At 45.8% G+C, this 144,179-nt stretch overlaps 3 protein-coding genes across 3 annotated transcripts; 1 reads left to right on the forward strand and 2 right to left on the reverse strand.

Moving 5' to 3' along the window:
• The first annotated feature begins 2,747 nt into the window (after positions 1 to 2,747).
• On the forward strand, positions 2,748 to 100,856 carry LOC131285550 (protein muscleblind-like). The gene is made up of 2 exons (XM_058314408.1): positions 2,748 to 2,936; positions 100,752 to 100,856. The coding sequence occupies exons 1-2, from the start codon at positions 2,748 to 2,750 to the stop codon at positions 100,854 to 100,856; spliced, it is 294 nt and encodes a 97-aa protein (XP_058170391.1).
• Positions 100,857 to 106,442: 5,586 nt separating this feature from the next.
• On the reverse strand, positions 106,443 to 107,516 carry LOC131286680 (CLIP domain-containing serine protease B4-like). The gene has a single exon (XM_058315666.1). The coding sequence runs from the start codon at positions 107,514 to 107,516 to the stop codon at positions 106,443 to 106,445; it is 1,074 nt and encodes a 357-aa protein (XP_058171649.1).
• A 3,022-nt stretch (positions 107,517 to 110,538) lies between these two features.
• Positions 110,539 to 114,339, reverse strand: LOC131285551 (CLIP domain-containing serine protease B4-like). Its single transcript, XM_058314409.1, has 3 exons — positions 114,157 to 114,339; positions 112,699 to 112,832; positions 110,539 to 111,472 (listed from the first exon to the last, which is right to left on the reverse strand). The coding sequence occupies exons 1-3, from the start codon at positions 114,337 to 114,339 to the stop codon at positions 110,539 to 110,541; spliced, it is 1,251 nt and encodes a 416-aa protein (XP_058170392.1).
• Between the last annotated feature and the right edge of the window lie 29,840 nt (positions 114,340 to 144,179).

The raw sequence follows: 144,179 nt of genomic DNA on the forward strand, positions 1-144,179 counted from the left end.
CACCGATACCGGTTGACAGAGTTTTGCAAAAAAAAGAACGAAACCGAGCCCAATTCGGCGAGGAAGAAAGCTCTCGTGACGGCAACTAAATCAGCAGTTTTCTGGTCGTTGGCTATCGCTTTCTAGATTTAATCAGCCACTCGTTTTGAATGTTTGCCGGTTGTGATTGAGATGCTTGCTTGCAAGCACGCTTCCACGATGGCATGAATGGTTGCAAGGGCTGAAAAACCGAACGATGTCATTTGAAAGGACGACCGGATGTTTTTATGGAAAAGAGCTTTGAAAGAGACACCGGGTTCATTAATTCCTTTTGAAAAAACCCATGATTGAGGTGATTAAAGATTGAATGCAAGCAAATTGGAGTTGAAAGTCGTTTATCGAAGTACAATACTGTGTTCTTGATGTTGTACTAGTATATGTTAGTGTTATTCTACATGTTTTTAACGGTGGCTGTATTTAACAGTCATTTTTACTCTTCTACTTTTGATGGGAATGGTTAGTTCTTGTTCTTATGGAACAGGTTTCTTACTGTCAAATCATTTTCCCCTGGAAGATGGATTGATGGATGGAGCCTGCAAATAAAACATGATCGATGTTTTGCTTCGATGACGTCACGAGAAAAAACACCACAGCCGTCAATTATTTAACGCGTCTCCACCCTCAATTTATAAAATATTGTTTTTATTCGTTCGGACGCAGGACTTACAGCATTCATTGCTTGGAGGCGTCACTCCAACACGAACGCCACGATGCCAACGGCAATGGAGACAAATTACGGCGTCAAATAAAACATATAAATCACCTCGGCATCTCATGCTCTTCCGCGCGAAGCCAAATGTCGCCCGGAAAACGATCGAAGCTTAGACCATCAAACGGCAGCATGTAAAGCATAATTTCATATTCATGTCTCCCTTCCAACCCACCCCCGCACATCAGTTCTGTCACCCGCGCTCTTCGTTACTCTTTCGGTTTCCGGATTTTACGATCATGCTAAATGACGCTTTTATTATTTATGACGATTGTGATGCTTGTCAGGTTGTGTGTGTGTGCCACCACCACCGAGAGCGGCCTTCGCTGGCAGGATCTGAATCGCTTTATTATTTTGGGATTGTTTTTCTTCCCTTTTTTTCACACACCCCCACCCGCCCCGAAGGTGGTTGGGGTGGAGATGATCCCTTCATCCTTTAACTACGCACGCACGCGGCAGTTTTGGCGCTCGAACATGGTACATTTTGATGGTGTTTCTTTTTTATTCCTCGTGGCCCATAGAGTCGAACGGTTGCCTCGGTGATGGCTCCTGTCGCCCTTCTAATAGGTGTGGTAAAAATAATTTTGTGATTCAGTTTTAAATTGCCCTACGAGTCAGATGGTGGAAATGATTTTTCCTCACTGTTAGGAGAATCTATTGCTTCATCGAGCCGTTGAGGAAAGGATGGAAAAGTCTTTAATGCCGACATTTATTCGCGCGCCAAATGTAATGTAGGCATCGGTTTCGTAATGGCTAAATCATGTGTTTTTCTCTCTGTTTTTTTTTTTTGCAGGCAGTGTTGAACCACGCACACTAAAGAAATAAATCCACCCCATCCAAGTCGCCGCAGTACCGACGCGTTTCCAGAGCTCATCATAGTTGGCATCGATCTCGCAGAAGCTGCTGCTAGTCCCGAGCTCGGTGTAGACAGCTTTTTGGACGGCTCCCAAAAACATCCACAAGAACCGCGCATCACAGTCCTCTCCTCCACAGCCAGCTAGCGAGCTAGAGACACTCTCCCCCACTCTCCTATTCGCCAGATCATCATAAATAGCGCCGCTACCGCCGCCGCCACATCTCTGAAAACCCCAAACTGCACACTCGAATCGCTTCCCGCTTCATAGCGCTCGCTCGCAGTAGTCGCCTCCCGAAACGGAAGTTGTGCGAAGTTTTTAGCGAAATCGCAGCAAGCATTTCAAACGGAAATCGTGAGTGAGAGAACATCCACCGGACAATCATCAACGCAATTCGTCGCGTCCAAAGCAAAACGTGTTTGTGAGAAGTGTGTCTATGGAGTGTGTGCGCGTGCCGATCATCTAGCCAGGATAACTAGTCGCCAGCGAACGGAAGAAGTGAAAGTTTGGAGGGACTTACAAATCCGTTCTGAGATTCTATTTCGTGTGAGCTCTAAAGCCAAGTTGTTTCTGGTGCGTGTTGTTTTTGGTGTCGGCTCGATCTCGTGTCTAATCGTTCCGTGCTCGCTAGAAGTCGAGAAGTGTAACATTAAGCGGGAGTTCTTCAGCTTCCCGACCCGTGTTAACGTGTTCCTAACGAGTGTTCGAAGAAGAAGTCCAGCGCCTCCGCCTGGTCAGTGTGTGATTGTATCCGTGGGAAGAGCTAGGAAAAAAACCCATCCAACCGGCGTTGGAATATGTTCCAAACAGGCCTAAACAGCGTTCTCTAAAGCACAAATCGCAACCGCATCCGGCCACCGTGTCGCATGCCCCAGTGTGTTACCGTGTGATCCCGCACCAGGAGTTCCCCGCGAGTTCGACCAGTTTTAATCAGTTCTTGCGCGAGTCCATCGGCACAACGTACAGAAGCGCCCAAGCGAGGAAATATTCCCGCGAGCCGCCAGCAGCAAAAGCAAGCGTTTTTTCGAGCGCGTGTGTGTGAGTGTGTGTGATTTGTGCGAGTGCAAGGCTAGCGAGTACCGAGAGCTCTCGAGAGCGGAGCCTGTGAAGGAAGTGGTTTTTTTCCAGTGTGCGAGCGACGAGCTATGGCCGCTATGGTAAACATGACCAATCTACTGAACGGAAAGGATTCACGCTGGCTGCAGCTGGAGGTCTGCCGGGAGTACCAGCGCAACAAATGCTCCCGTCCGGACACCGAGTGCAAGTTCGCACATCCGCCAGCGAACGTCGAAGTACAAAACGGACGCGTGACCGCGTGCTACGACAGTATTAAGGTAGGTTTTGTCTCTCATCTCGTTGGTATCACATAAGGCATTCATAGACCTCTCGTTTCAAATGTGCTGACTGTCAAGGACTTCAAGCAAACCAGTTCCCTATACGCTATTCTTCTTTTATCCATTTGTGTTCCAAACAAGTCTGGTATTGTGCCAAAACGCTTTCCTTGTTCCAATGTCATTCCAACGCTAGAAGTAGGTGAACAATTGGCATGCGATTTGTCGTACCGAAAAGGGCGTCTCACAAACACGGCCCCTTGCCAAAAAATACACCCTAAAGACAGAATTTGAGGTTACGGAGCCACACTAGGAACTCCCGTTTGGAGAGGCCAAAGTAAAACTTGTAGGCCAAAGGTGAAAGGATAAGCAGTGAATGTGTGTGTGTGTGTAAGCCTTGAATGACTAGAAAGTTTTTGCATCCGGGGTAGTAATTCCAGGATTACCAAGGATGTAGCATAACATACCCCAACCACCTACTTTGATCCTTTTCTCTTATTGTTCCAAAATCTGCTACATGCTAGTCCTCGTGGGTGAGTTTAAAACTAGAGAAGGCAAGAAGAATGTTACGTGTGAACGTGGAGGTTGAAAGGTTTGCAAAGTTCTCGCCCAAAGCCGCAGACCCCAACCCCTCTAGAACGCCGGATCTGACACTCGGAAATGTTGGAACACTCTCCACACTCACACACAAAGTTTGCCCAGTTTGGCACATGTTTTCAAATTGATATAATAATTACCGATGCTTTGGTTTTTGCTCGCTAGCTCACTTTTCATTTGGTCCTTTTTGTTTCCCAACGAGTTGCGGGTGGTAAGGATCGACATTGTTCTGCGGGGGGATGATCCGCGTAGTAGCAAAAAACGGTGTTCGTGTGTGTTTTTTTCCCTGTTAGTTTCAGGCGGAAACAACACGTGCTCTAATTGAGTTGGCTTCCGTTTCGATTGACTCAATGAAGCCGTTTGTTGGGTGGAAAGTGAAAGGGGAAAAGGGGCAGAAACAGGTGAGGTGCGTGGCGAAGTGGAGTTGCTAAATAAGCAAACACAGGACTTTCCCTGTTGGCGCTGGACAACATTTCGCTGTATCATTTCTGTTGGCAAACGCGAGCGCGAGAAGGAAGGAGTGGTTAATTAGAGCTCGCTCCAAATGGACGCGAGCTTCATGATGAACTCGACAACTATGAAGTGAGGTGGAAAAAGGGTTCACCTGTTTTTCCCGCACCGTCAAGTCCTTTTTTGTTCCCTTCGATGGTGGCTTCATTTATGTTGATTAGCTACAGGATGCACACACCTCCATCATGCATCGAGTAGAGGAACGTTGTTTGATTTTTCAGTTCCACAGCGAACATCGATGCGAATGGAGCGTTGCTGTTTTTTTTATTTCTGGTTTGGCACAGGTCAGTGAAACCGTGTGCCCTAGATAGTGTAGTAACGCAGTGGTGGTGCGGTCGGATGATCCTCCGGAAGTCGCGAGACCGGATCGAACACAATCCAATAACCGTTTTCGGGATGAATTTAATCATGCACCACCAGACTCGCTGCTTTTGCACGCTTTTCCTTCCCATTTCGATCGAGCCGTTCGAATCCGGTGCACTTCCTATATTATATGCGGGAGTTGTGTGTGTGTGTGACGAGTGGACACTTTTCCGTGCCGAGTTTGCCGAGTTGCCCGCAGAAAACCCGTGGGTTCACGCCCGTCGCGACGGCCTTGCAGTAGCTCGGATCGGTTTCGCCAAAAATCAATATCAACCCCAGCACGAGCCCATTCCGGGTTTCGATTTGAATTTTAGACAACCCCGTGCGTTTGTGCGCGAGTAAAGGTGATGGAGCGCTTGCTGGTATCGATAGTGAACCAAATTCCACACTTTCCGCACCTCTTCCATCGTCCCCTTTCCGTCGGCGTCACCTCCGGAAACCGAAATTCCTTCTCTTGCGTGACACGAAATGAATGACGTTGGCATTAATGGTGCGGTGTCGCTGGTGGTGTGGTTCGCTGATGATATCCTTGTATTTGATTCTCGCTCCTACTCCATGTGTGCGTGTGTGTGTGCAGGTTTTTGTGGCGGGTGCGGGTTGTTCCGGTCGGTGTCCCACTTCCGGGAGCCGCGTCCTTAAATGTCGTCGAAACAAACGAAAGGCCGTGCAAGGATTAAGGACGAGGATGGTGGGAGTGGAAAGGGGTAGCAGGCCGCTTGTTTTCGAAACAGGTGCAGCACATCCATGGTGGCGGGGATCGAAGCGGGAATTTTCCGTGTGTGTGTGCCTGTGCGTGTGTATATATTCACATATGTTAGAGCCTGAGCACCCCGGAGTCGGAAATGTCTCCCGCTCAAACGCGTGCTACATATTTTTCCCCGCCCGCCCGGGGAGGTGCAAACCAGGCCACAAAACCGGGTGCCGGGCGGAATGGAATGGAAATGTTTTCCACGACGATACGCTCGAAAGGAGATGTACGATGGAATTAAAACCGAAAAATCCACCCACGAAACATTCCTCCGACCGCGCGCGTTGCGATCCGTTTTCCCGGGTGGAAGATTTTTAACCGACACGGAAGCGAGCAGGACGCGACCGATTGAAAATACCCCTCACCTCACCTATCCTCATCCCGGTTTCATCACCCGTTGTTTGGGGGTCTGTTGCGTTGTTTTGTCCTCTTCAAAGTGGGCGTATGGTTTTGGCAGCGCGCTTGTATGTCTGTGATATGGCATTTGGAGACCCCCCCTTCGACGTCTGGTTTGTGGTGAAGTAAATGTCCTTCGGAAAAACTGAACCACTCGTGATCCGCCGTGAAAAATCGAGGATGGGGAGTTTGTTTCGATCGCTCAATTGATGGTTTGGGATGAACAGCGTGGGTCGATATTTTCGATGCACTCATTGCCCAACCAGACGGACCATAACGGACGAAGGGGCCTGAAGGTGGCGGAAGGGTTTGAACTTGCGTGTGGTTTGGATTTGGGATCAAACGAAACGCGCACACCCATACCGACACAAACACAGCAGACGGTACACGTGGAAAATCTACATGATCCCCTTTTTCATGGTCTCCCTTGGGTTGAGAGAAGGAAACACAACAGCGATGTTGGATCATGGCGGTTTGCTAACGAAACGAAATCGAGCATAACCTGGAGAGCAAAGGGGGGAGGAAAAGTATCGGAAAATCATTCGCACCAGTCAAGTGCAGCTGGAGGTGAGGGTTACGAGTACGCGGGTCATTTTTCGTATTCAAATGTGAATGAAATGTCGCCGATATGTAGGCGATGTTGAACCGGGAAAACCCTGCCTGGGTGAGGGAAGATGGAAGGGAGGAACTTTTAATCCAATATATATCTGGCCTCGTCTCCAGCGGGGGCGTAATTGGTAAGTGATTTGGCTGCAGACCGGAACGCGGCCGGGGGCGGCAAATATGTTTTGATTTTTCAGCGTTCTCGGCCCCTCCTGGAAAAGCGTGTTTTATTTCAAGTAATTCATTGTTGATGAGTCTGCTTTTATCGCGGCTTAAAACAATCAAGGTTGGCACCACCTACGCGATGGTTGGACGTTTGCGATGGAAACTCGCTGGAAAATCTGAACTGTATAAGGATTTTTCGGTTCCAGAATTTCTTGGGAAGATGTTTACCTCTTTTTTTTATTCATTAGTTGCAATCTCCAGTAACCAAAGGGTTCAACACGTTTTCGTCCAAAATGTATCGTTCGTATTATAAACAACAAATTTCATTAGCTTGTTTGTTTGTTTGTTTGATCAAATTCTTTTAATTGAATTGCGATTTTTTCCCAAAAATTTCAATTTGAAATTGAAATGTGATTTGAAATTGATAGATTTGCTAATTTGCATTGTTCTGGTTTTGATTTGGAGTGTAGGCTCGTTTATTATGTTTATCTTTTCTAATTACATTAAATTAAAACAGACAAGTTTTCCATTAAAATTCTATACTAAGCTCCGTTTTGTTTAATTTATTTTATCTTTATTTGATGTCTTAAAAAGGATGCGTTTTTTTCGTTAAGGGTGGTTCAAAATTAGTTTTCTTTTAGTTTTTTTAGTTAATTTTTTATTTGAAAATGGTATGTACAAACGTGGATTATTTTAAACGAAGGATAAAGGACCGAGTTGTACTTTATACCAATACCGTGACAAATGATTTCAATGGCAAATTAAATTTTTGTAAGTCTCTCAATTGAAGGGCCCATTTAACTAGGGAGCTTGAGAAGTGCTTTTCATAACATTATTGAGAATATCATTAAATCATAGAACAATAACATTAGACATACTTTACTCCCCCCTCCTCCGCCCAGTCTACCCGCTTCCTGCTGGAAAACACTCGATGATTATGCTAAAAGTATCCACCGGTTAGCCGCTCGACACTGTTGGCGTGTTCGGACCACTTCCGGGTGTGAAAAGTAACCATTTTCCAACACGTTTGCAGCACACCGTGTGCTGCCCGACGACGTTGATTTCCCAAGCACAACATTTTCCTACCGAAAGGGCGAGGGCGACGCCATGTTTATTCCTTGCGCGACCCGTTCGCCGTCCTTATCGTTCCCGCACTGCTTTGTTTCGTAATTACAACGTCAAGAGTTTCCTACCCCGCCGCGTCCAGTCGCTGCTTTCTTCTCCCGTGTTTTTTTTTTGTCGTCCTTCCGTACGCCAACTCCTTGGGGAATTTTCCCGGCCGCATCGAATGGCGGTGGACCGCTCGCATAAATGAGTGAGCACGTAGCGAATGGTCTTTTGTGCCATCTTTTACCACTCCAACCGCGTACTACCACCTCTCCCTCACCAGCCCACCCACTTCCCCTGGAAAACAGCCGGGAAAGGCCTAAGGTTATAAATAATAATAACAACCAGGACACGGCGCCAAGACGAGCGCACCCTGGCGTTGTTTTCTCCTAATGTCAGGCACTCCGGTTAGTGTGCGCTATGTGTGTGTGTGTGTGTCTGTGTATGGGGGAGCGAAAATCACGGATAATAAAAACCGGGCTAAAGAAACTCTTTTCCCCGGGTCAGGCAGGTCTCGCGTTTACCAGCCGGCCTAGGGGTGTCGGGAAAAGCGGCCGGCCAGGTGCGAAAAAGCGGCAAGGCAATGGGCGGAAAAACCTGTTAAGAGTTTTAATATCATTTTTCTTCTCCCAGCCCTGGTCTATGGTTGCAGACGTGCGTTGAACGAGGAGGCTCCATCGTTATGCCATTTTGACACGGCCACCGCTCTTACCTTTCCTCCCCCACCCCTTTTGCACCCCGGCCGGGGTGAGGTTCATGCTATCAAAACATAAACCACTGGCGTTTTCACATTTTCCGCACTTTTGACGCGACAAACGAGGGAGCTCTTACATACGCTCATCCGTGCCCGGGATTTTTCCGGTTTTGCCAGGTCCTGTGGAACGATGTGAGGTGGTAGAAGTGAGGGTAGGGATAATATTCACACTCATAGGTATGTGTGTGTGTGTATTTATTTCCCGACAAAAATCCTGGTGCGCCATACCTTGACTCTATCTGTCGCATGAATTCACACCGTGGCTTAGAGGTTTATTTTGTTCCCTCGTGTGTTCGCGACGCTTCGGGACACACATACACGCATACAAATACGCTTTTTGCATCTTTATCTCGCTGTATATCGGCACCGGAAATGCTTCTTTTCAGTGCTTATTGTTGGGTGGGATCGAGCAGAAGCGGTGGTGGTGAAGGAATAAAAGGAGAATGCGCGAACCGACACCACCGGATCTTGCTCCGGGTTCGGTACAGCGAAATGGCTCAACTTGGTGTGGGTGTGGGAAAAGCTTCCGGCACGAAAGCGACCCACGCACCGCACACTCGCCGGGGCCCGTTGCCCGCAAAGGTACGATCCCGAGATACCGTCGTGGGGCAGGACAAAGCGTCAACATGCCGCCCGCGGGGTTGATGTTGTAGTGTTGTCTTTTTATTTGTGCCAGAGAGCCGAGCGTCGCCGGTCGCAAAACGGGAACCGAGCGGGTGCGGTGCGGGAGGGGTCGGGGGAGTTTCCTTTCGACTTGCCGCGCACGATAGCTGTCACTTTGCCAGCTGTGCTACGGGAACAACAACACCAAAACCTCGGCAAAGGCAGAAGGAATGGTACGACGCGGTCCTCGTTTTCCGAGGGACAACTTTTATCAGCAACCAGGCACCTCCATCGGTGTGTGTGTATGTGTGTGTGCTTTTTTTACGATTACATGATTACTCGCCAGGGCGCCTAGGCGAAGGAAAAAGAAAACCGAGACGCGGGTTGGTGACGGTTAACTTCCGAGAACGTTTTTCCCGAGAGAGTTTTCCGGCCCTCCGGGTGACAACCGGGTAGCGCATCCCGACGCGCGGCGCCATTATGAATTATGACATTTGTAGCTTTGAAGTGGTCGAGGGGTTTCCTGCTTCTTTCTTGCTCTTCTTTTGTCGAAATATGCTCCTTTATTTTCCGTTCCGTTTTTTTTTCTTCCGTCCGTTATCTAAATCAACATTTTACCTTTCGAAGGCGACACTTTCGGATGGCCTACCTGCGGGAAATCCGTCACCCTGTGCGACTGATTTGAGGCCGCGTCACGACAAAAAAAAACAACAAAAAAGTTGGCTCGTCAAAACGTCTGCGCGACTTTTGTCGCGACAACTTTTCCCGCGCTTCCTTGAGGGCGTTTCGGGCGATACCAGGTATCTCTCCTTCTAGTTGGGGCAGCATAACTTTAAGCGACGCATTGTTCATGGATGTTTTTACGGGTGTCCCGTTTTCTTTTACTGACGTATTTTGCGAGTGACATTGTTTTTGTCTGGTTTTCCACGAGTTTTCAATCGGATGTGCATACCTAATCTTGTCGAACCCCCAAAAAATCCTTCTTGGTGGATTGTAGAGTTTCCTCTAAAATCTGCATAAACGAATTTTATTATAATGTTGAAAAAATCAACAATTCATACCAAAATTGTTATGAAAGTATTACGAAATCTTGTCGTCTCTACAAAATAATTTTGCAAATTTTTTTTTAGTTCTGTGTTTTCTTAAATTAAATTTAAACTGCCTGAAAGTAGAGAAATCGTTTCTCAATTTTTTTACTATCGTTGTGCACGTCTATGTCTAGGTATAAGACATTTAAAAAAACCAGAAATAGCTGAAATGAATCAACGGAGTAAGAAAGAAGTGACTGCGATGGGAAATCATTGTTGCCTGGGATCGGTTCCAGCCACATCAAAGCTCAACATCGCTCAAGTCGGGCGCAGATTTCGGGTGCTGTCAAGCAGAGCGGGTCCGTCTGTCTTTCGTTCATCTGCGCGGGACTAACTCCGAGTGCTTCAACATTCGATGCCACCTTTTCTCGTTTTCCAAATTGGAACGAGAAATGGAAAAAAACAAACCGTGCTCGGGTCACTCCTGCTAGCCCATTTCTTTGGGGTCGATCAGTGCTGGCACGTTTTATGGCTACCTTTGCGGGAACAAAGGAAGGCCCGAGAACAAACGAGTTCGTCCTGTGGTCAGCAGAGAATGCTCTCTCCATACTGCAGAGGCTTCACCAACGTCCAATCCTCGATTTCATTACACGTTCGTTCGAATGCAACTTGAAAGGATTCTATTTCTCTTTTGGGCTAGAATCGGATTGAATAGAGTTTCGGGTTTTTTTTCTCACGACATTCGAAGCTTGTTTCATCTCGAGTTGACGTTCATTTCCATCACTGTGCCGGACAGGGCGACGATTGGGAAATCCCCACGCTAGTTAGCGTTATTGCCTTCCGTTCGCCCACGATTCTGTAAGCTAATCGTGTTGTTTTCTGGTGTTTGAGCTTTGTATTCGATTTTGATTCGTTTTACCTCACGATGTTGAGGATCTCTTGTTTTTCTTTCGTAAAATGCTATTCTCTTTGACTTTTAAATCCTTTATTTGTATACGCTTGAAACAAGTTTAAACTGTCAGGTGCAATATTACCTCGTTTATCGAGTGTTTGATAATTTAAAAAATAAGCATAACAAGTGGTCATTGGCAGAAATGAGGATTGTTCATTTTAGTGTTTCATAGTTTTTTTCTCGTATTTTTTTTTGTTATATTTTGTGTTCTTTCCATTTTCCATAAGGTTAATTTTAAGTCATAGGTCTTCAGAAATGTAATATTTCATCTCATTTTCATATAACTTACTACATATGTTGCTCTCTTTCTATTCTTTATTTCTTCTCAATACTTGTTTTATTGTTAACAATTCTTATGTGGTTGCTAACTGTTTTAGCTGTTTAATAAGACTGGTTTAATCTCTTTTTCTAGAATCATCTCATTAAACACTTAGCAGCTAAACGCTTTTGGTTTTGTTGTGAATTTGTTCGTGCAAAGGCTCGTAACGTCAGTTCCGGCACATGCTCTCATCTCTCCGTCCATCAAAATCTGTATTTAATCGCTCGCTTAACTGTGTGCTAACTTCATTAACCTTCACACCCATCATCCACCCCATCTCCATCGCGGGTGCGTCCCTCTCTCCACCTGGCGGATAATTACATCACACATAACATCATTAATCACCGGTGTGGGACCTAATCGAGAGTATGATTGGTTTGTTTGACGAATGTCACGATCGAAAGCTTCGTCCCCCCAAAAGGGGATGGGCACGCGTTTACGTGCGTTCGGTTTGGCCCGTTCGTTGATTTGATGAAAGTCTTCGGCCGGCGCTTGGAGCCAAGTGGTTCAGAACTTTGGCAAGAACTTTTGCAACGTGATTGCGTCTCGTGCCGTGAGGCTAACGCAGTCATTAGGTTTGGCTTGCTTTTTGTTTACCCTTCCCATTTGCGCTGGTGGGGTTTTCCCGCCTAACCACAGCCTGCTGACAGCCGGTTGCGGTGTTCCACGTGACTAGGTCGCGCGAGTGCCGACCACGCGGTTCGCTTACTGCTGCGCGCCCGTTCGCCGGAGCGTGACGTAGTCTTCCTCTCCGTTACGTCATTAGCGCTTGCACCATTGTGGTTTGTCGCGTTTGTTTTTTTGTTCGTTTCCCTCCCACAACCATCGAGAAAAAAGAACGGCATTTGCAACTACTCCAACAATTATCCGCACCGGTTGTGGGGAGGTGGAGGAGAGGATGCTAAGCTGACCGTAAGTTGCTAATTTATTAGACCAATGTTAGTCATCAGCAGCGCGAGATGATCGTGGACGGCAAAGCTGAACCGTGTCGCCCCCGCACGAACCGGGCGCCGGCCTTAGGAGGACATCCGGAAGATGGTGGAACAATATGTATGTGCCAGTCTGCGGTTGGCGCCCCCCACCCTCTCCCTTTCCCTCGTTCACAAACCATTAACCAAACGCATCAATCCGAGCCGGTTGGGCTTTTCAAGCTCGACTCGCTCGAGCGAATCTGGTTCAATGCCGAAGCTGACGGCATGTTCGTGTATGCCAATTTGATCCCTCATCGCATGTATTTTCTTTGGCCCGCGGGACGACGACTCATCGTTCTGTCACTTCCCGGACGCCTCTCATCGATTCCGTTTTTGGGCGCCAAAGTGAGGTCAGTCTCGAACGAGCGGGTCCCCACCGAGCTAGAATAAATCTTACTTTATGAAGACGAACCGTTCGCGGTTGCGTTCGACACCGGTTTGTTCCGTTCACGCGCACCATTAATGACACCATTAAGCACTATTCGGTTAACACCACCAGCTCACGGGAAGAATAAATGGCTCCGGCGTTGTGTTGTTCAAAACCCCCTAAACTCGTGGGCGTCTGCTTTCCGTGGACTTTTCTGAGTCAAAGAATATGTATTGTTTGTGAAATATGTAATACACGAGACGCAACGTGGAGTGCGCAATAAAATTGGTACCTCTCGAGTGGGTGGAAAATGGGTTCTCGAAAGATGAAATAGTATAAACTCGTTGTCCGCTGGGTGCTGGTGGGAGTTTCAGAAGTGCAAAAACAGTGTGATTCTTCTTTTCGAGCGATTATTCCATGTGGAGAATCGTGACGGATTTGTTTTCCAACTATATTTTTAAACATCGTTTTCTCATTCCGTGATGAGCTAGAGGCTGACATTCTCACCTATTCCGAGATCCGAACGTTCGAGATTTACGTTCGAAATTCATTATTTGGCATTGCCAAATTCGAATTCGAGATTTATCAAGGTGCTTGTAAAGTATAGAAGGGTGTTCCATTAAATTTTCTGAATAAACCTTTGGGGATGTTCGACAATTCCATTTGTTTGATATTATTTCTTTTTTTAGAGATGATTGGTACATGCGTACCATCTACGCACAGTACAAGCAGGGTGGTATCATTTGGAAAGGGTCTATGTAGGGGTTTTAGCAGTTTCCTTCACTCTTTACAAACCAACCTTCTTCAATCATTCTCAGAATCTAATTCACGTGATTTACCCCATTTATAGTTTTTATATCGTGATCTTTAACCATTATCGTGTTTGCCTTCTATTCCATTCAACTCTCCGCTATACAGACGTTCGTGACTGCTCATTAGGAAAATGTTTTAATTTTTACTTAGTTTAGCATACATTTTTAGGGAAACATATTCAAATCTATAATAAATATTTTTTCGCATCCATTGAGCACCGGATGGGACATGCTCGGAACTGACCTGCAGCAGTAGCAACAGCTCCCGAATGACATTTTATTGTGGACCCTTTCGGGGATACCTCTCACGGTGAACCTTTCCTTCCCTCGACCCCACCGCACGACGAGTCAGGACCTTTGCTGTGATCCCTTTATCTGATGCCAATATCAACACCCCCGTTGGCCATTGGTGAGCAAAGACGAGATAAGAAAATGGGCCCGACCGGACGAGCGACGGCTATGAAAACGCTTTTGCCCCAGGACACACCGTAGACCGGAAGGCTGCGTACAATTCCCCTTACCGAACCGAGTTGGACGTCGTTCCCGGTTTTTACCGGACACACACACAAAAAAAGAGGCAGTGTCGAAAGGATGGAGATCCTTTTTGGGGTTGCCTATACGGCATCACTGCACATAGGTGTACTATCTTAGGAAATTTATCTAACACCCCCCGTTTTTTAGACCGACGCTACCGTCACCTTGGGTTTGCAAGCGGCCTTAGTTCGAGCATAAATTTCGCAACGAAAACAGATTGAACAGATTAGCCATGTTTCACAATTGCCAAATCCATAACTCTATCGTTTCGGCACCGGGTGAAGGGTGAAAAAAAACGGCAGTGTGTCCGTACAAGGATAATCGTACGATAGAGGTGTAGCTGTCTCTCACCCGATTTGCTGGACTAAATAGATGCGGGGCCCACTCCACTGGCCAGTCTCGAGGCTCGAGGCCATAAAGAACGCAAAACTTCATCACTCGTTCTCGCTCTGGAAAACGATGGCGTGAAGTGTCGAGCGTTTGCGATCCCCGACCCGGTATTGATTCTAAGGATTGCTGCATAGATAAGTGTTAGTTTTAAATGCGACGGTGGCTCCATCGATTCGTTCCAAACGAAGCAACTCAGGCGGACGGACTGAACGACTGGAGAAGCAGTTCTTGTTTCCATTTTCTTGACGGTTTTAAATCAGTGCACGAACTGAAACCCTGGAGAAGGATATGTGAAACACGCAGACACATACACACACGAACAGTGATCCTCTGATTGGCCTCCTTCGGCCAGAACCGAAAACCGATTGCAAATTCCTGATCTGGACAGGCATAATCCATCTTTCGGTTTCGAGTGCATACCAAGTTGCACATTTGTTTTCCTTCTCCACCCTGGGAAGAGCCTTCGGGACAGGCCCATCTCCCCCACTCACTGGTCCCATCCTTGTTTGGTCGATAATCCAATGAACGGTCAGAAGGACCGGAACGACCCGTGGAACGTCCCGGCGAAAGCGAGCACCGATCACGACTTGGAACAAACAGCACAAGTTTTGAAATGTTATCAGATCAGCCACCGAAGATCAAGCGCGTCCGACATGTGTTGGCACTAATTCCAACGCCGACTTCGGGAGACGACTCCACTGGGAATCGGCCCCGTATCGTCAGTTCATTGTTGCGGCGTGGGAAACGATATGCGCCGCACTTTTGCCCCATGCAGAGCATACCGTTTTATGGTGAGCAACCATATCTCTGCTCTTCTGTGGGTCGATTGTGCAAATGGCATTATGCGCTGACGCCGCATTTGTGCATTGGCAGCAGCTGCTCGAAAGCGCATCTGAAACAGACTCACCGACACACACACAAACACCCACACACACGTCACCGTTCCGGTTCATTTTTCATTCCGGGTGAGCCATTTGTGGTGGAAGCTCCGGGAACTTATCCTCCCGCTCCCGAGGGAGTCCTTGTGAGTATTTTAAATCGCTTACGGTGGAGCCGGTGTTTTGCGAACGGCGCCGGAAGGCTTCACGCTCGGGCGGATTCTTGGCGGCGAGCGTATTATTCTAGACAATCAATTTAAACATATTTCCTCGGATCGATTGGCTGAGTTTGGCCTCGACAACAGGGGGACAAGGGGTGAAAGATAACATCGATCATGTGCCAGTTCGAATTTATGGTTGGCCAAACGCCGAACCCCCCGTAACATTTGACTAATTTATTCCAATCGTTCTGAAGTGATGTTTCTACCGAATGTTAATGTTTTGGTAGTGATTTATTTGTACTTTATATTTTAAACGTTTATTTCTATAACAACCATAGCATTTTATTATTAGTGTTGGGTTCTATGAATCTTTCGACGAGATTAATTCAGAATCATTCATGAATCTTCAAGCAATCTTTAGGGATTCATGAGTCTTTAGGGATTCATGAATCTTCTGAGACTCATGAATCAAGAGGATTCATTGGGGATTAAATGAATCTTTAGGGACTCATTAATCTTCAGGGGTTCATGAATCTTTTCGGATCCATCATTCGCAGAAAACATTCACGAATCTTCAAATTCATAATTAGGCATGTTTTAACCCAAAAATATTCGAGAGCGAGCTAATTTACCAATATTTTTACTGGAAATCGTGAAAATCCAGGTGGTCTTATAGCAACTGGATAGAGTGAAGTCATGAATCTTGATGAATCTCTAAAGATTCATGAATTTTTCGTTCTATGATTCAGATTCATTAATACTGTTGAAAGATTCAGTCCGATTCATGAATCTGAATCTGAGCTACACAACTCTACATTTTATGTTTAAATTGTCTATTAGAAGATCACTTTTTCCGTTCCTTGGCCGCCGTGTCCTGGTTGCAAATTCTTTAGTATGGTTCGTGGTTTTATTGTTCTCTTAACAAAAACTAGAACTGGCTCGCGGTAAATATTCCTGGCAATAAACTGTCCGTTCCTTCGAGTGGTCAGGCTCGCGCACCAGCGAAAGTTTTCATCTAAATAGAGTATTTCCTGCATTCGGAATCGGATCGACAAGAAAGCGCATCGAAAACTAGTTCGTTTCCACGCTCTCTGTGGTGGTAGTTTTTTCACTCCATTTTTTTTTGTGTTCTTTCTGGTTCCGCTTCCCAGTTGAATTGGAACTGTTTCCAACTGCTGACCACTGAACAATCAATTGAGAAAGTGAAAAACTTTTCTCCTGCTCGATTGTTTTCCGTTTCGTCTTCCTCTTCCGGATTTGTGCTCGATAGCTTTTTCCTGGGTTTGTGCAATTCCCTCGCGTTGCGCAATATAGCAAACGGGCAAGAAAAGGATATTAAAGAACGCCCGAGCGGTTTATGACAAGACGAAACGAAAAACCAAACCGGAGAAATAATACAAAACTCTCCAAGAAAACCCTTGAACAAGACGGTAATGTTCCTTCGTACTGGGGAAATGGGAATGGAAGCGGCGTGCGCGGGAGGAATGTGCTTGAGGTGAAAGTTTTTAATTAAAAGTTTGCTCGCTCCGTCACACCTCGTGTGATTTCCTTGGAGTGTCTTTTTGGGTGGCAAAGTATTACGGTGAAAATTATCGAAAGTGGTCGTTGCTTCGCTTCCGTGGGACATTCGATGACCTGACGGTACATTGGAGAGTGCTTTCTTTTGTTTTAAAAATAAATAGAAGCCTCTAAAACTTTCCACTTTGATAACGAAGAAGAATAAACCTGTAAGGTGTTCGGTTTTTTTGTCCAGCGGAACTAATGGTAACGAGTTCTTTGGAAGTATCAATTGAGCGTGGCGTCAGGCCTTTCAACGGTAAAGTTTTGCACACCAAAGTAGAGGGAGGTTAATTAATCTCGTTCTAACGAGCAGAACGCATCTTCATCGATGATCTCTCACATCCGCGCCGTTTCTGGATGGGATGAAGGTGACCTGCATTCTTTACATTTTGTTTGCCTCATTTTCCCGTGGAACGGAAGTGGGGCTTAACGTACACACACACACGCGCGTTCGCTAATTGCTACCTGATTGTAAACGGTTATGTCACGTATGGGAAAAGGAACACGTTTCCTGTTTTTCGCCAAACCATGGACTGAGTTTTTCCGGCTCCCCAGAATCGTGCCGCAATCGTTCTTGTTAGCAGCGGAACTTCATGGCGCCATTTGGTCCCCGGACGAAAACGCCCGCTTGTGCTAATTTTGTTGCCAAATTTGATTATCACAGCCGCGCGAAAGACGTGCGCCCACACACACACACGCACATACTGGTGGAATTTGCTCGAAGAAAACTTTCTTCAGAGGCATTCGATGCACGAATCGACCCCGATGGAATTAGGCTGGGGTAGTTTTTGTCTGTAATCAAATTCAAGTTGCGCCTGGCGTCTCGTGGGACGTGAGAACTACTAATACTACTACTACTTCTACTACCTGTTTTTTTTGGGAGTCCTCCAGAAGAGTTAGGGAAACTGCTTTTTCCAACCAAACTGTACCACTGAGGCGCACGCAATTTGAGGCGCGTTGATGGAAATGGATCCCGCGGGAAATTCGGCTTTCAATGCCACCAAATGTCGTCGCCGTCATCAGCGCTTATCGCGCGTGGCTATGATGTCATGTGTTCGTGCGTGAACACAGTGTGCGTTTGTGTATTCGTTTTTTTTACGCACGAACTCTCTTTTCCTTGTGAAAAGCGCAAGAAAAGCGCCCACTGGAGTTGGGAAATTAGGTCGAACGGTGGAAGTAGAAGTGTGTGTGTGTGAGCGTATGTTTGTGGAGTAGATTCGACCCGGAGCGCAGGTCTCGACAGGTTCGATTCGGTTTAATTAATTAACCAAACAACTCACGGGTCGCCCGAGTTCGCTCGAGTTAATTTCCCCAAAACCCTGGCGAGGCGGCTGGCTGGCTGGCTGGGCTGGTCGTGTGGAGGGGGAGGGGACAATTTGCTCGGCAAACAGAACAGCGACCGACGAGACGCGAGACCAATATCCTTGATATCCTCGCGCGTTTGCTCGTTAGGCGTCCCCGCTCCACTTCTCCCGCGGAACTCCGGAGCTTAGGCTGATAAATTGAGTCAACTACGACACGCATCGAGTTGTAAATTGTAACCGAGCAGCGAGCTCGATTGGGCTCGTTTGGTGTGTGTGTTGCCCTAAGAGACGCCCAACCCAACGGAAAACCCCATTTTTGGTTCGATTTCCATTCGTAATGTCAACAGTGTGCGCTTTGGGACACTGGCAGAGCGCAAATGAGCTTACGATTATGCTTCGTAATAATCAGTAGTTGTGCAATTGTTATGCTCGATTGTTTGTTTCTAATTTGTGGTGTAGTTAGTTGGGAAGTTTCTCGGTTTGGAATGAGAGCGTATCGTGGTGTGTTTCATTCAGAGTACAGGTGGAATAATTTACTAGATTGTTTAATGCAGTACCATAATCCTCATACATCGTTACTGTCAGGGAATAGTCTTTATTTATCAATTTGTGGTGATAGTCTTTCTGTAATTTGTTTGTTTGAGGGTCTTTTTCCTTCAGTTTTTTTTTAATTTTTTGTTTGGACTTCTACGTGAAGTATTTTGTACTTGAAGTACTAACAACTTTACGTTTCTTCTTTACCTTAAATGCTTAAATCTAATTTTGGCGTGGCATTTCCCCCAGCTATCCATACCTGTAATCTTATCCCGGGTTAACTCGGTTCTTTTTCCTTCAGTTCCTGGTTTTAAATTTTCACCAAGGAATTTCTCCTTGAATCTACTTCATCTTCCTCTTTTAGCTTCCTTTGGTAACTCCAGCCAAGTTTCAAAACTGGAAATTAATAAAGTATCCCAAGCCCACAATTGTTACAGGAACGTGAGGTTCAATTCGAGCGGACTAAACATTATTGGAAAGGTTGAAGCTTTCCTCGAAGGAATCAGAAGACAGGATAGTGAAAAGGGGAAACGGAAGGGAAAGCCGGTAGAGGGCGACTGAATCCTTTTTTCTCCAACCCATCCCATCAGACCACGTCCCTTGTTTTAACAGACCCAACAGGGTGGCCATGTTCCGGGCCACTTCGGCCCAATGCCTGGAATGCCACTGGGTTGGTAGGAAGACGGGCTAGTGGCGACGGGCTGACGTGTGACGTGGTTCTTCGTTATCCTTCCTACAAACCCGAACCAATTCAATCATTGAGTAAAGAGCAAAACTATGTACTGCCTGTTAGGGCCTCCCCTTTGGGAGATCGAGCCCGGCTCCGTTGTCGCCACATCATAGTTTTGTAATCCACTTCCGTGCCGGCGTTTTGAATGACGCAGTATCGGGGAAGGCCTTTCTTTCTCCTCCCGCTGCTTTTTTAAACATTACAAGTGGGAAACCACATGGGCGTGCTGCTGCTGGGCACTTAGGAAAAGCATGCTCTGCTAGCAAGTCTCCATGGAGAGGTTTCCAGGGGTTTCAACTAGGGTGACAAGGTAGGAGTCTGTGGGCTTCCTTGTTTACTACCGGTCCACCGTACCCGGACGACGTCCCGAGGACCAGCAGCTACACCAGTGTGATGTGTACATGCTGTGCCAGTGTTGACCCTTCCATCCCATCGGGGTTAGATACTTTTCTCCAGCCTTTTCCAGTGCAGTTCATTTTTCAATTCCCTTTTCCTGCCTCCTTGCTTGGAGGTTTTTTTCCCACACAAAAAACACTCTCTTTCCGAGAGTGGCGGGTAACGTAAAGGGAGGATCTGGTTGGGAACGCATGCTGCAGAGGGGGAAAATGCCCTGCACGATAGCTCGGTCGAGAGGAAAACAGTTACTGTCCAACATCGATGGGAGAAAATCCATCAAGGACGCCGACTATATGACGCTGGCGATGGAGATGATGAGGAGGCTAGTGCTTCTTATTACTGCGATGCAGCGGCGTTAGTGTTTGTTGTTTCATCTTGTAGACAATTTCCTCATTTTGCTTCGACGTACCGTGCCTTGGTTAAACAACATTTTCCCTCAGAGCTTGCGAATAGCCGAGTGCTTTTGCCTGGAATTTATTTTGCATAATTTTTAATCAAATATTTTCCCTGTCCTGAAGGGCGGAGAAAATGTGGCTTACAACGTTTCCATTTTTTCCGTTCGGTTTATCAATCCCAGATGTGCTTGAACACGTGCATCAAGAAGAGAGCACTACTTGCATTAAAGGAGAAATCCATAATTTACAGTTTGCTTAAAGAAAGGTCAAAGAAGAAAGCATCATGCTTAAAGTATATCCTGAGTACGAATAAAATAGTTCCTGTTATCAATATTTCATCCTTTCATCTACTCTTCAAAAAAGCCCTCCTGAGACGGGGAATGCATTAGTAAGCTTATTTGATTGCAAAAGCCTCAACTCGTGCAGAATGAAAAGTGCATTCCTGTCAGCTGCAGCGCTGCGGCTTACAAACTCACTTCCATTGTCGCTACAACAGCGTCTCATCAATGTCAGTTTCTGGACGGAACTGTGCTGATGGACGCATTAATTAAAGCTCTTCTTTCGCGTTCGAAGTGGAGCGAAAAGAAAAAAGAAACCGCACTTAAACCCATCGCGTCCACCACATTTCACAAAACTCGCTAGTGACAGTTGTTCCACTCCCGGTTTCCCGAAGGAAAATGTAACTGCACACGTGTTTCCACGATGGGGGAAGGGGGACTGCTGAACGATGCTTTTGGGGAAATCCTTCCGCTGAACGTAACACTATCCACTCCAGTCTCCGGATGCCCGGTCATCGGTGGAATTTGAAAGGATTGGGGTTTTTGTTTATGATCCACATCCGTGCGCCATTGGCAATATCTTTTTTACGTTTCGTTCCGTCGTCGTTGCAGAATTCTGGGAAGAAGAAATTCTGCCCGCACATACACCTGTCATCGGAACTCACGGTGTGGTACAGTGCTTTGTCCCCCCACCCGGAAGGTTTGCTGGACAACGTTTTGAGTGAAATGTGCAGACCCCGAACGGTGCGGAAGCCAACCGGACGGTACCCTTCGTAAGCCTTTAATGAAATCGGAAGCATTACACAAATGAAAGCAACCCGACAAACGGGATGATGCAACCGGGAGACGATGCGCTTCGATGGACGGAAACCCTTGCCTGCGCTTCCGGTAAAATTAAAAAAAAAATAAAGGAGAACGCAAAAATAAAGCAAAACAAGTTAACTCGCTCGGAGTCTTCCAGGCATCTGGTATCTCGTACCAGGTCGTGGTCGTGGCTACCACATGTGACTTTTTCCACAGTCTCGTTGAGCGCTGCGTTCGGTATTCGGGATGTGGGATTCAATCCAAATCCTGATCCGACCCTCCGGGCGACAGTTCAACCGACCAGTTGTTGAAATCGAGTTTTGAGTCCGCACAATGTACGGTGTTGCTAAATTGACTTTGAAAACATCCACAGAAGCCGGGAGGATGGGAAGGCTGGACTTCAGACGGACGCCAACAGAAAGAGTAGGATTACGTTTATTCCGATTGAAAAAATTCAACTTCACAACTCATCATCCCCCGGCGACATCAAGCTGATGCAAATTGACCTTGATGGGAGAGAATCCCAGTGTTTTACTGTAGTAAATGTTCTCTTTGTAAACATAAATCCACAGTACGAATGATTTGACAAAACATGGCGAATACCATGAGGCTAGAGAGTTGAAATATGCAACATAAACAATACATTCTTTTAAATCTGGACCAGATGAAAATGTCAGACAAAACATGCAAGTCAGCATTCTGAGTAGAACAATACTTCACAGACTCTCTCCACCTTCGAATAATTCGTTTCCATTGTAATCCTGATTGGGAGACTGAAAGTTATCGTTGGTGTTGCCCCTTCCAACGGGTTTCCTTCTGGCATGAAAATGTTTCCGATAGGCTTACTCCCTTCACAAGGGTCATTCAAAAGTAGACTTATCGTTGAAAGACAACCCAACAATCACCATCATCATCACGATGATCATCAGCATGCCCTAACGGCCGGGACAAAGGACATTCGACAGAACAACGTCGTGGGGAGGTGAGGAGGGGAAGCAAATTTAAAACAACAAATTAAATTGAACATAATCCCATTCGGTGCGGTTCAATGGCAATAATTCTGTCGGTTACTGCGTTTCTGGAGCAGCTTCCGTTCAGAATGGTTCCGAGGGAAGGGGATGAACGCCATGCAGATCCATTTTGAACCATCGTCCTGTTTCCATGTGTATCCTTTTATGGATGCAAGTAAGGCAGGTTTTATTTTTTAATATCTTCCTTTGGAAACGGCAGAGTCGGGGTTGAATCCGGAAAGTAGGATTTGACCAAAAAGCCATTGCGTTTTCATGAGATATTCGGAGCGCCAAAATCGGATTTTTCCTAGAGGCAAGTTTTTCAGTGTAAGCAAAAGGAAATGTGAGCGATTTGAAGGCTGCGTTGGAACGGTTCTATTCGTGGACGCTTTTTCCACTGGTTTTTCATGTTTCTCCACTTTTAGGTAGCACTTTTTTCCGTTTTCCATTCGCTCATCCATTCTGTAGAGAGTGATTCGCATGAGCTGTAATGGGATTAGGACGATGCTCCTGGTCTCGCATGTTCCTCCCAGTCAGTGTTGTTTTGCCTGTCCAACCGTGCTTTTTGATAATTATTCCCCGTGCGGATTGTTGGCGGTAGGTGGAAAACCATGGGGCATGATAATGGTTTGAAGAGGACCTGAATTGGTTTCCCCTTAGGATTTCAGATGCCAAAAGGTTACTACTGTGCTCTCGATGTGCTCAGTTTTTTTCCCGCGGATGGATTTTCATGCGCTTAAATTGAAAAATGCTTCATTCGTGTTGGATGGATGTTATGTATGGGTTTTGTTTGGCAGTACAGGTAAATTTTATTTTGAATCCTTCAACAACTTAATTTTAACTTGAATCCTACAACAATTTTTCATTTTTTTTTAAACAGTGATACAATCAATTCAGTTGCACAATCTTCCACCGATTTTATACTAATGATGTATTTTTCTGTTTTCTCTCTCTCTCTATTACAGGTAATAATTCTGATGATTACAACTGGCAACAATTACGCAAGGGAAAGTGATTTCACTTTCATTAAACTTTCTCTTTTAGGGAATACGTAAGTTTTGTTTAACGAATTTCACTCACATCTCTTTTTTGTGCTTATTTTTATGCAAATTTGGTTCTTCGAATCGAATTTGGCACCACTCATTATGGGTTTGGTTTGGAACAAAAGCATTTCATTTGCATTTCGGTTCCTTCAACAATGTCAATGAAAATGCGCGCCGTCTATTTGACTTTGTTTAATTGAGATGCCAAAAACGACAAAAAAAAATGTATCACGTTTTATGTTTCACGTCGGTGCCGGTTTTCATGCCTTTTTGATTAGGGCTTTGGCTTAGGTTAAATTTGACCATGCTTGGTCGGCCGGCTCGTGCCCCGGCCCCTCCGGGCACCGTTCTATTCTGTTCCACCCACATCCGGTTCCGAACGTGACGCGGGCGTGCCCTTCGGCGCCGCATAAATTAATTCCACGATTGTTTAATGCATTTTATTTAAAGTAGTTCCACACCTTCCTTCTCCAATACGGTCGGACTTTTATTTTTTGGCTTGATACAATCTGTGTTTTATGGCGGTGGTTTTCGTTTCGTGTGTGTGTGTGTGTTGACACATTGTTTCCATGCCGGTTGACTTGGTTCTGGCGCGACACGGACACATAAATGTCACCTCCAGTGACCCGCGAATGAGCGAACGAAAGTGAAACGAACGTCATCGGACCGGAACAGACACGTGGTGGTGGGGCGCTGTGTGAGGAAGTTCACAAGGATGAACTAGATTCCGATCGGTCTCGAGGTGAGGAATTATGCATAGTTCTAACCTAACCTCCCTGCCTGTGGTTTCCTGTACGGCCGCGTTGAAATGTCTGCATGGATTTGATCTCATTAATTCCCCAATGTTTTGGATGTGACGGAACGGTTTTCCTATGCTCCATCGTTTCTGTTTTCCTCTCGAAAGTTGGAGGAATGCCTTGTTGCAGCAACTAAAGTGCGAGCTCATCCATTTTCCAATCCATCCATTTGTAACCGCCGAATTCTCTATCGCTTTTCTGGCGAGAGTAGGTAAGGAAGGTTGCATTTTTTTCCGTTCCTTTTTTTCGGCTTCAAGTGAATAGAATTTCGATTGCTTCGAACTGGGTGTGTGTATGTAACCGGCTATGTGTAGTCAAAAAACAATGCAATATAATCCCGAAAGGACTGAGAACCCTCTTCCTTTTGCCAACCCGAAAGGTTCGGCCAGGGTTTCCTCTATAACCGTCTGTGTTGGCTAGTTTGCTGTTCTTGTTTTACCCCTGTTAAACACTCTGGGCTCTCTGGAAAAGATAATCTCAAACTCCCACCCCCGGGACCCGGGAGGTGAGGCATTTCAGGTGTTTGCGCTGGGAAATCCACCGGATCGGTGGGAAAACTACTCCGGATTCAATTGGATTCCAATCGTTCGTACGTTCGGCCGTTGGCGTTCGTTCGAGTTTGCCCCTTTTCGGTTTTTCCGACGACTCCTCCGACGTTGTCAATTTCGAATGGCTTCAACTTCAATTGATTAGAATCGGTTGGCCGGCATACTTTCTTGCTCTTTTCCGATATTTGCCCATCCACAGCTTCCTTCCCCACCGATGGGGGTGGAAAAAATAGTGCAAGCAAAGGAAAATGGTTCCCTTCCGCGCTGACTCGAGCTAGGGTTGAACCTCGGTGGACAAATTAAGTTTGAACCGAAGTTTTCGTTTCACTCTCCACCGGGCGAGGTTCGTTGTGAAGAGGATTGTTCTGAATATAAAATAATAAAAAAAACGAATGAAAGAAAAGAAGAGGTTAGTGGTTTGGGGCGCGTTTTTGGGGTGAAGAGCACCGGATAAGGTTCCGGAGAACGTTCCTTATATCCGAACGCCCATTCCATATATCCCTTGAATCCTTCGGACGCACTCTCGTAAGAATGGATCGCACGGAGTCGTTCGAATTCTGACCAACGACGTGCTCTCAATATAGATTGAAATGGAAAATCGAAATTGGTGCCATCGACGACAGGTCGGGGGGGAATGGGGAGAAGTTCTAACGGTGAGGACCACGTTAGGTTCCATCGTTCGTCTGAAGGCAAATTTTCGTTTCCGTCCCTTCCTGTTTTCTCTGTCTCATTCTCCCTCTCTCTCTCGAGTACGCTTCACACTTCGAGGACTTTTTACCAAATTTTCTCTCAATCAATTTTTCCTTGGACCAACCCGGTTTTTTTGGTTCTTCGCAAAATTCCTGCGCCAACGATAATTCTCTCGGTTGGTCGATCACGTTCTTACCGTGCGCTATACTCGAAGCGTCCTTCGGTGCAGTTAGGCCCGGTTTTACTTGTATAATTTGTTCGAGAGCTAAACCCAGACTGTCAGGAAGTGCACGTTCTGCATGACCTCTATGGATTCCGTCGGAATGAAAAGGAGTCGAGTTGCTGAAGATCCTCCGGAGGGCTACTTCCATGGATGACAACATGTTGTTAGAGATAAACGACTCTGACCTGTCTTCATGGAGGGAAATAAAATACGAAGCAAAACGTTTTACAAGATGAAGTTCCTCCTCAACCCGGTTTCAAATTGTAACAAACGCCACAACGGCGAGACGGAGTTAGAGCGCAAACCCGCTTGAAGACTTACCGCACACAGTTCGTTCACTGCGAAGTCCCTCAATGTCTTTCCGGGCCGACTTAAAAGGCTTCAAAGGCTGACGATGATGGAAGGAGCGATAAAGTTTATAAGATCTTGCGTAAACAGAAGCATTCCGAAACCCGGTTGGAGCATTGAGATGTGGTTCACTTTGGGCTCGGGCTTGTGGGGTATGGTAAGGTCGTTCCGTCAAGGAAAAGGTTACTGTTTCCGTCCGACTTTAAGTACCGACGATGCCTCATTTGCAGACGCGCCCTCGGTGAAGTGAAGAAGAACAAGCGGTTGGACATGACCATGGAGAAAATGTCACTGGCGGCAGACTATTTGCTTCCATCCTTCCAAGATCCGATCTGTTTGGTAATGCAAAGACCGCTCTTTCCTTTCCCGCTCGGTTCGGGAGTCTTGGAAATTGTGAAACCTAAAGTAGTTGGTTGTTTTTTTCTTCCTCCCTTAAACTCAAGGGTGGAAGGTTTACCATGACCTACGAGCACGAAACGTTCGTACCGGGTCGGTTTCGTATCGTTCATCGGAAGGAAGTTTTCGGGCCTGGCGGTGAAAAGTTTTGGGGACAGTTTGCTCAAGTGGAGAGCATTGTTACAGACGCACACTCGCTTGCTTTCGGCTGCGCTTTAAATGGCTTTTAAACTGAAACGAGCTGACGGAATGCATCCGGGAGTTGAAGAGTAATTACTCGATTTTCCGCACCAGTGCCATCGGTGGGTCGGAAAGGTGGCAGAAAGATCAGGGCAGGCAAAGTGCATCAAGCGACAAAGCGGGACTCAATCACGGTGGCATCGAGACAATGATGGAAGGGGGTGTGGGTATAAGCATATTTTAATTTCGTTTTTACAATCACCCTCCAGACGATTGAGTAGTGCTTAAGAAACTGGCGGAAGATAAACACTCCTCGAGGGATAAAATCTGTACAGCGAATAGGATAAGACATCAAGTGGCGCGTCAGAGTCTGGAGCTTAGCCGTGATTGAGAGGAATAGACAAGGACAAACAATACATTTGTGAGGAGTTTAACATTCGCAAGAGGCAAAACTTTCTTGCAAAAGATAAGAAATTATATACATGACCGATTTTTCTCCAAACGTTTTAAGAAAAGGAGAACAAAGTAGTATCAACATCTAGCGAGAAATCATTCCTTTCTGTGGTTTTTATTTAACCGTTTCCTGCTAACGTTTTCATTGTATCTCTTCGAGTTATTTAGTTTAGTTGATGATGGAAAATTTTAATCTCTCCTTGCTTCTTCTATGTATAGTTTAAATTCATAAAATGGAAATACGTTGAGTAAAAGATGAACTTTTGAATAATTAATTATCATGTTAATCTTGAATGTTTTTATTTTTTATCGTGTTGAACTTTCTCCTTTCTCCGTTAATTGTGGCCTCAATTCCGTACTCACTACCTTTTATCTTCACGATCCTGTGCTATGCTCAGGCCATCGCTCGAGACCTCTTCCACGATCCTTTCGTTCAACTCCTGTTGGTAGATCCGTGACAATAAATCAAAAATTATCCTCTCCTCAACATTGTGCTCCGTTCATTTAACTCGAGCCGGCTCGAACTCGCGCGATCGCTTTTAATTCATCGTCGTCAATCAGCAGCGAAAGAATGTCAAGTATCGCCACTGACGGCAACGACCTAGGAGCAGGGAAGGGAGGGGCAGGCACCGTGGTTCCAATTTCCCACTCGAGTTGGTTTTGTCTGAAGCTCGGAAGGAGGAAAACTTCCAACTCGGCAGCGCGCGATGGCGTGCAGATAAGCGGAAATCGTTGCCACTTTTCTTGCTCGTTTTTCCCGTCCGGTAGAGGAGGGGAAGTGGGGTTCAATTTCACTCAAGCTCAGCTCCGAACCCCTCGGGTGCGCTTGCCAGATGCAGTTCTCCGACGACGATGATGATGGTAGAATATCACAATGAACCACTCTCCTAACTCAATAATGTGGTAAACCTGTCAACTGTTGCCCTCGCTCGGGGTGGCATTTCCCGTTGTTCCCGCCATTGGAATGTCACTATGAAATACCACCACCGAGCACTCGTCCTCCCCCATCCCCCTCACCAACGCCCACAGTTCGGGCAAATATTTTCCAAAGTAATTATAAAGGAATTGTCTGCCGGGTACCGATCGTTTCGTTCCGTTCCGTTTGTCTTTTTGGGATGAACACGGGCGCGCGACAGTCATGAATCATTAAACTTTTGTCTACCCCCTCTCGCCCCCGCGCGAGTCGATTACCGCCCCCACCGCGTGTCCTTTCCCTTTTTTGGGGTCGATTTAGTGAAGTGATGAGTCTGCAACAAGGCGAATCGGTCCAGGATTGCGGGTAACGCGATATTCGCCGCCGGAGTCATATGATGGATGCTATTTGGTGCCAACTTTTCACAGGTGATAAAATGGCCCCCGGGAGCAAACAGAGAGGGGAGTGAGGGAGAGGGAAACCTAGCACAAGGTGAAAGGCGTCGAAAATGGCGAGCGGCAAAAGTTTCGACAAGCAAAAGTTATTTGTCTCGATTTCGATTTTCCCGGCCGGGAGAGTTCTGAGATCCCGATTCGCGGTATCGCTTTGCCGCTAACCCCGCGCTGCCTTTCCCCTTAGGTCCCGTACGTTCTTGACTCCAGAGGGCGCCCGCTTTTCACGGTGTGTGCCACTTCAGGAAGCAAACGAAACCAAAGACGCGTTTTCCAGACGCGTGATCTAGCATTGAAACATGACGTGGCTGCTCCGATGTGGGGTGGTTTTTCTTTTTCCTATTTTCAATAGAACATGTCACACGGAAGAAAAGACACACGTCGTGGGGGGAGGGGGAAAAGCATGACTCGCAATGTGAAGATAAATTTTATGAGGTTTTATTACGATATCGAAACATGAGATTGATTCCGTTATTGGCGTGGGGATTTTGGTTTGTGCTTGATTTGTTTTGGTTTTGGTGCCACGGAAGACGTGTCGTGGTGTGTTTTTCTTCATTTCATTTTTCTGAAGTTTTTTTCTTTCTGTGGAAAAATTGTGGTTGATTGTCGTAATCCGCCAAAAATGGTTCTCTGCAAACAGTAATATTTCGCAAGGAGTTCTGTAGCCTTTTCCTTCAGATTTATCCTAGCTTTAGACACGGAGGGTTTTGAAATTAAAACGGATTTCGAAAAACAAGTTTATGTTAAGTTCAACATGTTAGGCTATAAGCGACATGCTAAATAGTTTTATTGTTGCGCTAAACGTACCGATGGTGTCATCAAGAACCTGTATTCAGCCGGAACTACTAACGTCTTAGATGATATCTATTTGTCTATTCTTCAGCTAAGATGTTTTCTACCTGGTCTATTGCACCGTCATGTTTGTTGTTCAACAAAGCAACTGATTGTTAACGGTATGTCGGATTGGGCACACACACACACACACACACACTCCAACAAGAATGTTTCCTCCGTCGGTTTTTGCGTTGGTTTGTCAACGCTACGATGATATTTTAAAAATCTCCTGCCAGAAGAAAGCGCCTGCCCACGAAATCTGACAACGGCGACCACTACCACCGGTCATCCCAGGTTCCAGTTTCACGTAAATGGTCATTGCAGTCCCATCAGGTTCTCTGTCATCGGTTCGGGTCAATAAACGGACGCTGAACGTCCCGGGTTCGGTGCAAAATCCGCCTGACTCATCGCCGAGGCCGCCGACGCACCGACGGTTGCTTTCGATCCCCCATTTGTGTAGGAAGAAAGCGTACCTTTCGCCAACGTTCATCAACTATGCCAGTTGCGATCCCTAGAACGGGCGGAATGCTCACCGGACGAATTCCCGACGTCGAAGTCGGTGCAAGATACGTAGGACGTGGTCGTTGAAGTCGCAGTCAGTAATGTATTGAGTACGTTCCGGCTCGTGTAGCGATTCGGCTGCAGTTCTGCACACTGCACCAACTGTCAAATCATTTGTACTGCCCGGTGACCGGGGACAACTATGTCGTCGTGCCCTCGTGGGGACGTGGCCGAGTGTCTCCAGCGCAACCACGCAAGATACGGTTTGTTTGATTTTTTGACAGGGCCTTTTCCTGGAACGCTATCCCTCGGGGATTCTCCAGGCGGTGGATGAGTCGGTCGCACCACAGAAGCACCTGCCTTGCGGAGGTCATGCCCACCGGAAGCTGTCCGGTTAGTGATCGAATTCCTGGAAGCATCTCCGGCGCGTTGCGTGGCCCAACCCAAATAGTGGTTGAGCACGATTTACGTTATTGTCATGCTATTCTAATAATTCCTACATTGCTGCCTCGTTCAGGCCTTTCGGGAGGCTGATGAAAGTTCGACGAATTGGCCTTGTAACGTGCGCATGGTGCCATTCCGAATTCAACCATGTCGTTACATTTGCAACCATCGGCAGAACGACTGCCTTCCCTATCGTGCGGATGATGTCAGGCGAAAAACGTGTTCTATTTTCCAAACCCCCTTCCGCCGAACGTGGTCAAGGTTTCCACTCCTTTCCGGGCAATGCGTGGGTAAATGCAAACACCCGACACTCGCGTGGACGTCATGGTACCGGGCGAAGTGTGTTGCATCACGAGCTAGACCACTTTTTGTCGGGCTCGTAGCCGGCAGCGCCTTTCGTTTCCGAAAACGAACGTAGTCGAAACCATCGGCTGGGTATCTGTCAAAGGTCGACTGCGGTTTTGGAGGAATTTTCTTGCGGAAACGCATTGTACGTGCGGCAAAGGATGAGCTCTCGGTTTACCGCAATGAACGGCCTAAGGGAGCTTCTCGTTTCGAGACGGTGCTTCTCCACGGTGAAGCTGCGAACGGTTGATTAGATTTCGATTAAAATGTGCCTGATGTCGCCGAAAACACCCCAGAAACGAGTGGCACTTTGTGTTTCGCTCGCTAGGTATCGAAACGTCGTGTCAAGTCCCAGATATTCGCTCACCTTCCGGGGATCATTTGGAGGATGGATTGTTTGGGGTTGGATAGGTCGAAAAGATATGCATGTTTTGACACCAGCACCATTAAACCCGAAAAGAACTGTAATTACATGTCACCGGCAGCAAATTGGTATCGTTTGCATCTGGTGTTATAACTTCTACAATGTCCCGTAAACTTCTTATACTCCGGAAGATACTGGCTAAGTCAGGTATTTACTAAAGTTGTGTAATTCAGACTCAGATTCATGAATCTAAATGATTCTTTGCGTTTTAGAGATTCATGAATCTTGTGACGAAAGATTCATGAATCCCAAAGTAATATCAACGGATGAAAATAGATGAGCTAACAATTCGTGAGATGGAGATTCGTGAAAGATCCATGTAAGATTCATGAAAATTTATTCGGGTTTCAAAAGATTTATAAACGGTTGAAGAATAGAATCCCAAAACCTTCATTAATCCATAAATGAATCTTGGGTGACAGATTCATATGAATAAATCTCGCCAAAAGATTAATAAGGCAGATCAGTAGTATTTATGTATTATTCATTTAACTTGTTTCTTAAATGTTCTTCGTCTTGACGTAACAACCGTCTGCGGTCATGTCTGCCCGTTAAGAGCTTCCTAATATTTTTCCTCTTGTGTACGTTGATAGTCAATCTTCTCGAAATTTTTTTTGATTCAAATAGCACAAATAATACGATTTTCAACAGTTTGTCGTACGAAGGCACGTAAAATCCTTTTTAATGCTGCGCAAATTGATCAAAATGAAATCAATCAGGTGCTACAGTTTCATCTGGCTGATGGCGTTGGCGTAGCTTAATTTGCTTGAACCTGTCCGAGCCTTGTCAGCGCTCCCGGTCGGTTCCGTGAAATTACCCTTCGCCACAAGCTGTCGACAGGTTGGCTTCCTGTCCGGGCTGGGGTGTTTTAAAAAAAGTTTTCCATCGAGTTTGCGGAACAAAATCAACGACAAAAAAAAGTTGTACATCTGCAACATTTTGACGTTTCGCAGTTGTAGCAGCAGGACATCATCCCCGCACGTGTCCTCCCGGTGTATCATTAATCATCACACCTTTTGCCACTTTTTTTTTCGCTCCCCCCCCATTTTCGGACGACGGTGGAGGAATGTCCCGAGAGAACCTACCGATTCCATTTGGCTCGGCGCGTAAGCGTCAACCTTTCGGTTCCGGGTTGGCTGATGTTGCGGACTTTTGCCGGAAAATATTCACCTCACGCTTGTTGCAGCGAGTGTTGTTACTGACTTTTCCGGCTAAAAAGGACATAACACTACCGAAAACGAATGGCGCAACACACGTGCGCGCGCGGTGCGAGCAAAAAGTGTCACCGAAAATGTTGCACCATTTCTTAACCATCCCCCCCTCCCACCACCTACACCCGCGCTTCCGGACGTTCGGTCGGTAGTGGAAACAATTTTCTTTGCCGGCTGCGAAAGCTGGCGATTGTTCACCGGCGGAGGGAATCTTTCCGGAAAGTGACTTTTTGACACTTGCCAGACCGACCCCCGACGGCCCGAGCATCTGGCCGGAAGGTTCCGGCAGCGAGAAGCGCAGAAACTCCAGGTTGGCTCTTGACTACTTGACTTCCTCGAACATGACTACTTTTCTTTTCTTTTCCAACGTTCCGGTTGTACATTTTCCTGGTCGACTCTTTGCCGCCGTGCTGCGGTAAAGATAAATGAGTTGCGCTCCACACTTCATCCTCCGCTGTTGGAGAGTGTTCCGAGTTGTCACGGCGAATAAAAAGTACCGGATAAAAACAGTTTTCCCATAGCTGTCGGGAAAATCTTGAGCATCCTAACCAGCTGGAAATAGAGATCTGTGAAATGAACGCCGTAAAAAGTGGGATATTTGGGATTCTGGGGATCGCTGCGGATCTCCGTGGATTGGCGCAACTGCCATAGGAAAGAAAAAGCGGCACATTCTCGTTTGAATATCGTTGGTTCCACTTTTTAGAGCATCGGGCATTCGGAGGGAAGGTACGAGGTGCTGCGTCTCACACACGTTTCAGGAGTCGAAAAGAAATGTGTTATACATTTTTCGCGTCGTGCGCCGCTGCACAATGGAGTTCTCCCGGTTGGATGGAGGTTTTTTTTGCAGGTCACAACACCCCACTCCACCGTTGGGAGGAGGGACCTTTCCCGAACCCGGCAGCCAAAGAGTCCCGCGTCGTTGTCGCATGCTTATTTCGGGGTACGTGACAGATGGAAATATGATTTTCTGACTTCGCAGTTGCGAGGGGGCCACCCTTGCTCCCACCGCGTCCAGAATGTTGGAATGCTGTGGAGTCGTTTTTGACTCTGTTTTTTGCAGACCGCCCGGTAATTCTGTGTCGAAGCTGAAAAGCCAAGCGGGATTGAGAGGGACGATTGCACCGCATGCCATGTTTGTCAATGTGACCTGCAAATCCATACAAGATATACCTTCAAGGGAAAGGAGGAGACGACGCTATCTCTGGAAAGAGAAAGAGAGTGAGAAGGAAATGATGGATCGCATATCCATATGCTGACTTCACTGGACGATGTTTGGAATTTGGCACCACCACGAGGGCGAGACGGTTGGGAAGGGGAAAACCGAGCAAAACGAAAATGCATACAATGCACAACCGCAGACTTTGTGTTCCATCGAGCTATGTGTAAGGAAGGGAAGAGCCTTTCCAGCTGGGGATGAATGATAAAATGATGACGTTTTTTTCCCCAAGCGGACTCAGGGAATTTCTTGACATCATGGTTAGCAGCTTTTGTTTTTTAACATCTGCGGCACACTTTTCTCCGCGTCCACGTCCATTCTTGGCATTTTTCATAACCGTATTGAATAATCTCCGTTGTTGGTAATCTGATGTTTGGCGACATTAGTAAGTCGAAACTGAACCATTCTTATTCTTCCCGATGTGTGAGACAATGTGACAGGTAGAACAAGAAATGATCAAAGGGCCTTTCTGAATGCTGAATGCAAAATTGCATTTTTGTTGTATCTTTCACCAAGACCTTAACGTTTGTCTCTCTTCATTAAATGTTTTGTAATTGGTTTTGAGTATTCTTATTAACCTAGATGAAATAGGTTTGTTTCTGGGTATATCTCTAATTATTCTGCATGAATGTTATAAATACAAAAGTGTTTTGTCTTAGGAAATACATTTTTATTCGTTTATGTCTGTTGTAGACTATGAATGTTTTAGATCCTCAGGTGTTAAGAATTTTGACCTAAATTTTTATTTGTTCCTTGGTATTCATGCAAAAGGGTTTTAAAAGTTCGTTTTTAAACACTTTTGGATAATTTAGTATTTTCATTTGTTCATTAAATATTGCCCTTATCCAACACGATCTAAGGAAGGGAAAAGTTCCGCTATCCGTGTTCACAATCCTTATCGGGCGAATAAAACCGTCGCGCATGAATCAGCAGCCTTTTATTCGTGGTCGTCGTGGCCCCAGAATGGGGTTAACAACTTTTCCCGCCGTCGATAAAGGACAAAAGGGTGCGCCCTTTTGCGATGATATTGTGCCTTTTCCGGACGCGACGATTAGTAGTCTATTGTGCGTGTTTCCCTCCCGTGTGTGTGTGTGTATTGGCAGTTAAGGAGTGGAATGGTTTGCCTTCGTCTTTAGTTTTGGGAAATGGGACGTGGGGGTGGGGAAAAAGTTAGCGAAACCAATGATAGCCATCTTTCGCACGGGCGGTAGGGCACAACTCTCAAGCGATGTTTGAGCGACATGATGCTGCCATGACCCTGGCACGGTCGCTTTACCACGTTCGCTGGCAAACGGAGGAATTTAATCAATTAACCCGCTTTTCCCAGGCATGCATTCGATTCGGGTGAGTCCTTTTATTGGGCGCGCGTTTGTGTGTGTTTACGTATGGCCTTAACGGTCCAGCTATTTCTCCTTCGGAGCCTGTCTTGTGGCCCAAACATATACCGAGTGTGAGTGTGCGTCCGGAACACCATCCACGTCCACGGCGAGTGATAGCGAAAATCTAATAAAACCCCTAAATCGGGAACGACCGGCTACACGTCAGAAGACTATGTCAATTTAGCATCCAGTTAATTAAACTTCTCTCTCACATCGATCCCTCGGCGGACCTCGGGCGAGTGCGTTTTCGGTGAGAAAGGTCCTACCGAAGCCCCGCAAACACCGAAGGAGTGCTTGGAGAAGCATTTTATTTGGCAGCGTCAGGGAAATGGTTAGAGCCCAAAATATAAATGGAAAAGGGTGGCGAGAGCATATCGTTTCGCATTTCGGGTTTTTCGGGGTAGGCGATGCGTGAGTGAGGTGACAGAAATTTCCGAGGTGACCCGACCTCGATGCTGGTGGTGGTGGTGGAAAGATAAATCACCGTGATGTGGTTTCCTTCAGCCAAGCCTCCCAAGCCCAAGGGTAGAGGTCGACCTGAATCGGTGGTCGTTTACTTTACCACTTCATTACGGCTACTCATTAACCGGTACGGAGGGGGGTGGTGAGGGGGAGATATTCAGCTTCCTGAAGGTAGGCGAGAGTAGGATTAAAATACCGCGTGAGTTCATTTGGGACTTTGTTTTTCCTCCCCCGGGCACTCTAGCACTCTGGCGCACCGTAGCACGTTTTCCCAAATAGAAGCGGCTCTAAAAATCCACCTTGTTTTGGAACGAACCGTGTGTGAGAAATCACGTCGCCCCAGAAAAGTACTCCTTCATCGCGGTTATTTGCGCGAATGGATGAACACCTGTGCCGGACCCGGGAGCACCGATTGAAGATAGGAATGTGTGTATGTGACCAACCGAAAGCATATGTTGCACGGGCCCACCACGGCCAGAATGTCCTGTTTTACAAGGGACCGCACATTCCTGCCTCGAAATGGGAGCAGCCGACCGGTGCGAGATTTTTGCAATAAAACCACAACTCTCTGACCTGTATTTAAAAGGTAGTTATTAAAGCGAGTGGGCTGACTTTTCCCGCTTCACCGGTGCTGCAGCGCACTCGAACTCGCTGCTCGGTGCGATGGCGGCACGTAGTCCGGGACTTTATGTCACCGCCGGGGACAGGGAACATAAAACGAACCAGTCGTACGTGCATGGACCGATGTGTAAGAGTCGTGGATCGTGGATGGGAAGCGGTACGAAACACTGTTTTGCTGCCAGAGTGCTTCAGCCATGCGTTTAAAATCACACTCCAACGTCGACCATCGTCGTCTACGTACGACACCACCACTAGGTCTAGCAGGTCGGAGGATGGTCGGAGGTTTTTCCGTACTTAAAACCCACCACCCGCCCCACCCCAAAATGGAAAAACATTTCCCTCGACCTCCCGGGGACGCGGCTTGGCCCGCAAGTCAACCGTGCTTTCTCGGTATCGATAAAAATGTTTTACATGATTATATTTTTTGTCCTTTTCGCACCCTCCGGCCCCCCGGAAAAATCTCACCCCCCTCTCCGTTGTGACCTTTCGCTGGCGGTGTATTGCGTGGTTTTAAAAACGGATTTTCCAGGTACGAGCCAAGGATAAACCACCTCCGTGCAGGGACGGCGTGGAGTGGTGATTAAAAATTTAACCTCAATAATACCCTTCCGGTCGATGGTAGGGCCGCGAGTTGTCGACTGGCTGGCGCCCGGGTGGTTGTGGAAAACTCGCGACGAAACACACAAAGCCCATCGTATCGAGGGCGTCAAGGCCCGATGTATTCCACCTTTGTTTGATTTGATAACTTTCATTATCTCGATTTATTTTTACTCTAAAGAGAGTGCAATTATTACAACTGATTAAATAAAACATTTCTTTTCGTCTTTTCAGGTGAGCTTGATGATCTTCTTTTCTCTTGATGAAATGTTGACTATGTGGAAATTATGATGAAAAGGTGTATGTTTACACATTCGGTGAGTTATGTGCGATATTTGTAAAATGAAAGTTTACCTCATATTTCTGGAAAGTTTACTGAATTATTCTCATACTTACCACGATAATCTCATGAAAATATTTTCAAGAGACAGGCATGAATCACGTTTTCCAATTATTATATCTTTTTTACTCGATGTAAACTTCATTTTTGAAGTTTTCCTCGTCATTTCCAAGAACTGTTTGTTTTGTTCATAGTGAAGCACGTAGAATATGTAAAAAAAACTAGGATACTTTCATGGCCATCAAATTGCCAACATTTCCCATGTTTGGTTTGTTTTCTTTCGAACGCGCGTGGGAAAACATTGCATTTCCGCCACCAGTTACACGCTTCACGAGATAAACTTTTTCATCAGTGTGGCGAATGACTGAAACAAAAACCCAACAAAATAAAAACCTCCAACCAGAGCAATAGCTGGAGAGGGAAAGCTCGATGTAAGGAAACGTGAAGTAAGCGACAAAGTGGTCGAAAGCTTTTAAGTGGATTATGGGAATGAATGTTGGTGTTGCTGCAATCGGTGTTCGGTTCGTCGAGGTGTCATGGTGTAGGTTGAACCGAACGGGTTACCCAGTTAATGGTTAATTGTTGGTGACTCTCGGGGCAACTCAGGTTCACGGGTTTTAGCTTCCGATAGTGTTATTACCTCTTCTTGATGATACAATAATTTAATTTAAAATTGAAAAGGATCGGATTGCTTTAGTGATTAGTTTACGCAAACGAACCTCAAGCGTGTGCAAATGCAGCATCATGAAAATGAACTCCGTCTAATCACCACCACCCGTCCAAGTGGAAATTAATTTCTTTTCACACCCCGTACAATGTGCCCGTCCAATTTCCTGCCCAATAAAAACCCCGGCGACAGTCGGTCGGTTCGGTTGATGTACACATAGCGCACCCTTTGTTGACCGGTGGATAATCGTTAACGGACAGCGAGCCCCTTAGGCGTGTCCTCTGCGCTGGCCCGCGGGAACCCGAAGTCCTTGCGCGCGTGCACACATTCGTTCGACGTGTTTGTATAAAGTTGGCTTTGGGTGTGTGAACGGGAAAAGTGCGGCCCGGGATGTCGCCCCTTTTCTAGCCCCTTTCGCACGCAAAGACAGTCCGCTCTGTCCCTAGACAGGCGACGTGTTGCGTGTTGATCCGGAAGTGGACGCACACTCAAACGCACACGTATGAACTCCTCAGCAGCGCCGCACTCGTTAAGGGTTTTATGCAAATTTCATTTCCATTTTCCTTTCCCTTTCCTTTTTTTGTTTTTAGTTCCGACGGTCATCGGGAAAGATGTCCTGAGAGCGGAGCGAAGGGTCTGGTCGGACCCTGGGGTTGCTCGTTTATCCCGACACTCGCACATACACATGCACGGGCGCGCGCTAGCTACTGCAACGTCCCGAGGGAGAGACTTTGCGTCCCGCGGAAAAGCTTTGTCCTGCGAACAGAACGCCGAGTCCTGCGGGGCCCGAGTGCGTCATATTTTAGCTAGATTAATGGCGCTGATTACAATCCGCCTCGTTCTCACCGTACGTCCGCGCCCCTCCGGTCCCGGGTCATCCCTTGGTGACATGTGATTATTATGACAAATTGTGTAATTATGATGATCATGAATGTATGGCGCGTATGCCTGCTGGCGCTTCTTCGCGCACTCCAAGGTTCACGCCTGCCAACCGCGCGTTCCTTTTCGCACCCAAATCATTCGGCCAGGAGTGTAGCTTTGGACTCTTTCCGGTGGCTCGCCGGAAAGTGTTGTAAGTTTTACCTGAACACACCGGGAGAGAGAGAGAGAGCGAGAGTTTGTTTGCGGCCGGATTTAGCAGTAACAGCAATCGGAGCAATTATTGAATTAGCCGCTGGGAATCTGGTCCGCTTTCTGGCCCATTTTACTGAACCGTATGTACACCGTACCGCGACGTGCCGATCGCCTCCCACCCACTTCCGGGTGGGCGATCCTGCAAAACCACCGGATGGACGCACCGGAACCGTTCAGTGGGACCATTGTCCACAACGCCGCCTTTTCGTGCTAGTCGGTCTCCGGGTTCGACTGGTCATTTGAGGGAAGGAGGGAGGGAGGTTAGATTGTCCAGGACTATTTCAAACGACCCATTCGAGGGTCATATTTGAGTAATGCATCTTTTATGGGCCGCCTGGCCACCACTATGGCCGCCTGTGTGCAGCTGGCGAATAAATATCGCAATAAACAGAAGGAACCGGCGAGGAGTAAACCATTTCCAACCGCCGTCGCATTCTAACAGTATGTGTTGGTCCAGCAAGCAGTAGACAGAGGGCAGGTGACCGGTGCTCTAGCCCTCTCCGGCCCTGTCCGACATCGGCATGACCCGGAAGTTCACAATTCATTCTGGAAGTTCTGGAAGCCACAGTGCGCCAGCAGAATAGCAGCTTGTGTTCCCACCGTATTTGTTTGTGTGTGACTGTGCGTGTTTGTGTGCGTGCGTGTCTGACTTTATTTGCTTGTCCCCCGTATATGTACGTTGTTGGAAGTTTCCCTGCAGTGTTCCATCCGCAATACATCACCCTTGGACTGAGGGTTCGGTACGCTTACGTTTAAAAGTGGCAATAAAATAATGTTCCGTTTGTACGGGAAAATAAAACCTAAGCCATCGACAAGGCAAAGGTTGTTGGAAGAGTTAAAACTACAATCAAATTAAAGAGGTGCCTGTAACCATGGGAGGATTCAAAGACGTTTTCTATGAAGCTCTTGGAAGTGACAAGCAATATTTACGTAACACTTGTTTTAACCATTCGGTATCAAAAATGCATGATGAACTGCGTTAAATACATTTATTATGCATAGTCTATATAAGGGGTCGGTACAGTTTTCTTGATGATGAAAAAAGAGTCAGAAACTGTGGGCCAGATACCTCAAAGGATGTATGTATTAATGTTTTGGAAGTGATACTTAACCATTTTAAAATAGAGTATAAACTGTCTAATCCTGAAAGTAACATTAAAAATGAATTAATTTATTTGCAAGTTTAACGCTTAATCATTAACTTTGATATTTATTTTCATCAAACCTTGTACTTATTTGTTCGTTGTACTTTAATTATCCTCTTTTCATTTTTATTTATTTGTTTTAATTTATGGAAATTATACAGTAATCAAATTATTTTGTCACAGCAAAGCTTTACTAGCGTATTGTCCGCAAGAAAATAACTCAGCTTTGAGTTGTTTTAAATATCGTATTCTGTTACAATACGAATCCGAAACAAAATGCAAATGTTTCTGTTTTTTGTATGTTGTTTTTAACATTTTCTTACGGGCCGGATAGAAAATGCTGGTTTGCCGGATTCGGCCCTCGGACCAGACCTTGCCGACCCCTGGTCTATTTGATCAAATTCTTCCTCATCCCTTAAAAATGCCTGAAATACCAACATGATCATTCTAAGTCATTATCAATTCTTTAAATTGCGAAGACGACTGGAGTTCGGAAGCGTTCTCAAACTATTCTAGAGAACGTTAGTCGATTGCTGGAATGATGTGGATTTGGTCTGATGGAGTTCTCGTTTCGTCTGCAAGAAAAGGAGTCCCGGTGATTGTGTCAATAAATCGTTGTGCATTGAGTTGGAAACTACTCGAGACGGGCGAGTCGATGCCCTTGCCATGCAAAGCACTTGCCTGCGCATTGTGCACCTCGGTTAAGGATGTGGTAAGGTCCCAACGGCATTCTCGAGAGGAGATTTATTTCTGATTTTACATAAATCTGTTTATACGTCAATAGTTCGGGTGGGCAGGATAAATAAAGACGCCTCGTCGAGCAACCGCAGCACACACTCACCTCGAGGTCTCGTAAATCTCGACCCCAACTCGGCTGCACGGGGGTTTTGTGTTTGCTGGCCAAAGTTTCTTGCCAGCTAGAGAGGCGACTAGAGGATAAACTCCCGTCGTTGCTGGCCCTCATGGCCTTCTGTCGGTCTTGCCGATTTTCTACCGCACCGTAGGTCGTTTATAAAATCGTGAACGTCGAAACTTTAGCCAAAGCTATCGGGACCTTTAAAAAACCACAGCCACGAACACACTCCTGATACACACATACACTCACACCCTTCACCCTGTCGACAGGCGTGACAAGTTGGAGTTTGTTTTCTAGTGGTAAAGTTGGCAGAGGAACGGCCGGCCTGCTACTAACTCACTCGCCAGGTCCAGGCTCCGTTCCAACAAGTCTATCCTGGGGCTGCTAGCCATCGAACCCGGCATCGCAATGCATCTCTCGGTTGCTCTCGGTTCGCCTGCATCGGTCACTCCCTGGGGGGAAATGGACTCCCGTCAAAGTGGTGCCGCTCCGGTTGGTTGGTGGTCGAGGGCGCCGTAGAGGTGTCAGGTCAGGTGCGAAACCACTGGAGAACTCGAGAGTACAAGTTTAAGTTCGTTATTGGTCGAGAGCGCGGCGGGGAGGGATCGAGTTAAAACAATGAGTCCATCGCATCGGAAGAACGGCTACTTACCTGCATTCTAGTCTTTTATTTGCCGTTTGAGGAACGGTTTTCCGATGCTCAAAGGTATAGTTTGGGATTTGCTTACGGGAGCTGACGTTTCCTTCAATGTCTACACACCGGACAACGCTTGTCGAATGTTCATGCGCCGAGACCTCCCGGACCTGTTATTTCATCTGCGTCCTATTCGAAGTAAAGGCATCCTTTTCCAGGCAGACTTTGAGCGGAATTGAATTATATCAGGAACACCTACCACAACCCAATGGGTTTGCCAGAGAAACCCCGCTTCAGGTATCCTTTAAACAAGGGCCAACGGTCAACTGAAGTAACTTTCCGTAAGGCTGAAACACTTCCCCTTTTGGGAAATACGGTTCAGTCCGGGGCGAACCACGTAATGAACGCTACGCGAAGTGACAAGTAATTATTCGAAGACATTGGGTCCGCAACTATGTCTACCGCATAACGTCGACCATACGCTTTCCGGCGTTCGTTGTACACGCGTTGGCATAATCTTTAGTCCTTTCGTGCAATCTCTCCTTCCGTTACCCTATACAGGCTGGTTAAAAAATTGCAGCATGTAATGTAACTTGCCAATCTGCTTTTTACCCGCTTTGGTAAGATCCGCATGTTTTCCACCGAAACATGCCTCAAGCCTGTATGGTGCCTTATGTACGTGTTTGAATAACCTTACCTTTTCATTAGCATATCATGTTTCCGGCCCAATGAACACAGCGGGTCGTCGGGTCCTTCGTTAGGATAACACGACCAAAGTGTGAGTCACTCAAGTAATGTTTTTGCGACCGCGTTTTTCTATAGCCCAGCGTGAGATTTCTTGCCGTAAGTTACAAAATATTCTGACAATGTTGGGGGAAAAAGGAAGAAACCATAATTACGATTTGTGAAATTATATTCTTGATAATAAGCCAAAGTAATAAGGTTCCTTATACTGCTGGAAATGATTGTAGCCCGTTTCCATTACATTCATTGTTCATTACCCTTATCGAAAAAGGTTCTAAATAGAGCCACCATAAATGTTCGTCAAACAAATTGGGCTCCCAACACACTTTGGACGGGCACGTGTTCGCGGTATCCGGCCGTTCGTCATTTATTTGTACGTCAAAATCCGCTTTACTACTCGTTGGCAAAAAAAGCTGGTTTTTGGTCCGATTTTCCGGCCGCTACGTGCCTATGGTCGCCCGCCGTGGTCATCCTTTTGATGAAGAGCTCACCGGTTGCAGGGATCGCTCTTTTTCGTCCATCGATTCGCACATCGACATCGTCATGAATGTAGGGAACGTCGGCACAAAACCAAAGGCTCACAAAAGCGTTCGAACCGGGGACTAGATAGACCTCCGCTCACAACAGCGATGCCTAGCTGCATCCAATCTTCCATTGTCCGAGAGTTACCTGCCAGGCGGCGCCGGCCGATGATATTTCCCAGTGGCCATCGTCGTGGTTCCATCGTTCGAGGCCCCCGTTGTTGGCCGGCCCCATTCGGTATGCAGATAGTGTTATTATTCATTACCATTTTCAAACTATTATTCTCGATTTTTGCTCTCCTCCCGCTCCGGGTTTTCCACGTCGTTCCACGGGATGGGGGCGGTGAAAATGGTTGTTTTGGGGCCGACTCGACTTGTCGATGCGCGAACGGTTGAGTTCGAGAGTTTTTTTTTCTCCTCTGTCACAGGGAGTGAGGTTCATTGGGAGTTTTTCTCGTTTTTGTTCGGTCCACTGCTACTCTCCATTTTCCCGGTTTGCCTCCGGCCACTGAGAGATCACGTCCTCGTGACGTCCCTTTTTCCCGGATGGCACTTTTATCTCGATCGACGCCAGTCGGTGGAGGCCAGCATATGCACCCGAAACCAGGGTTATGGGTTTGCCGTCTCTGAGCTTTACCGTTTTGCGAATCAAAAAAGTCGTTAGCAGGGGAAGCGGCGGAAGAAATATGGAAATTGAGATCGAAGTGCCAAAGCGTTCTCGGGAGTCGGTAGTGGTGGTACTCCCAGCCGGAGTTCCCACTATCGAACGGTTCGAGCGCTGTCCTCGTTCGGATTCATTTCGCTTTTCGCAACCTCCGCGGTTCGCATTGATGTGCACGAAAGGATGCGAGGACAAAAAGTAGGCAGTAGGCTCTTAGCCAACTGACGGGTGCAGGCTGCTTTCAATCATCTGGCGAGTGTTATAGTGTGCTCCCACTATTGCCGTGGCATGTGGAACTGTAGCAATATGCGTAGTACATGCCTATTTGTGTACGGTTCTTCGATCCTTGCTGAAAGGTGAAAGAGGGTGTTTTATTTTAATGGACAAGAACAGAAGGAAACAGGTAATAATGAATGTGTTACTTGCATGATTTTGAAAGTCGAATGGTGAATTATTTGTATGTAGGAGACAACTGTAATTCATTGATCAGAGTTTTGAGGGAAAAATTAAAATTGTCTTTGTTCTCCCACTATAATAAAACTGACTTCGTTTTTACATCGGTATCATTGAATGTTTATGACATTATCCGAGTTTGCTAGTTTTCTTTTTTGAAGTCCACCATCGGCATTGCACACATGCTATTTTCATGTTGAGTTTGTTGAATTCTCCTTTCAGGAAAAGTCGTCAATCACAAAGGTATTGATGTCGGTTTCATTGTTATGGTCGCATTCCAATATTTTCATTCAACGTGCAATTGAAACGTGGTGGAAGTTGCTCTTGTTTTTTGTCTGAGTCTTTTGTGTGTGTTTGTTTTTGTGAGGACAACCTGGTCGGACAGTTGTGTTCGTCGTACTGTGTTTTTCTACGTATTCCCGCGCGCGTTGCATTCTGACTCATTCATCCAATTGGAAAAACTGCCAATTGTTGAATGTCATATCGATTTCCGGACGTGAGCCGATCGGTTGGTGAGTGTTTCGATTCGAGTTCCTTTGGTCGAGGATGTTTTGGTTTCGTTCGCTTGCCGCGTAGGGAAAACTGACTTGAATCTGGCGTAATGTGATGAAATGGGTCTCGGGGTCGACTTTTTCTGAAATCAAAAGCGAGTCCTACAATATTCCAATTATTTGATGAGAGGTTTTCTTTGCGATCCTGAGCTAGAATGACTTTTTTCGAAACACAAATCACTTCATTCGTTTTAAAGCTCCGCGTTGCTCCTGTTTTTGAGGGCTTTTTTTCAAGTAGCATTTTTTCGGCGACAAAACACACTCTTAATCACTTTCACCGATATTGCATTTAATTTCATCACCTTCGGGAAAACTCGCGGTAGCCTGTGGGTGTGTGCGCGCGCGACCATTTGCGGCCAAATGCACGTTTCAATGTTTACGATTATGAGCGGGAAAATTATCGACTTTGTTGCCTCGTGGCATTTATCTGAGTTTTGTATTCTTTTCTACCGTCCCTTGACCGCCCGCTCGTTCGCCTGCAGATTGTCACTGATTTTCCCCATTCCCGACGGCGCTTGGGGGGAGGGTGGGCTGTTTTCCGCTACCACTACGAGGACGAAATTGTCGCACCGCGAAAAAGTGCCTGCAAACGGTAATGGTCCGCACCCGCGAAGCCGTAATGGCGGTCCTGACCCCGGTGGGATTTGTGGTAAAATGCGAAAGGAAAGTTCGAAGCGCGAAAACAGCCGGGGAAAAACTTTTTGTTATTTTGAAACCACCGGTCCGCCGGAAGCTGACCTTCCGTCCCCTTTCGTCTTTTTTCCCCCGCTGGGTAAAAAGTTGGGGGATACTTTTTTCCGATAAAAATCGTACGCATGGCGTTTATCAGCGGGCACTTTAATGCAACATTTTTGACATGAGGGGGAAGCAGGGGAAAAGGTGAAGGGGAAAAAACACCGGCGAGCACCACGGTTTGGTTTTCGGTTTTCCAATTTTTGAACGCGCACGTGGAACAGAAATTGGAAGCAGACGCAAAGCTGGTCATTATGCAAATGACGATCGTTGGCGCGGGGGAAGGAGGCGGTTAAACTTGACTGGTTTTTTTTTACTCAGGGCAATTTTCTTCTACGGAATGGAATCGATTTTTTAAAGTGCTCCAGCCTAATAATCACGTTAAGGGGGGAGCAGGTTTGTGATACCAAATTTTTGCACAAGAAACATAATATTTTATTTCCAAAAACCATTTTACATATTATTTAAATCGTGTGTACTTCAAACTTCATTTTCAGACTCATTTGCGGAGAAACTCAAGAATGTATTTCAACGAAAGCTTGTGCCCCACTTTTTCGGTTCTTTTGCCTTTAAGATGCAAAGAAAATATCCAGAAAAAGCGTGGCATATCCAGCGATATCCAAATAAAACATACAACCCCGTCGAAAGTGGAGCAAAAACAAACTTTTGATCCCAGTTTTGATTTCATTTTCGCATTGTTCCAATGCATGATGGGTTAATTCTGAGATGTCATCAAAAGGGAAGTGAAGTTGGAGTATGGCCAAGTAATACATAAAGGGAAACTTTCCTCCCATTTTCTCGCTTGGTAGACCAAATTGCTATTTTTGACCCATATTTTTGAGATGAAAAAGAATAAACGCTGAAACCATTTCGATTTTTATACGAACGCTCAACAGTGTACTTGGGTTTGTATTTCCTTCGCTTTGGGGTTTGCCTTGTTGCTTGAATAGAAAGGGGTGTAAAAACTACAAAAACAAAACTATTCGCCGAAAGCTATAGCGGTAATTGATATTTTTTTGCTGGATGACTATGCATTGCCTTTCCGCACATAGGACGGGAAAATTAAAAATAAGACCTCAGAAAACTTCGCCTGAAGGAAGGCACGAAAGAGTTAACGTACAATCACGGCGTTGATGCCACATATTAAATATGTGTGCGCGCCTGGAGCAGGCTCGAGGAAAAATGGCTTTCCTCAAAGCGAGAGCAATCGTAGAATGTGAAGCAGGCGAACTCCTCGTGCTTTCGAGTGCGGTTGATGTATGATACTTGTTTGCAGAGACGAAGGAGAAAAAAAAATCCGACCCCCTCGGTAGGAAAAGTTTTCAAGTTTTCCCCACGTCAGGACGGGACGCGAGGAAAATAGCAGAAAAGGAAAAAAGAAATATCTCACGATTACCATAATGCTTCGATATTGAAGGATGTATATATTTTTTCTTTCCCACACTTTGCGCCTTGGCTGACGATTTTTCCATCAGCGTCCCACCGCTCCAGGAGCGAGAAAGTTTTCCCCAAACGGCTGGCTGGAACCGATGCGTTCTTTTTTTGTTATCCCACCCCACTTTTCGCATCCAATACAGATGTTTTCACTGCAGAGCCGTTTTATTACGGCTCAAGGCAATTGTTCGGTTGCTTCTTGCCGAGCTGCAGGAGGTTCCGCCGAATTTGTTCGAACAGCTCGCTTCTGTGCCGCAGTGGTCGGTTGGAGGGAGAGGAAAGATGGTATCGTTAATGCAATCCTTTTCTTTCGCTATTCCTCCTCCTCCTCCTTGCCCTCCTCTGGTTCAATCTCCGGCAAACGGTTCGATGCAAAAGAAGCAGAAAGCTCAACGAAACATGGTTCGATCGGATCATAATATTTATGATGATATCCTTCGCTGCGACCGACAATCGGCCCCGCACAGTGTGTGTGTGGCAAACATTTATACAGGATTTCGTTGTGCTTTTCCCACCATTTTCCCCCTTCAGCCGGTGTCGGTTATCGGTTTGATCGATAAAATGTGCGAAAGAGTGGAAAATTCAGCAGCAAAGGATTTACTGTGGCTTTTATCGATAATACGCTTCGAATAGGCAAAGGAATGGAAATGCCAATGGTTCGCCATTTACCTCATCGTAACGACACTGATCACACTTAATCTTTGCCCGAATGTGCGTGTGCGTTGGTGTGTGACGCACGGGGGGTATCTATTTTCAGCAGGCCATTTCCATAAATATGATTGTCAATTAAAAGCTCCATCCTTGTGGTCCGAAAACAGATAAAAAATTGCATATAATGTGTCGCACCGGGCAAATATTAAATGTCACTGTGAACCAGCCATACCCACCCCCCGTAAGCCTCTCCGCAGGAACTGTTTTCCACCCCAAAAACCACAGTTTTGATTAGCCCAATTTTCCGGTCTTTTACATTCGCAGTGTTATCTTTTCCACTCGTTCGTTCGTTTGAGTGAAATGTAACCGGCGTGTGGATGTGTGCGGAACAAGGATGGAGGAGTCATCCCTTTCCGATTTGGGCACGCAAACCTCCCCGTTGCCTTGCTCACCACCACAAGCGCACCTCGAGAGAAGATTGACTATGACCGCAGAGTATTTTAATTGCCATTTGATGAGGATGCCCAAGGAAAATGCGAACCGGCTGGCTCGGTGATGATGACACGATTATTTGCTGACGATGTGAAGGTGTAATTCAATTTTAAACCACCCTCCTCCACCCACTTCACTGTGTATTACGCTCCTAATCCACTTCAGCCCCGGCGGTCGGGAAACTTTTCCTATGCTGGAAGGTGCGGAAAGCTCGTGAAAGGGTATCATTTTCCACCTTCCGGTTTCGACGGAGTTCGCGCGATGACAGGCTCGCAAGGGGCAGTGAATGTACCACAACGGTGTTTGTGTGTGTGCGTGTGTTTGTTATGCTTCCACCCGGCTGGTGTAACCCTTTTTCGCCGCGTGGAAAATGGTAAAACGCAACGGCTGTCGCTTAAACCATGTCCGCAGTTTGGTAGCATTATTGTGTGGAAGGCAGTTGAAAATCGAAAACTTTTCCCATTTTCCCAGTGTTGCAAGATAAAGTTGCCGGCATTTGGAGGGATGCGCAAGATGAAGGAGAAATAAACAGCACACATTACGATGATAGCATTCATGATGGCGATGGTGAAAGGAAGAAAAAGGGAAAGCGCACGGTGCTAGGGTGGATTTTGCATTCCAATTTACAACATTATCTTTGGCCATATTGGTGGAAGGCTCAAAAAGTGAAATGACATGGAAAAGCTTTTAGACTTGCTTCGATTGTAACTGCAGCAACACTATATTTGAACAGTTGTTCATCTGTGTCATTTTAATTTTAGTTTGTCTTACTTCAGCCTTACTTACTAGTAATTACAATGTGAGGAAAAGTACTAAGGTTATGAGACATAATAGCAATGTCCCAGGAGCTAGTGATGTGCGTGCTGAATAAAAATTAATGAGTGAGTTGAATCTTGCCAATTGATGATTGATTTAAATCCTAACGGAGAGTTTTAGTCACTCCTTTTTGAATTGAATCCTTAACAACGATTTGAATCCCAAAAGAGCCCATAGAGATTCGAATCCCAAGTGAAGATTCGAATCCCAAGTAGAGATCCCAAGTGAAGATTCGAATCCCAAGGAGAGAATCCCAAGTAGAGAATTCCCAAAGTGGGTTTCGAATTTCAAACTGTGAATAAATATACCAACTATATGTGAATGCACATACAATTTGGGATTCGAATCAATGTTTGGATGGATTTGGATCCCAAATTGGAATTCGACTCTCTATGGCGACTAGCAACTCTTTTACTCACTCTTGGGATTCAAATCCTTATTTGGGTTTAGAATCTCTACTTGGGACTCGAATCTTCACTTGGGATTCAAATTTCTATGACGACTAGCAACTCTTTTATCCACTCATTAACTCTTTTGGGATTTGAATTCCCGTAAAGGATTCAATTCGCCTCTGTGACTAATAAATCATTTTACACGTTTCAAAAGAGTTACTTAAAAATTCGAATCATGGTGATGATTGTTTACCCTAATACAAATATTTAAAAAGAGTTGTGTTGCTCATCACTACCAGGAACAAACCAAAAGTCAATGTACCCTTATTATTTTTCTTCTCACCGTTTCGGGCAACACTTCACGACTTCTCAATCCGTCCCGAAACCGATGTGCTAACCCAAATAACGAGCGTTAGTCATAGCGGACAGCTGTGAGGACCTTCCCACTTTCCAGCCCTCCGGACCCGTAATGATATGTTGCGTATCTCCAGCAGCAATTTCCTGGCGATTGCAGGCGAAACAGGAAACCCACAGCGGGAAAACGGACCAAAGGTCATTTCTTTTCGCATTGCCTCCTCCGAACGGTCACCAAAGAACCATTCCGACGTGCAATTCCATGCGGTGACAACCGTTAATTATATCCTCGTTCGTCCTGCCAGCCTCGTTTCCGCGTTGCCAATCGACCGGGAGCTCTTTGGGCTGCAACTTTTGGTCGGTTTTTCCCCTCCAGAAACTTTTCCCCGTGGGCGCGGGTAGCAAGGCGGACTACCAGGACCAGGGTTTCGCCATTGTGAACAGAAGAGAGCACGACTAATCGAAACGACAGCAACGAAATGCGGTCCTTAGTCGCATCTGTTACATGTTCTGTTTACTTCGCGGTACGGGGTTTTACCTCTCGCGAAAACCCTCCCTGCAACATTTTCCCGGACTGCCGGAGGAAGTTGTTTCCGAGGCGCCTTCAAGACGCTGTCCTAGATCGTTTACCCTTTTTTTGTTTTTTGCTCTTCGTCCTGCGGTGGGTCGACTCCGTCGTCGAAGGAGGTTAGCTTGAAACAATGGAGCTCCTTGGCGAGAGACCGAAGAAAGGGTCGAAAGGTGGCCAGCGGAAAAGCGCCTTATGGCACGTGGATGCGAACATCAGGATCGGGAAAGTTTTGGCGTGTTTTCTTGTGCTTCCCTCTCGGTACTTTTTTTTTTGTTTGTTCTGTACCACTTTTTTGTCTCCTTCATTCTGCGAACGGTTCATCAACACTTTGTTGGCGACGTCGTCGTCTTCGATGAAAACGTGATCCCGAGCGGATGGAAAGCGTGTGCGTGCTGTGAACTTGTGTTCCAAGGCTCCCGAGGCAAGTTTTCCTCCCTTTTCTAACCCACTTCTCCCTCCATCGCACTCCAACACCAACGGCATTCTTTTGTCCCCAACTAAGAAGGAAGCCCTTTACTGTCCTTTTTAGTGTCATTTCTGCCTCTTATTTCCATTCACCGAGGATGTGCCTTTTTTTTATTGTTCATCCTTCATTGGCAACTATAGGGGTTTTCTCCGGTGCCCGACGTGAAAGTGCTCCGAGAAAGTTTTTCCACTGCCCGCGAGACTAAAACAATGCGTCGAAGGAAGTGCACAAAAATGGTGGAAAATTTCTCACGGAACTTCTGCGTTTTTCTCTCGGAGCTTTTCTGAGGGAGGAAAACCGGTGCTTTTTTGTTTTGTGCATTCTGGTACAAGCCCATACCTTGGCGTGTAATAAACTCACAGTGTTTAAACGCCTCTCAACGGTGTGGAACCGGTATGGAATTTTACGAATTGGAATGTTCCTCCTTCGCTTTTACCCTTTTCCATTTGTTTTCTCGTTAGCTTTGCGTTCCATTGTTTGGTTGAAATTGACCACTTTTTTAAATTATTCAATTTACTCTAACATGAACTTCAACTCTAACTGTATAAAAGGAGAGAAGAAATTCTTCATTCTATTGGCACAAAATACTACCGACATGAAGAGCAAATATATTCTTCTGTTTTTTAATTTTATTTGCCAGTTCTAGAGCACGAAATAAGTTCGGGAACTCCCCTTGTTGCGACAACCATATTCTACAACTCTGTTTGACCCAGTTTTCCGTTTTTGTCACAATGCAGCGAGAGTTCGGTATTTGTCAAAATCAAAAGCAAAAGAGAAGGAACGGAAAATAATCTTCAAGTTTAAGCTCCTTCAAGTCTGCTATTTAAGAATCGCGATGCCTGCTGAAGATGTTTTCACCCATTGACACAGTTTACTATCCCTCCTTTTTGTGATGTTGTTTTACGTGATTTGTTATTGTTTGGTGCGTAAACAATTCAAAGTGATGGATTTGAATGAGGATAAACTCATCAATTCTGCAACGCTTGAATATTATTCTTTCCCTTAATTTTTTTATCCTTAAAAGAAATGAAAGAACTCTTTTGTACACACAACAAACTTCTTGATTTCTTAGGATATAAATAACGACCAGTTTATTTTGATTGTGTCTGCTGGTGGACAGTCAGTAAATAAAGCGTTTTATGGCATTTTCATCTCATAAGAGCTCTTTATATAATCTTTTCTATGAGAAAACAATATTCCTTTATATCGTTTAGGAATAGATTTGCTTCACATACTGCCATCCTTCGGGGAAAGGATGTTTATTCACCGCCTGGGAACGTATTGAACGGTACCTTTCCATCGGTGCGACATCTGTCGCTTTAAGTGCGTATCGTTCAACGAACAATGTTTCCCATCCTCAGATCCTTTGGGGTTTCGCACGAGAGTGTGTAAGTCCCTCTGGCCTTCGACTAAATCGCGACGCAATCTGCATTCCTCTGGGCAAGCGTTACCTCCCGCGATGGGAAGCGATGGAAGGAACCCACCAACTCCGAACGGCCGATGCGTGTGTGCGCTTGCTGTCTTATATGCATGCAAATGAATAACAATTTATATGTAAAACGGCCCAAGTCGTTTGTGCTTTAAAAACTTCGCCCATCGCAGGAGATAATCTTCCGGCGGCGGTGGGTTGGTGTTGGTGATGACGGCGTAGGCGGTAAAATCCACGATGTCCTCGGGCGGTGGCATGCGTGCGACTCGCTGGGAAGAGATTGGGATATTATCGTGGCGCGTTTGCGTTTAGCCTAGATAAGGAAATCGCGTTATTCGAGCCGTAACGTTTTAAAATTTCAACGGCAAGGTGTAGGTCAGGAAATGCGTTCGGTAGGTGTAGACCGGTGGGAAAAAGGATCTGTTACCATTGTGACCGCGGAATTCTAAAACAGATTTCGAATGTTTGGGGGAAAAGAAGTGAAGTACCATGCATCCCATAATGGACGCATGTAGAATCGAGAGCCAACCTTAGCCCAGTGTGACAGATATTGGGAACGACGGGAGAAGAATCCATTTTCTTCTTTTTGCTCCGTTCCGGTTATTGGAGAAAAGTTTCCATGACAGCTGCCCGAAGTTCTGAAGCGGAAAGGGAAACCATCGTCGTCGTTGTCGTCACCGGAAAGTCGGGGCGGTCCTCGGGACACGGTGGAAAATGTCAACCACTGGCGGGGGAAAGCAACCTAGACGTGGACCCCGGGCGCCATCCCATGAAAACCATAAAATCATTGCAAATCCCGGCTGATCGCCGACCGAACATGGAATGGATCTGTTTTCGTAGCAACTGTCAACCGGGCGCTCCCCGCCACGAGCTCGAGCAGAGACAACGACTCATCGAAATCGAATCGAAGCTCGACGAGCGAACGAACGATTGGTTGGGATGATGGCCTAGAGCTACAATCAGGAGTTTGTTTCATCTTGTCTGAGGCAGGACTTGTGGTCGTGTGGCACACACTGTCAGTTGTCGTCGTCGTCGCGCAAACATTGAGACACACACTCACACATCCACACCGAGCCTCGTTTCCACAGTGTCAATCGAACGCCGATCGCTAGCGCTTCTTAAATCACGCAGGGAGTAAAAAGAAAACAGCATCCCACTAATGGCGGCCGGCTCCGTTCGGAGGGCCTGGATATCCTTTCTCAAAGGAAATCAACGGAAATGGTTCATTTTCTGCTTTAAACCATCGATACACGAACTCGAGCCTGCAAATGGGATGATTATGCAGGAGCGCTCCATCCCTTCCACGCGTTGGCAGGAAAACTATTTCCCCCTTTTTGTCTCACACATCCGCGCCATGCCGACGTTGGTACTCTAGCAGTCTGCGCCATGTTTATTTATTTATCCTTCCATCGGATGCCGTTTGTTTTCGAGACGGGCCTCAAATTGGCTGTGTGTTTGTGTGTGTGTGCGATTGCACACATCTCAGGGACACGTTTCATTCGGTCGGAGGACAAAAATCAGTGGAAAAACAGTAGAGGTTGATTCTGGAAAGTGCCAACATTTACCACGTGCTTCACCATCCCGGCGCTGGCGCGTTTCTTTCCATGCGCTTCCATTTGTTCTGATTATCCTTTTGATGTTTTTACATTAAGCAAGGGAAATAATGTGTTGTCCTGATTTGAAGAAACTTCTCGAGTAAGTAAGACACAACTGCCGGGTAAAGAAAAACGAAGCCGAAGGAAAACTTCTGAACCTCTCCCTCGTTTTGCTCTCTTTAGGGAACGGACACAGACAAATGTGCACGCGGGTTAAAGGTGGAGAGAAAGTAAATATACTCCGCACCTTTGGCTGGTTTTTTTTTTTAGCGAACTGCGTCACACGCGGGTGGCTTACACTTTAAAGAGCTTGCGAACCGGAAATCAAAGGAAAGCAAACAGAACTAATGTTTCTTGCTCGTGGATGAACCGGGGTGTAATATAAAATATAAAAAAAGGATGCTTGAGGCATCTCGTCCGCCACCCTGCGATGCGATGCGATAGTGATGAGAATAACGATTCACTAACGTGATTCAATTCAGAGTTAGTGAGTTGGAACAGAGAGTTGATTCTTTAATTCACTCAGTATGAATTGATCCAGTGAGAATGATTCGGATCAATGAGAATGCATTGGGTCAGTGAGAAAGTATCAATTCAGTGAGCAGGTATTGGCTCTGGTTGACATGAATTGGCTCAGGAAGAGTGAATTGGTTCAGGGAAAATGATTTTGATTAGAGTTGGACGATTCAATATCATCAACTTTACTTAAAGAGATGAGGTAAATATTATAATTTTGTGATTGATATTTCATTCATCGGATCACGGGTTTGTTATTTTCATTATTTTTGTAGTTGGTTAATTAATTAATTAATACACTCTCACTTAGGCGAATGATTAATGATCCAAAATAAATCATCTTGGTGAATTGAATCAATTCACTCATTGCGATGACTGGCTCACTGACTCACTCTGAAGCAGTTTGCACATCACTAGATGCTACTGCAAGCAGTAGGATGTGGAAAACTCTTTTCTTAAACATCGACGCACCAATCGCGAGGCACTCGCTGGATGCTGCCGGTGGAAAAACGCGGAATGTTGCCGGAAAACAAATTAGTATCATGAAGTGATTTACGTAACCAACGGCGCTTTTGGCGGTGTAGGGTGAAGTTTTCTTCCGGTTATCCTTCGTACCGCCGCGATGGTCTGCTGCATGTTTGTTTTACTTCCTTTATTTGCTTTGGAGTGCGTTTTTTCTTCTGTATCTCTCCTTCGAAATGAAAAACGCGCTTTTGCGAAAGTGAAATCGCGGGCCCGACGGATGGTAGCAATTTGATTAAGCAAATAAAAAGGTTGGGACATCGCTGGGAAGAAAAACATCAACAAGAAAACTCCAGACCCTTTTTTTTTGCAACCCAGGCCCAATTTTCCGGCGGGCCCAAAGCTGTGACAGGGAAAATGAGATGTAAATCAATACCGGCGTGCGGCGGCTTTCGGTGTGTTTATTTCACCTTCCGGCCACCACCGTGGCTGTGTGTGTGTGTGTGTGGGAGAGATTGCGAAAAGATAACTGTAATTTGTGCGAGCGGTTTTATAATCAACTTTTATTGACATTCCGTAACACTTATTAGCATATTTGATACCGAACCGTATCGCAGAAGTACGAAATTTACTCCGATTCCAGGGCTAGGTCGGGTCGTTTATTTGTGTTTTGAGTATGAATTAATCGTGGTTGAGGTATATCTGTGTTTTACGTGCAACAGATACGAGGCAGTTTGGTTTGATACTGGTTTGATTTGTATCATTTTTGATTCATCTAAATTATAACAAATTTTTTCATTTCTTTTAAACTTCTCTTGTGGAAATGTTGAATCGTTTTTCCATCAGTCTAAGTCATGTTAAGGAATGTAATAAATATAGCTTAGCCGGTCGATAGTTTCCCAGAAGTTGTGGGTCCGATCCATTGGACCATCGATTGAGCTGCATTACAAAAATCAATTATTTCAGTTGATCCTGAAATTTATCCTTCGCCCGTGCAAGCATGAACAGCATTTCCGCTCGAGCTAGAGGAGACCGGTTCGTGCAGGATTTAAAGTTAGTAGCCCTCTGGGGCGTTCTGGTCCACAACAGCCAGCAGCTCGCCACAGAACAAAGGACAAAGTTTCCGGACACCCGATAAAGGTCCTTGCAGACGGGGATGGGAATCCGAGTAACGAAAAGCGGCAACTGCAAGCGTGCCGGGTCTCGATTAGAGGAGCAAAACCTCTTTGTCGGGCTGGGTAGATCGATGCAGTTTAAAGAAGTGGCAGCCACCATCCGAGGTTTTCCACAGCTTTTCCCCCCTCCCCTTTCCCTTTGTAGTCCGCATCGAGCGTAGTAAATAACCAGGATAATCGCATCATACGTATTGGATGTTTATGATGATGATAATTTTATTACCCGAGATTAACCACTCCCGAAACATCACAGCCCTTCGCACCCTCTTCTACCTCCTCCAATCGCTTACTCCTGATTGGGGTTATCCTCGCGGTGCGACACTTTCGGTCACCTCCTGCATATGACGGTGATGATGGCGATGATGATGAAATTCGCACCTTTTTGCCGTGGCGAAAGCGCTGGCGAAATTTGTACGTTCTACTACACTTTCACGCGGCAAGGGCCGAGCTGTTGATCGTTCGGAGGATGGAAAGTGGAAGAGTTTGGGAATGGCAGCGCTTTGGCTACTGAAAATTAGATTGTCTAACGCCGTACGGGCGACAAAGGTTTTTCCGCGCGCAAAAAGGGACATCACGGAGAGTGTGGATGTTTTTCTGTATATGTGAATGTGCAGGTCCAAGTTCATATAACAACACGTGAATGTTTGTGCTATGATATCGATGGATAAGCGAAAGCTAACGCCACAACCAAAACTCTCCCCGTCGAAAACCCGATGGAACCGAACGCACAAGAAGGAGCTCGGGACGGGTAATTTTCCATTCCAAACGAACCCCGAATCGGCCGATCCCCGGGGGGTTTGGGAGTGCGTGGTCGGAAAATGATGATCACTTTGCAGCACCGTTCGAATAATCGAATTTTCCAGCCCAAGCCTTTCGCAGTCGCACCGGAGAGCTAGCTTTCAGCGGTTGGTTTCTAGTGCTGGTGAAGTGGTTCCGGGTTTTTGAAACGCGAGTCCATTTTGTCACTCGATGTCCCTTTGGAAAATAGATTGTTATTATTGCAGAGAGCCGCGTCCTTGCACGAACCGCCCATAGATGCAATCAAACCCCTTTTTCCCATTCAACTCGCGCGTTTCGGGAGGTGAGGAATGCACCGTTGAAAATGATGTCCTTTTTCCCCTTCCACCGGGTAAAATCGCCACCTGATGTGGAGGCGGAAACCACTTTCCACCACCATCACGCTTCTGTTACATTCCAGTAGCTGCCCGTTCCGGTCGCCGTATCGATTCCTAAACTAATGAGATCAATTTTCACTGTCAAGCCGCGAGTGACCGTATGGCAAAGTGAATGCCGGGACTTTTTTTTTGTCTGTCCAGTGGCCACTTTTTCTCGTAATTGTGGACATAATTAAAGTGGTTTTACTGTGATTAGTAGACAGGCTGTGGCTAGACAGAACACCGCGTGCGGAGGCTGGCGGGTTTGGGATTGGAACGAACGAGCTGAATGTCATTTATTAGTCGCTTTGAAAAGCTTATTCAAGCCGATGAATGTTTATGGCACGTGCGCTTTAAACCGTGCCGTCCGATGAATTATTTTCAATCGGATTATTCCTACACTTTTGTAACATTATATTCACAATCCGTTCGTTGTAGTACTAATTGCTAAATCGTGCTAATTGCAGTTAAAGTGTCATTCATAGCAAACGATTGCTTTTTTATAATGTTTTTGAATGCATTTGGAAGCAGTTTGTTTGAGCTAGGTAGTCATTGAAAATTAATCTTAAAAGCATGCAACACAACAGATAAACATTCAATATTTTTATTCTCCTTTTTTAATCTCTGCTTTGTTCACAATACTGAGTAAATTGCTTTTCAAACTATTTTATCCAAACGGTTCAGATATATATTTTAACTAGCAATAGAGAAAATTTAACTACTGTTACTAAGGTTGACGTGCCAATTGCAATTTAACTGTCATTCATTCCTCACGATTGCTTTATTATTATAGTTTTGATCACATTTGAACAGTTTGTTTCAGCTAGATAGTCATTAGAAATTAATTTAAAAGACTTTCAGGACAACAGGTAAAGATTCAATACTTTTATTCACCTTTGTTAATTTCTGATTTGTTCACAATACTGAGTATTTTGCTTTTTAAACTATTTCATCCAAACGGTGCAAATATATATTTTGGTATAAAATAGAGAGAATTTAATTGCTTTTATAAGGTTGCGTATATTTTTATTCAATTTTGTTAGTCTCTGTTTTGTTCGCAATATCGAGTATTTTGCTTTTTAATTCATTTGATACAAACGGTGCAAATTTGTATTTCAACCAGTAATAGCGAGAATTTAATTGCTTTTATAAGGTTCAGTTCTGATGACACTAAAACAGTTCAACCAACTAGTGTGAACTTACTCATCATGAAAAAAAATTGTCATTTTCTTTCAATTTATGGTGTATTATACATTCACTAAGGAATTTTCAGTATTATCCAGTGTTTTCATATACAATTTGGTGGTAGTACTTTCATACCTTACAATCATCTCTTCCACTCGGCTCTACTCATTGTATTGGATTTTTTCCATTGGCTTGGTATGCTTCCTCATTCCCGCAATCATTTGTTGGTTTTTTCGTTACTTTGGATTAAGCATAATGGTGCATTAATGCGATGGTGTTGTGGGACCAGAGACACCTCTTTTACCGCTATAATAGTACATGGTCGGCAATCCATTCCGACGGACTTATGGTCGCCGTCCGGTTCGGTTTCGGTTCGATGGCTTCAACACGCACCCCGCGAGCGGTGGCAGATGAAAGTCGGAAAGGACAACAGCGGTGGGACAACGCAACGCCACCCGCCGTCATCCCTTTCCCATCTCAGAAAAACGAGGAGGTTTGGGTAGCAATGGGCTGCTCATAAATTTCTTTCCCTATGCGCACAGCCGGGCCACAGGCCGAGTCAAAGGTCGTGTTCAATTTATGACCACTGCAAGGAAATAATAAAGTCATGACAGCAGCGGCAGCAACAATATATATCGCAGTGGCTACTCCATCTTTTTTCCCCCCCTCCCATCTCCTGCACAACGGGGAAAGTGGTGGCCACAGGATGGGCCTTTCACTGCCCCTATGAATGCACGACGGTACGGCACAGGTCCTTCGTCCTCGTGTGTGTGTTTGTAACGCTGGAGGAAATTTGATGATTAAATATTTACCCGAAAAGCATATTCGCGTCACGTGCGACACGGGGTGAATAAGCAATAAATATGTTTCGCTCGTCCTGCGTGCGCTTTTCACGGCGGTGTTGGGATGCACACTGTGCGAGGAAAGAGGAAGAGGAAGGTGTGAACCCTGTGAGTAACCAGGCCGGTGCGTGTGGCCATTCGATGGTGACGAAAGGCGCCCAAGGATGGCTTCGGGAATGGCACTTTCTTGTGCTCATTTTTCCCCGCCCGAGGGGGGCGGGCTTTTGTGAAACGAACATCCTTCATAGTAATTAGAAAGGAAAGTGCTCCTGTCCCTCCCACCCGAAACCGTTTTCCCACCCGCCACCCTCCTCCTCCCTAATCTGTTGTGGTGAAAGTGAGTGCAAAACAGAGTTCACCAATTATGATCGTTATTAATATAACAATCGTCCGGCTCTCGCCGGCTTTCCGAGTGCTTGTGCGGGTTTTCTTTTTTCTGCGACCGCCACGGAACGATACACACACACACTCGCTGGTCCGTAGATAAAGGGCGACGACGGAGCCTTCCAAAACCCATCGAAGGGCATCGTGGCAGGTCCTTCATAGCAACGGAAAGAAAAACGAGCAGCTCCATCGTGCGTCGAGTTAAAAGCAGCGAGCGGATAATATTCGCACAATTTGTGGCGAGAGGTCAACCCCGCCAGCAGCAACGTCCCTTCTTGGCGGGCATTTTTCCGGAAAGGACAGAACACGGGCGGGGATGATAATAATACAAAGAACGATGGTAAAACCTGTGGCCGTCGTTCACGGGTTCCGTTTTTCTCTCTCCCCTCAGGGGTGGAAAGGCTATGGTCGTCGTGTTAAACACGCAAGACGGATGCACGCACTTTATCTTCCCGTGGTGGGGTTTTTCTCGGCTTTTCCAATGCCCCTTCCCCTCGCTTTTTGCTCTCTCTCTCTCTTTTCCCGTTGGCCTCTCGAGTGGTTAGTTTTCCGAGGCCCCGGAAGAAAACCAACCGAACCGGCCCTCTTGAGCGGCCGGAAGTGTTGGTCTTTGGAGGCCGCACTCTCTGTACGATAAATGGACGAATGAAGTAAAAAAGACCATCCCCCCCTCGCACTCCCCATACCGGAGAGGGTGGACTTGAGAAGTGCTTCGTAGCTCCGGTTCGGACGTGAGATAAAATTAATATCGCCACTTGATATCCGCCGGGATGGATGGAACAGAAATCGAAAAGTCTCCGGGGAAAAAACGGTGTGGTGAGTTGAGCAGAATGGGTGGATGTACTCTGGTAGCAGAGGGATTTATAAGTGGAAAGACCCGGAAAACAGTGCCCCATGCTCCGTCGTGTGACTGCCGACGGCAGGCAACAAGTTGCTCGATCGATTCCCAATCGCAACTCGCCGGTTTTTCATCTCAAGTCTGTTTCAGACGAGAAGTGAAGTGACTTTGTTCCCGACAGCATCGGGTTTTGTCTGACAGCCAAAGGCTGAAAGTGGGTATATGCTGAAAAGGGCGGCCATTTTTGATTGAGTATTAAGAAGGGGGCGAGTAAAAGAAGCCAAAGGGAGCTATGTGAAGGCGAACATGCGAGTCATTAAAACACGTTACAATGTCGTACGTGGGCAGTTAAGATGGGTCGGCACTGATAAGAAAGACCCCGGGAGGCTTTTAATGTATGCGAGCTTAGCAGGAAGTATGCTTAGACTTAAACGCGCTCGACCGTAAAAGATAAGACCAAACGGGATGATTTTACATGCATTAATGTGTACAATGTTTATGCGATGTCTAGTTCTAAGCAAAGGTCAAGAATGACTTTTATTTTCGAAGGTACACAACTGTACTCACATGCTATATTTTAAAGCTTTAAAACGTAGATTTAGACCTATTTTCCAGTCGTGTTTTTCCTCTCAAAGTGTTAAAAGAGTATTGACCACTACTTTCGTGTCTGGAACAAAAACATAATCCCGGACGTTCTGAGCGCTTTTTACTCACACTGGTCAATGTTGTTTCTGCCTATGGTCTGGATTTCCCGAGAAGCACCCCGAGTGCATTGTCTGCCAGCCAACCAATTCAATTTTCTCCTCCTGCAACAGGATCCTCCCCCACTCCTTTCCACCCCGCCTGCCAATGTAGCCAGGATGTGTGTGGAACGTGGATGGGTATTTCGGAAGTATAAAAATAGCAAAATCCATTGCACAACAACAGGAAATTAAATGTGCGGATAATGTAATCATAGTTTTTAATTAAAAAGAAAATACTCCACATGGAAACGGTTGTGAGATGGAAGGGGAACAAGGTGCACGTAAGAAGTGTTAAACAGCCACGATGCTGCTGAACATTGAAGGTGTTTCTTTCATTCGTCTGTGTCCTTTCCTTTTTTTGTGGAAAGTAATGTGCTCTGATGGACAGAGACGGATGCGCAATAGAAGGATACACGTGTCGGTGGATTGGCAGACCATGTGGGGATGAGCAGTATGACAGGGTGGACCAAGCGGTTTCGTTCGTCCGGAAAATCCTATCCCGAGTGGTGCATGAGTTCTGGTGTAGTTTTTTTTTGTTGCTTGTTGCCTTGGAACCACGGATCCGTGTCAGGAAGATCCGTTTTCATGGAAAATTAAATTAAGCTTTGCGCTTTTGTTTAGCCGAATGCACACGACAGAATGCAATTTAGTATGGAAGTATTGTAAAAATGTGCGGTAGGGTTTGGTTTGATTCGAGACACGTTGTATTTTTTTATTTCCTGTGCGGGCTTTTGGCCAGAAACTTATGAAAAAACTGGCGTAGTGCAGGACAAAAAAGTCCTGTTTGGAATGCGTAAAAAAAAGCCCCCCCGACATAAGTCAATTCTAATCCCGGATGGCCGGTGAACGGTAAAAAAATTCGCATCGCATTGCGAAACGATGCACCTGCTCGATGAAACGCGCTCGAATGCTTATAATGGCGTGAAAAATGCGCCACCCTCAAAACCACTAATCGGGGAAAACCAGAGGCAAACCCCCTCTCCGGACCGATACATATTTGGCGGTAAATGTTTCCTAGGAAAAAAAACGAAGTAAAATCTACTAGAACAATACATTCGTGATGGGGGAAAAAAGGAAAACAAGATCCCCATCGAACGAAAAGTAGGAAAAACACGCGATCAGGGCGCGTTTGTAGATCAAAGGAATATGCAAAAATCAAAGAAAATCGTGAAATCAGCAGCTAGAGTGGGAGAGAGAAGCACAAAGAGAGTGGAGAGTCCGGGGGCAAGAGAGGCGAAGGAAGCAAATCGGCAAATCCTCACGAGTCAGCTTTCACGGCCCAGCGAAAATGCGAAAACTGTTTAGCCTATTGCATTATGGATTTGGTGGTAACGATTTTCTTTTTTCCCGTTTTCTCGTGAATTTCTCGGGTGGTCGGAATCGTTGGTTGAATCAAACGACTCTTCGGGGAGGGAGTGGAAAATTTTGAATTCAATTAAAGGCTTTCCCTGTTCGGATTTAATTGAAATGCTACACAGGAATGGAACAGAACAACCGTGTTCAGAAAAGGAGCGAATAAAAATCGACAACACAAATGGGATCTCGTCCCCTCCTCCCCCTCACACCTTACAATCGCGTATTCCGGTGGTCTGCTGATTGGATATCTGGATTTTCCCGCACGTTTTCCCTACCCGTGGGACGGGGGGGAAGGATGCTCCCGGGGAAACAATAAAACAACGCAACCAACCCAACAGTGTGTCCCGGACCTTGTGCATTACGCATTTTTAGTGTATCCAATTACGATACCCCTGCGGGAGCGTTTAATGAGTTTTTATTTGCGCGCCGAACTGTGCCGGGAAGCGTTTTCGTTGGCTTCGGCGCCATTTGTGGCATGGTGAATTTTCCTGGCAGTCCTCAATCACGAATCTTTCGGCTCCCGGGTACCACCTTCCTGACGTGTTTTCCGTGCCGTTGAACGATTGAATGGACGAAAATCATCGAAATGGGCGTGTTGGTTGGTTTTGTAGTTCCCGCGGTTTGTTCGTTTGTGTGTGTTTTTTTTTCGATTTGTTTCTTTTTTCCATTTTCAATTGGTAAATGATATTTTCCATAATGCATCCATTGTGAAGGCGTTGGTTTTTGCTTTTATTTATAGTTGGGATTTAATACTTTTTTTGTCTCTTGTTGCGTTTAATATGTGGCAGGATTTTCCGCTGGGAAACTGACCACCAACCCACCGACCGCCAGCCACCGGTAGCTGTTGGGTGCAGTTTTCCCACCGGTCGTCCACGCGCGTTCCTAGGGCGGGAGGTTCGCGTGGTGATCTACGGTGGTGATCCATCGCCGCAAATTTTTCCTCTCCCCCTCTTTCAGGAATATTCGATTTGGACATCGAAAAATCACAATAATTCACATCATTTGCGTTCCGGTGCGGTGACGGAAAAGTCATGACTTTGGTTGGTTTGTGCGTGCGCCAGCAGCCGGTCCGATGGGCATCCGGTGTTTTGTGCGGGAAGGTGCAGGAAAACCACAACAATTTTCATTTATTTGACACGCTTTTGCGAACGACGGGAAGACGGGGCGCGTTGATTGATAGGAATGTTGGGCTGGGAACAATGGTGGGCTGGGAACAATGGTGGGCGGGGGTGGGTCGTGGAGGGGGCGATTCTGTGCAAAATACCTGAAGGTATTGGGGAATGTAATGAACTTCCACCGGTAGTTTATGGATGATTGTTTGATTTTTAAATCGGTATAATATTCGCGTGTGTTTCGAATATTTAAATCGGTGCTGTTGTTTACTTTCCACTTGTTGTTGGTAATTATGCACAATTTATACGATCAAGTATGAATTTTTAAACATAAAAGAAATGTGTACACCAACCATTAAACGGTTGAAATTAAATTCTTTTACCATTCTTTAAATGCTTCATAAGAAAAATTGCCTATATATGAATCATTTGTTGCTACTATACATTGTTACAACCTTCTCGATGTTCTACATTGCATTTATGCAAGTTTGATTATGATTCAGATTCATTCTTTTTTTTGGGCAATGTACATTTAGAATTGTACTCGCACCGTAAGAAATTACAAAGTCGACAAACCAGACCATTAACACCAAAAAACCTTGCAAACTCACATGTGCTAGAGGTCACGGGGAAAACTGGTGGACGTGAGGCACTTACATGAATTTTCACTGGAATAACAGCGCACGCACTAGGACTTTGTAACCATCACCACGTTCGGTGTAAAAAGTGGAAAAGAATGAGAAAATCCCTCATGTGCAGCGACGCAAGGGCGGGCTCTCGAGGCCGGTTGTGGTGAGAGTGCAAGCTAGTCAAGGAGTGCTGAGGGCGAGGGGGGTGGAAATCCGGGTCGCGGGTCGGCCCGGGAAATGCTAATGCTAATGGAGTTCCCCATTTGCGTACGAGCCTCCCCATTCCCTTCGTTTTTCCAACCGCTTGGAAAATGCGAAAAGAGGATAAACGGTCCAACCAACTCTTGGAGGGCGGAGGAAACAGGGAAGGAAATCCTGGAACTCGTTCGCCATTGTTGAATCACGCCATTCGGGGTATCCTTTTATTTTCCTTTTCTTTCCCTCCCAACGAAGTGGAGCGAAAAGTGTGTGTTGACTTTTATAATTGCTTCTGAGCTGCAAATCGGTTCATCCAAGGACGGACAAAGAGTTTCACACCCATTTGTAGATGTTTCAACCGGAACACAAACGGTTTGGTTTTGTTTGTTGCATCATTCAGAGTGACGTCTGTAATCGACATATTCTATAGAAAATATAGATCTTTCCATTTTGTAGACAAACTTTGTAAAATATCTTCACTGTATTAATTTACTAATTTGTTTCTTTTTCGTTTCTTTCTTCCAGGTAAGCCAAAGTTGATATGATTCAAAACTTTAAAGAGAAGTAAGTAAGCTTAGCTTTTTTTTCGCTCTGTCAAAGAGTTACACTGGTATAATTAAACCACTTTTCTTTACTCAATCCATAAGGAAACCTTTATCTTAATGTTTTTGATATTGGTTTTTGCAGCAGGTAAAAACTATTCTAACGTTTTAAGTTTCTTGAGTTTTCTTGTACATTCAACAGTTGTTTCAATTGATAAAATTAGACATTTTAAATCATCACGGAATTGAATTTGGATGATTTGATGTCCATAACGTAGCTCAAGCGATGATGATGAAACCTATGTTATGCACCTTTTTGCTTACTTTGACAAGTCAAACGGTAAACTTTGTTTTAAAAACCATAGGGAATGTTTATCGAATATTTAAGTTCGATTCATTTCTATTTCTAAATACTAAACTGTTTTGTTTCTAACTCTCAGGGGCTTAGTAATGTAATAAATCTATGCTATAAGATTTGACCCTATTTAAAATTTACGTGGTATGTTCTTAAGTATGTAGTTTTAGATAAGAATCACTACATTAACATCATTATGTTGAAAAAAAAAGAGATTAGAGATAAACAGAAAAAACAGGCGAAAAGAAAAGCTCATTATAGCGAAACTTTTCCTCTTAAATCACGCGGGCCCAGCACGGATCACCTGCGGCGGACGACATGTTTCACGCAGTTAAGCAGCGTCAGGCTTCGGCATTTTCCCGAGAAGAGGCAGGTCCGATGACCGATGGCAGTCCGGGTGGGTGTAATGAAGTCAACCATTCATGGCTTCCGTTGAAATTCAGAGCAACAAACTTTTTACCACCTACGGAGGTCAGCTTCTCGAATTCCATGGCTCATGTTTTACGCTCACTACAACGAGTTAAGCTTTCGTTGAATTTTGAAGATGGCTTTTACCATAAATAGCTCACTGATGGGTTTAAAAGTAAAAGGTTCATCAAAAGGAGGTTATTAATTTCATATTTTGTGAAGTGGTCCTGTCGGTAATGCGTTTAAGGTAATTAATTCTAGTACACATTTGTTTGATTGATCGCATCGCAGGCACTTTCCTTTGTAATGGATGCTTTGCTGGTATGAAATAATAAGCAATGTTGCAACGTCCAAACCCATTCAATCGCTTTTGCGGAACGTACCCCTTTTTCGGGCTTCCTAATTTCTCCATCTGCCTCTGCGGCTAATGGTGGAAAATAATTCCCCCGTTTTCACATTTTGCCAGCCAATTGGCTCCGAAACTAATACCGTCCCGAGTTGCTTGCTGTTCGAGAATCGGGCGACAATAAATTGTGCCAGGCGGTGAATGGAGCACGAGCAGCTCGAGTGGAAAATAAATCTTAAAACAATCGAACAGAACACCGAGCAGCCAGGAGGAACATTCACATCCTTTGAATCGATACGGGTACGGGTTGCTTCATGTTACTGCTGCCCCAAGCCTGTGTCGAACCGGAAGCTCCGAAAGCACATAATAATTTCCAGCTGTCATTTACTGTCAATTAAATTTCAAAACGATGAACATGCTTCGGCACTTCCCTTTGCCTTCCCCACGCTCCTAGTGGATGGGGTGCACCCGGAAGCTGGCTTTGTCGACGACGACGACGACCACGACGAGAGAGCTGTTAAGCTTTCCTCCTCCGCCCCAACATACCTTTGCATTACGTCGCAGTGAATAATTTGCGCATAAATACTTCGTGCAGTCAATTTCATTGATATTCATTTACCAGCAAACTCGAACTACCATTTGCCCATTCCCTTTGCGTAGGTTATGGGAAGCTTTCCCGATCGAGCACAGCCGGGGCGTACACATGCTCTGATGTGCACAGAAAACATGTGCCCTGGCCGGGGAAAACTTTCTTCACTTTCGGTTTCGCAGAATCGGCTCCCGCTTGTTGCACAATAAATAAGCGGGTTTACGAGCCCGGGGTAGAACCGAATAGTGCCACACGAAACGACTTTCCCCTGCACAAACATCCCCTCACACACACCGACTGGTGGAGCAATTTTTGCGTCGCTACTGATCAGATTACATCTATTTTAAAATTCAAACACATTTCTTTTCATTGCTCGGGATTTGCTTCCTCTTTCAGCGCGCCTCCTTCCAGCGGATCATTTTCTTTCTCCTCACCGGGGAGAGCGAGAAACTTATGGCTGCACCTGTGCAAATCCAGTCCCGGTTTTTCCTTTTCCCCGGGTGGGGTAGGGAATGTGATCGGAAAATTATTCAATCCCCCCATTCCTTCTCCATCTCTCAATGGCTCGTCCACAATGTACACAACAGATTGAGTTCGTTCTTGGGAGGCGGGGAGCTGCTTCGACTGCTTCCGTTTGCGACTTGGCTGTGGAAAAACATTTTCCACGGTCGTTTTTCAGCGGCATTTCGTATCCCAGCTGGTGCCAGCCTCTGCCTCGGCTCTCGAAGTGCTCTTATCGATTTACTTAACAAAATAAATGATACAATCGATGATTCTAAAATACATTCCATTATCAGAAGAAATCGATGGGAATGCCGGGAACACGCTGCTGGAGGGTGATGGGTGGGGAGTTTTCCTTTCCGTCCCATTTCAGCCCAACGCTACCGGGCGTGTTGCCGAGGCGCACACGGGTAAGGAACGCGACTATTTGTGGAGGATGGGAATGTCTTGGGAAAGGCAGCAGGCTGTGGTGGGGAAAATCGGAGTGGGTGGGTGGGTGGACCGTGTGACGTAAGGGATTAAAGCAGCGGGGCGGATCGTTGGCGAACGGATCGGCATCGTTTACGCCGTTGTCGCCATCGGTTATCCATCGCCCCCCACCCCGCCCGCAAAGAACTTCCATTTCCCATGGAAGAAAAGTCTACCAGTTTCCTTTTGGGGTGGAAATTTTTGCCATTTTGTAATCGTCACTGGCACAACGTAAGTCGAAACTGCCGGTTGAGCGAACAACGAAACCGATTGGCGTCGTCATCGTCTGTTGTTGTTGTTGTTGTTTAGGTTTTATTTTCCTTGCCTTTCCGTCGAGCGAAGAAAATCTGGCCCGAATTGGCTCCCCCACCCCGCCTTGCGGTGGGGCGGAAATGGCTCGTGTTAGGGAAAGGGATCGCCTGGGAAAGGAGCATGGCGGCAAACGATTTACGGGCGAAAAGGTGCTTATCGTAACGGAGAGGGTCCGCAACAACCGGGGGTCCGGTTCCGGAAGAGCTCGAAGGTGTGTTGCGACTTTTCCGACTCCGAAAACACCGCACTATCACGGTTAACATTTCCCAACGTTGTACCCCCAAGGGGGGAGCTAGCACGAAGGGGGAGGGTTAGCTGGAAGGTAGGGTTGGCCGCAGACGCCTTCCCCCTCACCCCCCATTTCGTCTCGCTACGGAAAACTGCTGCTACTTTTCATCTTTTTCATCGCCTATCGGTGAGGATGCAGGAAGGCCGAGAAGTTAGGGCAGTGAAAGGATTTTGGCAGTGAATGGTTCGTGATAAGCGATTTTCTTCCTCCATTTGCGATTCGAGGTGTGCCCGTGGAAACCCTTTTTCCACGGGGGCGTTCCCGCCCCGTGATGTTAGGCTTTTCCGGAGCATCGCCATCGGAATGTGAAAGGGCTTTGTTGTTGAACGAGTTTTCCGGAATGATTGTAACGAGGTCGTCGTGATGGTGAAGGCATTTGTGTGTGTGTGTGTGTGTATGTGTGCACACCAGCCACCGGGAAACAAATGGAGGTCAGTCGATTTTGCGAATGAATTACCTATAGAACCCGTCCCGTCGCTTTCCCTTTTTCCGGTCTGGAGGTCAAACCGATTCGTGAAGTTGTTGAAGGAATCAGTCCTCAATAGCATCAATCGCTCGTTTTTATTTTTGTAAACTTTGCTCACGAAAATACTTTCACGACATGATTTTTCTCAATTCTAAATATGCAAAGCGTTTTCATCGCATTTAAGGCGATTGAGTTGAGTTTTTAATGACTTTTTCAAATTTAATTCCAGCCTTGAACGAATGTACGAAGCGCTAACCTTTTAAAGAAAAAAGTCTCCAAAAGCATTCTCTAAAAGGGTTTTACAACAATTGCAACTATCAAATAATTGCAACTATCAAACGTTCATTTCACTCATGTGGAACCCAACATAGCATGTCTAAATGCAAACCAAACAAGCAATTCTAGTAGAATTTAACTTAACGGGAGATGCGTAGAAGACTAGAAATTTATTTTAAAGCAATGAAATGTGTTTGACAACTTGCTCAACTGATAGTTTTGAAAGGAGTCTACAGTATGAAGCTATTTAAAACGATCGCTAAACGAAATAAACAAAATCGTTTTATGCGATTGAAGTTCACAACACTTTGTTCTACCCGCTCAACATTAACAGTTGACAGTTAATGTTAATTTGGTGTGAGTCGTTCCGAGTTTTGAATATTTCAGTCAATTGAAATGAAGACGAATGAATGTTTACTTTTCCCCCTGAAGGCATAATGTCTATAAAATTTAAATTTGTAGTTATTTTTACAACATTAAAGACCAACATTATTCGACGTCAAACAAAGGCTCATTTTAAACCATAAACCTACTGCCTTAAAACCTTCTATATTTTAATTGGCTGTTAACCCAGCTAGAGGTTTTTCCTTCACTCCTCACTATGACTTGAATCTCGCGTACTGCCTGGTGTTGTTACAAGCCTAGGCCTTGGGTCGAAATGTAAATGTCCTACCATAACCAGCCCAGCACAGTGGCGCCGCCGGTACGTCGCGTCAATGAGCGTATAAGTTGCGATTACTGCAGTACCGTCACTGTCCCGACTACCGTGTTGGCGTGTTCGGAAGTAATTTTCTCCACCGATTGGCGCCACTTTTCCGGCGCAGCCGGTTGCGGCTAACCCAAAAACCAACCGCCGTGTCGTTTGATGGATCCTATGAAAACTGATCCAACTGTCCTGTCTCGGGGTCTCGCCACGGTTCAATACTGATTACTGTGCGGTGGGTTTTTCCTGGGAAAATAGAAAAATCTATAAATAATTGGCGGCAACGATTATAGTCGAACGCGTCCTTCCTGCGCGTCGGCTCACGGCGGCCAATCGGACACAGATACACATACACATATGTGTGGAGCTCAATGTCGGGAGGCGATTGTAAATAATATCACCTACTAGCAAATAGCATTAAAGCTGTAATTATGTTCGTCTAGCCGAAAACATGCTTTTCCCGGCGCTGTTCCGACGGCGTCGTCTGCCGGATCGAAGCCGTGTCGTTTCTTTGTATTCATCCTTCTAATGTTCCCACCCACCCCCGCCTCTGGATGGTGTGGGGTTTTCTGGGAAATCTTGTTCGCCCGCTTGGTGCGGTCAAACAAGAAAAACTATTAGAATCCGGGAGGAAGTGAGCTCATTTCACTGACTCTATTAAAGGGCCATAAAGAAGAAATGTTGATATCCTTTCTTGGGGGGCCCCATTCTGGCGCGCCAATAATGCACCTCCAACACTCAGGCCCCCACCCCGCCGTGCGGTCCCAGGGCATTCCACGCCATGTTTTATTCTCTTCCGACGGCCTCTCGGAGTGCGGTAAAGGTTGCCGAATGGAGCGCAGGGGGGGTGAAAAAAAAGGCACAAATAGCTTTCCACTGCCGCAGTGTGACGTGTACAAGGACCCATGTCCATACTCACGCACACATATACACGTGGGTAGACATGACGTCGCCAGTTTTATGACCACCGCACACGCTTCCGAATTCTGCAGAGAAGTTCATTCTTGGCCCCGCAGGGGTCCAACGAGGTTTTTCCCCACGTTTTCCTCCGTCTGTCAGACATTAGACCAGCCGATCGTTACGTTTCGTAGGTTAGAGCTGCTTCGTATGTGTGTACGTGTGTATTTGGGTGGCGAGGTACATCAATTATTCATATGCAGAATGGAATAGCTGGTCGGTGGCCGTTCGGTGGCAGGGTGGAGGAAAATTAGCGCACGATAAATAAAGGGTTGAAGGAGAAGGGCGGGTGGAGTGGGCGGTGAGGGGGAGACAAACAGTCCACCACCGAGCGAAGTCATTACGTGACCCCGAGCTTCGCCCCGAAATCAATTGACGCCAGAAGGTTCCCTCGGGCGCATCGGAAAAGTCGGGACGCCGCTCGGGTCGGGTGGCTAGATTTTCACGATTTTCCTTGGAGTCCTTGGATGGAAGCCGTCCGTGGCTCCGTCGGAGGTTACGATTTTGCCACATTCTCAACCCCGACCGTGGCCATGGCGTGGAATGAAAGTTTAATGTATAATGCAGGTTTCGTCCTCTCTTTCTCTCATTCTCTCCCTGCAAGGCGCTAATACTGGCGCCGCATTTCCCGCACCGAGGCCTTCTGGGAAAATCGTGTCGTGGCCCGAGCCAATCATCGGCCTTCGTGAACACACCGGAAGTCATTTCCCTAGGCTTGGCCGCCGGCGCCAGCCGTTCCGGCGGCAGCAGCAGCAGCTTTTCCCAAAAAGCACGAAAAGTCATTTTAAATCGTTTTATTCGGGCCCGGAAAGAATGAAAAGAAACTCCGAAGAAAGGCCAAAAAAAGGAACCAATCAAAAATTGGTACAGGAGTAGTTTTTCTCCGAAAACAGCGAATAGAAATTGGCGTACTTTTCGGGGGCGAAAATAAAGTTTTCCGTTTGCCGAAATTTTGTAAGATTAGTTGTAGCAAACGTTTTTTCCTTCACCGAAATTTCCTAGCCCCCGTGAGTAGTTATGAAAACCGGTGAAGTTTTATTAAATAAATCTCAATCGCACCGGCTTCGGTGACATGGGAAAAAATCGACCGTTATTCAATGTTGGAAAAGATATTAAGGAAAAAAAAAACTACTTGTAATGCTAACTCGATTAACGAACGACAAGTTGTCAACTAGTGCTACTCTCGACTTCGGCAAAAAGAAAAGAAAGCGGAAAGACTCATCGATAACTTTGCGAAAAAGTCCGCGACCGAACCTGGTAGACTTCTGACAAAAGAAAGGAACGAGATTTCTTCCTTTGGCTTTCGGCTGTCGTGTTTTTTTCTTCCCGCCAGCCTGGGTTTTTCCCTATGATTTTCACGACCGACAGCGCCGACCGGAAGTAAATTTATTCAAATTTACTCAAAACCGCATCCTGCCTCCGCGTCCAGCCGAGTCCAAACGCCGAGGGACCTGTATGTATCAGTGTATCCTTCCATCCCGCTAGGTTTTGCCAACCCATTTTCCAACCCAGATCGTTAGCAGACGACTGTACGTTTTTTTTTCATTTCCCGCATCTCGGGGAGGAAATATTTAAATTCCATCAATCTGGTGCACGCCTTTGATGGGTGGAAGTTTTCTCAACAGTTGAAGGAGTTTGTCTTGGAGTGACAGACCTCCATGGAGCGTCTTTCTTTGGCTCGGAGTTAAGCTGTTTCCTTCGCTACAAAATACTCACGGGTTGAGGTTTTTCCTTCCGCTTGCTTTGACGGCGGGGGGGTTAGTATTAGTGGCTTGGACGAGAGTCCTCCGATCGGTTCGGACGATAATTTCTTCAAAAAATTATGATAATTTGATCGGGTTGCCGCCACCCCCATCCACCGTCGCCGTTAGTTCGCCGTTCGTATCCTCGAGTGGTTTATTGCGGTAATGTAATCATAAATATTAGTTCTTCAAATACGAATACACCCGATATTCGATACGCTTGTGGTTTTGCCCGAACTGTTTGATACCATCAAGGGAGGGGGAAAAAAAGAAAGGAATGGAAATTATGAGTTTATGTGTTTGTTCTTTTTTTTTTTTCTTCCTTCCCGGCGCTCGATTTATTTCTTTTCCAACGAAGTTGGGAAGCAGTTTGTTTGCTGCGCGCTCGTTGCTCGTCATCGGCCAGGGAAAATGGGCCATGAACGACGAAGACGACGACTGGGACGGCACGGTTCCGTTTTTACGATTTCCGATCAGGTTCACATTTTGTCCGTAAATTGTCCTTTTTCCACGCCTACCCTACCCTAACTTCCTCTGTAGAGGCTTTCCTTTCGCCTTCGGACCACGCAACGTCTTCGGCTCGTAACGTATGTCATAAATACAAAATGTTTGTGCTAAATTATTTGTGTCCTGACGGTTTTTCGGCCGCCTCCGTCGCTCGAGCCTGGTTGAGCCGTTGGAAGATTTTCGCGTGGAAGAAGGAAAAAAGAAGAAAAGGCGCAACAACGACAACGCTGGGAACATAAAACTGAGCCCCGAAAAAGGAACATTACTTACGCAACCGCGAACCGGCGTGTGGATCGTTGTGCGGAAAAAAGTGCACCCTCCACTTGCCGCCTGGACTTCCATTTAGCTACACCTCCTTCTCCTCCCGCCCCGTCGGTGGGAAGGTGCGTAATAAATTCTTCTCCTCTCTCGACAACATCAAATTTTACGACATCGCAAAGGGTTGCTGCATCGGTTTGAACACAAGGGGATCGAGGGTGTTTCTTCTGACTGGGGGGAGGGAGGGAACGTGGCTAACATTCTCACGGCATCGGAAAGGGAGAAAAAAGGTGATGCGTTGCGTGTGTTACCGGCCTTCTACCCATCAAGGATTCGGTTTTTCCAGCACTTTCGGGTCAGGTTGTTTCGGGTGGCGCTCTAATACGCGGATTTTACTTGGTGCGATCCTTAACGAAGGTGTGCCTTGGTTCGCATCCCTCTTTCAGGGTATATGCCCTTCGGCGACCTTATCCATTCCGAATGTCTTTGCGGATCGCGGAAGAGGACACCCGGTCCCGGGATCCGCGTCGTAAAAAAGGCAGCAGTAAAAGGATCGGTACGCGTCACCTTTTGTGGCCTCTGCTTCGTTCACACTGTCTTAAGCCGAAACCTATGTCCGGGGCAATCCTTTATTTTCGACCGGAGCGGCGAACCGCTTTCCGTCGCCGGGATGATCAACTTTGGTGCAAGTTTTTATTATAAAGCGCTCGCCGTCCGGCTGCTTTGCCGCCATTCGAGTGTGAACGTCCAATTTCTATTTCGAGCGTCCCACGCGTAACATTCGAGCGTTCGTTCCCTTTTGATTCCTTAATTCCAACCGTCTTACCGGCTTGGTTGTTGGTTTTCTGGTACCTTTCTTTTTCTCACTCTCTCTCTGTAACATGTCACGGAAGGGATCAAATTTTCATTTCTCTCGGCGACCGAGCTGAACGCGGGGGGCGAAACGTGGCTGCCGTGTGTTCAATAAAATATTCACTCACAATCCATATTAGATGAAGCCGTAAATGTTTCCTCCAGGGTACTCTTATAAGTCCGTCCGGAAGATGGGAGGTGAAGAGGGGCCTTATTTTATTTTGGTTTAGCATTTCACTTGTTGTTTTTCCTTTTTTTTTTGGTTTCACTCACTGACCCGGTGAAGGGAGAAATTTGTTGAAAAATAAAGGCTCCTTCGTGTGCCCGAAAGCAAGCGTGAAGCTAAACCCCCCAATCGCATAAAAACATATAAAATAAAAAGAAATGCAATTGGGCAAAGGATGTAAATAAAATAGGCAAAATATGGATTCCCAAACCCATCAACATTCAGAAGAAACCCACACGGAGGGTGGATTCTGTACCGAATAAGAAATGTCGTGAAACGGACGAAAATTACGAAGAGAAACTTCTCGCTCGGAAACGAAACGAGTGGTTTATATGTTTGCTCCCTTAGTTAGCCCCAGTGGAACTTATCTTGGGCAAAATGGGGGCGCTATTGTACGCCCCTCAATCAAGCATCTCGAGACGCTCATTTTGTGGCATCAAATTTTCGATAGTGCATGTCGCAAACGCGTTAACACCAATTCGACAATTCCCTTCGTTCGGATGCGTTCGCCGTTGGGCTTCATCGGCGTCGGTTTATAACCCCACGTCCGGAATGCCGTTTACAGCGCTTTCTGCGGCTGATTTTTATATCCACCCACACGCCCAAAATCCCCTGCCGTCCTCCCTTTCCCCCCTCAGGTTTTACGCAAAAAGATTGGGCATAATTGCAATGATGCATAATTAAACACGATCATGCTTCTCGCCGCGTCCGGTTGAGGGGGTGAGTGTTGCGTGGAACGAAAATTTACGACACTTTTTCGAGTTGGACATTTTTACGAGCTGTACTTTCCCCTCCACGACCTCCTAGTTTCTCCTCCCCCTCCAAGGAACGCGGTGGTTCCGAGCTGCCGTGTTTCAGTTTTCGATAAGAAAGATTTGGCATTCGGTTTGGGGGTGGCGAATGGTGCGTTTTCCTATCAGAATCCGCAGGTTTTATTAGCGAGCACTAGGGGTAAGAAGTTGTGTGACCGTTTCGAAAGAGGGGTTGTGATGCCACGTTGATGATCCTGCCAGGTTTGGTCCTATTTCGTATCGTAAAACCCCGTTCGAGCTGTGTTCGATGCCAAAATGCGAAAGCATCGATGGACGGCGACAGCTTTACGCCCATTTTGTGCTGACACGCCAACTCCGACGTCTTGTTTCGCCATTGTGATGAGTAAGTGAATATAAATTAGATTTCCCCCGACCTGTGGTGGTGGTGGTGGCTTTTGATGAGCTCCATTTCGCCTCGGTTGATCTTTAATTGACTCTAAAGTGTTCCACCCGAACTTGTCTTTCCCGTTGACAAATGGCTTTTGACCGACCGAGGAGTGGATTCCTTCTTTTTTTTTTCATTTCGCACAAAACCAAAAAACCACCCGTGGCACTTCAGCGATGCTGGATGCTCCGTGATGGGTAATTCGAGGCTATGACACGCACCAGCTCGTCTAGGCGGTGGAATAATATTTAAATAAGATTTGTTAAATTTAATCCTCTCATTATGCTGGTTTATTTTGCGTTCACTCGTTCAGCCACTGCTTGGCGAAGATCGGGCTTCGCTCAAGGGCGTTTGTTTAGGTAAAACGGTTACGGAGCTCGCTCGATGTCCGTTGAACGCAAATTGGGATGGCTCTAGAAGCAGAAGAAGGGAGAAAAAAAAACACTAGACACATTCATACGAAGCTAATCTTCCCCCGAAAAAGGGATCAAAAGAGTAGCCAGGGATCGCTCCGGTTGTCTCGACGGTTGGAGTTTTTTATTATAAATACTCCTGTCTGGAGTCTCGGAACAACCTGTACCACCGGTGGAACGTAATTCGACAAACCCCAGCAACCAAAAGGGGTTGATTGAGCCCGGGTCAATCCTCGAGCACATCAGGTAGCCGCATCGTTGCTGCCTCTGTGTCCCGGCTTTGAGTGGGTATATTTAAATTTTCCCATGAATAATTTTAAACGCACCAAAAAAAAATCCCCACTTCTCGGAACCACAGATCGTGCTCCTCAACGGTTCAAGGACACGGGAGTAACGTAAAACCCTGGAAAACAAGAGCAAAAACATCGCAACGCACCAAAACAAATCTCTTTAGTTTATGCCATGCTTTCTATTTCCGAGACGGTCGATACGGAACGTAACTGCTCGGGCCCAATTGAACCGAGTAAGGCAGATAATTTGGTCTCGACCCTTGTCTACGCAAGGTGGGCTGGGGCGGTTCATCCACTGTCTTCCTCCACAAAGATGGGCTATGAATAATCTGGGACTTTTCGTTATGGGTTTATGCATCACACAAACTATTTGTGGTGCAAAGGGACGAACGCACCTGTTCCGGATGTCGACCTACCGGATGGATATATGTAGGTCATGAGTGAAAAAACACGAAATGTTATTTGATAGGATTGTTTTGCATGTACACAATTCTTAACAATTCTTTTTTTTATGGAATGGTCAAAAGATTTTAAAGTAAAGTTAATCCTTTCACGACCAAGGGAAATATTGTTCCCATCTACAAAACTCGTTACTGTTTGATCAACTATTATCAAAACGATACTTTTGAAACAAAACATCAAAGAAAACATTATGTCAAAGGCGGCAAATGTATTTCTGAACCAATAAACAAAAGAGAACTATCAAAATTAATTGCTCCAAAACCAAACCATTCGTGCGTTCAACCAACAACAACAACTTAGTGTTTGGAAAGTTTAACAACAACTTAGTGTTTGGACTTGATAAATTTATAATTTTTTTATAGAAATAGTTAAGATTTTTTTTTAGAATTTTTAATATGTAATTTGAATTGGAAAGCAAATAAAAGAAATTCCGATATCATAACTATACTCGTCATTTATTTACTCTTATGGTTCATAGGGAAAAATATTTCCCATGAAATTATAAAAAAAACCTGCACAGACTGCTAGGTTTGTTTTGGTGATACTCTCTTATTTTACACCCCAAACAGCCAAAATATTGTGTTGTATTGCCAATTTTAGTCTTGAATAGCTTATGGTCCTGAAAGGGTTAAACTTAACATTAATTAAAACAAGAGACTCATTACAAAGTATTAAAATGGATGTATTCTCTTGGTAAAGTAATTTTAACAAAATTATAAAGCATGTTTTTGTTTCCCCTAAAGTTCCAAAAAACCGTCCCGCATGCACAATATGCCTTGATTGTAATTATTGTATAATACTTTTTGTTCGGCATTAAATACAGTTACTTACCTGAATGTTGCACTTCTGCTTCACGAATTAAGCACTGCGCCCAGGAATACGCTTCTGTTCGATGATGCAAATAATGTTTTTGATGATGATGATGGTGATGGTGGGAAAAGTATGTCCTTTCCATCTCTGACCGTGGCAATCAGAAAACCCAAAAACCAAAAACGAGCCGATACCAACCGGGTACAGTGCATAATTGTAATAATTATAATTTAATGTTAATGAATTTATTATTTTTACGATCGTGAATAAATTATCACCGCTGACGGGATCGCCATTTTACGGTTTCGGGAAATGGCGGGAGCTTCGGGAAGTGCTGTTCTCCACTACCCCACACACCCACACACACATACACACCGCAGCGTTACGGTCGGCTACCTTTGGGACGATCAAAAATAGTTTTCCCGATGTTCAGCCCCATCAAGCTGTCACTGTGGCGTGGGGGATGGGCACCGCTGGTATGTGATAAAATTATCGCCCACATCACCATCATTGAAGCGGCGCGTTCTCCCCACACTCTCTACCGTTCAACATTAAACCCAAAGGGATGCAAATTCACTCCCGTATGCGCTGGGTGGCTAAAAGCTGTATGGTGGCGAGTACATCAACCTGCAGCTGCAATTATGTTACGGATCATCGGTCGGGCGATCACACGAGAAATAATGCGTCGGCACACCATCGTTCACGGGTTGTTGGTGTTGTGCGGGAAAAAAGCTGCTCCCGAACGTATGTTCCACGTGGGGAGCTAAAATTAGTGAGTTTTCATTAAGCGTTCGGAAACTGTCTCACTTTTATGAGTGTTGAAGAAAGCATGCATTCATAATATGAGATTGTAATGTTTGATTTAGAAGTGAGAAAAATGTGACTTATTGTTATCTGTATTAAACACAAATAAATACGAGTTTCCAAAACTAATAACGATTTCTTTTTTCTATATTTCCAGGTATGTACCAAAGTGCAATATTCTGACAAAATATAGTAAGTATTTTACGATGAAGTTAAGTCCTTTAGAGAACTTTTTGAAAACACTATTTTCCTCCCCGTGAATGACTCGTCTCTCTCAGTCTTTCGAACCACTTATGCAGTTGTGGTTCATTGCTTCGTGCTGAACGTAAGCTTAGGAAGTTTTGTGATTCGCATACAACTTTGGAGAAATACTTTACCTAGTACCTAGAAGTAAGCGCACTTCCTTCAGCCTTTCGTGATACTCGAACTGAAAGTTACAACGAGTTTGTTAAAACTGGTACCCAAAAGATGTCACAAGAAAGGACCATTTCGTGAGAAGATGGAAAATATGTTGTGCAGCATATGTTCATGGTATTTCTTTTTGTTTTGCATTTTTGTGTTATGTGGAATTAATTTCTACATTTTCTTATACTACTTTCGGTTAGCCGTAAAATGTTGACTTTTGTTGGTCTAAAAGATCTCGACATGAATGGACGCAGCAATTGTTTTCAATCATTATACTGAGTTATTTTCCAGTTGCAGCAGATTTATTCCAAAGTATATCCCTTGCAATTTTATAATGACCCATTCTTCATGTTTTAAGCAACCTAAGGACACTCCGCGGTTCAATGTGGTGTGGAAAGACAAATTCCTCGAGTCCGAGACTCGCTGATTTTCCACTTACGTAAGGCGACCGGTCTGTGATTGCGAGTTAAGTTTTTACGAGTTTCCACTCGCATGGGAGGGGAAAAAGCGAGAATTCAGCAGGAAAGAAAATATCCACGCGAAGGTGGTTGAGGTGCGGTGGAGGTTTGGTCGATAAGCGGTGCTTCCTCGCTCCTCCTCTTCCCCTTCTTGCGTGCCCAAGACCTACTCAAGGTTTCCATATTTAGTGGGGGTTTATGTGTGGGTTTGTGGGCTTCCGTTTTATTTTTTATTTCTGGTCAATCTCCATGCTCCAACCGAGAACCGTACGGAATTTTCCACGCTCCTTCGTGTTCGGGGTGCGGATGTGGCCGTCATCACTTCCACACACACTAACACACACACCTTCGTGTACGCTGCATTATTAACCCTTACCCGAGTTGCCAAACGAGGGCAACAGGGAGGTTGTGGCTGATTATGAAACTTTACCATTCGCATCGACGGGGCTCTCGAACTCCCCGGTGCTGGGGAAATCGGACGGAATCCTAGTTTATATCCTTCGGCATGCGGAATGCCAAAGTTTTGGTCACGAGCTCACGTGGCTCCACAATATGGCTCTTGTTTGGCTTTCGGTGCTAGTGCGTGTCCGATGAAAGTGGGTCGCAGCTGAAAGAAGGGCAGAGGGAGCTGGTGTTGTAAAAAGGTGAAGGATTGGACGCTCGCTTCACAACCACCATCGATCAAATAAAGGACGCGGTTAGGAACCGCGTTTTGCGTAATGCAGTGGGGAGTTCTGCTGCTACGCTTTAGTATGGAGCATCATTTCTCTTCACCCAATAAGTATGCAGAGTGGTTAACCACGGCGAAAAACGAGTCAACCGTCTTCCTATTGACAGAACATGGCTGTAGTCTATGTTTGCCCCGGGGAGGGTACCGAAACCCGGAGTCGTTGTCAACAAATTCTCTATTCCACCCACTCGATGAATTGAGCCGAAGGAATGAAATTAAAAGTTTATTTCCTCGCAAAACAATCAAATTTATGGTGGACGATTGTTTTTTCCCTCGTCGAACGTGCCGCGCGCCGTCCATTATTCACCGTTTACGACTGTTGACGCCGGTCGATGATAGTCGGGAAGTTTAGTGTCCGTTTCCGACCGACACCACCCCCCAGGAAAACTCGAGCCTCTGGATTTGCGGTTCCACTTTTCCATCGTTGCCCACAGTTTTATTTCGGGGATAAATCAATGGAATGCCCGAGGAAATAGCAAATGTTGAAGCGAGGGAACAAAATTACACCCAACGCTTTGAGGGAGTTTATTGTTTGTCCTTGAAATTTTACTCCACTTTCGTAAGCTCGGATGCACGGAAATGATGAAGATTCTTGACATTTCCAGTAAATTTTACTACCAAAAAATATGGCAGCTTTTCATGCACTAACGTGCTGTACTCAAAATTACATCACGAAAACTTTTGGACGAATCGAAGGCTTTGGTAATAAGAGAAATTTCAATGTTTCATAAAATGTGGCTGGCATCAAAAATGTATCTATTTCTCATTTTCTACCTTGGTAAACGATGTCGGCAACTCACAATATCTCATAGTCGGAGGAAAGTGGCTAATAATGTCGAAAGGGTTCCATATTTTACGATGCATGGTTACGTTGCGAAGATATTGGATCTCGCAACCGTTGTCTAGTTCAGTTTCTAGTTCAAAAACAAAACACCTAGAAAAAGTGGAAAACACAGCTGCGGTGAGAAACATTCTGTTCACCGGCTCACGATCGGACGTATTACTTCCGATCCGGTGGAATATATATCCTTTTGAGGTTTTGGCTTAGAACACGGCTTCTTCCACATCTAATGTAACGCCGCGAACGTATGGCGCGTCATTTAGACGAAGCTTTTACGAACCCGCGCGGTTTTTTTGTGCCTCACTTTTGTGTTCATTTGGCAACACTTTTTCCGCCAAACTGCCGCGTCGCAACCGGGCACGCGGAAAGGAACGGAAAAATTGTGGGATGAAACAAAATAATGGGTGTCATGGTTGATGTTGATCATGGCGCCCGAACTGCTCGTGCGGAAAGCTCTCTAGTTTCGGCTTCCCTCGATGGTGGAACATGAAAATGAACCCACCAAATAAATTTATGGTACACGCAGTGCGTTAGCAACGACTGATGCGTGCCTGTGTGTGTGCTCGTCTGTGGGCTGCCGGTTGCGGTAAAAGTAGTGCGTAGTGCCGCACGAAGTAATATAGTGTTTATGTTGTTGTGCATGGTGGGATTTCCTTCTTTTTATTTTCGCTCGCTGGTTGGTGTGTGTAAAAATATTTTTCGTGTGGTTTTTTGTTTCGTTTTACTCACCAAATGAATGTGTTGAAGGCTATGCGTGAAGGTTCCCCCTTTTTCCCAACCGGTAGCATACGTAAGCCCGTGGAAATGCGAACACTTCATCGTGGGGGCCTCCACGTGCGTACCGCTTCGACGTTGTTGTGACTTTATGGTATTTAATAAATTATTTAATATGAAATCATTCATCACTTCCAGCTGTCTGACCGACTTGTGTTTGGGTGCTTGTCGGGGCTTGGGTTTTTTGTTTCCCGTTTCGTTTTGTTACCTCCCGCCTTTCCGGGCACTTTGTTTCCGTGTCCATCGCTTGGATGTCATTTTTCCCCCCACATGCCGGTGGAAAAGCGTCTGTAATTCGCGACGACCCCTAAGCCCACCTGGATGATTCATGGGCAAACACTGTTGTTGGACGTGGGAAAAGCGTGGGAAAGGAAAGCAGGGTGTGTGTAGAATTATTGCCCATCGGAATGATCGAAATGTTTACCCCGGCTCCGAATGGGATGGTCAAAAACGCCCGACACATTTCCACGGGGTTTGGTTAGGGTAGAGGATTTAAATTTTCACGTCACCCTTGCGAGAGGTTGTCGTCGGTGTGTATCGGTTCCGCTGGTTGACGATTTGCAATCGACACGCCGATCCTACCTCGGGTGCGAGTTTCCGCAAACCCAAACAAATCGGTTTCCCAACACGGACGTGGGAGAGATAAGGACGCGCCCAAGGATTGGCAGCGGGCAGGAGGAGGTGGGATAACGCGTGAAAAATTGGTCAATCAAATTCGGCGAGACCAATTTGTCAGCCCAGGCTCGGGGTTAACGGGGATATATCGGTTGCCAGTTTTATTTCCCCACCTTCCCACTTTGTTGTGTTGGAACATTGTCAGCTTGGTCGTCATGCTTAGGTGGAGGCGCATGGTGGATCGTACCGGTCGCCACCATTGTTCTCTAGAAGGGGTGGGTGATTAAATGACAACAAGTAATTGACGTACAAACAGGATTTATACTTTTCGTGGGTTGTGAAGCGCAGCGTGTCCGTTTACGGGTTTGAAATATATTGACCCATCCTTGTGTCTAGGACGTACATAGCTTTTCCCCTTTGCTATACTAATTTCATATTCATTGTGTTGATTTCGAATGTTGATGAAAATGCTTTACTTGAGCTTGAAAACAAAAATGTCAGCCGGATAATATTGGATGCCAATGTTCGAAAAATTTGGCATAATGAGCATATAGTTCCTTGGGCTTTTGTTTTTCTCTTGATTTTTAATCGTGAAAATATTTATATTGTACAACACCAGCAATTTTTTTAATTTTTATCTGTTGATAAAACAACGATAAAAAATTATTAGCGGAAAATCATAACCGATTTTTATTTTGGATTTATTATTTTGAATAGAAGCATTACTGCCATTTTAATCAATTCCAAGTCAATGTTTCTATATTTAAATCGATTAATTATTCACAAATGCCTTTAGTTATGGGATTAAAATCTATCTGATAGTATTCCAATGGGATTTTTTTTTTTCTAAAAACTTGTCCATGCAACATGGCAAAGGAAACAAAAACCCAGCGCGTTTGAAAACGTCGACATTATCCTCGCGCAAAAGGCCATCAAATCCGGCGAATGCGCCTGTGAACTGTTCTCACATTTCATTGCGCCAGCTTTGCAGATTGTGAACTTTCCATCATCCCGCCCCGGAGGGTGGAGGAGGGGTCGAGGGAAGGATGCTGGAACAAATTCATTTTCCGCACTTTGTTTCCATCATCCGAGTGGCAATTTTCCCCGGTTACAGTGACTAGTTTTCATGAGAGTTTTATTTTCACCACCACCAGGCCAGTATGCCTTTTTGTGATTGTGTGTATGTGTGTGCGCGCGAGACTGCATTTAGAACTCGGTATGTGCGTATTGTTTTTTTTTTCCTTCTATTTTTAATTTGCTGCAGCCACTTCATCTTACACCAAACCCACCCGACTCCCCATTCTCCTCCCGATCCCTACATTCTGCTTTGTGTTACACAGTTTTGTTCACTTCCGCGCGCTCGAAAGGCAAAACAAATCGCTTTATCGGTACATGTGCTGGAATAAAAGCGCATAAATAAAATAAATTCGAGCAATAAATAATTCCAAACACCCGCACTCGCCAGTCCCCCAAGCATCTCTCCTTGTGCCTGATGTTTTGGTTTTTTTCTTGTTGTTGTTATTTTTTTTGTTTCGTTCTAAAGCACACTCCTTCCCTCACTCGGCGCGTTGCGGAAGGAAAATGCAAAACGGAACTCGACGGTCCCGGTTCAAGCTCGGGGAAAATGGGCTCCACTTCAGCAGGCTCTACGGCTGTTTTTCCATTCCCCGCTCGCTTTTCCGATTCAATCGTTCAATGACGATGAAGTTACTTTTGCGTTTGTGAGTGTGTGGGGCGTTTGTTGAGAAGGGGGGTTTTGTGTGTGCTCCCCATGGATGTGACCGTCGGCATATTGGGGAGCGAGAATAAAAAAAAACATTGAGTGGGCTATATTGTTTCCGGCCTGGCACAGCATAAAAATAGAACCTCATCCCCTCCGAAAGCAGCTGCTTTGGGTACTGTTCGTTGGGAGGCTGATAACGTGGTTGCGAATTCGTTGGAGCAATGCCTGGTGTTAGTTGGGAGTTTTTTTTTCTGAGAGAAGGGGAAACAGAAGGGTGCCCAAAAACAAGCGCAACAGGAAAATCGAACGAACACTGTTGGACGTGTGGAGAAAATTAAAGTTTTTCAAATTACTCAATTCCACGGTTGTTGAGGGGACCGATGCACCAGAGGAAGCGGGAAGTGGGGATGATTTTAGCCTTATGAAAAGATTCATTTGTAGCGGAAATAGCCTCGTTTGCGACCGTTTTCGAACGATGCAGCAGTTTAGTTTTAATTTATGTTCGGGAACAAAACTTCAACTTTATAGCTGTTACTGCACGATAATACTTAATTTGATTTCATTCTTTTGGTAATGGATAATGATTCTATTCTACTTATTTTATGATGGAAAAGTTGTTAGTAACTTTGGTTTTCAAAGTATTTGATAATCAATTCATGAACTGCCCAAATTTACTCCAATAAACCATAGGCCGTGTCGCAGTCGAGTTTCATCCTTCCCATCCATCATTAAACGTGTCTGTGTGCGTGTGCCCCTATTCGGTTGGCTTCCGGTGGTGTTAAGAGGACAAATTTAAATATGCAACACTCGTCCTCCCTGCCATCCTTCCCGCCCGCCCTCCGCAAAAAACCGATCCCTTCTGGTTTTCCGTATTTTGCGATCGGCAAATTTCCAATCACTTGCCGCCGAAACGTCACTCCTTCCTCCCTCGCGGGTCGTTTTTCCACGTGGTTTCGATAACATTCGGGATCGTCTGAATTAACACACGCGTGGTGGAGGGTAAACGAAAAAAAAAGTGTGTGTATATCTGGAAGCGGGGTGGCAGGCATGTTGACATTTTATGAGCCTGTAACGAGTTGGTGCCGGTGAATCAAAGCAACACCGCGGAAACATTTTCATTAGGCAATTTCATGGTGAATTTGTAGTGCTAAGTGGATTTCGCTCGGGCGTTGGTGGATTTTACGATATTCATCCGATTTTCCTCCATTTTTTTGTTGTTGTTGCTGTTTCTATCAACCGAACGACATCGACAATCGCAGGGCAATCGGTTGGTAGCCATTACAAAGCATACGGTTCTGGCAGACAAATTGTCACCTTCTCTCACTCGCCCCCGGAACCCAAACTCCCCTCGGTTTTTGAGCGTGATTGGAATTTGTGTGTTCGAACTTTATTTAAACATTTTATTTCTGCAACCCGCAATGGAAGGGTGAGGAAACGGTGGATGGTGGACAAATGGCAACTGTCGGTATTGTGTTTGGAAACAGGCCAACGAATGTAATCGTGCGTAAGGCTACAGTTGAAAAAAAACAATAAAAACCTTACCAGCAACATGGATAACAATAATTTCAAACAGATAAAGTGCACAATGACAAATGGCCGTTTGTTGGCGTGGGGTAGGAATAAAAAACGTGGAAAAACATGATACGTACTATTAAATACTAGGTACGGTAGCAAATGCTGGGTGCATCTGTTGGAAATGGAGTTTCATGATTTATTTCTTTTTTCCCGTACACTCCTTGCTTATGTCTTAATTAGAGAGTACCTTTTTCTAACCTCCTCCCGCCCCGGCATTGAGTGTCTTTATCGAAAATAAAGCAATTTGAGGCCACCTTTGAGTGCATCTCACCTTCCACCGGCTTCAGCACCACCTTCAGCCGCGAGCTAATCCCACTTAGTCTCAATTTACGACCATATTTGCCTCACGGCGAATCGGTTTGCGTACCGCTTTCAACAATTCCCCATCGAAGAAGCGCCGGGTTTATGCTGTGGTGGGTTGAACCAGAGGGTGGCCAAAGGGCTCGAAGGCGGCACAATTTAATTAGCGACTTGCTCGGGCGGAAGACGCACAACCCGAGCTGCGGCTTAACTTGTATTCGGTGCGAGGCGAGAGTTGTGATTTAAGTACTTTCATAAATATGTCGAACCCGAAGCTTCCGGACACTGGAGGGAGTGGGGAGGGAGCGAAAGCAAGAGAGTATGAGCTAGCCAGAACTCGTTCGGAATGTCGCGCCCACTTGCGCGCAAACGGGGTTGGCTCTGGATACGGAACATTTCGGGAAGCTGGTCGGAAATGTTTTCTCTAATTCCACTTAAACGGTTTGAGCCGATATGAATATTTATGTGTCTAATTGATTCGGGTTTAAAAGCTGACAAGTTTACACCTTGTTCGGTTTCTCGGAATCAAACCGGGAGAGGGTTTGGAAGGACTGATTGATTTTTAAATTCAATATTAAATTCATTTTTTAGACAAGGAACAAAAACGAAGATGAATCTAAAATCTGTCATTTCATTTGTTTCCTTGTTTGGAAAGCAAGGACTTGGGTATCGATTTATGGGAAGGCTTAAGTATTTTCTGCAGTAGCTGATTATTCGGTTTTCCCTCCGTACGCAAAGACAAGCAGCATATTTGTACTTCGAAAAACTCATGAAGAGGAAGTCTCGCCCATGACGCTCTTGGTCGCGTTGTTTGCAGACTAATTTATTCCGGTTGCCCGCAGCAATTTGCCATTTGTTTCCTGAAGAGATTTTGGTTATTTTCACGAACTTTGCTGCAGAAATAACTACCACGTGCCCCGTACTCACTCGTTCCCTCGCCCAGGGAGATTTTTAGAAAAGGAAAGAAATGCCACTGCACATCCCTTTTGCGGTTCGGTGTCGGACGGTTCTCACACACTGTTGCATGCAGACCGCCGTCGCAAGATGCGGTGTGAAATAAATAAAATCCTCCATGTTCCCTACCATCCCTCTCATCCAAGAAGCCATGGGACGGAATCGGGGTGAAGTGCCCGAAAGGTAACGGAGGAGCAATAAAACACCCATAAAAAGCTTATGCAAATTATAATTGCATTCGCCACATCCAAATTTGTCACCCCGCGGACGCCAGCTTCATTGCTCGCCGTTGGCACTCACTAAGTGTCCTTTCGGTGGCTTCCGATGCCCGGGCTCAGACCGTTTTCCGGGTGAGAAATAGAGATGGAAAATTCCTCCAGAGCTCTAAGCGCTTCCATTTCCACCGTGCACTTCCATTACCGTGTGGCGTGCGCAGATCGCGAGATGAAATAAAACGTGTGAAAAAGAAGAATTCCTACCAATACCCTCGAGGAGCAACAGTCGGGGGCCATTTGTCAGTGCGGAAAAAAGGAAAGTGCAACAAATAAAAGAATTAGGAAAAAATAATTCCCCACCCTTATGATGTTCGCGATCCATTTGCGAAAGTGCTAGGGAAAATAATGTTGCCGGTAGAGGTTCCTCTTCCTTTCTTATTTCGCAGCTAATTCGCTCGAAACCAAAGTGAAGCGGGACAAAATGAAACTCGCGACAGCAAAAGTCATCCGCGTACAATTTTTCCCTCACCAAAGTTTCGCCGTCTTCGGGCGCACGGCTCTTATTAATGGCTTGTTTGTTTGTCTTCGTGCCGCCATCTTTCGCTCGTGGCGGGTTTTACAAACAAACCACCGTGAGCGATGCGAAGAGACAGTTTCCCGCGCAGCCGGCTTCGTCACCCGGCGGCAGGACGCACGTGGAAAGAATAATTTCACTTCACAGACAATTTGTGTGTTCATCGCTTCGGGGCTCCGGAAGCCGAGGATGGAAATGTGCTCAAACCCGGTGATCCGGTTTGTCACGACGACTTCTGTCCACTTGGCAGAAAGTTCTTGGCTTGCTTCTCGCCCTCTCCGCGTGAAGGAAGGAAGGAAAAACAAAAAAAACTCGCCCTCGGCCAACAATAATTTGCGCATAATTACAGCTTAAATACGTACAACATTTGTTTCTTGCTGCGCATTTTTCACTTCGCTAATGGGAGGGGAGGAGGGAGGTACGCGGGGGCGTAATAATGCGTTCTTGCACCCTCTCGTGCACGTAAAAGTTATGATAAATAACAACCATCAAGTGGCCATTTCGTTGGTCTTAAAAATAAGCGCCTCTTCAGCATGGTCGGTTGCATGGTTTGGCAACCATATTTTCCTGCCCTGGAATGCACTACAATTTCAAATTATGAAAATAGCAACACCGAGAAAACGGGACCCTCGTTGAGCGGGGAAAACCTGAGCTAGCTAGTGAAAGTACAATTAATATTGCCCCTTTCCACCGAACAGTGGATGCTTGTTTATTTATTTATCTATTCGGCAGCACCTTGGACAATGTTTAGCAAGAAAAGTTTTCCGTCGCACTCGTTCGAGAATGCACGCGTTTCCCTCAATAATTGCTAAGCGGATTAAATTTAATTGCACCACGATTTGGATTGGCGAGACGAGAGGGAAACTGTTTAAATAAGCTAAATTTTTATTTATGTCTGAATTTTAATTTTCAAAACCAGATTTTTTTTCGTTCTCACTTTTCGCTGTTTTATGAGTGAACCACCAGGCGCCTCCATTGACTTATCGACCTTCCGCATCAATTTGTCTCAGCACCGTTTGCCATCTATAAATGTCGCCTTAGTTCAAGCACAAGCAGTCTGTTTTTTTCTCTAAGCTGCTCTTACACCTCAACGCTGCATCATATTTGTCAACAGCACAATAAATCACTAGGCAACTAAATAAAAAAAATAGCAAACCCAATCTGAAGCACAACCTCCGTCGGCAGAACAGGGACCTCCCTTTGGGGCGGGGGATCAAACGAGCATCAAATTTAATTCAACCCGACCGAACCCGTCGTGGTGGACGTGAAACGACGCCACGTCCTGTCCGGTCCTGTGCGCTTCCGGGCGAATTGTTTCCTCCGTGACGCTTTAAAACGGCTTCGCCGGCGGAAAACGTCACTGGCGATAAGTTTGGCGATCAATTTTGTCACCTCACCCGAACGTAGGGCCGCGTTCTTTCTCTCTGGGGAAAGCGAAGGCATGAGGTTTGTATCCTTGCCCCGGGGGTGGGAAGCATCTAGGGGGCCCCGGAAGTCATTGGAATCGCTGTTGTTGTGTTGCTCCCTGGACGACGGATGGGCTTTACCGGGTGCTCGGCATGCCAATCGTTGTTGGGCTTCTCCCCCGAAGCGCTAGGCCGTAAGCTAAACCGAACGAATGATGGTGCCTTTGCGTACCCGAAGCCCGAAAGTCCAGGATGGTGTCCCGTTCCGTGCGACGACGATCGGACGATTGGTGGTTGGCCAGTTGATGATAGTTAAACGGTTGCCGGTTTCCAAAAATTTCTCGCTATTGGTCGGTAGTTTTCACTTTCCACTGTGTTACGATGAAGTTACTGAAAACACTCCAGCTCCCGAATGGAACACATTCACCGTTGATGGGCAGAAGAAGACAATCCGGGACGATGGCGCTAAACATGTGACGTGTGTCCTTTCCGAACCACTTGAAGATGGACGAATTTTCCACCCATCGGATGGGGGCGGACGGTGTGCGGGGGACTGCCAAATTCCTGCCCGGATAATCGGGCGTCGGGCAACGTAATGGACCGCCACACGGCGGCCGACGGACAGAATGATGGATGATACGTCGATGGCGTTCGCCTTTCGTCTGGGGGAAAGCGAAATAATTTCACCGCGTTTTCCAGCGCTCGAAAGGATGCATCTGCTTCATCCCGGTTAACGCTGCTTCGGCGCGATATCCCGGTTGGGAAAGCTTCCTCGATCGATTTTGGGGAAGCGAAAATGATGGGAGGATTTCAGAGTCATTTTCACGGGGATATGGATTTTGGTTCGATTAGGATACATTGATTGGTTTTAACAAGACGGGTTTGCTTCAGGATATTTTTTCCGAGTCACTGAGAAAAAAAACGAGAATGAAAAATAGAACCAACGTAGTTAAAGGGTTTATTATGAAAATTGTCATGATCATCCTTAAAGTAAAATGCTTCACATTATCCATTCGATGCAGTGTTTTATGGCGAGGAAAATGCAGCTCAACGTGAACTTGGACAATCTGCTGGCACGGATCGGATGGTAAATTGCAATCCTAAAGTGGCCCCATTTGTGGCGCCGTGAATCATATCACTTCGTGCGCCCCGCGGACACGGCCATCGAAACCGACGACAAATGATCTACATCCGGGAACAAATTACACAAATGAAGCTGCTCCACCGAGGCCAGGCTTTTCCAATCGATTTAATTGTCGCCGTTTCGTTGTGCGCACGTTGACCGGAACCGTCGATTATGTATGGTGGATTCGCTTGCTAGGGGTGTGGGTGTGTGACGGAGAAGCGAGAGAGTTCCTCGACCACTGTGACCGGTGGTTACAACGCACTAACGCTCCGTTAGCGCGTTACCCTGCGCTTCCGCGTTGTGGTTTGCATCCGCCAACGAGGCGAACGGTGTTTGAAGTGGATCAGCATCAGAACCGACGTACCCTAACGCCCTTACAATAGCCTCAATTTCCGTTGTGGACGCTTTTTCCCGTCCATTTGTTGCCTGATTACCTCGCGCACGTGCACCGATGGTGGTGGCGAAGGTGGGCAAAATTAAACGCATCGTCCAGAACGCCTGGTCGTTCGACGCGTTTGCGAAATTCATCGTTTTGCCATTATCGGACCGCGCATCGTCATCATCATCGCCGCGAACGTTGTCCCTGTGTTCTGGGAGCACGATCGTCACCAGTCGTAAGGGTCCTTTTGCCTTACGTTGACAAACGTACGACACCGGCACGTTCTGTTCCAAAATGGGAGGGCATTTGAAGGAATACGAATAAAAAAACACCCCCGGAGACATGTCCACACGAAAGCCAATGTGGAGCGTAATGAGCTAAATCAAAAACCACGATGCTCACGTAGGAGACATGGGCGCAACCCAACAGGGACAATGATTAACGATGCACCTTTGATGCACCCGAGCTTCGCGTGGGAGTGGATCTTCTTTCCGATCCGAAACGATACGCTCATTATGGTTTCGCTTCCAGGTCGTTGTTGGAAGGCTCCCCTGGTACGCAACATTTCTCAACAAATTTCTCATCAAATTATCCTCGTCGTGCAATGATCATTTTTATGTTCAATCTTTCGAAGTAAAGAATTTACTAATAAATTGTTTGAGCTGTTGTGTCCTATGAATTGGATGGATAACAATAAAAATCATACGACTTCTATGGTTAATTTTAATTTAAAGCCTGTTTTAATTTGATGCTTTTGAAAAATTAATTTTTTATAACAGTTTTGGTACAAAATCAAGCTGTTTTATCGAAGTTATAATAAGTTGACACAAAATTCTAAAATACACTTTTCGTTAAAGACTATTTGACGATAAATAAATAAATCAAAAAATAAATAAATTACAGTTTTCGGTGACAAAACAACCATCTGAAAAACAGTTTCGATAACATGATAAAGTGAATTACTTAACTGCAAATAATGACTGACTTTGTCAAAATCCCAAAATTTTAAATCAACATCAGTTAAGCACATGTTTTCGACGAAAGGAGGACAAAAAATGTTTTTTTGATTGTTATTTTATAGCAACAATGGAAAATTAATTTATTCTCGAAAGATATGATATATAGAAAGATAAGAAATTGTATATGATATATTTAATCTTTGTTTTAAGATACTTGTGCAGAAATGTAACGTAAAATTTCAAGTGATTCCTTATTCGTTTTTTATGATCCTTAAATGTGTTTTAGATCAGTTTCAGATAAACATGTGATTTTGTTCCGTCATGTTGGACTGTAAATGCATATTATCATTAATTGTTTCGTGTGCTTTGCTGTTTCTATTTTACATTTAAGTGTAATGACGCAATCATTTTAAATTGTTTAACTCAATCTGTAGATGTATATAATTTTGATTATTAAGCATCGCTTTAAGGGTTAATTCTGTGTCCCTCTGTAGAACACTGGCCGAGGATAATGGCACTGAGGTCAGCATCGCTTTCTCGTGCCGAATTGATGCGGAAAATGTTTCACCTTTCACTCCTCCTTTGGGATGGGAGATCACCCCTTCGCTATTTGCAAGATTACGTACATCGGCGTTGCGTACAGCATTTGTCGAGCGGCCCCGAACATCCGAACCCAGCTGCTGGTGCGCGTTTTATCCTGCAAGCGTATGCACATTTTAATTGCACGCCGCCGCTGCATTGTGCTGCACCGAACTTTCTGTGGCTGTGGCGGTCAATTTCAACCGACCCCGGTGACGCGGGCTGGTGCCGGAGATAAACACATTCCAGTGTGGGCTGTGGGTGGGCAAGGGGTTCGATTACAGGTTTGCGGTCGCTATAGTCGAACGTTATAGTTGCGTTCCCTGTTCCCAGTAATCGCAGTTACGTTCGATGGTTTGGGGAGCAATCTCAACCGGATGGTGCGAGCGCATGCTGGATCGTGCCAGACGGAAGGATAATTTGTGCTAAGCGTCATCGATTGCCTCTGACACTTCATGGGGTCAATCGGTGGAATTAGACGCAGCACGAAATGCACGCGAAACGCGATGCGATTAGGAAACTTCATTAAACGGGTCGTGGTGTGCGAATGAAATTTCAAATTCACACTTCCCGCTAAAGAACGGTAATGAACTGCTGCTGCTCCTGAAAAACCACCCATTTACGGCGGAATCGAAACACCCGGTATTGTTTAGTACAATCATTTTCTGATTAGAGATTTCGTTTTGCGGGCAAAAGTGGGATCAAATCATTTCGACAGATTTCACTTTAATGCTGATGGGTTATTTCAGTTACCCGAATTGTAGTTCTACTTTGTTCTTTGATCGCCAATAAAAATGCTTCATTTTTCTTTTTCATCAAAGATGATTTTAAAATCTCACGATTTGTTGCTCTTCTAGTCTGTTTCCTTATGTATTATAGATCTAAATTTGTTTAAATCTTCAAATTTAAAGAGAACAGTTTTAGACCACTTTTTGAATATTATATTTGCTCTATGATGTTCTACTCCTTGGAGTTTAAAAAGGCATTTTCTTTGATTATATCTCATTTGATTTTTAATGTTGGTTAGAAAAGGCAATTAAGAAAAGTCCTTTAAAAAAGCATTCCAATCCTAACTTTAAGATTGAACTTTAGTACCTTCTTTATGCTTCCGAAAACAGACAATCAAGTAACCGAGAGTCAAAAGGTTTCATGGAAATATAGTGTCTTGAGGATGCATTACAACCTGCATCTCCTTCCACTGCAAATCGTTTTTAATTTGAACCTTACCATTGTAAGCATCTTGGTTGGGAAGTAGAATACGAAGCCTTGCATATTTGAATATTTCCGTCCGTGTATTTGGTGAACTTTTTCCAGCTCTCGTTTTGTTTTCTAAGGCAAAAAGGGTAGCGGAACTTCGGATGGAAACGATGCAGAACCAACCAACGGGTCGACAAACCATTTTCCCGGCGACTTCTGACTGCCACTCGGGCTTTCTTTCCTCGCAACGCAGAGAACAGACGGCCGAACCCGGAAAATACCGGGCCAGCTTCCAGGCAAAGAAAAGTCCTGTCATTATAATCGGATTAAAACGCCAGTTTTCCATTTGCGCTGGGTCCTTTCGTTTCAGACCCGGGCCCCGGTCCTTGAGACGCTAGCGAAAGTATCCCGGGGAAATTTTCCACTTCCAGCTGCATTATTTATTGCTGATGATTGTACATTCTATTCCTGGCCCTTCGGGTAGAAGTTTTCCGCCCCTGTGCCTTTGTCAGCGGTGGCGTTTTTTTTTTCTTCATCTCACAAGTACTATCTGACGCACCGCCGGTACGCTTGGTCGCTCGCGTGAGGAGTTGCTCAGTTTCATTGAATTTTCACCGCACTGATAAGCGAGCAGTGAAAAAAAAAGTTGATAACTTTCTCAGTGTGGCAAGCTTCTTCGTGATGGGCACACAATCGGAGCGGGAAGAAAGTATGTCTTTTGGAACAAGTATTCGCGGCGTAGATGGTTTGCACTGCTAAAATGTTATTTTTCTTTTCAACCAGGTGTAGTTTTGTCAACGAAATCATGATAAAAATGATTCTTTCTTATTCCACTATCTGGTACACTCTTTTGTTTTATTCAGATGAGCCTTGTCTTTAAGCAATGAATTGTGTCTACTTATAAAGGCATTTTAAATGATACTGCATATGCAATATATAATCGTTCTTGATATGCTAAAATATAAAAAATATAATGCTGCATTCTAAAATATTCGCTTTCTTAACTGTTCGGAAAATACGCTACCTCGTCTTGCTTGAGGTTATCTTCCGAATGTTTAAAAAAAGGACGATTTTGCATAGCAGTTGCATGATCATAAATCTTACTTTGCAGCTGAAATTGGAGAGCATCGTCAAGGAAAGAGTTTCCCTCCGTCCTGCTCGCAGGCTAGGCTAGTACATGTTTTTTTTCTTTCCGTTTCGTTACTTCTTCACGGATGAAATAAATCCCTATTGTATATTCATTTTTCATCCATCAAACCCACACGTAGCAAGTGGACGGGGTGGGGACTGGGTGTTACCACTCCTTGTGTGGAAAATTTGATAAACAAACGACACCCTTCTCACCGGCACTCTCGCACACACAAACAAACCACAATCACTCAACCTTATTTATAAACACGGTTGGTGACACGGCACCGATGGAAAAAGTAGCAGTTTTTCCCTCTAAATTTTGCTAATCTCTTGCGACGAATTATTGGAAATGAAATACAAATTCCTTTCCAGAAAAAAAATTATTTAAAGATGCGTACATTAACCGGAATGTGATGAGAAGGCGGTTATTAATAGACCGAAACGGAAATTTCACGTTTCAATAGCATTATGGGAGGAAGCGGGTAGAGAAAGATGATGCTTCGAACCCTTCGAACAGGTGTGTCCTGTAATTAACACCTTGATGAAAGGTTGTGGTTGTGAAACCGTTTAGTAAAGGCATTTAAGCTGTTTATGAGCGGATTGAGCGATGGATTTGAAACTCATATAGATGGAAAGTGATCTGGCTGGCTTTCGGGGAACGGTTTTACAGACGATCGAGTTCATCCATGTGTTTTCATTTTTCGTTGAACTGTTTGCACGGCGTTGGAATATTTCAGCTATTGGTTTGTTCCATCGTTTCCCTTGCGTGGGAGTGCATGAATGCGATCCAACGAGAGCGTCTCGCGGCCGTAAATGTTATGCAAACGTGTTGGAAACATTCTTTATGATTTATGTTCACAGGTTGCGCGGCGGTAAATATAACGATTGCGATTGCCTGAGCCGCCATTAGCGCCGCTGGTGTTGCTATTCCCGTCCGGGTTTTGCGTCGTTGTGTTTTTTTTGGCGGTGGAAAATGCTACACCTAGCGACCATCCAACGCTTGTCCGTGGTGGTGAGGTGGTTGGGAAATACACATTCCTTTCCGTACACGCCGGTCGGTGTGTGACGAGTGAGCGGCAGACATGGAACATGGGAAAGAAAACGATCTTTCCACATGCGGGGCAACACTTTGCATGCCGTCGTACACCTTGTGGAAAATAAAATCCATCCACCGGCGAGGATACGTTCCGCCCGAAAGCTGAAGCGAAGACGCCCGCCCAACACCAGCAGCATCAGCAACAGCAGACATTATTATGAAAGATACTCTCGTAGCTTTCTTTTATTTGGTAAAGGGTTTCGACGCTTTTCCCTTCCGAAAAACTTTACTTTCCTTGGGAACTGCTTATCCTACCATACAAAAAAAAAAAACAAAGTAAGACATTGCTAGGACAAAAAGAGAAAACCAAAATATGTGGACCCTTGATGCGTTCGCCGTTGTGCTGTGGAGGGCACAATTTTCCTTCCCATTTGATTTTTCTTGATATTCCTCCCGCACGAAAATGGGACAATTTCTGGCGCGCTACGGTTAAAGTATTCTTAACCCAATCGAGACGATGCTGGGAAACCTCCAGGAATGTATGTGTGTGTGTGGCGTGGAGGGTACATGCTGGAAATTTTCCATCCTATAAAGCAGATTTTCCACCCGATGCCATTACACCTTTTTGGTCGTCGCCCAAATACGTGCGAGTTTATTTCGCACACACAGACATATTGCGAGCGTTGGAACACATTTCCACCATCGACAGTTAGTCGGGAGGCAATTTTGTGCCTGCCTGGCGCGTTTCATTCAACCACCTCATTTTTTATATTTCCCTGCCAACCAAAGGAATCAGTGAAAAGCAGATGAACCGCTTCTTCACGCATGGCGATGTTTCTGTGGCATTAAAAAAAATGGATCATTGCGGATTTTGAAGTCACACCAGCTTCCGCCAAGTGCGTCTTCTCCGTGTTCGGGCGAGCGAGCGATTGGTAGCATACTGCGACAACATAACTTCACCATCCGGCAGTGCGACAGTACCGGAACACGCACGGGTTATGATGCGCCACGGTTCGGTTTTTATTTGCATGTCACTCGACGAGCGCGCACTACGGCCGAAGGTAACCAACCATATTTTTTCGGCTGCTGCAAGCCGGAAAGTTTGAAGTGAGGTTCGGCTGCGATTGGATGAACGCAGTTTCGGAGTGAAAATCTGCTACCTTGGAAAATCCTCGTACTACCCCCATTTCCGCTCATGCAAGATAATAAAAAAAGCGAACCAGAAAAAAAAAGAAACACCGTGTGAGGAAACACACGGGCGAGCGAGGAAGCGAAACAAATTGAATAAATTTATGATTTTTATGGCTTCATACGAATGTGTTCTGGGGAGGTATATATATTTCTTCCGCTGCCACTTGGCTACCCTGGGTCTATTTCTTACGGCTGTGGGGGGTAGATCCGGATCGTTGTGCGCCATGATTTGGTTTATCTAGAAAAGAAATAAAAACTAAGCATAAGAAAAATGAAAGTAAAAAAGGGAGAGAGGGAGAAGGGATGGTGGAAAATCTTGTACAAATGTGCTAAAAGCTAGACGAACGTAACTGCGAGGCACATGAAAAGGAGAAACATTTCCCCTGCCAGAGAAACATTTTCTTGAGAGTAACCAAAACCGAAAAACGAATAAAACCCTGTGTGGAAGGATAACTGTTTTGCGGGATAACGGACGAGATACGAGGACGTCGAGAGGGATAAGGGAAACGAAACGTGGCCGAAAAACGGCAGGCAGTGTGAGACGGGGGAGCAAGATTGAATGAAAACGAATTGTTATTATTACGAATATGAATATCCAATGATGATTAATTTATTGATAAATTTATCGCTTTTATTGTTCCCCCCTGACAAGCGTGGAGGACGAGAGGTATACGCGGGAGATACATCTCGCCTTCGCTCACACACATACACACATGAGAAGTCGGCACACATGCTGCTGCCGTTACGCTGAACGAGCGAAATGCATACGCTTTCGTTACATGCGATAGCTCTTAGCCGCCACTCGAGAGGATCACTTCCGTGGCAAGTGGAAAACCGGTCGACGGTGAAATGAAAATTCAATTTCGATAGCGCATTCACGTTCTTCCCTTGGGTCGATAATGGAGTTTTGGTTCGTTAACGGTCGCATTTTGTTTTCGATTTTTCCTGTTTTTTTTGTTGTTTTGGTCCGTGACGGTGGAACCACTCACGCAGTTTAAGCTTATTAATTTGCTTATTTGATAAATAATCTCTCGACTCAAAAAGTCCTTTCGCGAACAACGAGGGGAATAAAGTGAAGGACTAGAAAGAGATTCATGATAAGACTCATAAACGAAGCTTCTGAATAAATATTGTGAAGGTATACAGATTTCTCATGCACGTTTTTCTCTTCTTTTCATTTTAGGTAAGTGTCAACCATCCAACGAAGTGTTTGAAACATCCGTCAGTATCCAGAATTTAGAAATATGACATGTGGAGAAATAATAATCCACCTCTAACCAAGATGAAACTAAACCGGCATAGCCGGCCGGTGTCGTCGTCTACGAAAGCTCGCCCATCACCATCGTCATTAGACGAAATTGTGTTATTCTTGCAGTTCGAGAGAAATCACAACCATCTCGCAGTGTTGTGTGAAGTGTTAATGTTTTCTCTGCAAACATTGCCGCAAGCGAATACCGTCAGCTGGCTTTGGTGCCCTTAAACGTCTCCCACACACACACGCACATCAACTATTCGCCGAGACTTGTTCGTAGGGCTGCTGCATGATATTCTCGGAATAATCTGCCTCCAAAGCGTGCCTGCGAGGTCCGTCCAGCCTGCCAGAGATTGGCGTTTCCACGTAAACCAGTTTCAATTCACTCTCGAAAGTAATGAAGAGCATGCGTTGGAATGGTTCCAGGAGGTCGAGCAACGGATCGGAACCGGCTTTGGCAAAAGCGTACCGCTTTAAACCTACAATCGCTTGGCCGGAAGTGGAAATTCATGACGAAACCGGACCGCAAAAACCACAAACATTTACATATACCCTCCTTCGGTTTGTGCGAAGGCAAATCCCTTTAACGCAAGGTGCGCGCGTGGGTTCACCGAGGGAATTTACATTCCAATTCCGGCGCCAAAGGGTGGGTGCCATGATGGTGGTGTTCGTCGGCATCATCAGCATCACCACGACCACCACCATCATCATCATCCACGTGGGGCGGGAATCCTTTAGTCTTCGGCGGTATGCGTAAACCGCACATACACACACGCTCGTCTTGGGCCTTCGGGCGAGCATGGCTTGTATCCAATTTTCTTCCAAAGGTGTACTCACGCAGTTGCGGTTTAACTACCACTCGCCCCACCTCCCGCCCCACCAACGTTGAACCCCGCAAGGAGTGATTAATTATTGAGATTGAATTTAAATGCTCATCTCACCGCACGTTCTACACATTTATGAGTTACGCCACCGACTCGACCTACCGCTGCCCGAGGGTATAGGAGGTGGGGGAGTAAAGGATGTCGATATTCTCGTCTGCCTACCACGAACCCACAAACGCACATACACACACGGTCGCGAATGTGTACGGAACCCGGCCGCTAAGGTCGCGTGAACTAGGGCGTGATACGATGCGTGTGGATCGCACACGGAGAAAGGCCCTTTCGATAACGATAACGAAATTTTCCTAATTAAATTACCTTCAGCCTAATGTGTATGGCAACCCAAAACCAATGGAACCAGGCCGGCGGTTTTATTTAAGACAGGGTTTTTAAAGTGCTCAACCTTTTCGGAACCGACCCGGGCCCCGAGCCTTAAGAAAACCTCGTCCTTAGGGCTCTCTCCGGCCGGTAAATTACATTTTCTTCAGAACGTTGCGTACTGCGGAAGTTTTGGGGGTCGTCGGTGTGGCCGACTAAGAGGAACGAGGTCAAATGGCTTCACGCTCCGGCGCACTTTAATTGAAATCGATACGCTCGCAAAGAATGAAGCCAGTGTGTCATGCCGAAAGGGGGGACCGGAAAAGGTCACAATCTCTGAACCGCAAGCCGGGTTGGTTTCCTTCTTCAAGCTACCTGCAGCCACCCTAACCTTCATTCTTTAGACGGGATACGGTCGCGTTCCTTTTTGTGAGATTTTGCGACGTCGAGAATGTCCGGGCAGGTGGAAGATTTTACGGCCTCGACTTCTGAGATTTCGATTTTGAAAGAGAAACATTTTGCCACACAACAGCAAAAGATGACTAGGCATCGATAGATGAGCATTTCGGGAGAGAAAGTTATCACTCTCGACGTGACGGAAGGATACTAATCCCTTGGGTTTCAGGGCAGGTGAAAGTGTTTCGAGGAAGCTGCTCTAGTTTTCTTAGAAATAACGCACATACGAATGCCATAGGGAAACGTGTGTCTGTTTCACGACGGAGAAAGGCAATGTGCTAAAGAACGCACTCCCATTAGGGACCATTCGGAAGGCGGTAAAATTGACTTAACACTAGCCAATCAAAGGCTTACTCAAATTTAACACACATTCCAGTGGCGCTTAAAAACTTTCCCCAAAACGAACATATATGTGTGTTCCCTCGGTAATGGGATTACTTCCGGTGATACCAACACCTTTTTTTCCTTCCCCCATGTGTCAAGGTGTTATACATCATGTTTTTGGGTGGAAAAGAGGGAAAAGATTTCCACCACCCATCCACACTCACCACCGTTTCCGAGTTTATTTGAATTCCGCTACCGAAACGGACGGAATGGAAGCGTCTGGAAATAATTTGCCGGAGAATTCCTTTCGACGGGAAATCGATTCGAAAATCAACGCTGCCGTCGACGACGAACCGTCACGGCAGAACCGAAACGTCGGAAATGTCACGCGCACGTCTCGAGTGAGTCATGGTTTGGTTTTTCACCAACATGCATGCCCACCTCAGCTTGCTCGTGAGAAGGAGGGTCTACAATAACGAGAGAAGAACCGGTTTGTATTGTTCATCGGTGCGGGTGGGTAGAGGTAGTGATTTTTCCAATCAGTTCAATTCCCGTTCCGCAAGGACTCTTGAGCGTATCGCCAAGTGGCCGAAAAGGAAACACTTGGAGTTTGTTATTTATGTTTGTTTTGACGGTGAAGCAACCGATTGTTCGGTTGAGGAGAAAATGTTGTTCGAACGGAAATGAAATCCTTTAATCCGTATTATATTTTATCTTTGTAGGAACTTCAGGTTTATCCAAGAGGTGGGTTCGTGAAAGTTCCATTACGTTAATTAAAACTGACCAATGCAAATATGTGTGGGCTTATACGATTAAATCAGGGGTCGTCATATATTCCCCAAAAAGAGCAAGGTGATTAAAAGGAAATCGGAAAATAATAAAAGGAACACCACGCTCACCAAAACAAACCTGATACCATGAACAAATAGCAGAAAAATTGAGATGGGTGTTTTGTATGAAGCACTACAATTTTCTTACAAACCGGATAAAATCAGTTGGCGGGCCGGATTTGCCGACCCCAGGATTAGACAATCATGTTTCGCCAATCCTCGCTTCGGCTGTCCAAACTGGTCAAAAACTGGTTCACTATTGATGTTCATAAAATGATTTACTTTCATCCACAACCTCCCCCACTGTGGGCGAAATCAGCAGGAAATGTTTTCATACGACCACAGTTTGAACAGCTTCCCTAAACCAAGTGAATGAAAAGTGGCTCAGCTAAACTCTTTTCCGGCTTTGTCGGTCCGTGCCCGAATCGATGGAAAACACACCACCACCCACTAGGATGGCCAGTAGATTGGAAAACAATGGGGTATAAATAGAGTTTCCTGGATTGCGGTTTGCCTGGATACTGATTATAGCTCCGGTTTTTTTTTTTTCAAAGCCCTTCCCACATGATGCGCTTGATGAAGTTATCGATTGCAACGTCATGGTCACGGGTAGGCGTAGTCCCATTGTGGGATGCGATGCAATCAGTGAATCTCCCACTGGAGCGTGCACCATTACCAGGAGGCTGAAACTCCGTGTGGAATAGTTTTAAAGCCGAACCGAAGCCGAGACTGAGGCTGCACTAAAAATGACACCGAAGGGTTCCGGAAGGAAAGGTGTGCCCAGCTGTCCTTCCCATGGGAACGTGATGCCGTGATTGTTGACTGGCAAAGTGCGGACACCCATCCTCACCCACAAAACCCATTGCACACCGGGTGTCATTCCGGTGTTGCAGAGGAGCGTGCATAAATTTTCCGGACCCATGGATGAATGAATTCCCCGCAGGTGGTGGGGGTTGTGGTGATGGTGGCGGTCCCGCAAACGGCTATTCATGCCGAAGGATAAACATGACGTGGACACGCGTCGTGCGCTCGATGGAAAATCTTTCATCTTTCACCGGGAGCTAAAGCGACGTCGACGACGCGGGATGTGGAAAACCTCGCGGCGGCCCAGCTTCACGTCATATTAACAATTGGTCGGAGGGAATAATTTATGATGCGTGTGCGCGCATCGTGTCCCACCTCCCTGCCCCCATGACGTTCCGCCCCCTCTGATGATTTGCCCCTCGGTTTCGCAGGATAGTTTTCCCGAAGACGACTCGGACGGTTACACGGTCCGAGCCATGGCGGCGCTGGACGCGAACTCTCAAGCACGTAATCCAGTAAAATGCAAATATGATTAACTCCGCCAAAGGCGCTTTTAATTGTAAGTACGCGCGAATAATGATTTACGATGTGTGCGAGCGAGCGTGGGGGGCCATATTGCGCATTGTGTTTGGCTTTGTTTCGGAAGGACCGCGTGGAGTCCGGGTTCGTCCTCCTCCACCGGACCATCCGATCCCCTCATCCTTTGCGCCACGGTTTGCGAATTAACTTGTCCGCATGTTCGATCGTTCCTTGGAAACACCTTGATGACGGCCTTGTGTTCGGAACGGGGGAAGGGAAGCAACAGGACTCGACGTGGTGTCCTGTCCTGGGGAGACTTGCACCAGGCTGCGTGAGGGCAATTGTTTGAAAACGCATTAAGTTAATCAGGATGATCGTATTCTGATTGCGTCCATTCGGTCGCGTCCCTGGTCTCGACGGTGCGTGTTCGTTAGCGCTGGTTTTCCCCCTCCACCACTGGCCGCATCCATCGGGGGCACTTTTCGGGGGTGTATTTTGGATAATTTTATTTACAACTCACCAACGCCGGTCGCGTACTTTATTTTGACACAATCGGTTTTCAGGGCGCACGGAAGGGGAAAATCCGTGCGACCAGTGTGTGTGTTTTTTTGTTTCAACCTCCCCGTGTCCTTCTTTTCTCGGACAAGCCGCATTTGATTAAACATAAATCAGGAAGATTTATCGCCGGCCGGGAGTGAGCACACTTCGCACGACACTTTATTATTCGAGGACGAACGAAACGAACGGTGCGTTAATTTTGACGCCACCGGTTTTAGATCGCTTTATTAAATTCCATTTATCCGAGGTGTGTGATGTTGGTGGAAATTAAACTCGTATACGCCTTTCCTGACGCTCGGCGCACACAATTACATGCGTAATTTCGGCCGGCCGGACACCGTCCGGACGGTTCCGCCGGAGGTAAACAGAAAAATGAGATTTATTTCCCGCCCGGAAAGTGGAATTAAATTTAAATTCAATCATGCATCCCATTGGTCCCTGGAAAATCGGTCCCTTCCCCCCGGTTGCTCTGGGTGGGCCGCGGGACCAAATGAACAGGTTGCAATCGAAATATGATTACAAAATGTTGATATATGACCGCACGCGACCGCGCTTTCCTCCCGGAAGCTGAAGAGCCGGGGTCGGGCAAAGTTAAAATATTGGTTTTTCAATTCCGCTCCGCTTAATCGGTGCGTGTGTGCTTACACACCACGCTGTTGCAGAGAGGTGCGAAACGTATTCGGATACTATGTATTGCTGGCACGAACGTTCGTTTATTGAGTTAAAACTGTAAGTAAACATGCCTATTGAGGGTTTCATATTGCGTTGTTAGTTCGACCCTTTCATTTACGGAGTTCTTAAATATAATCTAATTAATTAAGTTAGTTTTGGCGTAGATTATGTACAATCAGTGTAATTGTCTGTTTCTTTTCCAGTACGAGTTAGAGGTTATTTGTAATGTTGTTCCTGGCTACCGGACATTGTTTTACAAGAATGTTAATGAATATTTGTGCGCTGTATTTCTTTCAATACAGATTTCTTTTGATTTTTATTTTTATCCAATAGGGAAGTTATAAGGAGAGTGTACTATTACAAACTCTCAAGCAACAATTAGAGAGTAACATTTCCAGACGATCGTAACTTAACGAGAGCGTCAGAAAACATATCAGAAACATATTATCTACTGCTTGACTTTCGAAAAATGAACATCAAAATAAGATTTTGTCGAAGCAACATCATTCCGAAGCCCGTTCCTCCTACCGGTGACTGACGAACGCTGATGGCATTCCAACGCGCGAAACACGTCCTCGCGTCGAACATCAACTTCGCAAGCGGGAAGAGGAAGCAAAGTCCTTACGCAAAAAGCCGTTGAATATTTAATCCCCCTGAAGTGCTTTAAGTGCTACGGCAGAAAAGAGGTCATGTTTTACATGCCGGCGGTTGAGACAGAATGAACTTGGCGTTGTGCACACATGCAGGCGCGAGCCAGGCACTTTTTTCGCACGGTTTCATTAGGCTTCACATTGGCCTAAACATGCGGCGTGATTTACGCGCAAATGGCTGCTGCCAGCGGAAAGGTACTTGGAATGGCCTGGAATGAATGAAAAATTTCACTCTCGTCCTGCGAATGATATGGAACGCCGTGTCCGAAACATGGTTCGATTTTCCGGCAAAAATGGTCCGCGATGTAAACGGGACGATGATTGCTACTGCCTTCCGAACGGCGTTCGCAGTTCGGACGAACAGTGAGGTATCGTCATGTTCGGAATGCCAAAAACGGGCGCCCAGGAGTTTGCTCTCCACTATGGTGGTGGTGGTGATGCCTCGATTTCGTGGAAAGTGTAATTTTATCCGGAAAATGAACATTCAATCCATCTGATGCCTGTCCGTAATGCTGCGCGCGTGGAAAAGCGCTGTGCCAAGTGAAGCTTCTCCGCCGATGCTGCCAACACGCTGTCGTACGCCGCAACCCTCCTGCTCCACCTCCCCATCACGGGGGGCGTTGGTGGTTGGGCCCGCGTTTAAGGATGTTTCACGATTGATGGTTGCTTCATTATAGGTTCCTTTTTCCCATTTTGGCCGCAACAGCATCGGTGGCCATAATTTTCCCATCGTGAAGGAGGGTGGGAGGGTATAGCCAACCGGAAAGGAACTACGAGACATCTGTGCCGTGTCAAGAAACTTCACGTTTCGTTGTAGCAGCACGCACGAGAAATAGAGAGAAAGAGAGCGGCTTTAAGACGACGATGCGGATGATGATGATGATGATGCGACCGATGGTGGTGTGGTTGTGGTGGTGGATGTTCCTTCCGAGCCCATTTTTCGGCGCACGCTGCTGCTGTTGCCTCCATTTTGTCGAACCGCACGCGGAATTATATTGACGGAAGATCGAAACGTGATCAGCGCGGTCGACGGAAAGCCGGCTGTAACAGGCGTAACGCCCATGTAAACGTAGACATTTTTCGTGCGTCAGCTCGTCGTTCGACGAGAGTCGGGCCTCCTCCCTTCAAGGATGGTGCCTTACCACCGTCAAACACACATACACACAGAGGGAGGGAAAAATTTCCCACTCGAGGAAAAAGCCCCGTTTATTCACATCACGCGCGGAGCAAAATATAAAAGCGCTTTCCATCTCCACATGTCTATGCTTACACCGTTGTGGATGGGTTTGCATGTTTGGTAAGCCACGGCAATGTATCTTCTCTGGCACCACCTTGTCTTCCGTCTTCATTAGAGCCGATCGGAAATCGTGTTTTCCGATACATTAACGACAGAGACGAAATTTGTCTGCGACCGGTGTGTCAAAGTGGTTTCTTACTCTGAGAGAAATGTGCCTCAAATTAAACCCTACATCGAGGCTGGAGGTTCCCATCTGGCGAGGAAAATTCTCTGAAGAATTGGTGTATGTCAATGCGTGTGTGATTGTAAACTGCATCACACTCCATCGGCTCGGGACGTTTCCCGTGGGGATTTTCGTAGATTGCAAAGTAATTTTATTGCATTTTCTTGTACAAATATTTGCCAGTCCCTTCCGATGCTCGGGATGCATGTGCCCTATGGGTGTAGGTGCGTATGGGGAAGAATTTCTTTCGTACAGATAAAAACACCACAACCATCATCCTACACGAACGGCGGTGACGTTCCATGGAAACAGACGGTCTCGCCACAAATGCACTGGTCCGTGCAGCTGCACCACGCTGCTCGCTCAGCCACGGTGTTATTGCGTAAGAGCCACGTGCTGCTCCCATTCGAACGCTTCCTTATCCCCCACCCACCCACCCGAAACCGACGCGCATGGACAGCATCAACAGCAACTGCTCAGGCGGTGGAGAGTAAATATTGTTTGTAATTATGGAGAATTTGCATTTTATGAATCCCGGAGAGTTTTCCCGGGCGCGGCGTGTTCCGTTTTTCACGGTGTTGCGGTGTCCTTCCCGCTCGGCTGCAACGCGCACGGTGCTGTTCCGGCTGCTGTTAGGGATGATGAGTTTTCCCCGCACACGCCACCACTTCCGTTCCGCCCAAATAAGGCGATGGCAGATGGCTGGAATCGCTTTCGGTAAAGTGTTTTATTGGAAATTAAAAGCAAATTATTTTCATCCGCCGCAGTCGCTGGTTTGCTTTACTCGAGATGCACAAATATTTGCCTGCGCCAGCAATTTATAGCGGAAGTTTTCGTAACAAGGAAACATCCCTTCTCATCGGAGGGTATGGCAGATAGAAGCGTACCAAGAAAGCATAATCTCTTGGTTAGTTTTACATATTCTACCCTCATTGTTTGCAGAGGTCATCAGAACTCTTTTACAGCGAATTGATTGTGAGCTGATCAATGTTAATGTTTTTCTATTCATCATATAACCTCACCCCTTGACACACTTCTTCACGTTGCCTAGTCAAAGCTGTCCATGATCCAGTCAACGTACTGCAACACATCGGTATAGACACCAGGAACGTCTTCGGTACCGCGAATCTTCCGGGCTAAAGCTGGTCACTCCTATCTCACCGTAATTGTCACAGTCAGTGTTATTTTTCAAATCCTTTTCTCCAAGCCCTATTCCATGTACCTTCCAGAAATTATGTATTTTTAGCGATTAGCATTCTCCAACTTATACGTATGATCCCGGTGAACCGAGAGAATTCGTTCAGTTTTACGCTACCTGCAGTCCCAGAACGCTTTATCCGAGGACCATCAGTAGGCCAAACACATTATCATTTACGAACTTCTAACAGGTTGTTGGTCACTAGCGCCTACACAACTTTCTCAATTAAATCCAATAATAATGATCTATAAAACGCGGGTTGGGCGAAGACTGAAAATACTTGCTTCTTACTGAAGTTTTATAAGGGGGTCACAACAACAACATCCATGCTTTCGCTAATATAGACTTGTGTATTATCGGTTTCGCATGCTGTATAGTTTAACATTGATTTTTTTTTATATGAATCTTCTGAGACTGAGTAGTTCAACCAACGATATGTTCTGATTACCAAAACATCTCCAAGCTGGTTGTTAGCCACTGGCGTCTACAAACAACTATTTGCGAGCTAACTCAATCAAATCGCAAAATCCCTTCCAAAGGCACTTTTTGACTAAGACAACCTGTTCCCTGGAACGCTGAGAGGAGACTGAAAATATTTGCTACTGATATTTTATAACGGGATCAAAACACAACTGTCATATCAAGAAACCCACCACATCGCTTCAATTCGTTTCTATAGAGTTTGACAATGACATTATTGAACTGAATCTTCTAATAACGGGTAATACGTAATGACACACGACATGTTTTGACTGTAATATTCCCTCCTATTGACTGGTTCAAGTCTGTATAATAAATTTTAATTATTTTTTTAGGACTACGAGACTCACAACCTTTCTAAGAAACAACAACGACCTAAATGGCGAAGAAAAACATGGATATAACAACTCTGGCTTGTACACTCTCTCCTAAACTCTTCCACCAACCATGCGAAAACCACTTACAGATCAGTTCAAATCCTGTTTTGTGCTGACAATTTATAATACATCAAACTTTTATTGAAATCTATTGTTCATATAATTGACCTCCCTGAAAATCCATCACTCCATGCAGCAATTGTTCATTCTAGTAAACATTCTCGCGAATCCAATCAGCGTACTTCGATACGTCGGTATAGACACCAGCAACGCCTTCGGTACCACATTTCGATGGTCCAAAGCTCACTACACCTATCACGTACCAGCCACCACTGATTCGACGCATCAATGGACCTCCCGAGTCACCACTGCAGGTATCCGTTCCTTTCTTTCCACCGGCGCACATCTGCGTTGGCTTCAGGAATATTTTGTTACGCTGGTAAACCGGCGAGCAATCCTCCAGGCTCACCACCTTCATTTCGACATACAGCTTCTTCTCGCTAGCTGTAGCAGTCTCCGTTTTGCCCCAACCCACGGCATAACTAGGCAATCCGACGTGATTGGTGTTGATAGCCGGACTAGAGAGTGGTAAGCAGACAGGCTTCACTGTGTCTGAATACGAAACATCTTGAGCCAACCGAATCAGCGCGATGTCGTTGAGGTGACTTTTATCTTGCGTATCATAGCCACTGTGCACGACAATCTTCTCGATGTCCATGTCGATCACTGGATTGTAGCACTCCTTAGTCTTTCCTTCCTCCTTGCAGTCGGGGTTTGTGCGTAGATCCCATTCGCCCAGCCGCACCCGGTGTACTTTCCAGCTGCGCGGAATCGAACTGATACAGTGAGCAGCGGTCAGCACGTAGCGCTCGCTGATCAAGGATCCTCCGCAATGAAAACCGTAGCGACCATTTGGTTTCTGATACTCGATCAACGCCGCCCAAGGATATTCATCAATTTTGGTCTCCTGACCACCGAAAATACGGTCCCCAAGGTGAGTCCCGCACTGGGGATAGGAGGGCAATGGATTGGGACAACACACCATAACATTCTTGCTATCATCGCCACAACGGCAGTTTTTGAGAAAGGCTACATCATCTGGTGTAGGAGCCGATTGCCGCAGAATGGCGACCAACGATGGGCAATCGCGAAGTAATATGCATTTCCCTGCTACACCGCGAGGATTCGTGCAACTTTGGCCTAGCTGTTGCGCCAACACAGTTTGTCCGACTACACTTAACAAGCACGCCGCCACTAGGGCCCACTTAGTAGCACCAATCATCTTCCAGCAGGTGTGGACCACCCTGTTTAAAAAAATCCGTTCCAAGGGCACTTTACACACGATGAAAACAACCTTTTCTCTCGCACGAACTGAGCAGACTGAAAGATTGTGGAAAAGACTAAGGGGCTATCAGCTTGTCTATACGCTCATCCCACCAATACCGCTAAAAGATGTATAGCACCATAAAAAACAACACTCCGTTTCGTAAAGGCCGGCGAACACACTTCAACCTTACGTATGAGCCTGTTACTTCTACATCATCTAGACCTTCACCTAGATGTTGATAACCCTTGACTCTGTCGATCCACTCGCACAAACAAATGCTTAGAGTAAAATTGGACCAAGAATACTCAACCCTCGAGGAGACTCTAGAATTATACTGAATCTGTGTAATAGGTTGCTTGATTGCATCTTAGAAATCCCAGTTTTGTTCGTACGTATCTGTACAGACTGCACGTGTGATGGTCAAGATCAACACAGGGATGTCCAAGCCATAAAATTAAGGTTATCGAAACGGGAATACCATGTAGATTTGAAGTTGTACATTTAAAATACCATCCGTACTACGGTAGTTGCCTTTGTAGATTCTTAAACATTCGTACGAACCCCTTGTACAATATTTAACCAAGAAAACATTCGTACAAACCCTGTCCACGTACTGAGGGGAACCTTTTGTTACCGCAATTCGTCGGTCCAAAGCTGACCACTCTAATACCGATATCTGATCAATGACATCAATCAACACTGCAGGTGTCGATCCTTTCCATCCTTTTCTCCGGCAAAGCAGACTCCAGAAAGACTACATGACGTTGGTACGGTGGTTAACATTTTTCTTGCTGACTCTGCACTATCAAAGCAACCGTCAACATCATTTGACTGGGAAAACCTTTTTCCGTGCAATTTACATGATTAGTGTGAACAGCCTGATCCTAAAGTAGTATGCAGATGGCTAGAGCATTATAGCCACTGCGCACGAGAATGGTCTCGATGTCTATGTCGATCAGCGGATCGTTGCACTTCTCAGATTCTTCCTCTTCCAGTCGGGGCAAGAAATTAGTTCCCACTCACCGGTATGTAGTCGTTCCCAGCACTCTCCACTCCAGCCAACAGGCATCCGATTGAAACAGTGAGCAGAAGTCAATACGTAACATTCATTGATTAATAACCTTCCGCGATACAGACAGTCGAAGGTTGAAACCTATTCTGGAGGGCCATAGCATAACACTGTAGTAATTATTTTAAACAGCTGAGATGTATGAGTTCACTCCATCACTACCACAACTACGAGCTCACCATTACTTGGACGTGGCTGAAAGGAAATCAAATTGGCAGCTTTTTTTCACTGATGCAGACGCGTCGAATTGTTGATTCAACAAATTACATCATTGGAATTTCCGGCAGAATAATCCCTACAGATTTCGACGTGAAGAGAAATATTATTTTAGCTTTTTAAAAAATTTATATTTTATTCAAGTAAATAAAACATACAGCTTTTAAAAGCACAGCATATTGATGAATTATTAAGTTTATACTTGACCGTGAGCGGTTTCGGATAGACCGTCGTCAGGCCAAGACCTCTGTGGGGCATGAGTAAGAAAGTAATAGATTTTGTTCGCACACCATAAGCTCCATTGTAATTCTTCTCAAAACATGCTTTAAGTTTAGTAAACATTTTCATTAATCCATGCAGCGTACTTAGACACATCGGTGTACACTGCTGGAAAGTCTTTGGTACCACACTTAGCAGAACCAAAGCTGACCACTCCTATTTGATACCAGACACCACCGACCATGCGCATCAACGGACCTCCCGAGTCACCGCTGCAGGTGTCTCTTCCTTCCATTCCACCGACACACATCTGCGTTTCCACCAGAAATGCTCTGCGGCGCTCGTAAAGCGGCTTGCATTTTTCCAGGCTCTGCACTATTAAATCAACCTTTAACTTGACCTGACTAGCAGGTCAATAAAATCATCTCTCCAACTACCTTACTCTTCGCCTGTTAACTTAATCGCGACGCGTATAAATCAATTTTCTTTATTATTGATAATTTTTTATGCCATTTACGAGTGCGTGTTTAGAGATAAATTGCCTTCCGGGCAACTGTAAGGCGACTGCAGATGGAAGAGGATGTGTTTTCTTGGTGAGATAATAAGTTTGCCTGGGAATACCCATACTTCCGTAAACAAAAAATAAGTATTGACGAGTTCGTTTGTGTCCGACGCAGAGGCGCATTGTCAATGTGCAGCCTCTTGTTACATTACGTTATCAATTTGATTGCTATTCTCGGCCCCGTATGCAAGAAAAAATCGAGCGATAACCCAGGTTGAGCCTTTGCGAAACTCATTCAATCGGACTGTTGACCGTCAACTTTAGAACCACGAAGTCATTTCTAACTAGAACTTAATCCGCTTTGTTGGTTAGGGGATCGGTTCATTCCTTCGATTGACATGAAGCGTGGCCTTGTCTTATTTACGGCCAAGCGTTGCAATTGTGTTTTACGATAAGAATTGTGATCATGGCTTCAATTTTTTCATCATGCATAAAATATACTCTTTGGATTGAACTACAAGGGATGGACAGCAAGAACTCATTGATGAATATCTTGCATATGTTCATCTCAGGAGATCCAGATCATTGTTTTCAAGTAAAGTAATACAAGTTGACCTTCTCAAAAATTTCATTTTTCCGGTGTCTGTCGTTTACAGGCTAGAGAAACACAAGTCAAGGCGATATACACAAATTCATTTATTCAAATCAAACAAATAGAACTTATGTTAAAATGTCCTTTAACACTAGGTTTATGGACGTTTCTGACATAAATGTCAGGGGTGGATGGAAAAAGGAATTTACTGAAAGGAAACCAAATTTATTTATATGTATATTTATATTAATCTGAATTGCACAATTCAAAATTTTAACTAAATCATACCTGAATGTTTTGTTTAACTTATCACGGAAATGATAGTTATAATTCAAAGTTTTCCGTCAAAATGAAGGATCCAGTAAACCTAGTGTTTAGCTTAGTAAACATTTTCACTAATCCATGCAGCGTACTTCGAAACATCGGTGTAAACTGCAGGAAAGTCTTTGGTGCCACACTTAGCAGAACCAAAGCTGACCACTCCTATTTGATACCAGACACCACCGACCATGCGCATCAACGGACCTCCCGAGTCACCGCTGCAGGTGTCTCTTCCTTCCATTCCTCCGACACACATCTGCGTTTCCACCAGAAATGCTTTGCGGCGCTCGTACAGCGGTTTGCATTTTTCCAGGCTCTGCACTATCAAATCAACCTTCAACTTCACGTGACTGGCATGACCTGTTTCAGTTTTTCCCCAACCCACTGCGTAGGTGGAAGTATCTGTATGATTAATGTTGATCATCTGGTTAGACAACGGTAGGCAAGTTGGAAGAACTGATAACGAATATATTACGTCCCAGGCCATACGGATTAGCGCTATGTCATTATGGTAGTTCCTTGCGTGAGTGTAGCCACTGTGAACGATGATCTTCTCAATGTCCATGTCGATCGGAGGATTGTTGCATGCTTGAAGTATCCCACCATCGTAGTCGTGATTCATGCAGTCGGGGTTGGAGCTCAAATTCCATTCGCCTAGCCGTACTCGATGCACCTTCCAGCCATCACTAAGTGACGTGACGCAGTGTGCAGCAGTCAACACGTAGCGTTTGTTGATCAACGATCCTCCGCAGTGGTAGCCGTACTGGCCTCTTGGTTTCTGATACTCGATCAACACCGCCCACGGATGTTCTTGAATGTCGGTTAACTGACCTCCAATGCTTCGATCCATGTCCGCAAATCCACATTCGGGAAACACCGGCAAGAGGTTGGTGCAGCATACCATAACATTTCCGTGATCTTCCCCACAACGGCTACCGTTCAGTAATTCTTCGTTAGCCAACGTTGCGTTGAGTGATTTGCACATTGAAATTCTTATGCATTTCCCAGTCTTATTGTGAGGATCCGTACAGCTTTGACCATGATATGGTGTCAACACGTACGGTCGGACGACGCCTAATATGCAAACTATCAGCAGGGCCAACCGTGCACTTTCACCCATTTTATTTCACTTATGTTGCACGCTAGTGCTAAGTTGTTCTTCGAAATTCATCTAACTCACAAACTCACAAACGCAACCCGATCCCTCTGGAGAGTCGCAGAAGACTGAACCTGCTTGGAGCATTTGGGTCTCATGCATCAATTTCCTTCTATTGTTGATAATTTCCTGCTGTTTTGCCATTAACGATAGTGCATTTTTAGACTAACTGCCAGCTTACGGTCAGCTCTAAAGATAGAGCTATGAGTCAGCTGAGCGATCGTACAGCATATGTTTTGCTTTGAAATGAGATAAGAAAAGACGAAATTCTGTGGACCGTTTTCACAGCTTTTGGTGTGGTAACTTTTGGCAATTACTCCACGCATAATGTAGAACCTTTTGTCAGTTTTGCGTATGCTTGCTCTTACCCTACTTTGCTTATCAGCGAATTAAACCACTGCAACCTTGTGCCACCATTGAATCATCGACCGTGAATTCTATTCCCAATACAACTTTGTAGAGCCTAACTCCAAACCAAAACCCTCACTTTAATCACAATGGCGGGCTAGTTGATGGTTAGACTCTCTGCGTTGTCTCACGTGACGTTCAGCGTGCCGTTGTTTGGCTTCCATCAACGCGCATTAATAATGTTACACGACGGGAATTTGTCATGTTTTGTCAAATATAAATTTATTGACTTGGTCGTAAATCATGCTGTGCTTCTTTGAGGGAGGGATGACGGTTGCTTATGAAGTTCACCTTATCCTTCGGTCTTGTCTCCCTGCAGCCGCCGTTTTCCTACCTCGCGAGCATTAAGTACAATTTAGTGCTCAATATTCTTAGTTTTTTGTTTTGATTTTCCACTCTCCCAGCTTGTCCGGTTGCTTCCTTGGGCGGTAACTGCTGTGTCAGCACCGTGGCGTTATCGATCGATTTTGCCCTTCTGGTTATTCCACCAACACTCACACACACACAAGCTCGAGCACGCATAAATAGACGTGGACAGGCTGGTCCGCCACGCACAGTATCCTTTGTGCTGCCGGCAAATGGGACGCTTGGGAATTTCCACCATTGACAATTGACCGTTGAACCGTGGCCGGTGACACAAATTCCATCTGTCACCGGCAGCCAGCTGGACGAGATGGGCGTGCGACACTTTCCCCCGGAACAATCAGATGAGCCAAAGAAGAGATGTCCACCGGTTCGGCGAAGTTTAACGTTTCTCCGCTTCTGTTCCGGCGTATGGACGGTACGTTCTGTGAAAATTGTTGATGAAAAATTCAACAACCCGGTACACACCGCTCGACCACGGAGGGTATTGCGTTATCGCGAGAATGAAAACCATTTTACTTCACTTTCATCCGAAAACGGAGTAGTTGCAGTGAAAAATCATTTATTTGATTTTAATCATTCGCGAGCAAACAGAGTACGTGGTTTTGTTTGAGGCAGAGTGGTAGAGAATATCCGGCACCATTTTCCCGTCGAACCGACGATGGAATATTAAACGATTTCCTTTGTTGGTGAGAGGATAATTTGCTCGACGTGGACATTTATCCGAGGATTTATTGTTGAAACATTTCATACACGGTTTGCTGATGCATCAAATATGCACACTGAAACAAAAATCTTTTCTGTCTTCTTCATTTGCGTTTTGTTTTTATTCACTATTGTCTTTTGTGGTATTTTACATCATAATCCACTTTGATATGCTGCACTGTTAACAAAACGATTGTAACCTTAAAACCGCCGTGAGCGAACATATTTATGCTTCGTATTTATTGTTCATAAACTATTTTTTTGTGTGAAAATCTCTTCCTCAATTTCCGATGCGCTTTTCATGGAAACGGTTGCGAATTTGGATATGGTCTTATCTGAAAATTGTTCACAAATTTTTCGAACACAAGCATTCGTCAAAAATGCCTGCCGTTGTGTTGCGCAAATAATGCCCGAATGGAATGTTCTCGTTGTAACGGTATTTGAATACCGTTGCCGTGTCCTGGCGAGCTTTTTTCCCGTCCCCCCATACCAGCTTTCCAGCCAGCTTTCCTCCAAATCGTCCGGCAAACAAAAACTCGCTACTTGCTCAAACAAGTAAACCTCCCGAAGAAAGCAGCATCCGATTGTTCTTGGCCGGGGCGAGCCAGAGGAGGGCGGGTTTTCATTTGATTTGGGCCCCTCCGGAGTGATTCCGCCTGAAGTTGTCTGTCGCCCGAACGTCGGCGCCATTTTACATCCCAAATCCATCCGTGGGGCTTCCTGTCCCCCTTATTTGCGCAACGTGCAAAACCAGCATTGGGAAATTTTTCCAAACATGTTGCAGCACGCCTTTGATGTTGCACCGAAGTCGGTGAAGCAGTTTTGCAAGACAAACTGGAAACGTCTTGAGTTTTCCTTCGCCCGTTCCCGGCTGGAGTTTGAAAAACGGGGAAACAAAACCCCAACCATTGCAAGCCAACGGCTGGGAAAGGTAGATGATAAGATTGCTTGCAAGAGCCAGACCCGGAGAGAACACAACCAAGAGTCCAATCCAATCCACCCTGTCGTCGTCGAGTTGGCTGTAATTTTCTCAAGTGTATTTACCGATGCCGGTTTACGTCGCTGTTTGTCCTTGCCAAATCTGGTTGCAACCCGATGCAATCCTTTATGGCTCGGATGTATCGCTAACAGCTTCAACCGGGTGGGCCGGGAAGGCGTACAACTCCAGCAGTTTCCATCATGGGAGCTCTTGTTGTGGCTGGAGAAAATGGACGCAGCTAGGAACATGACGGGAAAGTAAAGTTACTTGTTTGAGTTTATCGAATAGATGGTACCGTACTATCGGAGTTTCCCAGAAAATGCAACGTGAAACTGAAACGTTTTGTGAACGTGCGGAATACCAAGACGAGACAGTCCACTAAATTTCTGCAGAGGAAAATGCAACATGTACTTCCTCCGTTGATTAGCAGCTCCGGTGACATTGTCGCATCGACAGCAATAAAGGGAGAATTAAAACTATGTTTGCTGCATTGTCGCTCACCGAAAGGCAGCTTGTAGCATGAAAAATAAAAGTGCAACTGTGCTGAAAAACCCTTCAAGTACACCATTTTGCAGAAACTTGTTCCGACAGAGGTGTCCTTCCGACATTTTTTTCACCTCACCCCACTCTCGTTGTATTTAGAAAAAGATCCGGCCAGTTCGGGACATAAATTGTAAAATGTTTCTGTTTTTAAACCTACCCATCCGCATCCGTCCCTTTGCCCCAGACGATGTCGCCAGTTGTCGGTGACTTTTGGCCCGAGCGTGGTGCAACAACTTTTTCCGGTTGACAGCTTAACAAGAGTGTTTCATAAAGTTGTGTTTCCTCTGTGTTATTGGGGACCAACATTCGTGACAAAACAACTTTGTGACGCAACATTCGGGGGAGGAAAAAAAATTCTGTGAAAATTATCCTTAAACTCCAAGCAACCGGGATGACAAATTTCATTACACAACACAACCTCCCCTCTCCCCGAGTATCTCCGAAGGAAAAGATGGTCGGTAATATGCCAGCGCCAACTGGCAGTGCAGTGGAAATGTGTCGGCCGTCGTAAAAGTTTCGTGCTCGCACTAGCCAGCCGACGTTTGGTCAGCCCGAGCCAAGGACAGCCTGCTGCAGTCGTGATTAACTTTTGCGTCACGCAGAAGAAGGGAGCTGGAAAAAGAGGGGGCATGTGGTGGGAGGACCATCACGCACGGTTTTAGTTCCTCCGGTTTTTAATAGCCGTTCCAGAAGCTCGTCCGGAAAACCAGACACACACTGACACTACGGGCGATTCATACCCCTTTTCGTGGAAACCGGGCGGGGGGTTGTGGGTTGGAAAACAATCCAATTGACTGCGAGCGTTTGTTCCGGGTCAAATGTTTTAACTGCCGCTTCAGAGTTCGGTGTTCAGCTGCGCTCTGTTGGATTGTCTCGTCGGGCTCTCTGGTTGGTGTTGGCCATCGCGTTACTTCGGGGTTTTTGGTCGTAGTAAGCGAGTTTAATCGTGGTAAGCTGATGGTTATCATCAGATAAATAGGACGATACTGTGCAATTAGCTTCATTGAGCGCTCTATTTGGGAATGGCGTACCTCGAAACATGAAAGTGCTTGAAATGGCAATAACACATTTAGTTCAAAATTTAAAGTGACTGTTGTAATGAAAAGTGACGGAAATATTTTAAGAAAATACACAACTGTCAACCATGTTTGAGCCTCAACATTAAATGTCTCGATCAAACCAGACATCATCCATTTAGACGTTTGTAAAATGAACGATCGCCATGTGCACTTTTCGCTGTGTTTTGACTAATCCGGAAAACCATGGAAAGCCGAAATTAGCACGCCCGTGTCTGGCGTTTATTTTTAAATTTCCCGCGTTTTACTCGCAGAAGCGCACACACTCCGGTTTACAGACGTGTGGTGTGGAAAGTTAATCCATCCCGTCCGGAAAACCGGCCGGAATGTGGGTGGAGGACACTACGCATTTGTGTGTCACTGTTGGGTTTTTTTGAATGGCATTTGAATGAAATCGACAAGTGCCTCGGGCATCACTTTAAGAACAAAGACGATCGTTTCAATTTACGCAGTAAGAAATGTAAAGTATTAAAAAAACTTAACTTTAAAATTGAATTGAAAACTAAAATTAACTGAATTCAAGACTAGTTATTTTTAATAGTTCACTTCGGTTTGTGCAATTTCAATTAGTTTTGAAATGCCCACAAAAGGTTTTAATTAAAGATTAACGGATTTAATATATTCGAAACATAATGTAAACAGTCCTTTATCCTACAATCTCCTGAATATTCGGAAAAAGTATAAACCTGCAGGCAAACGATTACGAAATGTTGATCCTTTGGTGCTTCATGTTGTTGGGCTAGGCCGCGCCTCCCCGTGAGATCCTTGAGCGTTCGAGACTAATGCGCCACCGAAAGGCACAAGAAACCATCGTTATATCCTTCCCGGAAGACTGAATTATGGTGTCCCGTAGCGGCCCAACCTTGATTCTCGACTGCACGTGGCGACGCTCTGGAGCAACATCTTCCACCGCTCCCCCTCCGCACCCACACAGCCGAGGTGAACTCATAAATCTAGTTGACATGTTGCTTTCGGTCGGCAGCCCGTTCGTTTTCATCCCGCGCCCGCTTTCTTTCGCTACCGGCGTCAATTTCGGATCGGGTTTCGGCCCTGCCCTACCCCCACCCAAAGGGGGAGGAAAATTGATCATATTGTCTGGGCCGTTTCCGTCTTTCCACCCCCCTTGCCGAGTGTTTCACTGCTCTGTCGGGAAGCGAAGGGAATCTGTTTGTCGCCCCAAGAGGAGGTCCTCCAGTGCGACTCGTAAATAAGTACCGGTGGACGTGTGTGAATGCGAAAGGCTTAGGCCTGGTTCGATCCTGCCGGCCATGCGAAGAACTGACCAGCATGGAGGAACACTTGCGGATGGGGGGTGGTATTATCTCGTTCCGCTTTCACCCTCTCCACGTACTAGAGCTGTTCGGGTAGCAATATTGGAGGTGATTTATATGTGAGAACGATATCACTTCCTTCCTGCTGTTGCCAGGAGGTCGGAAAAGCCGGTCTGACCGTTTACTTGAACTTCTTCCGCTTGAACCTACCGAGAACCGGCTGCCAACATATGTGCGTCTTGCTGGTGTGCACTCTTCTTCTCTTCCGAAAATGGGGAAAAAAAGGGACAACGTCTTCCCGGTACGGGTTTTCCACCTTATTTGGGCTGAGTTTTCGGAGTTTTCGGATGCTAGAGCTTACCATCTTTAGAGGACGTTCGGTAGCTAAACGTTTCCTCGAGTGCGGGAACGCAAAAAAAAGGAAATTCCAACACCGTGCACACACACACACTCACCAAGGGCCAAGCAAGGCGCGCCGTCCTACGGCTGTCACTCGAGAAGACGAATTTATGTGAGTATTTTCTTATATTATCACCGACATCCCGGGCGAAAGATGGCGACGATGATATGCGCATTCCACGCCGGTCCCGAGCTCAAGCACCGGTGCCTGCTTTTCCTCCCCCTCCCCACCCCATTTACCTTCCATCAATGCCTCCCAAAACGATCCGTACCGATGGCATAAATAATAGAAGTTCCTTTCGCGTTGCCTTCTCGTCCACGGAAGCACGAACGAGGGAAAGGAATTATGTCACTACTGGTGCGTTTTTCCAGCACTCCAGCAGCTTTTTTTTCTGTGTTCCTTTCCCTTCGCCGGGCTTCGCTTATCCGGAGAAGTTTTCTTCTGCAGGTACACGAACGCGTCTTTGTCTCTCTTTGTGCCCGTTACGAAGCCCGGCGAAGCTGATTAATATTCTAATACGGTTCTCGGGCTTGTTCTCCCATCGTTTGATTTATATTGAATCCTTTTGTCCCCTCCGGGCGGTGCTCGTTCTCGGACGATTTTCGGTTCGCAATCGGGGTGCGGTGGAATTTGCCACCCTTAGCTGGGCGTCATCGTGGTTGTCGTGGAATAAATTAGGCTCTCCATTACGGTGCTTAACCTGCGCACAGTTTTTCCTTCTACAGTCCCTGGAAAGCCCGTATTCGATTGAAATAAGAAGATTCATCCAATTGGATGTGGTTAGATTATAGGTTCCTATTTGTAAGCGAACCGTCGTTTATTTTGATTATGAGAGAGTTTTCCTTTTCTTTATAATTCAAAACAAGAAAAAATCTTTTCTTTTTAATTGAAAAGAGAAAAAATCTTTATAATTGAACAGATAAATAGAAATAGTTATGATAATTGGGAAACAACTAAATCAAATAACTTTAAAAAGAGATTCTATTCGCCGCAATGCAAACTGGGTTAGGAATATATTTTCGTACCAGTATTTCCTCCAAGTGGTGTTCGAAAATAGTTTTCCTTCCGGTTCTACCGGTTCGGTGAACGGTGAAGCCTTTGGCAAAGAAAATACATTGCGAATGGCAAACGCTGGTCGAATGCAACTTTTCGGGGAATGCACCGACGCTTGTATGTGTGTGTGTGTGTGTGTGTGTGTGTGTGAGTGCTAACGAGAAAATAGCACACGAAGGGAAGGTGCAGGACCTTGCGCTCGTAAGACGACGACGACAGTTTCGCGTAATACCAATTCCACCTAATGGACAGCTCGAGAGTGAAATGTGAGACAGCGCCGAATTCCAGCTCGTTTCGCTCGAAAGGTACCGCTTTTCGACCGGGTGGTGAAGTGGAAGAGGTGGGGGATGGAGGAGGAGTGGAGGAGAGGTAGGTAAATCCCACCATTCGGCGAAGTAGGGAAATAAATTTTCGGTAACGCTCACATATTTCATGGTTTTCAGCTGTTACTATCCTTCTTTCCAATGTCCGTGGCGCGCTCTTACTTTTCCCTAACATACTCGGTATCTCTCTCGCTCTCCCTCGTTCTCTTTCTTGCTCTCTTTCTCTCTTTATTTTCTTGAGAAAAACCCCCATTCCGTACAAGCGATGGAGGATACCAGCTCTCCGGCAGCACATACATTTTCCACACATCACCACCACCACCACCCACCCCCTCCCTCCCTCCCCATCCCCATTGCTGGAAACGATTCACGTCCACTTTTGCGTGACAGTTAATCTCGCGTTGATGGAAATTTAAGTACCACGCGTAAAGTTCGGAAAATGTACTTCCGTTCGTCGGGGGGTGGTGCTGGTGGGTGGGTTGGATGTTGGAACACAAAGCTAAGCTGGCCGGCGAAGGAAACCGAACGAGAGTGTATCCATATCTCGCTGTCGCCAGTGCCGCAAGCCACCGGAAGCCGGATGTTGGCCGGAGAGACCCTAAGTAGACGGCAAGCAAAACATACCACCTTTCCCCTTTGGAGGTTTGGTCAGGTGGTTGGTTGGGTGGCAGAAGCTACAAAATATTTTCCTCCGAGCTCCGGGTCATCTTTTCCACATCCGCGGTCGGGTTTTCAGGTTGTGTGGTGGAAAATTATAAGACACTTCCCAAGGCCTTTGGGAATGTCCAACCGGTTCGCGAGCTGATCTAACGATTGAGCCGGGAGAAAAGTCACAGAAGTTCGGAAAGTTTTCATCACTGTCGCACCGGTCTTTGTGGGGAAAAGTCTTTAACCGTCCATTTCTCCGCCGACGGCGAAGCGAAGAGGATCAGTGTGTTGATGATGATGACTGCTGGCAAATTTATCATCATTATTCAAGGCTTAGGTGGCGCGGAGTGGGTGGTTCAGCTTTTCCTCCAATTTCACCGCGCGATCACTCGGCTTTGGTGATTTGCATATTTTCCGCGCTCCATCGCGGTCCACCCGAAATCCCCCCGCCGGGTCCGGGGACGTCCTTCAGCTCATTTGTCAGCCGATCCTGTTGGCTGATATAGGCGAAAGCTAAACGGTTGGGCTGAAGCACTCGGCGGTCGATGGACCGAGTGGGGGTTGGCTGCGAGGGGATGAGGGGAGGGAAACAAATCGCTTATCTGACCCCAAACGTGATCTCGTGGCGATGAGATCTTTAGCGGTAATGTAAGAAAGCAGGAAGATGGTGAGCAAATTAGGAGACTCAATTTGCTAAAGCCTTCATTAACTTTTGCTCCCGGGAAGGTTCTATCAAACCACTAACCAAACCAAGATTTTTTATCCAACGGAAACTAGTTTTTATCTGCTTCCTACAATCGTCTTATGAGAGAGGTTTGTAAGGGTGTGTACATAGTAAAATACTTTCTGTGTATTCCTACATAAACCTCTTTACGAGCTACATGCAAATGAAACGTCTCATCATTTATTCTAAACGTTTTCACTAAAAATCATCAACAATCATTAAATTGTTTGAAGATTTTAATTTATTGATTGCTTGTTTTAGTTAATTTTGTTATTAAACCTGAAAAAGACAATCAAATTATAGAGAATTATAGATCTGATCAAACAGAATTGTTTTATTACTAAGAATTGCCTTTTCGTTCGATAACTTACAAAATTTGTGGAAACGACAAAAATACTAGATATGGAAAAAGATCTGCGGGGTCAGAGTTGGAAATACGTGTAAAAAGCTCTCATTTACTACGTCCGATCAAAAACAGAATCCGATGTTCAATCGCCAGGATGGATCGTGGAATAAACCCCGGTGTGGTATGGCTTCAACGGACTTGTCCGGGAAATGTTTCTATACTGAAACGAGTTTAAAAAAAAACCTGAAACGCCGATGTGGGAAATGCAATCGAATTCTCACCATTCCCGAACGTTCAATGGAAAGGGTCCTGTGGCGGTGTGGTGGTGTGGTATCAATTTGAAAGTTGTAATAAAAACTCATAAAGTCATAACACCGTGGAGACGAAGAGCAAGAGAGGGAGAGAGAGAGTAGTGCAGGAAAACCCGGCAGGAAATAAATTATGCAGTTTTCCATCGTCCCTCGATCGTTTGTGGGGGGGATGCTTTTAAAAGGATCGCATCGAATGCTACAATGAAATAAAAAAGGGAGGAAGAAAACCATTAAGGGAGGCAAAACTTGTGGGAGTAAAAAAGAAAAGAAATTTAAAACACCAAGGAAACTGCAATGAACTTCCCTCCATTCAGGTGGAAACGATGGAAACGCCCGGTCACGGGCACAAATCCACTCCACGGAAGAACGCTTTGTGTCTTTTAGGTACTTCTTCGCGTGCTTTAGTTTTTCCTCGTTGTCGTTCCATAATCTGCCTTTTTCTTCCAGTATTATGGTAGGTTAAGGTGGGTTGCAGTTTTTCTTTTTTCCCTATTCGAAACTATTGCATTCTTCCTGCTCCGACAACTATAAAAGTGACGATTATGACGACGTTCGACACTGAAATGGGTGCGACTTGCTAGATTAAACTTGTTCCATTGGATTATTTCTGGCCCGTTTCGAATTGATGGCGCACTTACGGTTTTTTTTTCTTCCCTCTGTAAATTGCACCGGTGCATAGTTGGTTTTGGATTCTTTCATCGCGATCTCTTGAACTGATTCCGACTTCTTGCTTCCTTCCTCTCTTGCTAAATCGCTTTCACTTTTCTCGATTGTATCCCTTTCCCAAGCGTCGGTTTTCTTTAACACATTGTAAGTGATTACGCATGCCAAGCCGTTTGCTCGAAAATGCCGAAGAATGTTGCTGCGGAATGCCGGAACGTTCCGGATGGCAAGTGGCATCCTCCCCCCCGGGGGTGTGAGGCCGAGGTCATCGACATCGGTATTTGATTGCATTGACTTCTCGGGTGAAAGATTGGTATGCTGTGGCTTCGGCTGCTCGTGTGGGTGACAGTGACACGCAAATAATTGACACCAGGCCGCATGCCACCGGTTGGGTCACAATTTCCCCCCCACATTCCTCCACCCCCCTCAACCAATCTGCTTCCCGTACCGTGGAGCTGCTCCGAAATCGACACGCGTAAAACGGGAAAATGTATTTTTAACCAACAAGGTTGTGATTTTCGCGATCTTTTTAAGCACTTGTTACTGGTTTTCGCGAAAACGCGGCATGATGCAAAGGTTGGTGTTGGCGTTTAAAAATAACCTAGCCGATGTTGTGGCTTGCACGCGCGTGCGGCAACATTGCTGCAGCGGAGGTGTTTATTTTTGAGCTAATTTTAATGCTAATTTATGGACGCTATAAATTCATAAACTAAAAGATAATTTGAATCGAAAGAAGCGCTGAAAGAATTTATTGCAATTTGGATGAGTTGCACTAAGGAACATTTGATTTGATCTTGTTAACACTTCTAACTGACTTTACAATTTCCTTACGCCGAATGTACGTCATCGAATGTAACACTCCGGGTGCTTTTACGTGCAGCAAACCCCCATTGAAAGATTCATCAGATTCGAACACCTGGGGAGCAAATAGCCCCTAAATATTTGATTCTATTAATGAACCTGCTAGCGGACGGAAGCTGTGTGTGTGTGGTTGTGTGCTTCCAACTGGACCAACCAGCCGGCGGTGGAAAACATTCTACAGCGGATCGAAGACTGACCTCGGGACGAGCGTCCATACTTGCCAGCTCCGTTTGCTCCTTTCGTTCCGTTACGTTACGTTCCTCATTCATCTCCTAGCTTGGTATGGGTTTGTTGTTGTTGTTTTTTCCCGTTTTCGTTGCCCTTTGTACCGTGTTTCCGTGTAACAAACAGGATATATGCAACGCCGTGGCTCCATTGGGAGACGTAGTTTATTTTCCCCCTGTGATGGAACCCTTGGAAAAAACAAACCATTTACCATCGAACCTGGACGAGGAGAGGATAGAACTCGCGTACACACACACATACTCACCAACGAAACGGTCTCATAAATAGTAATTTATTGAAATGAACGAACGTTTCCCTAGACTTTTTTCCGGCTGGCTGTTTTCCTCACACAAGGGCCTCCTGCTTCGAGCCGGCGTGGTGTGTAAAGGGAAAGTTTATGTTTGCAACTTTCTACTTTCGACCCGTGTTCACTTGCCCTCCCTCCGCACTACAATCACCCGTTCCTCGGGTTCGGGGGAGGCCCGAAAGGAGCGTACCGGTTTTGAATTAAACGTGACCGTGGAGAAAAGCTGTACAAAAATTTAAGAAAAACCAACCACAATTCGAGCCTTGGAAAGGATGAAACTCGCCTGCAGCCCCTTCGCCATCACTCTTAGCGTCTAGCGTCCTTTTTTCCGAACATTTTTCCCTTTGAGGCGGAAAACCGAGCGACTAAGGAGGGCAAATTTGCTGCTCCGACACTTTTTCTCAAAAACCTTTATTTTCAAACCTTGCCCGAGTTTGCTGGCGTGATGAGGGTGGAAAATTCACCTAAACCATGCCAGTGCGACCTTTAAGAGGAAAAAAAACGAATACATGCCCTGGCGGATAGCCGGATGTGGTAAACAATAATTTCATTGAAAGGGAAAAACAAGAAACGTTTTCACACTCTCCGAAATTTCCCTTGGAGCTTCCATCATGGCCGGGCCGCAAGGAGGGTAAAGAAAGGAAAAGTAAATCCGTACTGGCTAGTTCTCCAATCGCTCGGAGTCCCCCACCTCCTCCACCCGTTATTAGCTCCATTAAAGAACCCAACGGGTGGTGTTTTCCCAGGAAGCAGTGTTTGCTTGCTATTTTGCATCCTACACTCCGGTTTTGCATGACGGGTAGAAAAAAACGAAAAAAAAACTTCCCCCCTTTGGTGGGCTGCAGTTTTCACGTATTTTGCTTTCACTGTTCCAATGTTTTGTTTTTTCTTCCTTTCGTCCATTTCACCAGCGCCATTTTCGAAACTGATAAAGATGAAAGAACGCTACAATGCAAGGGTTCTTTTAAGCGTAGTATCGTTAAACAAAACAACATCCTCTTCTGTTGTTCTTGTTGTTTTCTCTGACCGTTTGTAGGGTGGAAAGCCTTATATCAGTCATTAATATTGTATGCAGTTTTCCAGTACGATTCCTTTCGCCCTCTTACCGTTTTGGCTTGTCGTTCACCGGGAAATGGGAGGTGGTGGATTTACTTGCACTATTCCGAACCTGGGGGTCGGGAAAACGTTGCTACCTTCGCCTTTATCCAGGTAGACCACGCAGTGGCAAGTAAGCCCGATTGAATGTGTTCTGTTGCTTGAAGCTTCCATTTCCTAGCTTGCAAATATTTGCTGCCTCGGTATCCAGGAATTTTCCAAGGTGACGTGGTGCATGTGTGAGTGGTGTGCGGTTATCATCTTCCCACCCACCACGCTTTCCTTTAACTCTTGCCAACGGTAAACTTACTTATCGTCGACTCTGAAGCCCGAAACCGCTTCGAAAACGGGTTGATTTTCTCCACAACCTCACTTCCAACCTTTTAGATGGGTTCAAATGCAGGTAGGAAAATGATACTGAAAATTCGTTCCCGACTGCTGCCGCTTACCATAACACGACGTACGGACTTGGCAAAGGTTCCACCGTCCACCGATGTTGATATGCAGTGGCGCGCGAGGATGAAATTAATCTGAGCCGGTTTGGAAGGGATCCACACGATGTTGTGTAGTATCTCGTGTACGCTTTTACATTTTTTGTTCTACAACATGCAGGTTACTTCCCCGACGCCAAGTAAGATCTTCGTTGGGCAAGGAAAAGTCAATTTAATTACAGTTTACATTCAGACGATCGTTAATATGGGAAATCTAAGTCGAACGATACCTAACGAAATCGTGCACTGTCCTCCCCTGTACCAACTACATTCAACGGGCAACTCCAAGACCGAAAGTTTCCGAGAACAGCTCTTCCAATTTACAACCTTCTTTACTCTAGCGTTAAATTTTGCCATTTCCAAGGAGTTATTTGTTCAAAGCGTCACAGATTCGGTTGCATACGTGCTCTCACCGTCCAGTATTTGCTCGCAGTTAGCGGTTGCTGAAGGCAAGATGCAGTCACCTAACGTCCGTTTTTGAGCTGGCATACCCATACGCGGCTCGGTAGACATACCCGGAGAAGATGGGCTTAGTCTTTGTACTACCTTAGGCCCTTCTCGAATGTAGCTGTCTGGTGAGAATGTTTAATTTTTGGTCGCGTCCTCACTAGTTCACCTTCCCTGCTGCGGCACCCAAGCTGCACTTCAGATTTGTTCTAATAATAAACAAAACTCTCAATTGTTTCGTTCACCATCGAGAAACGATCTGCCAACCCCTTGGTTTGGAGTGGATTCGGAGCGATATTGCAGGACCGCACCCGGAGGACTACATATGACGCAAGGGTTTGTTTGCAGGCGAGTGGTTCCTACGGTTAACCAACAAGTGAAATGAATGTTTGAAAACCTATCTTTATCTGGATGATGCGTCTGTGGAAATGTTCTGCATATGCCGTCGGTCCTTGCTCTAGTGTTCGCGTCGAGCCAAAGGTAGTAGTTTCACTCCACACTCCACCCGGATGTGGTCAAAGTTGGATAATTTTGGCAAACTTCCCAGAGTTAGGGTCCGGTGACTTCCTGAAGCGGAAAACGCCTGGAAATCCGACGGCATCAGTCTGTCAGAAAGTTGGTGTTAACGTAAATGGCATCTACTCCGCTTCGGGGGCCAACCTTCCACCTGGTGCCTGGAAGACGCAGGAAGACTTATATTTTAATTACATTTGTCCCACTGACGGACGGGTTGGAGTTTTTGTCATTAAAAGTTTTCACCGGCTTTTTAACCGGCTCGGCCCGAGTGATTGGGTGGGTGGATGGAATTTCCCGAGGAAGGATTGCGGTCGAGTGGTGACGCCACTCTTGACGGTCGGGCTTAGGGCGGGCCCATTAAGCCTCTCTAATATTATCACACGTTCGAAAAGTCAACACAAGCGTAATATTTCAACTGTTCCGTATCAGTTACCCGCCGTTGACTCGCAGTGACATCCTGAATCTTGTTTATCGGTTTCGGGAAGTACTTAGACAACTGTCTCGCCTTGGTGGCGGAAGCGCTGCGTGTTTCGTTTTCCTTTCGTTTTTTCTTGTTTTTGTTTGTCAGAAACGGCTTTCCGTACCAACATCCGGACTGCTATCGCACGTACTTAACACACGTCGGTGACAAGCGCGTGCAGAAAGACATCGTGTTCTATTCCGATCACATACGCACTTGCGGGGGGGTAGTATTCTTAAATTTATTCCTTTCTGCGATGCCAGGAAGTGTGCAGATTTGCGCTTACATGCGATCTATTATTCACGCAAAGCCTATTAACGTCTTCCCGGAGCCCCCCGTTTCGGAGCTTCCCCAAGCGTGAGGGAGGAGGATATGACTGAGTAGTTTCGTCGTAAGGCGATGCGGCTAGGGACTTCCGTCTCCCAAAACCCAGCTGATTCTGGAAAACCACATTTGCATAGGGAGCGAGACAGGTCCCGCCGTGGAAAAGGGTTTGGGTGAACAGGGAATACGACGCCGTACGAATCAATGGGAAGTAAATCTTATTTATTTGTATCTTATTGCTTATCTAGGTTTCTTTCGCCTATTCGGTCGTACATCAGCAGCCTTGCTGCTATGGAATGGTTTTTCCTTTATCAGGATTTATTTAAAAAAAATACTCTGGGAGAGAGGATAGGGAGATAAAATATCTCCGGATTTAAATCACTATCCAATGGACGCAAAGCGGCCTATGAAATAAGTCAAGAAAAAGGGCACTTTACGGGAGCCTTATTTAGTGCAGCTTTTAGAACTTTCCCTGTAAATCAATCTTAAAATATTTCCTTTTTTTCAACGCTAAACTTCGACCTAACTCCTACAGCTATCTGGTCACTAATTTTGCGCTCTCTTATTCTTCTCATTCCAGGTACGTTCCACGGACATCCTCATCTCGCCTGGTCGCGGCTACACACACACACATACTCTCCAATTTAATGCCAGTTTTACGATCATCGCATAGTTCTTAATTAAGATTAACGCCGTTGACGATGTCGATAAAAGCGAGGTAAACAGCCATCCCGTCTAGCCGTTACGTAAACGTAAGCAAGCGCCACCATTGGCCAGTTGCCGTTTTTGTCCTTTTCGATATTCGTTTTTCCGTGGAAAATTGTTTTCCCGCTCATTACTAACGCAAACAACGTGAAACGAAAGGAAATGGGAAGTAATGTTCTTGAGAGTCGGTTGTTCTAAGTAATTTTAATTAAAATAGCACGTACAACGCGCGCTTTTTGGTAAAGTCATTCGCTACGTCCTTGATTACCTTCAATAGTTTAAGATATGTAACTAATATTGCAATTTTGTATGAGATTAGACCGTCACAAGTATAGTAATTTATTGTGAAAATGTAAAAATCAGTCTCAAGGGTCATGTGATATTTTCCCTGAAGCGAACATTTGCTTCCCTTCTCCGGCATCGTGCAACGTGGCCCGGGGACGGAAGACGTTAAGAATTCACCTGGAAAATCGTTGCCTGGCGGAGATTACTATTTTGCACTCGGAAAATATTACACTTTTTCCCACTCGCCACCCCACAATGGAGTGGATGAAAAGGACCCGCACCCTTATCCGGGGAGGGGACAGCGTGGAGGACACTAGTGCCATGGTCTGGATCGAAACGAAGTAAGAGATTACCTTTCTGCGGACCGGCACCAGCCGGTCTCGGCGGTGTAAAGATAACAAGAAACCTGACTACATCTTCAGGAAAAGCGTTCGGCGAGCGAGCTGAAGAGAATTCATTACCGCGCTCTAGCAGGAAGCAGTTGCTTATTAAAATCGTGACTCGATAAAAATCACCAACCTGTGCGACATTTTGCCAGCCAGCAAACGGAGAGCAGGCGCTCCGTTCCCCAGTCGCCAGTTGGAAAATATAGTTAATATTTCAATTTTTCCCCACCCCCGGTGCGCCGGTTTTCCATCGCCTCGTTTCAGGCAAACAAAACCGGACAGGATGTTTTGGCTCGTAGGACGCGCGCACGCCCGTCGCTGATAGTGTCGTCTTCGTTAGGGAAAATAGGAAATTTATGTTGGAAAAAGTCACTGATTTATAAGCCGATTTGCGTTCGGCCAGAGCGCGGTTGGTCCCGTTCAGGTTGGGGAAGTCAGGTTTTTTGAAATACGAGCCTCTTATTCGAGCGGCGGGGACTCCGGGACGTGTTTTTTGGGACGCGGTGATAAAATGAGACACTTCGCGAGGGATACGCGCACCGGTTGGTAAATGGAGTATAATTCCCTTCGCTAGCCGCAACGAGTTTGCGACTTATTAGAATAATTTGATTTGGGGAATCTTCGAAATAAGAAGCGACTTTATCAGCATTCAAGATTGTTGGTCTGAGGAAGTAACTTCATTGCTAGTCTAGTTGCTAATGAAATTCTGTAGCGAGGCTAAATACTAATAATCGATTTAAAGAATTATACACCTACATTTTCAATTGTTGTATAAGATCTTGTATATTAATGTGCAACAAGATTAAACCGACTTATATGACCATGGTCATGTCGAAGACGAATTACAAAGTTATTCCTGTCCTGTCGGAAACAAAGTTTGCCAATTAGTTTTCGTTCAAATCTTGTCAGGCCTGTTTTTGTCTGTAGTAGTCACAAACCATAATCCTTACGTTGCAACATACACTGTGTCGCTAGAAAACTAGCCACACACTTACAACTCTTATGGTATGCTGCTAGTTCGATTGGGAAGTGTCCAATGTGTAGAAACCCATATAACATCACATAACACTTCTAGTGCTTCCTTTCCGGGGAGTCCGCAAATGTGCCGTGTTTCTGGTTGAACGAGCGGAAAGACACGCACGTGTGCGGGGTGTGTTCCGCCTCCTTTGACTTTTGCCAACTTTTCCGTACAACAACAGCAACGTACCGCTTCTTTCCCCATCCATATGGGACACATTCCGTAGGAGTTTTCTTTTTTGGCTCTCGGTGGACTTTCGAGCTTCCGTTCTTCCATTTTGTTCATCGACCGTTGACAGAATGATGGCCCCCGGCTGGCTGGCTTGAAATGGATTGGTTTCGGTTTCCGCTGGCATCGAGACTGCTAAATTGGTACGCTGGCGACGAGTCCGGAAGGAGATAGGTTTCCGTCCGCCTGCATTGGGGCACGGGGTGCCTCCAACCACTCAAAAACACACTATCAGTTCCTATGTGTGTTCGTTATGCAAGTTTGTGCACATTTCGTAGTGTGCGGTGGGCAAATGAGCAACTACTCATACTTACGCACGTTACATACGGGGCGCGAGCAGGGCTTCAAAACTTTGCTGGCCATCCGCCGGGAGCTAGTTCTGACGTTGTGGTGACACGGTACGGTACTCGCGCAGAGAAACGGTCCTTCGTCCTAAAGGTTGCCGAGGTTTTTGATGCAAGTCTGTCACGTTGCTCTTGCCTGCTTGTCTGTTGAGTGATTTGTAAAAAGTGTTCGAACAGATCGATTCCAGTTGATCCAACATCCGTCCGGGGTCCTGTCCTATCGATCCGTCGTGTGTTAAGGGAAGATTGATCGACCGTGCCCCGTGAGTTCTCCGACCATAGAGGAAGAAGTGCTCCAAAAAAAAGCGTCCAGCTAAAACCTCGTTTGGACATCCAGCCGAACGACAACGGTCGCTCCTCTTACCGTAGCTGTGTTCAAAAAACATCTACAACGCTGGATAACAACGCGTTTCCGAAGGTAAACGGTCAAGCTCTCGTGGCCCACACCGCGTGGGCTCGCCGTGAGGGTTTTTGAGGTTAGGTTTTTCGCACGCCAGCCCGTTGCATAATTAACGGTGTCTCATTTGAAACTCATTTCGCGTGCTATTGATTTGATCCGGAACGATTTGTCAAGTTGTGCGCGTCGGCGTTGTCGCCATTTTGGTGCTATTAGGTGGGTAGGATAGGCAGGAAGAGGGACTCGTGTCGTGTTGGGCCAGGCGAACAAGTCAAACAACCACCACCACACTCCAGCGCTAGTTCTGGTGGTCAGGGATCAGCGAAAACGAAAACCATTTCATTACAGACTAATTGATGTATCCACGCTAAAGCCGTCGTCCCGTAGTCCCCCGGAGTTGGCCGGAACATCTTGATGCCTGCGCCTTCGTCCGGAGCTCCGAAAAATCCGAGCCCATCAATAAAATGTTGTTTCGCTATTGACCTCCCCCGTTGCAGGCGGCTAAAATCTCGCCCGCTTGTTATGACGAAACCGTGGGTCGTAGAGATACAACCGCTCTGAGAACTGCGGATGTATCTCCACTTCTCGACCGTCCTCCGTGACGCTGTTCCTTTTTCCTTTTGGGTAACCGGGAAAATGCCCTAAACGGACGACCAGAGCGACGGTTATGTGTATCCATTCATCTTCACCCGGGTCGACATTCATTATCATTAGGAGTTCCTGCCTTCCCCGAGCGCAAAGCTGGGTAGGGGTGAGGTGGATTCGCGGGACAACGCAGATGGTTCCCCTCGGATGAACCCATCCGTGGTGACCAGCGTTCGGTTCGGTGGAAAAAGCTAAACCTCCAGCTTGTTGACCAATCGTCGACATCCTACATCCGTCTTTTTGCCCCCATTCCAGTGGCGAACGGATGGCGCTGGTTCCGGGACTGGCTCTCGATCCTACACACGACACAAGGAACACGGATACGAGACCCCAGCAGACACATAAATTTCAATCAAAATTCACTCATTCGCATTTTATCAAAGTTCTCCCCGTTCGGTCACTAAATTCAATCGGTGCTAATTATAAATAAATGATGAATAATCATTAAAAGGACGGTCGTCCCTCGCCCGAAGGTGGACCGAGGCTTCACTTTCAGTACCGCACACGATGGCAAACGATGGTCAAGAGTCCGTCCGTGATGTGGGTAGCAAACACTCGACACCACCGTAACACGGGCCATGTCCACTCGATGTTGGATTTGTTCGAACCGAACCGCAGCAAAGCTTCACTCATTCCGACTCCGTTCTCTAAATGGCAGACGTTAGGTAATGAATGGAAGGTTTTTCCAACCGGAAAAGGTCCGGTCCCTAACACTCATCCGGACCTCGGGATGGGGTCCCATCAATCTCGGTGTGACAACAGACGTCGACCCCATCGACCGGCAGGTCAGCAGCAGCTGATGGTGTGACAGACCAGTCCATATCCCTCCCGGGGATGAAAAGTGCCATTATGTGTCCGTTCTCGATCGTCTGCGGAACGAGGAGCCCCACGGTTCCGAGTCCTCCGTTCGACGTTCCTCATTTACGGAACACGGAAGAGGTTTTCGTTGAGTGCATCGCTGTAGCATTTCATATTTTCGGACTTATGGAACACTTCACGGACTTCTGCCCCTAGTTGGGGGAAATACGTTGCCTTCTAGGGGCTTCAAAATGTAAAAAGAAAACCCCCTCTCTCTCTCTCCTAGCAACCGTCCCTCCCTCCCCGCCCTTGGGCATTGGGTTCGCTTTAAAGCTTCTAATCGAATTAGAAAAGCTTCAACTTCTAAACCCGACTCAAACATGTGCACCCGTAGGTTTCGGTCGTTCCTAGCCTCTTATTTAATTACACACATCGAGTAACTCGAACCCTTCACTTTCGGTCAGCTTGGGCAGACGTTTGACGTATTCGGGATCCGGGTCCAAGTCGGAGGCAGAAGGATTTAGTTACAATTGCACTTTTACTGCACCGGCACACACGGACGGTGCAACTGAATGCAGCACTAATGGAGCAAGGTGTGGAGTTGGTTGGGTTCGAATAACGTTACTTCCGGAACATTCGATTGCGGCCGAGTGGTACATTGGCGAACATTTGGTGAATCCCAAATCTTGCACGCAGATTCAGATTTTCGGAAACCGGATGATGGGCTTTTATAGCATTGAAAACCATAAATCCATCACCACAAAGAGATATGTTCGGCACAGTTTGGCTGGAGCATAAATCGTTAACCTACATTTCATCCTCTTTTCTACAAAATCTTCGGCTTAATTTACAACAATCCTTTATCTCATGTAATAGAGTGTTTTGTTGGCAAAAGTCTGTCAGGTTTTGCTTACGCAAAATCTTTTTCGAAGAAAACATGCTCATCATGTTCGTCAGATTACATTAAGCTTTCCATCGAAGCTATATCCTTTGATGGGACTCAGAAAGAAAGCGATGAATAGTTACGGAAAGCGGTGCGGCTTTGTGTTACTCATCGCAAGTGCTGCCTGGTGTATAATAAAAGTTGGCGCACGGATAACATCATCATAGCCTTTCAGAGCCATTCCAAGGCCAAGCTGAAAACTGACGACTACTCATCCGGTTAGTCGCAGGGACGGGCGGGGAAAGGATTGAATTACGGGCCTTTTTTCCCCTGACTTACAGGGATGATTTTGCTGCTGCTCGACCCTCCGTAGGATAGCATGACTTTTCCGATAAGCAAAACCGGGGTCGACGCCTACTGTGTCGCCCCATCTCAGGAGAGTCGTACACAATTCGACATTGTTCTGTGGTTTTACATAATTTACCTTTTTTCTCTCTCTCCGGCCCAAACTCCAAAAACGGACTGTCGGTCGGTTTTCCGACTGCGCCCCCCTGCGGGAGGTGACCTTCTCTAACGCTTTCTCCACGTCACGTGGGATGGGTAGGGTAATGGGAAGGATAGGTTTTCCCCCGGTGGTGCCAGGCCCAGAACTACCGAGGCCGAAAAGGGGGATGATGACAAATATACGAAATTTTCATCATCATTACGAGACGTGTCCGACGGTGCAAGGTGGGGAAGAAGGGGTAAAAGTGAATCCACGTCAGGGACCACCCTTGTACGGTTCAAATTACATGAAACTACTCAAACCGGCCGTTCAGTAAAAAATGTTTTTGTTTTTCACTCCGCACACGAATCCATTTTCTTTTTTCCCAAGGAAGTATCTTTTTCCCTTTCTCTTATGTTTGGGTAACTTCCATTAGAGAACGCACGTTCCATCAGTCTCCGGAATGGAGAGCCGCTCTCAAAGCACGAAGATTGACTTAACTTGTAAAGCAATTCAATGCAATCGCATTACACCCAAAATCGTCGATGGATAATAGCATTTTCACGCATGCGGCGTTGGATTATGTCGGTTAAAAGAAAAAGGAAAATTACCCCGAAAAGGTCGAATCCAGCCAATCAAATCATCTCCCTGGCATAATAATCCACGTGCCGGGAGTCGTATCCGTCTGGGTCGTTTTTGCTACCACAACTACCCTTCTTACATATTTATCCGTTTATGTCGGCAAGGATGTGTGTGCCATTTTTATTTTTTTTGCCCCGCAAAGGTGTTCCCGAAGAAAACCCGAAAATCGTGTACCATAAAACGTTAGAAAACCCCTCTCGCACAGGTAACGCATTCATTCACGCTTTCATTCATTCGTACAGCATTCGGTAAGCGTGTTAACCTTTGAACTTTTCAGGCAAACACACGGGATGTGTGTATCTTCTTTCGGGACACCTTTCACCTTGTGTGACTTAAGAGCGCTTTTATATTTTTTTAAAAAGGAGGTACCCTACCAAAAAGACAGCGCACCCTTTTTACCGCAACGAGGTTTTTAACGATTCAATTGAACAAATTAAAAACATAAAAGAAAGACTCTGGTTCTCTGGAAGCGAGAAGGAGAAAGTCTTACGCTTGATGTATACAAACTTCTTTTCCCCTTGGGTGTCCCGTGAATGAAACCGGAGGGTAAGCGACCTAAAATTGACGGCACGTGCCTGTTCAATTTTGGGACCCCTCCCATCCGCCGAAAACGGGCCCAATAATGTGCTAAAGATATCCGCAACAGAATGCGTGAAGTCGAGTGAAGGACTTCGAGCTTATGTTTGCCCTACGCGTTGAGGTTTCGGATCCTTTCATTGCGCGGAGATGATTTGTGCTCTATACAAATGCCTTCGAAAATGATGTTTCCTGCTGCAAGCAAGCATAGGGTGTCGGGTGCATCGAACGAATTGGGCTGTCAAATGGGTGTGCAACCTTTCGCGCAAGAGGGGTTCGCTCCTGCATTTACTGCGTGCCGCGGGGTTGCGGTTCATGACTGTCACCGGGCAGGTCGGTGCAATTTGTCAAGGACCTCCGCGAGCGGACGTCTCGTGCCCTCGAGCACAAGACGGCGAATTTGTGCGCCACGACAAATGGTTCGTTCCGGTGTGCCCGACGTACGGTTGTAAATTGTGTAGTTTGATATGTTCGGTACCGTCGTATCATATCGCGTCCCCCTATTTCGTACAGTTTCGAGTGGAAATGATTTACGGTTCAATTTCGTTGCATCCTCCGCTTGATGTGTGCGGTGCCTGGTGCTTCTGCTGCAAGTGGGAAGATCATCAACTGCTTGTTCCATTAAAAAATGGGCAGGTTGTTCGTTCGCTGAATACAACGAAACATTTATTTCGCCTCAACCATGCAACCGCACAGGACACGTGTGTGTCGGTGGTGGATGGTAGTATAATTGGATCAAAAATCGTGTTGATTAATGTCTTTTAAAGCAACAGTTGTCGCAATAGAAAACTTTACATGCAAAGCTCAATGGGGATATGCACTCGATTATAATTAAATTGAATGCTTTGAAGAATAAAGTTGATACACGCGACACATATTTAATTTCAACTTGTCCAAACTTTTCGAAGATGTTACACATGAGATGCTTTTCTTTCATTCAAATAAAATTAAATGTGTAAGTTAAAGTACAAGCGCTATTGGTACTTCAAATATTAAAAAAGGTTATACATTCCCAACTCATTTCGAAATTATTTTCAAGTACACTCCGTTTAAAAGTATTCGCTTCTTTTTGGAAGGGTATGCTTGGTTCTGTTTCCATGTTTGACTTGCAACTTGTTTTTCCTTATTTATTCATTCAGTTTTCATAACTTTAATCTATTTAGTCAGAGGTAGTGTTGTGTCTTTTTAATCTTTTGGTGAGATTCATTCATATGAATCTTTCACCTAAGAGTCATCCAGATGGATTCATTAATCTTTTGGGATTCAAATCTTCAAACGTGTATGAATCTTTCAAAATCTCAGTGAATTTTCATTAATCTTTCATGGATCTTTAACGAATGATTCTTTTGTTGGCCTGAATCATGCGACAAATAAAAAATGGATCCCCTTACCAATTTTTTGCTCATCACTTTTCATCAGTTGAGAGATGTTTGGAATTCAAAAATCTCTCACTAAAAGATTCATGAATCTCCAAAACGCATAGAATCATTCAGACTCATGAATCTGAATCTGAATTGCACAATTCTAGTCAGAAGTAATGGAAAAATAATTGAAATAAAAAATTAACACCATAAAGGAAGAAAAATTAAACGGAATAAAATTTAGCTCCTAGAAGAAAACAGTTTAAAAACATACAAAAATCAGAATTCACTGATGTAGGAAAGAAGACGATTAGGGGGCGAAATGGTTGATGACCTTTCGTAACGTACTCAACGTTTTCCAACTTGGAGAGAATTTGTCCTGATGACTTGCGAACTCTTTCCACCATAGTTGTGATCATCTCCATATCAGCGAGAAAATTGGCAAAACAAAAGCAATCGAAAGCCTTCCGCATCCTTGACAATCATCGGTCATATCCACAAATGCCGGGACAAGCACGCACACACATAGCGTTGCAGTATTGTTATTGTTTCGCTATCGTTTAAATATGTTTCGTGTGGGGTGTTCGTTTCTTCCTGCTAGGCATGTCCATTTTCATAAACGAGCTTCAACGTTTGGTGAAAGCTTTTTGGGAAGTTTTCCCCCACACAGAGTGATGGTGTTGATGTCATGACAACTGCTACTGATGGTGATGCGCATTCCATTGAGCGAAGCCTTTGATACTTTCTCCCCACGAAGATTCCTTCTGCTTGAGGCCGAAAGGAGTTTATTTTACGTTGCTTTGTTTCGTCGAATCTTTCCGCTCAAAGTTTTATCCGCTTATGCACACTCTCACACCGGTTCATCTGCATTGGAAGGAATTATGCTTCACGTTGCTTTCGGTTCATATGTTTTCCCATGGCTTTGGCATTTGTGACAGACGGACGCCAAGGCAGGGACGAAGAGTTGTTGAGTGAGGGAAAAAGAAGGAAGCCCTGTTGACATTCGCTGATTGACTATATGAACAATCACACACTCTTTCCGGTTGGAGTGTCTCGGAATACTTTAATACCGGGTTGCTCGATTTGATTCGTCGCTCCATAACCGTCTGTTTTTTAGGCTTCGTGAATGTTGTCCTGTCGGAACGTTCATTTTTTTTCCCCTCTTTCCTCCTGTATTAAAACGTCGTTTGTTTAGCTTGAATTTTGAGGAAAGGAAAAAAAGGGCATAAGGATAAAGGATGAACTCGCACCGGATTCAGGACGACCCACCTTTATTTACTTGTCTGCAGTGTGCAAATGTCGGCACATCATCACCGTGTCTGGGAGTCGGAGCCGGTATTTTACCCAGGGTGGTTTTTTGTGTTCTTCCCCCCACTTTACCTGTTCTTTACCTTCTCCCCATCTGTACCTGTGTTCACCATCCGTTTGTGTTTGTTCGTTTTTCCTCCTCTCCTGCTGTTGAGGTGCTTTGAACTGTGCTGAGGATCATCGTATCTGCTACCAAGACCAGCCGCATGTTATCCTTCGTGCAGGAAAGAGCGAGAAGGCCCAAACGTCGTACCTTCGGCAAAAATCTTGAGCAAACGAACTGTGAAGCAGCAGCCCTTTTTTACCACCATCCAATCGGGTTTTCCTTCGAACGGAGACGGCGGAGTGCAGTTTTTCGCTGTGCGGTGCGAGATTTCGTCTGCACCGAAAGCAGCAGCATCCACATCAAAACAGGTTCACACCACGATTCCCAAACGAATGTTTGTTGAACGAACGGTAGCGCCCCGGGCCCTTGCCGACCGGTTTGGGATATTTCTCTAGGCTGGTTTTTATTCTTTTCCTCTTCAGCATCGCTTTGATTGCAGCAAGTTGGGTTAGTTTTTCGATGGCCCTTCAAAACTTCTTAAAGTGATTGGATAAAAAATATTGCTAGAAAGTTTCAACAAAATGTTAAAGACGGGAAAAACTTATCCTCGTTCCCTATCGACATCGGATCGGCTTGCTGATATTGTGCTCGTGTGCTTCGAAAATATCCAATTCCATCCATTCGATTTGCAACATAAACTCAAATTATGTGTGTGTGAATTGTGTGAGCCCGCGTTTATGCTTACGACCCTCGTTTGCTGGTGATATTCTAATCAAGGGGTTTTTCTTTATGTTTACTGTTATCTCTCCTCCAGGTAAGACCGATATCCAATCCGATTATTGGCGTTTATCGAGCAGCAGCCATTTTTGTGAGTATCATAATTTGCAATTCGATGGCAGGGCCGGCGAAAACATACCGTAATACCATGTTATTCTATCACCTCCCGTATGATAATCAGCTATTTGATTGGGATTTGCCAGCTTGATCTCGATTTTACCTCCGTGTCCTCGTACGAGCGCGTGTCTGTGTGTGTTCGATGGCGCAAGGATTGCGATTTGTGTTTTTTGCGAAAACCATTTGCATGATCCGGTGGAAAAAGGAAAACTAAGGCATGTCAAAATAATCGCTTACCGGTGGGTCCGCCGAGGGCCAAGGGGTGGTGGCGTCGATTGTGTGCTTCGATGTCGATGATTTCGTGTTCGTGTCAGAACGATTATCTGGTGACGTTTCTGCCCGTTCATCGGCTTCCCCGAGGCAGGCTTACGCTCGAAAGCCGCCTGACGATATAAACTCCGGTCCAGGCAAAGGCTGCGAGGGCACCAAATCGCCTCCAGGGAAGTAAGGATCATATTTCCTTCCTTTTTTTTTTGTTCGTCAAAAGGCACAACGATGAGGGCGGAACGGCGGGCGAAGAAGGCGAACAATAAAAAAATAACACATCACGAACGCATTGAACCGCTTGGCAATAATAACAACCATAACGCCAATTTTAGGCCCGCCCGCCGGGAAAATCCGAAGCCCAGGTCACCTTTTCGGCCGGACGATATGCTGCACCGGGGAGCAGCATAACTTCGACGTCCGGTTTTGCGAAACTCCGAGCGTCGCTACAATCCATAACAATAAAAACATATTTTGACCCTTTTTTTCCATTTTCCCCGCGTAGGACGCATTTATGTCAATTCGATGTAGGGAGGTTTTTCCTCGTTCCTCTTCCATTTTTGTTTAGCACAACCAGCCCACGCCACACCGATTTTCTACCGTTTTCTTCCTCTTGTATGTTTTTTCTTCTTCTCCGGTCATCACTCTTATCATGTTTCAGCATGACCATCAGCCAAGGGTGCATGTTACGTTTCGGTTTTTGCGACCGGTTCCATTCGATTCAGCACCGGTGTGTGTGTATGTGTTTTTCCGATTGTTGTGCGATGCTTATCAGGGAAGCAATTTTCTTTCCTTTCCCAACCCCTTTCGGGTGATTTGGTTCGAAAGCAATCGAATCTCGTACACGGCCAGGACACACACTCTCTCTCTCCTCCGTCTGGCGAGGATCTGAAACCCTTCTGAGGGGGGGATAATGCTCCAGGGTTTTTTTTTTTTTGGGAAAACGGACGTCGGCGGGTCACAAGGCACACGAGGGGTGGGGCAGCTAGAATATGGACAATCCGATCACGTCGATTTCTGATATGAAATGGTTCGCTGCGCTCGGCTGGACATAATCATCGGCAAAGAGCTTGCGTTTTCGGACAACGCCGTGTGTCCCTCTGATCGGCCAAGTTTATATTGTGTTTGTGTAGGTGTTACTGGTTTTTCTTTTCCTTTTCTGGCTGTCCGATTACCTTCAAACGGCCTTTTCCGATGGCGGGAAGGTTTGGTCTGGTTACCAAAAGGTCCGAGGAATCGTATTAACTCACCGATCAAACCGTGTCCAAATAAAAGGAAAAGGCCTACACACACACACACACAAAAGCACACGCGTGTTGTAGCACATTTTCCCGGGAATGATGCTGTCACTTGGTCTGGCAATCAGAATTCTTCCAGCTGCACAACACCTTACCCCGCAGCACGGTTCGTCTTGTGGCGCAGCCTTGAAATGGTCGATTTCCTCCAAAACAGGATTTCTTTTTATTCTATTGTTTGAGTGCGGTGTTATGTACATCCCGAACACACGCACACACCGAGGACCAACAAAAAAAACACACGAAGGGTCGCCGGAGCTCCTGTTTGTCTTCGGGGTTTGTTTTTCCCTACGCCACAACCCCTCGGCGAAGGATTTCCGTCTTTGATTTTGACCCTTCTTGAGCGGAACGACGCGGGACTGGTTTATCCTGGCTTGAGAAAACCCCGATCGCGAGCTCGCAATCCGCGATGAGCGGATTTGGAGAGAAAAAATCCCGTATTAAAAAGCGACGCGGAGAAGAGCGTGCCACGTTCGAGATGTTCCTTGGAAGGATTTTTATAGCAAACAACTCTCACGCGGAACTCACTGGCGGAACGTGATAATGATTGGGAAAAAATCATTCCAGCTTCGGAGGGGAAAAACGAGGTGTATCCCGATACTATCGGGAGAGAAAGGATATTTTTCGCTTGTGAGTTCAATCCGTTCGAGCGTATCCTACCTCAATGTCAGCAATTTCGATCGTTTCACCCCAAAAAAAACACCACGTCTGAAGTGATGTTTATTCACGCATGGCGGTGAAAATCCCCGGGGTGGAAAAGAACGAAAACAAAACCTTGACATGCCCTTTGTTTTAGCGTAAGACATGGTTGAGGGACCGGACCAACTCAGCACGCACCGAAATCGGTCGAATTTTATTGCTACGGTACGTAAAAGTAACTCGGAGGGAGGAACCGGGAGCACATGAAACCAGATGTAATTCAGGTTACAGACTGTTTTTCTTCTTTTTTTTGCTATTTTCCCGGTTGTAAAAGCCATGTTTAAAGCCGTTGTATGGAAGATCCATTTCCCTGGTGAACGATCGCAAACAAAAGCAATCTTTAATAACTGCTTGTCGTTCGTTCGACAGCTCATGTTTGCGTTCGTCGGATTGCTTCATTAACTCGCTGCTGAAATAAATGTGAGTTATGTCAGCAGTTACAGGTAACTTCTTCTGACACCACTCGGGGCAACTTCTTATCTCAGCTTGTTACTGATTTTCACTTTCGAAACGAACGTCTAATTAATTCGCCTCAGTGAACCCGTTCTATTCGCTCGGTTTTTAACAAGTCTTACAAGAATTAATTCATCTGCCGTCTTACGAGATGCTGCCGATGCTTGTTGCTTGCCGACGAACAACGAGGCGCACCTTCACCCACATTCTATTCTGCTCGTTGTGTAACCGGTGTATCCGTTCTGGAGCTGAATCCGTTACCCTTTCGACATCCGGCGAGCAAATCAGCAGCGGCTTCCCCGGGAGTAAACGGTTACGTTATCCTTTCAATTATCTCCCCACCCGCGGCGGGAAAATGGCGGGAAGCGCACTCCAAAATGAGCGAACGTGTGGCACAAATTGTACGCCCTTGGAAAAATTAACCATCCATCCATCTTGCCCATTGTGTTGACTGTGTGTTTTCCCCGGATGGAATCGTGTTTAACCGACAGCCTTTTGCCATTCCCAGGGAGTTCCCATTGGGAAAACGGTACCGATGCGCGTGCCAAAACTCGTATCCCCCCCTCCACCTTGCGGGGGTCGATTTTCCATCATCTTCGTGCGTTGAACTGGAGCCGAAGAAAGGTGTCCTGATAGCATCAAAACAAATGCCGCTACAGATAAGCAAAGCCGTCGTCTTCCCACGGCGACGCTTTTCCACCGTTTCTCCGTGGGCCAAATAAATTGCCTACCTTCTGGCGCCCATCAACCCTTTCGCCAGTTCGCCCAGATATATAGATGACGCTCCCGTTTCTACTCGCGCCTTTCCCACCTGCGGATGGAGGATGAATTTTCACCACCAACTACGCGACTTGTTTCACCCATCAGCGACCGTCGGAAGGAAATAAACGTTCCGCCTGCCGGCGTTTCATGGTTTTGGGAAATTGTTTTCTGCCAAATTTCCTCCCGCGCTTCGATGGAAAATTAGAGAGAAAATGAACCCAACCGGGCTGGGGCTGGAAAATCATATCACGCGCGTACGGTTCCTTGTGTGGCGTGCAATTTTCATTTTGCCGCCACCGGAATGATGGGATGCTCTGGCTTTTCCCTCTGACTCGGGCGACGGAAATTCCCTATCTAAACAAAGGCGTTCCTTCCCACAGCGCGTTTTCCTACTGGAAAGCCAGCGCCCTTTCTTTGTGGAAAGTCTATGCTGGAGGGATTTTTAAATCTAGTTGTTAATGTTTTTCCCGGCTTTTAGGCGAGCGATGGCACTCATGCGTGCCCAAACACATTAGGTAAACATCTCACGCACTTTTCCGCCCACCTCACCGGCAGGCGCTCGGAGGGAATATTGAAGTAAGGCTGACGCCACACTCGTCCTGTGTGTGGCTGCGGCCGATCATCCACGTGAAAAACCGCACCACGATTAAGACGTTAATTTTCCATCACATAATCAAATGCTGGCAATAAGCGAGCAAACGAACGAACGAACGAACCAACGAAACTCTGCTCTGAGTCTCCGAGTAGGGTAGGGAGGGAAATGCTCGGATCGTTGGGTGGCAAAATGGGAAAAGTTTTCAGCTGGTTCAGCAGCAGCCCGAACCCCGTTCGCTCGATGAACGGGAAAATGCTCCCCAGTGTCTCTTTTCGGGCACGGACACCGATGCTTTCCCCGGTTGCGGGTAATGAAGAGCTCGGGAAAGTTAACCCACCAGCCGCGTAGCCTACGATGTGCTCCTGCGAGGGTTTTTCAGCAAGATGAGGCATATAGGCCTTCGGTACTAGAATAGTTACCGCCTGTTAGTGTATGTGTGTGCGCTCGCGTGAAGGTTAAACTTTTTGGTGGAAATTTTAATTTTATCAAAACATCACACTTTGGTGGGAAATGGGCTTCAGTAGCCCGTGTGCTGTTGGCCCCGGGTTGGATGTTAGATGCTGTCTGCATTATCGTACCACATTTAGCTCTTTGCTTTTTTTTTTGTAGCAAAGTTTCAGCACTCCTCTTTAAAAGGAGTGGCTTTTAATGAAGGGAGCAATGGCAGGACGTCGTGTGGTCTCACGAGATCGATTACCGAACCACGAGCACTTTTTCCGGAGCTGTCGACAGTCGGTAGGGAAGATGAGTTTTACTTTAATGAAGCTGTTAAATTTCCACTCGAAGTAGAAAAGCATGATGAAGTGAAGGATCATTTGCAACAAAATTGAATGAAAATTTTTGAAGCAACATTTGAAACAAAATTGAAGGAATGAAGTATTCATATGATGATCTGTTTTAAAGTTTTAAGGTTTCAAAATTTTGATATGCGAGGTGTATTGGTTGAGAATGATTCGATTTCGTAAATATTTTAACATTCATCTTTCCACTTTCCACTTCCTACTGAAAATTCAAATTGATTTATTCAACAGAATTTAAAACAATGCCAAAAACATTTTTACTTCATAGAATAGCAGTGAATATTTTTCGTTTGTTTTTCTTGTACTTGAAATACCATTAAAATTATCCACACCGATGAATGAGAGGATTATGCTTCATTAAGTAAGTTCTCCTGCTCGAAAATTTAATTCCAATGATTCATAGAAACATGAAGACATGTTAATGAAGCTGTTTCTCCAGAAAATGAAATGTAATATTTTTATTACAAACGAAAATTCATAGATAAATTTCCAGAATAATGAATGAATGAGAAAATTAATGAATAAAATTCCACTTCTACGATATTCAACAAAACTTGCAGTGCTATATTGAGTTATGCGATTTAAGTTGCATTTATATTCATCATCATCCACGATTCATTACAGAGGTCTAGGTTATTGTGTAACTGAAAAACAAGCTCTTTAAGCAATTAATTCCACTTAAAAATATGTTTCTCTTTTCCTTGCTTTATGTTATTTTCACATTTTCCAACCAGCAAAACCTTCAATTGAAGAACCCCCACCCGAACTTCAATTGAAGAACCCCCACTTGTCATTTTGTGTTGCGGTAGTGCCCACAGCACCGAGGCCATTCCGGGCATTCCGGTGGAAACCTCGCCCGTCTTGGTGGCTGCGTGTCAGAAGCGACAATCCTATCCGCTTGTTAGTTTTCGCCTTCCATCAGCGACGCCCAGTAGCACGTGCTAGAAAGCAGACGGCGACGGAAAGGTCGAATTTTCCCCACACACAATCGTCCCCGCGCCCGGTCGTGGCCTCATCGGTGACTCGCTTTAATGCTGGCAGCACGCGACGTCTTGCAAAGCTAGGGAAAAAAAGAAGACAAAAGGGAAAATGGTTCTTGATTCCATTTCACTGCCACTTTTTCCTTGGTCTTTTTATACCGATTCGAGGGAGGGGGAGGTGCGCAGTCGGGGTGAGTTGTGGTGCCGGAGGGAATTTCCACCGAGTGCCGAGAGGCCACCTGCAAAGGCTCGGCAATGGAAAGCTGAAAGCGGAACGCGGAAAAAACGTAGGAACGGATGAGGAGTGGAAAAACCCCCAGCGATACAACGTAGTTGCTGCAGGAAAAACACATTAAAGCCTTCTGGTACGCCTCGACCGACCGGCTTCCTTTAGGGGCACCCCCGTCGGCAACCCCCGCCCTCTTCCACAATCGTCAGCTCATGCAATGCCATATCCGGAAGGTAATTAAATTTTTATCTTTCCACCGGAAAAAAACCCCCTTCCCACCGGTATCACCACCTCGCCACCCCGGGGCAAATAAGGGGAAAACTGCGAGACGTGGCGTCTCCAGGACCATCGCCGCGGCACTTTAGTGACTGCCGCGTTGCGCTGCGGTTAGCTTTAGCGTTATTTTGGGGTTCCGGAGGTGGAGGTCAAGTCCCTCTTTCACTTCCTCTCACTCTGCGCCTCCTCTCCCCCGTTAGGGATCTTCATTTCGGTTTCGCCAAACCTTGGGATCGTTTCGAACCGACCGGATCCTCATTTTGGTGGATAATTTAATTTTCCACCACACTGCGACTGTAGAAACAATCCTTACCGGATGGCCGTTTCCAAACTCCGACGCCGTTCGGTCCGTTTTAAGTATTTTCCTGCCTCCTGCTTTAATTCGCTTTTTTGCCACTCGTGAGTTCTGCGAATCGCTTTCCGGCAAAGAAATGGGTAAGTGCGGAGCGCGCCAGTTAACGGATCAAACAGGATCTCGTAAATTAGTTTTCGCGGAAAATTCGACCGCAGGAGTCAATCAAAGGAGAGAAGAAAAAAAACCCATCAATACACCTTAATTATTGTAATGGACCGCTCGGACGGTCGGCTAATAAACCATCGGCCGAACGATCTAATCGCACGGCCAGGTAAACATTATTAATTACGTTGTTT

This window comes from Anopheles ziemanni, chromosome 3 (assembly GCF_943734765.1).
Source record: "Anopheles ziemanni chromosome 3, idAnoZiCoDA_A2_x.2, whole genome shotgun sequence".
Taxonomy (NCBI): Eukaryota; Metazoa; Arthropoda; class Insecta; order Diptera; family Culicidae; genus Anopheles; species Anopheles ziemanni.

What these genes read in the sequence shown, in the direction of transcription:
- LOC131285550 (XM_058314408.1), top strand. Translation starts at nt 2,748, where the DNA reads ATGGCCGCTATGGTAAACATGACCAATCTACTGAACGGAAAGGATTCA. An exon ending in CGTGCTACGACAGTATTAAG is followed by an intron (nt 2,937 to 100,751) that starts GTAGGTTTTGTC and finishes TCGGTTTCGCAG; the next exon opens with GATAGTTTTCCCGAAGACGA.
- LOC131286680 (XM_058315666.1), bottom strand. Translation starts at nt 107,516, where the DNA reads ATGATTGGTGCTACTAAGTGGGCCCTAGTGGCGGCGTGCTTGTTAAGT.
- LOC131285551 (XM_058314409.1), bottom strand. Translation starts at nt 114,339, where the DNA reads ATGTTCCTAGCTGCGTCCATTTTCTCCAGCCACAACAAGAGCTCCCAT. An exon ending in AGCGACGTAAACCGGCATCG is followed by an intron (nt 112,833 to 114,156) that starts GTAAATACACTT and finishes CAATTTTCACAG; the next exon opens with AACGTACCGTCCATACGCCG. An exon ending in TCTCGTCCAGCTGGCTGCCG is followed by an intron (nt 111,473 to 112,698) that starts GTGACAGATGGA and finishes GAAATGCATAAG; the next exon opens with AATTTCAATGTGCAAATCAC.